This window comes from Pelmatolapia mariae, linkage group LG16_19 (genome assembly GCF_036321145.2).
Source record: "Pelmatolapia mariae isolate MD_Pm_ZW linkage group LG16_19, Pm_UMD_F_2, whole genome shotgun sequence".
Classification (NCBI taxonomy): Eukaryota; Metazoa; Chordata; class Actinopteri; order Cichliformes; family Cichlidae; genus Pelmatolapia; species Pelmatolapia mariae.
This window is the reverse complement of record NC_086241.1, coordinates 20,222,306-20,344,201: the sequence shown is the minus strand read 5'-3', so window position 1 is coordinate 20,344,201 and position 121,896 is coordinate 20,222,306. Positions and strand designations below refer to the sequence as shown.

The window sequence follows — 121,896 nt, the reverse complement described above, 5'->3', positions numbered from 1 at the left end:
TAAACACTGCATGTATTGCGCTCCTCTTGTCATAATGTGTGCTTCATGGAAATATTAAGACACGCACACACATGCGCACACATAAAAAAAGCCCCACCAAAGTACATCACTGGAAACACTGGTCAAATACTGGACTTTAATTACTAATCACTGTATTACGTTGTACTTATACTTCTTTACGGATTCATTGCTTTAATTTGCTTACTTAAGCAGCTACATTGCAGCATTGTGGTCATACATAAAAATGTTTAACTCACTAGAAAGTTTATAAAGTATCAGAACCATCTCAACTATGTTTCTGGTGCCTTTTGGAGCATTTTTACTGTCATCATTTGGCAAATAATATGGCTTGCTATGGAATCCAAAAAGTCAAAGTAATGTTATTGATATGGTACTTGTCACCAGCTAGTGTCTGTGACATCCAGGACAGGAATTGGGAGGTTTCCAGCACAAAAAAACAATAAAATGAGAAATGACTATCACTTTTAATATCTGGTGATCCCTTGAGAGCAGAGAGGACATGTCAGGGGTCTGGGATGATCTGTATCCCATTCTGTTCACATTTTTCATTATGTCACCATTCCACTACTACTTTTTGAGCTTGAAAACTACCCCTATTTAAATAAAAGAGAAATCAACAGGAATCAGTCAAACGTGCCTAAATTCCATACAAAGTTGAATGCTGTAACTTTTTATTTGAAATTGCAGTCATGCAGAGAGTCTTGCACAGTTTGTTGATTTCGCAAGTGATGGAGTAATGGGCTGACAAGAGAGGAACTGTCTGGAGGCTTGCAGATGTGGGTTAAAAAAAAGGTTACACTTTGTAGCAAGTGGAAAAATCTTTTGTCAAAACAGAATTTTTATTCTTAGAAATCTGCTTTATCTGAATTTTTATTTATTCTTTCCTGAAACTGATTTTGTGCTGATGCTCAAGTGACACGGCCAGCCAAATAATGCAAGTAGAAGGGGGATTTAATTCTGGCATCTTAAAACAGTTGTATTGCTGCATTTGATTGTGAGTGTCTGAAAAAAGGTCAATGCTAAAACTGAGGGTTCACAATTAGGTTTTACAAACAATGGGTAATGTTACAGTGGCTACTTAAATATAGACACACACACACACACACACACACACACACACACACACAGAGAGAGAGAGAGAGAGAGAGAGAGAGAGAGAGTGAGAGAGAGAGACTCGCATTGACACAATTGTGCTTTATTGCTGTACAAGTACAGTACTTAAAAAATTGGGAACATAATAATTCTGAAATATCACAATCATTTTTTTCTTTCCACAAACACATATGTATGCAGATTAAAATATACTGTATGTCATGTACAAAAGAAAGATTACAATAAAAAAAAAACAACAATATGAAAGGCAGTGCTGAAATATCATGTCTCTCTGGACAACTATAAGTGGACTGGAGACAATAGATGGCCATTCTACACTGGCAGTAGCACCAGAGAGGTGATCTCAGAGCAGAGGATTTATAGATTCCTGGCTAACGAATATGACTGGCAGTATTTTGGCTGCCGGAGCTTACTTCAGAGTGAGCTAATTCATCAAGATTTGTATGTGATGAAGTGGACATATTAGCAGATGGGTTTATGTGGATATGGATGGATGATGTGTTTAGCCGAGACATTGGGGGACAGTGGAGTGATTCACAGTGCAGAGGGAAGCAGTTCTTCACATTAGACAGCCTTTATCTTTTCTGCACGAGCATGTTATACGGGGAGGACACCCAACATGTGGTCATGCAAGGTAAAATACAATTAAAAAATGTCCTCATTTCATGACTTCCATAAACATAAGTATACACAAAACTGCACACAACCAACCATAACTCTGATTATACTGAAGGATAAATACCAAAGCTAGAAATTCTTTCAATGGCATTAGCAAGGTTGACGAGCTTAGTCTTGGTTCCTGTCTTTAGTTTGATCGCAGATGAAACACACAAATACTTGTGTGAAAATGTTTGATATATTTCTCCATTGCAGTGCTCATGCAGCCCCAATCACAGTGCACAAGGTGTGATATATGGGGCAAATCAATACCTTATACTTGCTTGAAAAAAATGAACTGCATACACAACTTCTGAAGACAATAATCACATTAAGCAGTTAGGTACACTCTTTTGATTCAGGCGAATGTTCCAGTAATAAGATACAAAGAGATTCAAAGATGTGCACAGGATGGTGGAATAAAAATTTTGCATTTGTACATTCAGCCAGTCAGTCCAAAACACAACTGGGCAAGTTCGCCTTCAACGGCCTCTTGAATATTTGTGCACCTTCGCACGCCGGCAACAATCGAGATCGATCCTGCGATGGCGCTGCTAATTTGCAAATCTGAACCAACTTAAATGCCTTGTGGGTGATCAGTGGGAATGAGAAATCTATTAGAGCTATTGATACTTGGAGGCTCTAACAATTCAGACTGGATCTTTAAAGATCGAACACCTTGTCTAGACACACCCAGCCCATTACAGAGGTCAACACAACACCACATAAACATTGTGCAATAAAACATCCATATACATTTAGAACATCTGCATTGCATCAGGGGAGCAGAACAATGGGGTCGAAGGGGAATAAACAAATCATTAAATAGAGTATAAATGAATTTTCATAACCGTAGACAGTCGTTCTAAAAAAAAAGAAAAAAGATATTCACATCTTAAAATAGACCTCTTTCTCTCAGCATTGCATCTAACCCGAGACATTCTTCAATCTCAGTTTCACCATACACAGTATTATATACTCATCCTTGTCCTTCATCTTTAAGGTCAACCGCCGTGCTTTTCTTCTATAGTAAAAGCTAAAACATATGACACCATTCACTATTTACACTGTGGCTACCATGGAAACACCCGTAAAGCCGGTTTGATCCACTGGAGGAGGTGGGGTGGGTCAAGTAGGGGAAAGGGGAAGGGGGTCTGTTTGTTTTGGGTCAAGTACGGGAAAGGAAAAGAAGAAGAGGACAGGACAAGGTAAAAAATAGGCGCCTGCGAGGACACACCAACGAAGTAGGGATCTGTACAATAATCAGGTTCATCTGTGCGTGAGGTCTCCTGAAAAACGCATTAACCTGTTCAGATGCTGATGAGACACGTTAAGAGTGTGAACAGTTTTATACCCATTTTAAACACTTTTTAATGTTTTTAGTCCACACAGGATCACCAGTGAACTGCAACAACAGCTATGATTTGGTCATTTGTCAGTCTGTACATACAGTATACAAGCATAAGGAGACTACCGTATGCATCAGTTTTAATAACTATACTTGTTAGTTTAGATATAGCTTTCACACATTGTATCACTTTGGCACAGAGTTTCATGTTCAGAACATGAACTATCGGCTAAAGCTTTTTTTTTTCTTTTCTTTTTTTAAAATCTCAGCTTTACCTTTATACATAAAGCCAAAGTATGCTCATTAGTTGGATCCCCATCTCCTAGTAAAGGTAAGTGCAGTAGTTTAGGATTTGGCCAGAGGGCTTTCTCAAAGGCTGGTGGTAACAAGGGGGAAGAGAAGTGCACCCTGGGATAATACTGAGGTTACCCTGACCCCCGGCCGCTTGCTGCCAGGGCTGCAGTAGCACTTAGAGCCCAAACATGAGACGCTAAGTGAGAGCTGTGTACCTGAAAAAGGTCCCATGTCTAAGCCAGTAAAGTGTTGTTCAAAACTGGAGGTCTCCAGAGGCATTGGTTGACTTGTAAACTTTCTGAGACTCAGGTGTGCACATATGAGAACGCATCACACGGGAACATCACAGCACGTCAAGTATAATCAGCACCGGGTTTTAGAGTGGAGCTCATTTTAATGCAGCAGCTCACCTTATGAGGCCATACGATCCAAATCAGATGGCCATTCGGCATCTAAACCCCAGGTCAACTACTTTGCTTGTAAATTAAGCCTCCTGTTGATCAGCGTCAGTCATTTCATCTTAGAAGAGCTGAAAATAAATAGACACGTCAGTGTTTTTCTCTTTTTGATCATATATGTCATCACAGACTATCCCGCATCTATTCTTTTTCTGCTTTGCAGTCATTTTTCATGGATATCATTTAGTATCAGTTAGCTGTCACATGGTGCTGAGTTTCTATCACATAAGTAAGGGAATCCCCCACAGTTGAGTGCAAAGGGAAAAAGCAGGACCTTCACCCCACGGACTAGGCTCATTCTTGGAGCTTAAGCTTAGTCCATGGGGACAGAAGTTAACGGATCAAAAACAAAACAAAAAAATGAAAAGAATAAAATTGAAAAGCTCGTGCAAGCGTGGCTGAAGAAAGAGGGAGGAACTTCATAGCCAACGTATGTGACTTTATCAGAAAACCTCCATCATGGAGGGGCCTTCCTGTTGGTCCAGAGCAGTGTGGGGGGCAGGGGTGGGGACTGAGGTGGGCGGCGCTTCCAGTCACTCCGCCCCTCACACTGCAGTCGCCGCCATCGCAGAAGCTCTCCAAGGGCGGCGCTCTCATCCCCGTTGGACAGACGTAGGCGCTGGAACACCTGGGGCAGAGAAGGAAGAATACAAGGTTAGGAAAGGAGGTTAGGGTTTGCTGAGGAGATGCAGCACACTGAAAAATCAAAAAGATTAACGACAGGAAGTCAACATGACAAGCCATGATCGGAGCGGAGGGGTGGGATGATAAACAGTGACTGCACAAGCATCATAAATATAATAACATTAACAGGGCAAAAAAACCAACAAAAAAAACAGGACACAACTTTGGCTGATTTTACATCTTAAAAAAAAGGAGAAGAAGTCCATCTTCTACAACTGGGTCACTTTTTCTCATGAATGATTCTAATAACACAGAACTGAATGTGCGTCTGGCACTGAGCCACCTTATGGGAGTAGATGCAGCAGGAATCAGGATCCCAAACTGACATTTTAACAGAAACAAATTTCCAGATTGTGTCACTTGAGTCCAACTACATCACCTCCAAGAATATATTATGAGTTAAATGTTAAAGTAGTTCCTCTAGTGTCTTACAGGCACTCACAAAAATGTACACGCATATCTGCAACAGTCTGTATAGAGCCTCATCAGTCATCCGCGAGTCAATATGCAGGTAAATCAATCAGAAAGGAATTCCAATCTCCCTCAGTGAGTAACACCAGCAACAGGAACGACGCCTGGCCATCCAAACCTGATTAGAAACTGGGAGGTGGGGGGTGGTATGATGGCAGCTGGTGGCCTAAGAAAAAAGAGCTCAAAGGTGAACGCTTTTAAGACAAAGCTCCAAATATCCCACTGTTGTTTTGTTCATTTTAATAAATACTATGAAAACACTCTCTCTCTCTGTGATTTCAGCTTTCCTTACCCCCACTGCTGCACCCTAAACCTACTGCTTGCTACTGACGATGTAAAGCTTCAAAAACACCTTTAACTACCCCCACGGGCCCTATGAATCTCAATAGTAAAAACCATTTAAATTTATTTTTTATAAATTCTCTTTCTTAACAAAGTTGTTTCTCTTCACACCTATCAGTTTTTCCACTCTGCTGAAGTAGGAGCAGTGAGCTAAATCAGCTCAGTAGTACCTATAATGTAACATTTTCCAAGTCATCTGCCAAACATGTCATGTGTTTAGTGAGGAAGTCATAGGCTATGCCACACACACACACGCGCACACAAACACAGACCGGAAAAAAAAACATTGCACTGATTGGATACTCTGACAAACATACCTGCACATACCTGGAGAACTGCACGTGACTATACGTGCACACCCAAATGCACAAACATACATCGAGATAGATTGCCTCCACTAGCACAATACTCAATAAGCTAATCCATAATTTACACCTCCCTGCCAGGCTATTCTTTGCACTGGCGCCAGCGAGGAACACCGGCTACTGGAACAGAAAATAAGTAGGAACACTGTGTCCCTCTGCATTGCATGACTGTACTGTTCATGGACACACACATACACAAAGACACGCACACAGAGACATTCAGTGTGCATCAGATACAGTTTTTTTTCGAATTAATAACTGTGAAACATTTATGGTTTCTGGCCTTGATGTCTGAAATGTAAAACAGCTTAATGCTTGTCTTCAAAATGTCAGCATGACATCAAGGCGAGATGACAAAGTTTAGAAAATAAAATCGCTTTTTGACAATTCAAAGCTGTCTGATGGCGACTTCACTCCAGATAGCAGCACTCTGAAATCTAAACCACACCCTTCTGTGTTGGGGGAAGTGGTGGGGGGATGGGTTTAGATCCATACCAACATGTGAATGGATTGTTATGGTAATAGCATGGTAATGTGGGATAGTAGTCATTCCAAACTGTCACTCACAGGAAGGATATCCCGAGGCCACAAAATATTCCAATAATCTCCGAGCTTTTCCACATAAAACGCACACATTCCCGGGTGTAAACAGCTACTGCATGCACGCTACTGTGTATACACCCTCAGATATAGAAAACTAAAACACCGCATTCTCTGATTGTTTGTACTCACAGCACTAGATATGACTTAGAAAGGATTTCACAGAATATAAATTGCATTTTTTATTATCTGACAAACAGTAACACATGAAATTCCAAAAGAGTTTCTTTTATGTGTTAGTCAAAGCAGATAGAAAAAAGAGAAAGGTCACTAAACAGCTTATATTTCTATAACTGGGTGGCCAAGGACAGGTTGATAATAGAGAATACAACAAGTAGAATAAAAGAAACTGCAGACAGGATGATATGTTGCTATCTCGGGATGACTTATGTGTGATGTTTTCCTTTGATATTCCCCTGAATAGTTTCTGTGGAGTCATGTAAGGATCTCTGTCTAGTCCGATACATTTTAAGAATGAGGAATAGCGTGTCACATGTTTCCGAGTAGCACATGTGACCACTCCTTCTATTTCAAATGCCCTGCCAAGTCATTGTCTGAAGGGATAAACAAAAATATCAATCTTTGTACCATTCAATCATTTAGCAGTCTGTCAAGTCTTTATATAATTAGTCTAGACTGCTGCTCGCTATTCACGGCGAGGACCCAAACAAACCAGTCCATTCATTCTTAAATGAGCTGCCCATTCATCTTCCTTCATCCTCTCATTTTTATTTATCCCATTAGTTCTGAGAAACCTACATAAAAGCAGTCTAGAGTGCAGCTAATTGAAAGACATTGTGTGTCACAGAGTTATTCCCACCTCACGATCGTGTATAAACTCACAGTGATGAAGGTGATCAAGAAAGCGAAACACCGGTGATGATGCAGTGATGCCAGAGAGAGTCTGAGGAAGGGTTAAAAGGGAATCGAGTGATGGATTCAGCAACGTAAAAATCCCAGCAGATGAAGAGCAATAAAAACTGCAGCTCGAGTTTGAGACTCTCAGGAAAAACACTGTATAGTGACTTTTTGTGCTGAGGAGGACAGCAACAAAAAAGGAACAACTGCAATTGCCAAAGGATTTCTCCACATGCGTGGGTATTCAGATCTATTTAACTTGTGAGCTGCAGTTTCTTTCCAGAAATGAGGGATTAAAAAAAAGAAGAGCGTAAATGTCATCGACTCAGGATTCCTCCGACTCCTGAGAGCCGAGATGATGTCCTGCAACAGCAGTGGTTTTCAAAAATGCTTCTCCAGTGACCCATATTTTCAGATTTTTTATTTTTATGACAACTGCCAGAAATTCTGATTAGAATTTTTACATCTCATTTTCAGCCATGAGTTCAGACTTAAAATCCTATGTAATATTAAACTAGAATTAATTTCAGGTAACCGCAGCCACCGATTTCCATAAAAGCTAAAACAATAAATTCCCTTCTTACTCCATAAACACACTTTTGCCATTTTAATTTTGACTCAGACAAACCTGGAAGTTTTATGAATCATTACTGATTTGACTGCACACTGGATTGATGAAAAACACTGCGATTAAGGGCAGAGAGGGACGCGGCATGACGTACACTCACCACATCCCTACATGTGCACAAGGGCTCACAGCGAGCCCACCCCCTGTGCTCCCCTCGCTGTTTTAGAGGGCAGCCCCCGCACCGAATGGAGAAAAGTTGAGATGACCCCTCTGGAAAATATAGGAGGGAGTGAGAGTAACAGCCAAGCTCATTAGATTCATAGAAAGAGAAAAAAAACAGGCATTTATGTACAAGACAACAGCCTAGTCGAAAGTAGATGGTTACATGTGCTTCAGACTTTTTAAAATGCTGTAAGAAAGGAGCACTAAGCAGAGCTTGCTGGCACGTCTTTATTTTATTCCACAGTCACAAACAGGCTTCAGATACTCAATGCACAAGGTGAACTCATCCAATTCTGAATGGAGCGATAAAAATATTTAATCAATCTGAGGATTGTCAAGTGGGTACACAGCGTGCCTTTACATTTCTAGTGAAGTTTACCTATGAATAGCGTGCGCTGAACTCTTCTGAGAATGGAACAGAATGTCCTTTGCTTCTTTGTGTATTAAACACAGCAGAGAGTGACACTCAGTCTCTCATTGATACAGTCTACAATTAATTTTAGTTCCTTCCCATGTTTGTTTTGACGTGCGACAAAAGAGAGGCATATTCAAAACAAACATGGGAAGGAGCGCAAGCTATCGAAGAAGGGTTTAACAATTTTGGGGGTTTTTTTATATGAGATTTTTGACCTTGTATAGATTTTATTCAATTTGATTTCAAATGAATTCTAAATTAAACCAATCTGTGCACAGAACAACTCAAAAGAAAGAAGTGTCAGTGCCAGTGTTAAGTTTTTGTGTGATATTGGATTTAAACCCTACTTTCCCAAGTGCAAAGTTTCTTTCTTCCTGTGCGGCTCTTCCTGCTACTCACCCAGTCTGGTCTGAAAAGACCAAGACCTATACGGTACGTTCACGGCCTGATAAGAGAGCCCAGAGAATGATTATAGGATGTTTTTTTTTTAATCTTAAACAGGAACCGGGAAGCAGTCCTGAACATAACGAATAATAGTTACCAAGCTTCCTCGTTGTCCTTCTTTTGTTCTCAAATGCATAAAATGTTTTTTGTACGTAACTAAAAGTTGTCTAAGGCGCTTGGAAAGAAAAGCATCTGGAATTCTTTAAGTTCTTGAAGACATTTCACCTCTCATCCGAGAAGCTTCTTCAGTTCTAAGAGAAATAAACGCATAAACGCAACATAGAAGAGCCACCTCGACAGCACAAGACTCAGCTGTACACCTGCATCTAAAGGACAAAGGTCACTCTTTCGAGGATGCCAGTGTTCACATTTTGGACAGAGAAGACAGATGGTTTGAAAGAGGAGTGATGGAAGCCATCTATGTCCACTGTGAATGACCATATTTGAACAGAGGCGGTGGCTTATGACACCAACTGTCTGTCATCTATAATCCAGTTTTGAGATCCCTTCCTAGGAGCCTTAACACCCACTCACATCTTGGGTCAGTTGATCACAATAAGCCACATAATGTTCTCAGGCCATGTCCACACTAATACATTTTCATTTGAAAACGCATCTTCTTCTCTCCGTTTTGGCTTTCCATCCACACTGAGATGGCGTTTTTGGTCAAGGAAAATGAAGCTTTTTGAAAACGCTCTCCAAAGCGGATACATTTGAAAACGGCGTTTTTGCGGCGCAGTGGAGACTGCGTAAACGGAGACTTTTTAAAATAATGATGCATTTTGGTCATTTGATGCAGTCATGTGACCAGTTAAACTAAGATGGCAGAGGGCATTATGCAGCAGTTGTTTTGTTTGCTATGAATTTTGACAGCCCTATTAAAGATTAATATCAGTTTGTACATCCTCCAGATAGCTTTTCTTCAAATTCTTTAATTCTCACTCGCTTTTGCAACTTTTTACTTTTGTGTTACTCGCAGCAACAACTCCACTTCATTGTTAGTCCATTAAAAAAACTCGGTGCTTTTCCTCAACATTTTGCTGCAACGTTTCAAAGAGCCGGAAAGTTAATAAACGGCAGGCAGAAATGACGCAGGTCGAATCGTCTTATGTTTCACGCGTGCGCAATACAGGAATGTAAGCATTTTCAGTCATTCCAGTGTGGATGAATAACTGTTCAGAAACGACTGAAAACGATAGTGTGGACGCGAAGCGTTTTTAGATGAAAACGCGGTTTTCAAATTTAGCAGGATTAGTATAGACGTAGCCTCATAATGGGTTCACCCAAAACCTTGGCTGATTGTGACGCACACCCGTTTTCACATCTTGACTCGTGTGATTAGTGACCCTCGTAGGGACACTCCCTATAGGGCTTAAATCTGGGACTCTGGGACCCACCAATTGCTCTTAGAACTGAAGAAGCTTCTCGGATGAGAGGCGAAAGGTCTTCAAGAAACTTAAAGAAGTCCAGACACTTTTCTTTCCAAGCTTCTTAGACTACGATGTCCTGGATGACTGAGAACCTTCACAGACATAACTAAAACTTGATTCTTGAGATAGGTGTTACTTGTTTTGGACTGATTTGATTTGTTCCCCTTTTTTTCTCTCATCTGCTATGTGATGGATGGATGGATGGATGGATGGATCTGCTATGTCACTTTTTTTTCTGGTAGTTTAAATTGGTTTTTGTTATTTTGATAAGTTGCTTTATTTATTCAGTTGAGTTCTTTCCTGCTAACTTTGGTACAGGCCCCAAACTATGATGTGTGTGTTTTTTTTTTAACATGTAAAATAAAACCAATTTTTCATCTGTGCTCCACCTGTGTGCATCATCTTTAAAAGTTAAAATTAGACTTTCTATGACACACATTCATCAGTCAGTGGTAAGGCTCAGTTTTCAAAAGGCTCATCTACAGCCATACGGTAGTTAATGAGCTCAACATAATGAGATTCAGAGTATGTGTATTCATGTAAGTATGTGGGTAAGCTTGGGTGCAAAAAACTAAACAAAAAAACCCAAAAATATTTTATCCTGTAATCATACACCTGTCCTTGGAAGCACAAAAAGCTCATATCACAAGTGATGCATGCCACTGAAAGAGGCCACTTCCCTGTCCACTCAAAATGTCAACAAACCCAAACAGAAACCTTATATAGTCGTGCTGTAACTGTGTGTGTGTTTAACTGTATACATATATGCATCCCATGACAAGTTTTAAACACACCAAGGTCAGACGCATTTCCGTGTGTTACGTAAAGTGTTGGGGAGTAAGGTTGCAAAGAAAAAACTGCACCTGTTGCCATCTGTACATAGCTTCTGATGAAGGCACCAAAAGTGAGTTTAAGTGCCTGTCTTTGTGGTTACCTGAGTATGATGACTATCCATGTGTCTGTGCAGAGAGGGGGTGCTGGAGGAGTTTGACTTGCTGTGACTCTCATCCTCCAGCGACCCTGAACACACAAAAAGAAGCGTTTCACAAACCACGGATATCTGTCTTGTCAAGTCTTTCCACACACAGGCAGGTAGAGTCTGAAGGACACACCATTTTTCAAACACAAGCAATCTGAGAGAGGGCTAAGAAACTGTTTTCATGCAAAGAAAAATGTTAAGGCAAGAGTATGGTTTGGTTGCAAAACTCTCTGGGTATTTAAGAATACAGTAACCACTCTCTGGTTCCAGTAAATACTTCTCAGTTTCTCAGGTCACCTGATTATACCATTTAATTTCCCTCTCGTTATTTGTAACTCTAACTCCACTTACCAATCTTCCCAGCCTGCAACTACTTTTATTTCAGTCCACTCCACGATGAATTGAAGTGATTGTGTGGATCTGGCATTACAATGGCTAAAAGGAGAGTTTGCAGCTAAGACTGGCCTGGTGTATGACTTTGTCACTCCAAAGGTAGAGCCAGTGGAACTGTATTTCTTATTTACAACCACATGGCATTTTAACTACTTTTTACTAACTGTAAACTATAAGTAGACTGACACCCATTAATCTCTAGATGCATAGCTACGTACCAACATGACAGTGGTGAAGCTGGCAGGGCCTTAATAATTAATATATTTTGCAATATTGTGATAACAGAGGTTGTAAAAACAAAACAGAAAAACCTCAGTGTGTCTGTGGTTATCACCTGAAATGTCATGAAGCTGCCATGTCAGTTTTCCTTAATGTCATACTTGAAATTTGCCAAAAACACACTGTAACCTTGACATTCATAAAATATGGAGAACTTATTTGATTCAATCCAGGCTCTGTATGTGCACAGCTTTGGATTTCTATTTTTGCCATGCTTAAAAATATCTTCATGAATTCCTGGTTTTGGGTCTGTTAAGTACCACTAGCAAGTCCGCGCCAAGCTTTACCAAAGTAACCTTGAATAATATAGCGGGTCATTGCTATTTAAAAATATGTTCCTAAGATTGTGAGTGTAAATGTGCAACATTGGGCTGTTACCATTTGAGATCTGGTTCCCGTTCTCTACAGGGGCAGGGCTTTGTGAGTGGGGAGAGTGGTTGTTGGCGTTCTTGTCTTGTAGCTGGAGAGATGGTGAGGTGGGGGCAGAGCCACAGTCTTCCCTCCCTGGCAGATTGATATTAGAATTGAATCCTGGTGGGAATATAACAAGAGGAAATGCAACTGCATATCGGTGCATGTTACAAACGGCAATATCCATCATGCATAATATCATCAGAGTACCCTCTCTTTATATATTTCATAATATCTGTCTGCCTTTCTCCCTTCTGCTGCTCCTTGGGGCTCAAATGCTCTTACACACTGCATGAGTAAGTAACCGTGGGTGCATATGTGTGTGGCAGTGTGAATGAGAATTCATCAGCTGCTGTCCCACACGGAGAATGTTTGCCTCCCGGTCCATCCATGGTCACAAGATGCCTAAATATAAAGTTACCAAACTGTACTATCCCATGGGATAGGTGAGTTTTTACAAGGGACACAAGGCCACGCAGTGAGACAGAGCCCATGCGCGTGTTCATGCTTATGAAAGATGAGTCATTCAGGCACAAAGACCATAATAAAAGCCAAATGAAATTGGAAATTTTGGATGGTGCTGCTGAGGTATGATGTGTCTCATGACTCTTATTTCCTAAAGCCTGCCAAGACCCCCTGCCCTCTTTCCCTTGCATTCCTGTGGTTTTCTCATTCCCTGAAGATGAGGAAAGGCGGGTGGAGAAAAGAGCGTCAGCTGCTCTTCACTTCATGTCCGGGATAGCAACTGCAACCCCTGGGCAGTCCCACAGCGTCAGGTATCACATTCAGTTATTTAACAGCCGATAGGGAACGGAAGTAGGGCGTTCTGTTAAGCCCACTGGCATCTCTCTACGCATGGATCTAAGAGGGCCGCCTTGCTTTGCCCACTCAAAATACACCAGTGCTTGGTTCCCCTGTCACACACACCGTTTCCATGACGCCAGCACTTTTCCCGTACAGTTGCAGGTGCTGACGAGGGGTCAGACGCAAGATGTCATGTGATGCAAATGCGTAAGCATGTTCACTTGCCCTCATACCGTCTCTTATAAGGAGTTCAACTTTTTGCCCAATGAACTTATATTTATAGAACTATGACACAACAGCTTTGATCACAGCTCAGCTAGCTTCACAATCAGCCTCTAGCATGATGTCTAGCTGATGCTTTCACCTGAATTCTCCAATATGCAAATAATAGTCCAGGACGTGCTGTTCAATGCTGCGAGGCAGTCACGCTCCCTTCAGTAGAACCTGAGTGAGCTGTTAAATATTTCATAGCTATCCTCTTGGTTCTCCTGCTCATGTATTATTAACCCAGCCACAACTAATACACTTTGAGGAAACAGAGCCTCAGACAGTAGGATGCGACAGTTTCTCAAGGTGGAATATCAGTGATAAGTTTACTTTTCACGCTTTCTGTCTGGGTTTGAAACCTTTGACCTAAGGGACCGGAGCTCATTTCATTCACTACGTGTGACAAATACTGTTTGTTCTCCTTTTGTAAAGGTCAGCTTTTTCATCACTACACACAGTTTCTATGTACTTTACATGCAGTGTGCAGAGCTATAGCACACAATAACAAAGCTAAAACATAATTACAGTGCAGTGTGATGCTAAGTGATTTACACAAGCTGGCTCATTACCTAACATATTAGAAGGCAGCTGCAGCAGCCAAAGGGCACTACACAGGAGGCTGTAACAAATGGGTTGCCTCAAGTAGGCCAAAGGGGGTTGCTGGTTACAACACCTGATCTAATGTAAGGGGTTTCCAAATGTAGGTCTGGATAACAGCGCATCTTACCTCTCTACTACTTGAAAACAAAACAAAATCTGTGACAGATTTATCGACAAAAGATATGGTTATTACCTATCTAAGCCCGTAAAACTACTCCTGCTGTACAGAAGGTAATCAAATGGTATGCAATAAATCATCTGACCTAGGTCAGGATGGGATTTTGATCATAACCTCACAACTGTGGGCAGACAACAGCAAGAAACACACGTGCATTCAGCTGAATGGGAAACTGTTTACAAAATGCAAAAAGGTTCATATATTGGTGGTTTGGGAAGCAAATTAATACATATGCAATAATTAAAGGAAAAAGGGGGAAGTGCATGTACTTCATAATGTGTATGTACACGAGGAGTGTGTGTCTACTGACAGACCTCCATCTCTCATCTTGCGGCCAGACTTCCTCAGTAGGCTACGTCCAGAGCTGAACAGGGTGTTGAGTTCATCCAGGGGGCTGGTCAGGGGCCTGCCGTTGGCTGGGTTGAATAGCAGTGGAGACGAGGAGCACGAGTGAGCTCTTCGAGGCTCAGGACGAGACACCTTCACAGGGGAATAGGGAGGAGGCTTCCCCAGCGGCTCCCCGCCTGTTCTTTGTGAGGACGTTTTGGAGGAATCTGAGCTCCCGGTGACAGATGCTGCTCGTGTCAGAGCCAGGAAGTTGGCCTCAGGTGGGAAGGGGAAGTGTGAAGGAGGTCTATAGGGTGGAGGTGGGGCACTAGGAGGAGGAGGTGGAGGTGGAGGAGTGAGTGGAGGTGTGGACTTCTTCTCTGGCATGAGAACCGTGAGGCTTGGGGAGGAATCAGCCCTCTGGCGGGCGTACTGTGGGGACAGGGGGCTGTCTGGCCCAGTGGCATAGTTGAGGTTTGTCTCAAACACAGGCAGCTTTTTTACTTCCAGGGGGGTTAGGGGTGACTCATCAGAAGCAGGAGAACAGGTGACAGGGGAGGGCGGAAATACAAGGAGTGGAGGGCGGTGGGGAAGCAAGTTGGGAAAAGGTGCAGGAATGTCACAGCTGCCATCTTTTCCATGCTGGCTTTTGGGAGCTCCACTGTTTGATGTGCTATGTGAGTGAGCGATGTCCAAAGCAGCAGTCACCCCCAATGCCAGTCGTTTAGTCTCTGCACTCTGAGGAGGGGATGTCCCCAATCCTACTAAGTTGAGTCCTAGAGCCTCCAGTTTAGCTGGTTTGTTGACAGAGGCAGCAGCTCCACCATCTTCAGAAGGGTAATACTTCATCTCCTCGTAGACAGCTTCCGAGTCGGCTTGCTCTGGGCTATCAGGCGGCTCCTGGAGGCTTCGTGCCCGCTGCTGGGATCCCAACATCTCTATGTAAATGTCTTCTTCATCTTGGCCCTTGAACAGACTTAGTGCAACCCCTTGTGGAGCATCTATAGAGGCTGCTCTCTGCATCAAGCCTCCAAATCCCCCGCCACGTGAAAGCAGGGCCAACTTTACATCAGCTGGGCGCAGCTGATGGAGCTGGGGTGCTACAGCATTAATCTCCTCATATGAGCCAGTCAGCTTAGTGTTGGGGCTGCGCTTGGGTTTCGGGGGTGGTACCTTTCTCATAGTTGTGTAGTCATCACTATGGGGACGGGGTTTGGACAAGGCTAAGGAAGAAACAAAACAAAGAAAGCTAAATCAATATGTAACAGCAATGAGGCACTGCCATCTGTTATATCTTTGACAGTCCAGTACAAATGATTTACCTGCTGGGTCTGTGGGGGATAGTTGGGATTTAGGAGGGCTTCCAGCTGGTGAAGCGTAGCCCTCTGGAGTGGAGCACTCTTTGGCGGCCATCGTCAGGCCTGCACTAACTGCTTCATAAGATGCACTCAGACGGGTGTTGGGGTCCCTCTTTGGTTTAGGAGGAGGTTGCTTACGAGGAGAGGAAAGACCTCCCCCGCCTGCTCCTTCCTCATTGATATGGACAACTTGCTGCAAGGCTGGTTTGATGGGTGGACTGGCAGACGAATGGACCATGTTCTCAATGGCGAGCGGGGTGGGTACCGAGCTGGAACGAAAGTGGCGAATGACTCGACTTCCGCCGTTGGCAGGGCCTTCGTGCACTTTCGTGCTTTTTTCCGCCACTCTACAAATGGAAATAAGGAACAATGAATTTATGTTTAAAGGGCGACGAGTGAGTTAACTTTATAATTAATCAAACTCAATATACGCTTGCCTCAAATGTCACTTCAGAGGTTTAAGATAAATTGGGCAAAAGGAGGAAACCAAAGAGATTAAACCTAATCTCCTTGCTGTAATTTGATATCATCCAGTTTGATATTTCCTTGGCTAATCTGGGTGAGCCATCTGTTAGTTTCCTGATTGCAGGCAGGCATGGGGTCGGGGGTGAGAGGTGGGGGATGAGCATTTGTGGAGGTACTCAGGAGAGGCGTTTTGAAAATCTGCAGTGAGATTACAGTAGGTGAATTTGGGGGAATGTGTAGATGTAAGTACATTTTTATCTCCTCTACAGGACAAAGGTGAAACCTGTTATCAGATGTTACATGCTCAAGGACACAGAGTTTATAGAAAACATGCGTCTTATATTATTTGTGATCTCTGGTCTCTTTTCACGTTTAAAAAGCACATTTAAATGAGCTTTTTTAGGGATATGTGACAACAACTCAAACCTAAATAAATGCTATTTTGTCAAAATGTTTTGTCCTGTCAGGATTTTAGCCACCAGTATTTATCATACTGAAATAAAGGTATTTTTTCCAGCAGTAATCAATAGAAATGATATAGCACTGCTTTCTCTGCAGGCAAAAAAAATGTATAGAAATAATGCATATATTTATGAAGCATACTGCAGAAAGCACAAGAATATAGTACCTGTACATACTTACGGCTTTAATAGTGCTGAAATACCAATCACACGTCAGGTATTATGAAGGCCCTTCATTTAGCGCCACCTCTAAAAAGCTTTTTATTGCTTTTTTTTTTACACTTTTTCCAAGTCAGGCTTGAGAGTTATTTAATTTCCTCCAAGTGTAATATACTGGTATATTAGAATGAGGTGGGGTTGCGATAAGGATTGTATTCCATAGGAGCAACACAATACGAAAACAATCTGATAGCGCGAGTCACTATCTGACTATCCATCATGAACCTCACAATTAAAAGTCTGCAGCACACAGGTATACAGTGACATCATTAATCAGAAAGCACATGCTGTGCTGGCATGGCCACACACAAGCACGCAGATGAATAAACACACACAATTATGAAGGCAAATGATTCCTTCACACAGTCATAAATCCTGTAAATGACTACGATTGTTTTTCTCCGGGCTAAATGACGCTACAGTTACTATGAGGTCAGTGCCTCATAATATGAATCACATTATAGTGAGTAATGAAAGCTCGGTCTTAGTGAGAATATGGTCTTGATTGATCGCAGTGACTATAAAATGTCAGAAAATGGCTAAAGGTTACGAAGATGTGCACTGAGAAAATGAAAAAAAAATATCCATATTTTTAAATTAGCTCTAACCAGGAGAATAGCGGAAATCTATCCTTGATCAAGCGAAATGTTTGCTTTCTGATCTAAATAAAAGGGCGTATGCTGTATTAGTGTCTGCTCATTTACCTCCTGATTGGCTGATCTTCCTCCTTCCCCACCGGCTCTGGTCTTTCGCCAAGTGGTGGGCTACTGCCAAGGGTGTTGAGCAGGCTATTGCCATGGCAGCGCAGGCGGTCGTTTTCTCTTGCAATGTCGGAGGCATTTTGGATAACCAGCTGGTCGTAGGTTCGCAGCCCCATGTCTTCTGCCCCCTGCAGGAAGTGCTGCACACCGCACTCCTCTTTGTGTTGTAACGATAACCTGCGATTGACCCGCTGCCTGGCTAGCCAGCCGCGAACAACTGAGACATTGGGTGGAGATGAAGACAAAGTCACCAGAGGTGTCATGGCTCTAAAAGAGGATGCTGGTAGATGATATTGTTGTCTTGAGTATTACCTTTCTGACAGGTGATGATCTTTTTATGTAGCTGGTAGCAGCGGTCGTTGAGCTGGTCTGCCTGCCAGTATCTCAGAAACACTTTACTGCTGCCCATCTACACAGACAACGAAACAAGCAATCTGATAAAACATATACATATATATATATATTTATTTTTTTTTATCAGCTAAAAGGAGCACTTAGAGGACCCTGTGAAGCTGTTTTCTTTTGGAAATCTCAGAAGAGTGTGACCTGCTAGTTGAGCGATGGGAGACCGGTGATGTAGCAGTAGTTTATGATAATCAGTGGGTGTGGAGTGTGGATAGGGTGTGGGTTTGCATGCTGATAATGCATTCACTTCCTGGACATAGAGAGCTTCTGAGAGGTGACAGAGGTCACGCTATACCAGGTGCAAGGAATTGTGAGGGTGACATACTTGCACAGATAGCCCCTATTCATTCCAGCACAAGCTACTTGTAGGAGTAATGTGTGTGTGTGTGTGTTAGTATGTGAGTTACTGAGTGAGTGAGTAAGGCAGGGTTTTATCAAAAGTGTCTGCGGGCTATTGTGGAGGAGTGTGTATGCATGTGTGACCTGTGGGGTCACACCCTCAGACACAACAGCAGTCTAGCAGACAGGAGAGAGGGGGGTTGGAGGGGTCCGTGCTGCTGTGTGCGTGCGTGTGTGTGTGTGTGAGTCGAATTCTGATGAGGTGGGACAGCTGGAACAAGTTGTCAGGATTCCATGGGATCTTTGAAACAGAGGGTCAGGGATTAAGTCATTTGGCAAATTTTTCATTATTGATGGAGACAGAAAAGGACACTGGACACAAACACACCTGCCATCCCTGGAGTTTTGATTGTTGCAGAACTAAGCGACATTTTTCCTCCGGAGACAGTTTCTTCTTGTCTCCCAGTGTTGGGACAACAAGGTCTTTATATCTGTAACACGACAAAGAAAAACACAAAACATCAGAGCTCCAGGGATAAACACGCTGAACCTAAAAACCCAGACAAGACATGGAGGCAGCCTATTTTGGAAACAATGGGTTCAAGGGTCATTAGGGTCATTCAGAAGACAAGCCAAACAGCATCTGTTCCTATTGGCAGTGTCCAGGGCAACCGTTGTTATGAATGGTCAGCTGGATGGAGTCAGTGGTTTGTTTATGCACTGGGTGGTGTGGAGAGAAGCTGAAAGTAAGAAAAGTGAATATAGCTGTAAATGTGTAATAAGAGTAGCTGTTTTTATATATTCTGAATTCTGAATACACACAGAAGAAAGAATGATTATGAATTATGTAGAAAATGAACTGACCACATAGAAAAATGTGACTGAACTGAAAACACAACATCCATAAAGACTAAGCGGCAACCGTATGCTTTGTTGGTGTGAATATAAGGGTACAACAAATGTACTCAATAAGGTATGAAGGTTTCTCTTGCTGTGATTGGTTCAGCTTAAACCTATAGTAAAGCCTTTAGCTTAATGGGAATTCAGTTTGACTTTTCCTTATTCCCTGCAGAGAAACAATAGGACAATAGGAAGTGCTTCCAGCTCTTTAACTGAAAAAAATTAAAGAATTAAAAATTAAAGAAGCAATTTTTCCTGTGAATTAAGTAATTATCTATATATACACAGCTGATTGTTATACACTGGGGGACTGCACTGGTCCACACCCGATGCCATACCAATGTGGATGAGCTGTAAATATTCTAACTGCGCTGTTTATCTTCGACAGCTTACAGCATTACCATCTGATGGACAACTGGTTGACAAAGCTCGTCCCAATATTTATAAAACTACGGGACAAGGTGCACGTGTCATTAACAGAATATATAACTGAAAGTATGTCATGTCATGAAGTGCATACAGTAAATACAATAGGCTTATTCTGTGCAGAAATTCTGACTTGACTAACATTACTGTGCAAAAGTCTTGAGTCATTTCTTTCCAAGGAGTCAGACTTTCCTCAAATTTTTTAACTGTTCTTGAGCAAGTACTCAAGGTTGTTATCTACATAACAGATTTTGCTCAAATACAGTATATTTAATTCAGGTGGTTTTTAAACTTTCTTACAAATTAACACCATTATGTCGTTTATCATTGTTGTATTATTCAACAAAAGCACAGTTTTTTCACGAGCATAAAATACAGTATAAAATACTTCCTTTTAATGTTTTAAAGTTTTTTAGATTTCTTGGCTTTTTAGAGGTCTTTCAAAGTTTTCCTTTGGACATTGACTGATTTTTACCTGATTTTTAGTCCAGCAGTTGACCATTTTCAAAGGAATATTTTGTTTGTTTGTTTTTTAAGCCCATTACCACTGGCCTATGAATCATCCAAACATAAAAAGGAATCTAACTCAAGAGATTAACCAATTTTTGTCACGGTCCCCGTGCCTCACCGGTTGATTCCGTGTTTGGCAACATTTGTTTTGTTCTTGTGCTCTCTCTCCCTCTTTCCCCGGCCACAGCGGTGCTCACTGTGGGCTCCGCCCCTGGCCCACACACCTGTGCTCATCATCACACCTGGCGCTGGTTACTACAATCAGAAGGGCTTTTTAAGATGGCAGACCTACACTACTCGTCGCTGGAACGTTGAGTCACCCGCGTTAGTGCTTCAGCAATCTGTCTAGTCTGTGAGTTTCCTTATGATCTTGTGCTGACTGCATTTTCTCTGTGTATGCATAGATTCCCCTCGGACCCGTCCTTGTACCCCCGAGTGAGTGAGAGGAGCGACTGGAGTGGAAAAGAGTGTGGTTTTGGACCCTTCCCCCTGGAGCCCCGGACCCCTTCCCCGAGCACCTTGTATATATATAATCACCCGGTGACACCACTGTAAATAAACGCACTATCAGTTTCTGCAAAGGTCTCCTGGTCTGCGCCTGAGTCCGTTTACAAAACCGTGTCAGAACGTTCCAGCCATCATGGACTCAGCAGGTCAGGACCCCGTCGGTCAGGCTGTTGGACAGGCGCTGGCCGCTCAGGAAGCCGCGCTAGCCCGCCATGAGCAAATGCTTATGCAGTTGCGGAACGAGATCTCCGGGCTGACGCAGGCCGTTGCCCGATTAATTCCGCTGGAAAACCCCCCACCGCCATCGGATTCCCAGCCGGCTAATCCAGCCTCTCGGGACTCCCCGGCCCCAGCTGCGGCGGCTAGCTCATCTCCGGAGGGACCCCTCCCTACGCCAGAGCCTTTTTCTGGTGAGTCAGATAAATGTGCTGGATTTCTGGCTCAGTGCTCCCTTGTCTTCCGGGAGCAACGACGTTTTCATAATAATGACGGGGCAAAAATCACCTTTTTTGTGCAACTCCTTAGGGACCGTGCGCTTAAATGGGCTCAAGTTGTGCTAAATGCTGACCCTGATATAACTTACGTTGACTTCCTGTCTAAGTTTAAGACTGTGTTTAATAGAGGTTCGGGCGCTGAAGCCGCGGCACTACGCCTGCTCAACTTCAAGCAAGGTAAGCGGAGCATGTCCGATTACTCTATTGATTTTTGGATTTTGGCTGAAGAGACCGGCTGGGGGCCGGAAGCGCTACGAAGCGCGTTGCTGAACAATGTTCGTGACGAATTAAAAGACGAGTTGATCATGCGTGATCTCCCTGCCTCTTTTAACGAATTAATGTCATTATGCATCAAGGTAGACGAACGGCTGCGCACTCGCCGGGCGGCACGGAACTACAACCCCCATGAGGCCGCGGGGCACCTCGGTGCGGCCTCCTCAGCTGAACACGGACCCTCCCGAACACTTGAGGGCGCTGGCGGGGAGGAACCAATGCAGGTTGGCAGCTCACATCTCTCTGCAGCTGAGCGCCAGCGTCGCATCTCGGCCGGTGAGTGCCTCTATTGTGGTCGTAAGGGACATATTGCCGCCATCTGCCCGTCAAAAGTAAAAGGCTATGCCCGCCAGTGAGGGTAGGAGTGCTGGTGGGCGAACTCAGTCAAGATAAATCTCCTCCACGCTTAACGTTATCAGCCCGGATTTCTGTTCGCTCCGAGTCCAAATCGCTCCCCGTCTTAATTGATTCTGGAGCTGAACAGAACTTTATTGACTCTGGTTTAGTCCAGCAACTCGGCTTAGGGACAGAACCCCTGCCTCATGCTCTGCGTGTCACTGCTCTATCGGGGCAGCGTCTCCCAGACATCACACACATCACCGAGTCGTTACTTCTCTCCCTTTCCGGCAACCATTCAGAGGAGATTCGTTTCTTAGTATTCAAAGCCACCCGAACCCCCCTAGTTCTGGGGCACCCTTGGCTGCAGCATCACAACCCTCACATTAACTGGCATAAGGGATGCATCACCGGGTGGGGGGAGGGCTGTCACATGACTTGCCTTAAAGCGGCCTCACCTCCTAGTGCGTTGGTCTCCTCTGAGCAGCCTGTGTCCACTGACTTGTCAAATGTCCCTCCCGTTTACCACGACCTTGCAGAGGCCTTTCGGAAGGACCGGGCGCAATCATTGCCTCCACACAGACCTTACGATTGCGCTATTGATCTGCTCCCTGGCGCCACGCTACCAACTAGCCGTCTCTATAGCCTCTCGCTTCCCGAACGAGAAGTTATGGAGAAATATATTACGGCGTCTCTAGCTGCCGGCATCATCCGCGCCTCCTCCTCTCCTGTAGCAGCAGGGTTCTTCTTTGTAGAAAAGAAAGACAAGACGCTTCGACCGTGTATAGACTATCGCGGACTGAATAACATAACAGTTAAAAACAAGTACCCGCTGCCGCTCCTCACCTCTGCCTTTGAGCTCCTTCAGGGGGCCACGATCTTTAGTAAGCTGGATCTCAGAAATGCCTACCATTTGGTCCGTGTTCGCCAGGGCGATGAACGGAAAACGGCGTTCAACACCCACCTGGGACACTTTGAGTATTTGGTCATGCCATTTGGCCTTACTAACGCCCCAGCAGTTTTCCAGGCCCTGGTAAACGACGTTCTGAGGGACTACATCAATCGGTTTGTGTTTGTGTATCTTGATGATATTCTGATCTTCTCCAAAACCCAGGCCGAGCACGAAACCCAGGTCCGACAGGTTCTGCAGCGTCTCCTGGAGAACCGATTATTCGTCAAGAGCGAAAAGTGTGAGTTCCATGTCTCCACGGTCGCATTCCTGGGATATATAATAGAAAAGGGGGACCTCCGCCCGGATCCAGCAAAGGTCAAAGTTGTGGTGGAATGGCCTGAACCCCCCAATCGGCGCCAGCTGCAACGGTTCCTCGGGTTTGCGAACTTCTATAGAAGATTTATTCGGGATTTCAGTAAGGTGGCCCTACCACTCACCCAATTAACATCACCCAAGGTTCCCTTTCAGTGGCACGATTCCGCCCGGTCAGCTTTTCAGGATCTCAAGAGGAGGTTTGCCTCAGCACCAATCCTGATTCAGCCCGACCTCACACAGCAGTTCGTGGTGGAGGTGGACGCCTCCGACTCCGGGGTGGGTGCGGTTCTATCTCAACAGAGGGAAGGTAAGCTGCACCCCTGTGCTTTCTTCTCTCGCCGTCTTTCTCCAGCAGAGCGCAATTATGATGTCGGGGACCGGGAGCTACTGGCCATCAAACTCGCCCTGGAGGAGTGGCGGCACTGGCTTGAGGGCGCGGCTCAACCCTTCGTCGTCTGGACGGATCATAAGAATCTGGCTTACCTACAAACCGCAAAGAGGCTCAACGCCCGACAAGCAAGGTGGGCCCTGTTTTTCACTCGTTTCCAGTTTTCAATCTCTTACAGACCTGGATCACGTAACGTTAAGGCCGACGCCCTATCCCGGCAACATTCTGATTCTGAGGACAAGACTGACCCTGCACCCATCTTACCTGCAACCTGCACTGTGGGAGCCATCTCCTGGGGGATTGAGGCGGCTGTTCGGGAGGCTCAGAAGACAGAACCCGACCCAGGAGGAGGGCCTGCCCGACGGCTATTCGTTCCCCAGTCGGTCAGGTCTCAAGTTCTTCATTGGGCCCATACGGCTCGTTTCTCCTGTCACCCAGGAACACACCGAACCATTCGGTTTCTGCAACGTTATTTCTGGTGGCCCTCTTTGACCCGAGACGCTCGAGAATACGTCTCTGCCTGTCCAGTTTGCGCCAGAAACAAGTCTACGAACCAGTCACCGGCAGGACAACTCCACCCTCTTCCTACACCCTCCAGACCGTGGTCCCACATTGCACTCGACTTTGTGACTGGCCTGCCTCCCTCAGCAGGTAACACTGTAATCCTTACCATAATTGACCGTTTCTCCAAAGCTGCCCATTTCGTGGCTCTCACCAAACTTCCCACGGCTCTGGAGACTGCGCAGCTGCTCACCCAACATGTCTTTCGTCTGCATGGGATCCCGGAGGACATTGTGTCGGATCGGGGACCTCAGTTTGCTTCCCGCGTCTGGAAGGAATTCTGCACCTCCTTGGGGGCCAAGGTCAGTCTCACCTCAGGCTATCATCCGCAGAGCAATGGCCAGTCTGAGCGGGCGAACCAGGAGCTGAAGGCCGCCCTGCGCTGTGTCGCCTCCTCCAATCAATCCATCTGGAGTGAGGAACTGCCGTGGATAGAATATGCACACAACAGCCTGACGGCCTCTGCCACTGGCCGGTCCCCCTTTGAGGCCTCCCTGGGATTTCAACCCCCCTTGTTTCCCTCAGTGGAAGGTGAGCTTTCTGTGCCCTCGGTCCAAACTCATCTGCGCAGGTGTCGGCGGGTGTGGCGGGCGACCCAGGCAGCCCTGCTGCGCACAAGGGACCGCAACAAGGCCGTCGCAGATCGCAAACGGACTCCTGCACCCGAATATGCCATAGGACAGAAGGTATGGCTCTCCACACGTTTCGTTCCTCTCAGAACAGAGTCCAAAAAACTCGCTCCCACCTACATCGGTCCGTTTGAGGTGTCGGCCCTGGTCAACCCTGTTTCTGTGAGGCTCAAGTTGCCCCGTAATATGAAGATCCACAACGTTTTTCATGTCTCTCAGCTCAAACCTGTCCGGTCCAGTCCTCTGTGCCCTCCTTCCAGGCCCCCTCCTCCCGCCCGGCTTGTGGATGGCCTGCCTGCTTACTCGATCACCCGCATTATGGATTCGCGCCGCCGGGGGCGCGGCTGTCAGTACCTGGTCGACTGGGAGGGCTACGGCGTGGAGGAGCGCTCTTGGGTCCCGCGTGCGGCTGTCCTGGACCGGCGCATGCTGCGTGAGTTCCACCGTCTGCACCCTGGTAAGCCTGGTGGGTCGCCGGGGGGCTCCCGTTGAGGGGGGGGTACTGTCACGGTCCCCGTGCCTCACCGGTTGATTCCGTGTTTGGCAACATTTGTTTTGTTCTTGTGCTCTCTCTCCCTCTTTCCCCGGCCACAGCGGTGCTCACTGTGGGCTCCGCCCCTGGCCCACACACCTGTGCTCATCATCACACCTGGCGCTGGTTACTACAATCAGAAGGGCTTTTTAAGATGGCAGACCTACACTACTCGTCGCTGGAACGTTGAGTCACCCGCGTTAGTGCTTCAGCAATCTGTCTAGTCTGTGAGTTTCCTTATGATCTTGTGCTGACTGCATTTTCTCTGTGTATGCATAGATTCCCCTCGGACCCGTCCTTGTACCCCCGAGTGAGTGAGAGGAGCGACTGGAGTGGAAAAGAGTGTGGTTTTGGACCCTTCCCCCTGGAGCCCCGGACCCCTTCCCCGAGCACCTTGTATATATATAATCACCCGGTGACACCACTGTAAATAAACGCACTATCAGTTTCTGCAAAGGTCTCCTGGTCTGCGCCTGAGTCCGTTTACAAAACCGTGTCAATTTTGTGTCAACATATAAAAGACAGCTATCTTCAGGCACTTTGTTACTAGCAACCTGTTGTAAAAGCACATATTTGTTCCCATTTCTTTAGTTCAATCTATGAAAAATGCCCCCAAAAAACATACTTTGACAAACATGAAATAGTATTTTGGCACAAACAAGGTGATTCCAGAAGAGCTATTAGCCTGTATTGGCAGCATTGTGGCAGCATATGAGGAAACTGAACAAGTGGAGGAAAAAGAATCCTAAAAAAAACTATCTGCAGCAGATGAACAATATTGGAAAATCATGAAGAAATAGGATAAAATAGATCCAGCAAAGGCCCAATACAGGACCAGACAGCTGCACGTGAGCCTTCAGTTTATCCATCTACTGTTCACTGAAGTCTCATCAGAAATGGTCTCAGTGGAAGGGTCGCTGTTAAAAAGCCAGTTCTAAGGAAGGAAAGCAGGGAGAAAAGGCTAAGGTATGCCAAATTACACAAGAACTGGACTCGAAATCAGTGGAAACAGATCCTATGGAGTTATGGGTTCAAGTCATTATCAATATGTATGGAGGAGGTCAGGACAGAGGTACAACAGTGACTGTCCCAACACTGCTTAAAGACATGGCTATAGGGTTTTGCACAGCACCCAAGCAGCAATAACACAGTCACTTATACAATATAAAGTATATATTATAATATACCGTATAATATATATTTTAATATATTATATTAGTATAATAATATATAACAGTGAGTCAGTAATCTAATAGTGTATGAAGTAAGGCGTGAGAGTCACAGAAACACAGTATAAAAACGTTAAAAAATTTATATTTGGCAGAAAAAGAAGTGTCCATGTACACTACAATTATCATTATATGTTATACACAATACGTCTAATAAATATTCCAATGTACATTTTGGAATCATGTTTTATGCAAAATACTTTAAATTTTTAGGGGCCAAAGAGCTAAAGATTAATATGCTGAATTTGTCACTGGTTTCTATCTTTATTTTTTCAATAAATGCTGTAAGTAAAGCTTCCTTTACACACTATTTCAGACACTGGTTTTTGAACATTTGTTTTTATTAAAAATCAGTTATCAGTACACCAGTCTGTCTTTTCTGTTCTCAATGGGAAGCATTACTAGCTGATGATGCCACTCTGCTGACGAGACATATATAACAAGCAGATGGCTGGAAACATAAACCACTTGTGCTGTCAATAGCGAGTATGCGAGTGTACATGGATGTGGGATGTGTTTGATTTACAGAAGTGGGCTATGTCTGAACTCTCCCTAACCCTCTCTCTGTATGGTAATACCAGTTCTGCAGACAGCACACGCTGTCCCTGTGGGCCCATAAAATACAAAGGAACTCTGTAAATCCATGACCTCTCCAACGAGGATATGAAAACCATCGATGGTCCCTGCTTTAACAAGACCTAAGGGGGCTTCATGTGGAGTCAAAGAAGTGAAATAACCCTTTTAAAAAAGCTTAAATGGAGGGTTACACTGTGCTAACGTGGTTCACTGTGACCAGAGGGCTGTCACTGACCTCGTTGACTGAGCATCACAAAGGTGGTAATGGCAGTGCATTTGTAATTTAAACTCTTACTTCCTTTCTGAAGCTGCTCCTTAGACATATTGCATGGTGGCAACATTTAGTCAATAATATCTGCCGACATTACTTTCTATGTACTACCAAGAAATTTGTATTTTTATCTGTCAGTGGAAGGTAATGAAGATGTACCTGGAAAAAAATCATATTTAAAAATGACTTTTATTCTTGTGGAATGCATTTGTACCTTGCTCTGTAAATACTTATAAATCTTTCACATCCAATTTTGGATAGATGATAAGAACAACACACATCAAGGGCTGGGGTTGGAAGAAACAAGGTTCAAATGGTCCTATTTGACCTCACACATTTGCAGAAAATAAACCTGGCCACAAAACACATATGGTATCATAAAAGACAAATAAAAGCAACAGTAAAACAGATTTCATCGTAAATCACCCTGGTTACCAGGACACTAATGTAATTCGCTTCAGGCTGCCGCTTTGACTTAGTCAAGTGGCCTGCGAAGCTCCAGTGTGTAAGTGTGTATTTCTGTGTAGGCATAGCTCTGTTTGTATTCATGACACTACAGCAAAGTCAAGGATAATGAGTAATTTAATGGCCTGCCATTCTGATTAGTCTAGAGCCTGGGATTATTTCTGAAGGAGAGACACACATTGCAGGGAAAAGATGGAATAAAAAAAATGGTATGAAACTGTGTGGACATGACAAAAGTAGGTAGCTAGTGATGATGAGGGAAAAATACAAACAGTGGTTCAGAAGAGAGAGTAAGTGAGGAAAGAATGAGACATCAAGTGAGAAAGAGCTCTGGAAAACAGCAGTGCAATCCACCCCCAAATCAGCAGTCCAAGCAGTGATCATAGGTTGGCACTGTCTGCGCTGGACCCAGTGGAGCTGAGAGAGATGAATGGCAAATGGCCTGGATTGACTGGTGTTTTGTGAGTGCCAACCACTTAAATCAGGTATTGCTTTTATTTACAAAAACACACACATCAGAACACACACCATTTACTGTATGTATGGTAAATTTGTATGAACAACAACAACAAAAAAAGTGTCACATAGGCATTCAACAATTTTTGTCTTTTGCTTCTAATGCCAGAAACGACTCACAAAAGCCGGAATCGTAACTCTGAAAACAAATTCTCTTTTATATCTACAAATCATAAAGAGGTCTACAGTAAACTATCTTAAAGCTTAAAGAAATTTAAGGATAATTTAAATCCATCCCTCCTTCACATCAGTGCTAAACCAACTGTAACTTATATTCTTAATATTCTTTGGCAAAGTTCCCAAAATCTGGAAGGGTGCACCGGTGCGCCCACTGCATAGAGGTGGTGACCCTAGTGACTCAAATAATTGACGCCCTGTCTTAAAATGGTCTAATTCTGAGTTCCTAATGGAAAGTGTATCTGGAAAAAACAAAACATTTTATAGTCAGAAAAGTCATGTTTTAGATACACAGCACAACAACAGCTGCAGTATTTGTACTACAATGTTATTGTAGCATGTAGTAATGCTACTGAAGCCCTTGATAATCATTAGTAATGCACTGCATTTTTCATATCTACCAAAAGCATTTAATTCAGTAGATCACACCATTTTATTAGAAAAACAATTCTCAGTCAGTTTAGATGAACAGTCCCTTAAATGCTTTCATTGTTGTCTTTCTGACAGATCTCAGTGGTTTTCAGGTCAAGTCCACTTGCCATCTGGACAGGTGTTCCACAAAGATCTATTCTTGAACCCCTTTAATTTACCCTCTGCCACCCAAAACTGTAATGTACATTTTTATGCAGATGATACTATTTTATATGCTGCTTGGCATTCCATTCATTGCCATTACACATCTACATTTTGCTTTTTTATAATTTCAGAAATGTCCTATCATACGTGAACTTGATTTAAATTCTGATAAAACTAGGAACTCTGTGGAACACCTATCAAAACAAGTAAAAAAAAATATTTTATTTTTACACAACAAGATCGACAGAACCCTAAGAGCCTTCATCTGAAATTTAATGGGGATGTGGCGAACAACACTAGAGGCCAACTTTAAGCCAAATGAACAACCATCAAGTGCAGGATTTACCAAGGAGATGCTCTGTCTCCACTGCTGTTCTGCTACAAGACTGGCTATGGATACTGACTACAGAATCGAGGAATCATTTGGCACCTCCTCTACATGGAGTAGAGTAAACGAAACATTGATTCACTGATCCAAACCACTAGAATCTACAGCAATGTTATTTGAACTAGAAGTGTAGTCAGATGGTGAAAAAAACAGGGAAGGTAGTCAGAACCGAGGAAACCGCAATACCAGAAGGCAACATTGCAGACAGTGAGGACAGTTACAAGTATCTGGGAATCCCACAGGCAAATGGGAATCACGAAGATGTTGTAAGGAAAGCTGCAAATACCAAATAACTGCAGAAAGTAAGCTGAATAGGAAGAAGAAGATCTTGGGAATCAACACCTATGTACTGCCAGTTTTCAGATACCCTGTTGAGATCAGGTGGCCAAGGGAGGAGATAGAAGCCACTAACATCAAGTAGTGGCTTCTAGGTAGCAGAAACCCGATAAAGAAGAGGAGCAAGAAGAGTTACCATAATGGAAGGACGGGGCCCTGCACAGCATGAACCACTTGCAGATAGAAATGGCTGATATCAAGAAATCTCTCCAATGGCTGGACAAAACTGGACTGAAAGATAGCAGAGAGGCACTAAACATGGCAGCAGAGGAGCAAGCTCCAAGCCCAAGATCCATAGAGGCTGGGGTCTACCATACCTGGCAAGACCCCACCCAGGTGTAGGCTGTTATGCAGGTGCAGGCTGTTATATGCTGGGCTGTGCCTGAGACAATCCAGAGAGAGAGAGCGAAACAGGAAACAATAAAACCAGTCTCCAAAAGTTGATTCTGTTCATCTGGACGTAGCGTTTTGTGGGAGAAACGTTTCGTCACTCATCCAAGTGACTTCTTCAGTCTCAGCTGACTGCAGGTTTCCCCAATCTTATAAACAGTACATTTGCATAATGACTGAAACCAGCCCACTGAAGGAACAATGGGCTGGGAGGTCAGTTCCTTAATCTTAATTACGCAAATTCTCATGACCATTGATCAACAACCACTGACCAAAACCACTGATCAAAGACCACTGATCAATGGCCATGAGTACCATTCACAGAGAGTTGGGGAATGGCTGCAATCACAGCATTGTAAGATGGCGAAAGATGTACCCTTAGGCCCCCTCCTCGATTCAGAGATGGTCTTTCCCTTTTCACGTAAATGGCCTCCTTGACTCCGCGCTCAAACCAGCATTTCTCCCTGTCCAGGATGTGTACATCCTCATCATTGAAAGAGTGTCCACTGACCTGTAGGTGTAAATAGACTGCAGAGTCCTGGCCTGACGAGGTAGCTCTTCTGTGTTGTGCCATCCGCTTCGCCAGAGGTTGTTTGGTTTCCCCGATGTATAAATCCTGGCAATCCTCCTGGCACTTAACAGCGTACACTATGTTACTCTATTTGTGTCGGGGGACCCGATCCTTGGGGTGGACCAATTTTTGGCGCAGCGTGTTTTGGGGTTTAAAAGCCACAGAGACCCAGTGTTTAGAAAAAATGCGTCTCAACTGTTCCGATACTCCTGACACAAAAAAAATAAAACCAGTGTTGTTTCAAATTCCCAAGGTCAAAATACAAGATCATTGTAAAATTTTGAAGCCTCATGTTTCTGTGTATAGTACAAAAACAACAAACCTATTTCCTGATTTCATTCAAACACTTTGAGGGGATATATTTATCTAAGTGTTCCTATCACTATTTGAAAACTGTGTGATGGATTCATGTGTACAGTAAAATCTACAAACGTCAATCATGCGGACAATATGTAATGTCTGACTCTCTGCTTTCATTTTTCTTGTTTCAAAATCCATTTAGTGGTTAAGTGTTTTTTTCTAGTCCACTAGAAAATCACTAAACCCACCAACCAAACTGAGCTGAATGTAGTGAAAGTGCAAAAGTGCATGTTTGTTTTTTTGTTCTAACTGCTCAGTGTGCAGTGTGCAGATAACTGAAGAACTTGCAACACATGTAACAAAAAACTGGCATTGCTGAATTTGTTAATTAATGTGTTAAGATTACAGCATTACAGAAAAATTGAATGTGATTACAGTAGTGAGTTACTTTGAATAGTGTTAAACCAAACATTAAGAGGCACAGCCATTCCTTTTCTTTAACTTCTCATAATTATTTTTTGACAACTTCAAGAATGTTGCTTAAAACTCATTAGCGGTAAAAATACTGAACAGGTTTTTGATTCATCCACTCTTTCAACTGAGGTTTAGGAAGTGAGGAGCTGGTTTGCACAAGTTTGTATGTATGAGTATGTGTAGATGTGTGTGTGTAGGTGGTGGGTAGGAGGATTGTGTGTGTCCAGGGGGGGTGATGTTTACAGCAAAGTAGTGGAAACTTTTGAGGGGGTCATGTGACCAGCTTTGTCGTCTCTCATTATCTGCCAAGAATGTTCATGTTAATCCCTTTATCCTCAAAAAGAGAGAGAGAAGCTAAGAGAACAGAGGATGAGAGAGAGAGAGAGAGAAAGGGAAAGGGGGTGGGGGTGGGGAGGTGGTTGGACTTAGAGGTAAATCCTCTCAGTATTTTACTGGTTCTCAGAATCAGAAGACAGGAAAAACTGAGACAATTAGCTAAACTGAAGGCGAGGAAGTGAGACATAAAAATGGAGGAGAAACGGAATGTCAAAATCACATTGTTCTCTCTGTTTCTCAAAAAAAGTACAATGAGTAACACATGAAGGCAAAGCGGTTTTTAAAAAAAGGGGTAGTAGCAGATAGTAAGGGAAGTCAGGTGATGTGGAGTAACTGTCAAAAATAACCGTCAAGTGCAGGACAAAATGACCTTACGCACAATTGGTTAATGCCTGTGTGTCACGCTGACATGGGAAATGTCTGTGGTACTCATTAGCAGCAATGGTCTCGCATTATACCTAAAAAAAGACATTCTGGGTCACGCTGCACTCGTAACAATAAGAGTCGCAGTGACTTTTCAATTCAAATATGTCAGTCTGCCTGTGAACTCGCAGTACTGTATGGTATATGCCCATGCATTCATTGGCAGAGTCATTTGCTCTGAATCTTTAAGCCTACTTTCACCTGGTGGATGTGTAACAGATAAACGGAAGGGTCTCAGTGACCTGCTGGGAATGGTTCGATATAACTGAGATGAGTCAGAGAGACAAAGAAGCAGTGCAATATGTCAAATTTAAGACCTTTCCCTAAAAGAAGCATCTGAGAGCTAAGAAAGATGTGGTCATAAAGTGGATCAGCATACGGAGACAAAACAGTAAATTAAGAGGAGAAGTTTCGATAGTTGCAGCACTCTTATCCGCTGATATAACACTGACCTGCTGAGGAAGCCTGGAAAGGACAGGCGCACGGGGTAACCATAACGGATCATGCGCACCATCTCAAGCACCCCGATGTACTGCAGCTGGGTAGACACATGGAAGCTGTCAAAATTGTCTGGCTGACAGCTGGAGTTGGGTCGCACACACTCCACGAAGTGGGGAGTGCAGGCCTGCAGTTTGCTAACCAACTCTGACAGTGTGTTCTGGAAGAGAAAGAAAACACAGAGGAGATGCATTCAATTACACATTTTTAGCGAGTCGATCACAATAGCCTCGTGGCTGTTTTTACATGTTAAGTAATTTAGAGAGGAAGGAAGGATTGTCTGACTTCATTTGATGTTTGACGTGTGTGCTGCACAAACTGGAGCAAAATTACAATGTGTTTGTGACAAAGTGGTGTGATTTTGGGGTGTGTTTTTGCCTCTGGAGAAAACAAAAGCACAAAGAGCTCTTTGCTCTGTCTACGGGTGTGTGAGGGAGAACGCGAGAAATAGCTTTTCTTCAATCTCTGAATTCAAAGATGCTCCATTCAAGGTCACGTAGACACATAAACACTTACATCTGTGTTTTTGCCATTCGTCAAACTGACGTCAGTCTATGCAATGCATACCCTTAGGTTCCAGTTCTCAATACCTCACCCCTCATCTTTGGATGCCACTAGCAGCATTTACATAACTGTCTTCCCTCCAAACATGCGTATGCACACACTCAGATACGTGCCCACAGAACACAGTGGTTTTTGTTCATTGTTCATTCATTCATGTGGAGGGCTTCATGTTTGGCTTGGTACAGCATCATTCTTCAGCCCACTCTCTCCTTCCCTGCCATTCCCAGAGGGACTCGTTGACCACAAGTCTGATTGTGCAATACACTGGTTTCATTCAAACCAAAGGTACTGCTTCTCTCAACCACATTTTAGGCTTCTTGCGTCACCACCAAGAAGCCACTCTCCCCTGCTCTCCTCTAACTGAAAATTTGTGCTTCTTTATATAGTTGTGAAATCACAGCACCCAATTCTAAACTTAGTTTTGCATTGTTGCAAATGCACAGTAATTCACAAGATTGACATAAATTCCTTTGCTTTATTCCTGTAAAATTTCATTCGCTTGCAACTGGAAGAATTATGTAACGGGACGAGATCATACCCTTAGCTGGACTGCCACTGTGGTGGGTCCACAACGCTCTAGTCGCTGGAGGAAGGAGCTGGAGCCCTTTTTCTTCAAGATCTGGAAGCAGGAAGCGATAATACAGGAACTTGTTAGACAGATGAACCTCTTGAAGGGGCCATTGATGAATATGGAACATTATCATCACATATCATCAAATTTGTGCAGCCTTAATAAAACCATGTTGACATCTTTGATAATTGGTGTGGTTCTTGCAATCAGATTAAATATGTAGCATATTAGAACTCAGACACAGTTATGATTCGTCATATGTAAGAAGAGGTTCAGTGCTTTACTGTTATATTTACAGGCTTATACACCAAGCAGCAAAACAATATTGCCTAGTGTTACCGTATAAGGCTGCTGGGACAGATCAGTGAGGTTAAAGGGGCCTTATATAAGCCTTTGCTCTAGATGGCTAATGAGCCACAGAAACAGCAGACAGGGCCTCCTGAAGGTTATACAACCAGCAATCACATATGTGCACCACTACACTGTACTTTCAAAACATTGAAACAGATAAAATAAAGAGGGAAAAACAGCTGAACGAAAAGACTTGGGACACTATTGTTTTCAGGTGTGCTTTTTCGTGTTTTGAGAAAAGTGTATAAGCACACTAATGCCCCCAGTTCATGTGCACGTGTATACATTCTCGTGGAGCTTTTATCTCTTGCAGGGCTGCACAAACAAATCTAATTCCCAGATGTTTATATATAGCAATGTGGTGGGAAGAAGCTTAAATTAGACTTTTCTTTTTTTGTTCCTGAAAAATACCACCCCAGTTTTTCCATCGATTGATTTTAGTGGTCACTTTACAGCAGAGCTTTCTGGGTAAACATGTCACCAAGTCCTATTTTATAATATGCAGTTGAAATGGGAGTGGCCATGTTATATTTTTGTTTACTTAAATCTAGTGGTCACGCACTAAAAATACTATAAAGGTGAATTGATGTCAGTGTATTGGCTCAAGTGTAGGGTGTAGCCACAGTAGTGGACTCATCCCACTGTGTGCAAGGTACCGTACCTTGGTAAGATCATGGTACCTCCGGGGCTGTTGGGGGATTGAGCTGGCACTGACAAGGGAGACTGATGGTATCCTGTGGAGCAACAAGGCAGCTTTAGGCCCCCTCAGCCCTATGCAGCTCCGGGCTGCTGGCACCAAGGAACCAGTCTGAGTCAGCTTGGACTGGAAGAGCTGCTGCAGCAACACACTCTCACTGGCTGCTGGGCACAAAGCACATACATGCAGAGAGGGAGGAAAACATAAGGGTAAGAGAAGCAATAGCATTGGTTGAAAAAGTGGGTGGAAGAGAATATGGAGAGGTGAGAAAGAAAGAAAGAAAGATAGATAGAAAAATGAACAAGGACAGAGAGAAAAATCAGTGGAGGAGTGTAAGCAGGGAGGACGCATAAAATTAATCTGCATGTAAACAACAATCAGTTAGGCAACAAGAGGGGGTGGACCATGTCACTCTATAACACGTGGAGCGGTCCGCAACAACAATGAGCTCATTCAGAAAGCCAAACAACATGTGTGTGAACGTGGGTGTGTGGCTCTAATCTGAAAGGCTGAGAAAGACACAGAAAAAAAGGAAAGAGAGAGCGAGGGAGAGGTGGTAAAGGATGGTGGCAGGTAGGTGCAGTTAAGCAAATAAAAAACAAGACTTATTTCAGGACTTAAATACTAAAAGCTCCAAGCTAATTGCCTTTTCATTCACGGCAATCACCTCGACCATCTGAATAATCCATGTAGCTTTGTCTCGATCAATAATCTATTTTGAAAGAAAAATCTGGAAACAGTTTTTTGTTCTTAACTAAAAGGTTTTTTCACTCATTTTAAAGAAAAATATAAATCAGAGCAGTTGGTGACACAAAACAAACACCAGGATTGCTTTTTTTTGTTTCATTTTTGGTGTAAAATGACAGACAATGACACAATTACTAACCAAGTGATGATGATTATATTCAAATGTATCATTTTTTATAAAAAGCTCACACACTATATTAAAAAAATATGCAGGAGTGTTTAGTTTTATCACATTTATGGACACATCATCAAGGGTTGGGTAGATTAACAGGAGCTGTCACTATATCTAGGTAGACTTCATTCACTTGGCAGTTTGCACTTAAATCTCTACTCTTGTTTTTTATTGGCTCTCTTGTTTGAATTTACACTGCCTCTTGTCTGCCAAACAAATCAGTGCACTTTGCTCTAAGTGACCTGAGTCTGCCATGACTGCCGCAGGAGCAGATGATCATGTTGTAGCACAAGAACACCGGCAGTGCATAAAATTCATTATTTTCTTTCTGAAAGTAAACCATAACTCTATAGCTGCTGTAAAGTATAAAGATTGTTAACCACTTTGACTTTTATACTTTACTGTCAACTTTGAAAAACTAAATAAAATAACTATATAACTTTTTTCAATTTTAGCAGCGTAACTAGCAATTTATAGCCTATTACATTTCATGAGTAACCTTTTTCAGCACTGCTGTGCTCCTGTTTTCCAAACCGTGGTATAGTGCATGTAAAATTACAAGAACAAGAGCTGTTGCCCCCACTAAGAGGGGCTAAACCCTTAAGTGAGTGCTTCTGTGAAGAGCAAACAAAGGTTAAGTGAATAGCTAGCCAGAAACATGAAACAGTATACTGCAAAACGTCTGAGCATTCTGCAGAATTACAAACAAGGGAAGATAATAATAATTCATACAGAGTCTTTGTGTGCAAACACTCGCATGGACACAGATCCTAAATTAGCTTAATCAGCCTACCATCTTTGTAATGAAATCTCATAAGACATATCTGCGAAATGGAAAGGTTCAAACACTAAACATGTATCCAAATTATGTAACTTTTTTTTAAATACCCAATTCAATTTTAAGAACACAATTATATGTAAAAAGTCATGATTTCCACCTTTAAAATGCTGTTACAAACATTCACTTATTTTTTCAGTTGGTGTTTTGTTTCAAAAATGGAGATAAGCTACATGGATTCAGAATACTGAACTACACTACGAACATTTTGGGCACACTGTTTTGGTTTTGAGTCAAAGAGCAATAAGAAGCACAAACATAAAGAGCTCTCTACAGCAAGAGTGAGAAAAACAAGGAATAAATCTTGCATTTTTTTCAGGTAAACTGATTATAAAAACATTCAGGGCATTATTTTTAGATCATCTTCACCCTATATCCACAGCCTACAATTTCATGTAATAATGCACATAGCAGACACTTTGGTCCTTTTAACTTCAAGCCCTAAACAAGAAGTGACGAGGGGATGCCACCTAAAAGAAAAAACCACATTGTTTATGTCTCGGTGTGGATGAAAGGCAGCGATGCATCGACCTGTCAGACGGAGGGATAACAGCCAAGTCTGAGAGACGGGCTAGCCTTTAGAAGATTAGCCTCATCATGGAAATTATAGCAATTAGGCTTCTGGACACGAGGCTAGCCTGGCAGTCACACAACGAGTCCCTGTGTCCTGCTAACCACAACACCTCACATCTGGCACTTTCTATAGACAATATACACACAGACGGTGCTGTCTGCTGCACAGGGGATGAAACACACATATAAAAACACAACCACATTTGGACAACGAGTGGTTTTGTGTGCTGTTTGTTTACACAAGAGTGCGTCTTTGTAATGAAGCGCGTGCTGATGCTACAATGTGCACGCATGTCTGTTATTCATTGGGTACTTACACTTAATCGTAAACAGGAGATTCTGAGGAAGAGAGTCCTTGTTTTTTGTGAGCGATCCTGTGAGGTTGTATGAAATCTAGCAGAAAAAAAACAAATAAATACAAATCAAGAAATATATACTTACCTAGTATTAAAAATATTCCAGTATATTTATTCTATCAGTTCATATGTCACAAATGTGCTATGAACCACAGATACAGATGCAATACAAACAGGCCCAGTAACTGGCTGGTCCTTTAGTGGTCGCCATAGTGGATCATCTGCCTCCATATCACCCTTTCTCTAGCATTCTCCTTCTGTCAGGCCAATCCTCCTTCATTGCATCCATGAACCTTCTGTGTGGTCCAATATAACCACTATCCCTCCTCTGCACATGTCCCAACCATCTCAGCCTTGCCTCAATAAGTTCTATCGATGTACTCATTTCTAACATTTACCGTTTCCAGCTTGGCCTCCTGTCTTTTTTTCAGTGCCACCATCTCCATGATGAGAACTGAGCTGGTCTTGCTACCAACCTAACCTTTTACTCTTGTTGCCATCTTTATGTCACAAATCACTCCTGACACTCATCTCAATCAACTCCATCCTACCTGCGCTATCTTCATTAGCTCTCTTTTGCACTGGCTGTTGCTTTGGATGGTTGACCCCAGGTATTTAAACTCCTCACTACCTCTCTCCTTGCTTGCTCACTGTTACACCTGCTTCCATCTCATTAACACATTTGTTCTATTTTGCTTCTATTGACTTCCATTCCTCTTCTCTCCAGAGCATACTTTCACCTTAAGTCTCTCTTCCATCTGCTCCCCGCTCTCAGCACAGATCACAATGTTGTCTGCAAACATCGCAGTCCACACTCCCGCGCGACCTCATCTGTCAGCCTGTCCATCACCATCACAAACAACAAGGGGCTCAGTGCCGATCCCTGGTGTAATCCCACCCCCATCTTAAACCCATCTGTCACTACTACTGCACACCATACCACTTTATGGCTGTCCTCAAACATGTCCTGCACCTCCCTCACATACTTCTTGTGCCACTCCTGACTTTCTCATGCGGTACTATAGTTTCTCACTTGGCACTCTTTCACATGCTTTCTCTAGATTCACAAATCCATTCTGCATACATCTCCATCAACACTCTCAAAGCAAACATCACATCTATAGTTCTCTTTCTTGGCATGAAGCCATACTGCTGCTCACTGATCATCATCTCTCGCCTTCACCTAGCTTCAGCAACTCTTTCCTATGTCTTGGTATGAGTCATCACCTCTTTCCCTCTGTAAATTCTGCACATCACCCTTATGCTTGAAAACTGACACCAGTACATTTCTCTTCTCACACACATCTTCCTCAGGCATCCTCTCACTCTCAATCTCCTCTCACTGTATAAAACAATGTGTCATCTGGACTAACTGCGTTTCTAACATTCATGCTCTTTATAGCTGCCCTCACTTCATCCTCATTAATCCTTTGCAAAATCTACTGAAATAAAATCGCCATACACACACAGACCTGTCCTGCATAGTGGCTGACAATAAAGGCTGGGCCTTGGTCTTTCGGTGGGGGGTTCCCATTGCCATCCTTGGTAGTGAGAGACAGCCCATGAATTTGGTTGGAGTCCAACTGGGCAGAGAGCCTCTTGTACAAGGTCTGCTCTAATGGCCGCAGGCTCTGGCTCTCCTCATCTAACACGCACAACAGCCCCTGGGGCTTCTGGAGGAGGAACAAACAGATGTTCACATTATCATTTATTTAGGAGATATTTACAAGCATGAAGCAATAACAGTAATCCATATTTTGTGACACTTCCAGAGAGCCACATAGGATATTTTTTTCGTGTGACATAAAGGAGATTCAGTGATATTATTTGATTTGGAGATTTCTCGCACCAATTAGAACAGAGGCAGACAGTTGGCTTAGAGGGGCATTAGCAGTTATGTTTATATAGACTTTTTGAAAATGTTAAGCTTTTGCCTTTCGTCTCAATTAAAATGTCAAGACTTTAACTGTGTACATTAGAAAACTGTGAATAATTGTGATTCCAAAAGTTAGGTCGGGAAAGTGTGGTTGGGATTGTTGCATTACATAATGTCAGATCAAACTGGACTGGACTGGTCCAAACTAGAAGCATACAGTACCTGAAAAAAGAAGTCCAGAATGGCTGGGTGGTTTCTGGGAGAGTGTGCGTTCTCCATGGCGATGCCCTCCTGCAGACACTCAGCCTGCTCCTGCTGGAATAGCACCTCAGAGACGTACTGCCTCAGCCGCTCATTGGTCATGTTCACACACAGCTGGAATGCACAGAGCACACACACACCAGCATGTAAACACTCTTCAGCACGCATGGCTGACGTTCATCAGAGAGATGCTGCTGAATGCTTATGTTTAAAGAACAAAAATGCTCACAATGCTGGACACAATCGGCTGTCAGGGGCATAAATGAGCTGACTTCTCTTGTAACAGCTGACCAGTAAACTATTACAAATGTCTGACACCTTGGGCATGGTGTAGACTAGGGTTTAATGCCAGAAAATGGGATTCCTGGGAAATCCTAGCAAGATTATTTCCCCAGTTCCCGGGAAATGTAAAGACAGAGAAAAAATTAACTTGGGTGCTGTTTATTAAAAAATGTAGCCTGTTAATGAATACAAAGCATTTGGGGTCAATAGCACATGTTCCAACTTCTGAGTTGACACTGTGGGATTGCATTTCCACGGTCCAGAAGAAGAAAAAAAGTGAGTGCAAAATGAACAAATGTGACTAAAAGAAATGATGCCTGTTGTTGCAAGTTCATTTTTGCTTTAATCAGGGAAACTCAGAATCTATTTTAATTATAATTGGTCCATCTGATTTACATATTATAGTTATATTTTGGTAACACCACTATACATTTTTATATGCTCAAAAATTCACTATGTTATAAACCAAAAAGAAATAGATTAGTCTGTCCTGTCCTAATATTATCTCTGCTAACTTCAAGTGAGTGTTCATTGATTTTACTAGGCTACGATTTATTGCTTTGTTGTTATAGCAGGTAGTCTACTTTGCACCTGTAGTGTTGCCATATTACTGGATGCGAATGTAGTTTGCATTTATATTAATATTGGCTAACATTAATTGTCTTTTTTGCCTTAATAATGAGCAGAATAATACGTAGAAAATCTCACTGTGAACACGTGCATGCCCGATTCTCCGTGGTGTATTAGAGCTGCTTTAAATGCCCAGAGTTTAGCTGAAGTTATTAAAAAGAAACATGTTTAATTCCCAGGATTCCTGGGAAAACTGAAGATGAATTTTCCCAGGAATCCCAGAAAATAAAAACACTTTGCAGTTTATTGTAAACACATGACAAAAAAAAGATTGATAGAGATTGTGAAACATCTATAAACATCTATAAAACAGGTGTAACACTAATTATATGCAGGTCTTGGTTGAGCTTACTGAGCACGATTATGATGCGACTGTATTCCTGAATAATGCAACTGTCATATCTAACAGAAGCACTGCAGATGCAAATCATCTGTGCCTTATTGATGGCTACTGTTAATAGGAGCACTAGAGTAACCAGAGACATATCCATAGCATCGTAAATTCAATAACAAATGCAGTTAAAGTCCGAGCAGCACTCACTGCCACAGCCGCAATTTCAATAAGTACAGACTACTCAAAGGCACTCAGGGCCAGCTACATACTGTCATAGCTTGCCCTTTTAATAGGAGTAATGAGAAGCAGGATAGAGTGGTCAACCTGCAGTGCAAAGTGTCACATCAACTCTCCTTTCTATAGTTTCTCTGGGTTGGCAGTGTACTATAACTGGACTACTCCAAGGCAGAAACTGCTCCAATACAGCAGAAGTAAAATATCACAATAATTATAGGATATTAGGATAAAATCTGATTTGCTGAATGCATGGTAATCATTAACTAACAGGCGTAATATATTTTTCATGGTGCAGGCGGACAGAGTCCCATTTTTCTTCAGTCTATTCTTTTACTCCAAGCTAGTTTAGTCCATTAACAGCTTAGCCCCAGCAGGTGGTTGATTGAGTTAGCTCATTAGCAAAGTGCTGAGCAGGTACAACACATCCCTGGCAAACACAGTTCTAATTAACAAGTTCTAATGACCCCGATCCTTGTGCGCATGTGGAGTGTGCTCGGGTACGTTGCTGCATATGCGTGCACATGTGTGTACAAACATGTCAGAGCTTGTTTGTCACTGAAGTGCCACGTCTACTGTACGAGGTCATTGTGTTTATCCGGAACTTGCCCCTCCTCTTCCCTCTTCTGTGGGTTTAGTGTCTGATGAAAGAAAGCATGCAGTGCCAGACACACAGTAGTTTTTCCTCTCGCTTTTTTTTTTTTTTTTTTTTTTTTTACATTTTCTTATCCTGTTATTTTCTTTTCTCTTCTGGCACTTTCCATGACTTAAATAGGAAAGGTGAAATAATCCCTCACCTCCATTTGGACTGGAAAAAAATCCAGATGGGCTAGGCCACTGTTATCTTAGTGACAGACACACACACTCATACAAAGCAAATACAAACAGACACTCTCTTAATAAAAGCTGTGAAAAACTAGTAGCTCCACAGGGAGGAAGTGTGAGCTTTCAGTAGCAGGAATAAGCACTTAGCCTCTTGAGCACTATGAATTACACTCTGAGGCTCCGGATACACACGCACAAACACACACACACACACACACAGACACACAGAAACTTGTCTTGTCTGTCTGATCCCTGCTGATCTTACAACTGAGTAGTCTATTAACAGTGCATGCTTGATGAGGACATGACAGATTTACAGCTCATAGCAGGTGAGCTGTATACAGCCGCATATGTAGCACTTTGCAGACTTCACAATCTATAGAACCAAAGATGACAGACATGCTGAGCAGCCTGTGTATGCAAATGTATGTATATATACAAACATGTATTCCAAAGCTTCCTTGCCACAGCAGGTAGCTCCACGTGTTTCATTTGGCTGAATTTTAAACCAGATATGTTTCCTGACACAGTCTCAAAGGGCATTTCTGAAGCAACCTTATGTTAACTACTATACTATAGGAACCACAATACATCAGATACATAGAAACATTAAAAATAAATAATATAGTGATGTCTCAAACATGAGATGCAGGACTTTAAAAACCCTGTTTTTAAAAAAGGAGTAGTTTATGTGCCAGTTTCAGGTACACCACTGTTACACACTAAGCAAATCTGCTTGTCTTCATAGATAGACTTCTTAATATTAAATATAAACTTTACTCATGAACCAAAACTAAAAGTCATGCACTTACGTAAATATAGAATTATTTACTAATGTTTCTGGTAGTGAGCAATAATTACACCGCCTGTTACTAATGTTGCCATATCTGAGTGCAAAAATAAAAATAAATAAATAAATGGGATCAACTATTCTGGACTAAGATTAACTTGATTCAATAGCCTGTACTGGCAAGTAATGTAATGCCAAATATTTAAAGTTGTATTTTATTAAAAACAGATTTTGTATTCCTCACACACACACACCCACATGGTGGTTTGAGGCTGCCTATTACACTAACATGTTGCACAGAGACAGACACTGTGTCAGCCGTCAGTTCATTGGAGGACAGATGAAAATCACGCCACAGTCAGCCACAGACCTCACCACATTCATTACAATTACAGACAAAAATGTCCGGGCTAAAACAGATAAGAACTCCAAATATTTTAAAAATTTGATTAGGATCACATACAGTACCATTCAGAGATATTTCAATAGCAGAGAACGGCCACAGGGGATGCATTTGGCTCGATTAGGCCGAATAATCACACAGCGTAAAGGGACGAGGAACATAATAGCAATGTTTTGGTTTTTTGGCTGAATTTTAAAACAGAAAGCACTGTCCCACCTGCTCAAATCCATTCTTCTGAAATTCTTCAAACCCAAATATGTCCAAGATCCCAATCTCCCAAGCAGGATCACTGGAACAAAGAAATGAATGTTACTTATTAAATAGCCACTTTTATTTTTCCCGAGTCAACATGAGAAAAGTGTTGCTTATGTCACTAACGAGACATTTCATTCTATTGTGTGTGTGCGCGTGCGTGTGTGCGCGTGTTTATACATGTGTGTGCAATAAAATCTGAAAGGGGTGTGCCACGAGTGTGTGGCTGACAAATTTATTACATTCTGTGGCTGGTGTGTAAACAAGGCAGCTCACAAACACATTCCAGAAGATCTAGCGCAGGTTATCAGAGTGTGATAAGACTTCACAACATCAACAACACCAAGGATCCTATGTCCTTCACCTGGGTGTGTGTGAACGTAAGTTGCTTTTTGTGTGTATTTGAGGCCTCCATAAAAATAAAAAAAAAGCCTTGGGTGTGTCCTCCATCTCTACCCTGTTGTTCATTACACAGATTTTAGTCTACAAGTTTATTTAAATGTTTATCTCTGCTCTAAACTAAGGATTACTTTACAGTATTAGTGTTAGTCACTCCAGTTTACACAAATGAGTGATTGCTTTTGGAAATCTGTCATTTCAAAGTTTTTTTATTGTGGTGTGTTGCGGAAACACATCTAGACACAGACACCACACACCACTATACCTGATGGTGTCATCTTGTCCCTGAAGGTAGTCGTTGATATTGTTGACCAGATAACTGAAGAGGCGCCCGTAGATGGCTTTGGCAAGCTGGTCCCTGTACTGCTCTGACATCTCTACTGTGTGGCGCCGAGTGATCACATCACCTGCACAAAGGCACAAAATACAGTTTCTGGTATTCGACAGATGGGGTTTTTACACTTTTCTTTCTTTAAAAGGTTAAATCTCCTTAGGGCTATGAATACTACTAGTGGTGCAACGGATCACGGTTGATTCGTAATCCGAACCGATCCCACTCCACGGTTCGGCACGCATGTGATCCGAAGATTCGAAAAAGAAGAAAAAAAAGTATGTGTATGGTGGCGTGGTGGGTCTGTCAAGCGATAGTTATGGCCAGCGCTAGCGGTCCAAGTGGAGGAGCAGAGGAGTTTGCGGTATTTAAGCAGCCCTTTGCTGCCCAATCCGACCGGGCTAAAGCTATTACAAAAGCTATTGGGGTGTTTAGCTGCAGACGGAAGGCCGTATTCCGTTGTGCAAAACAAGGGGTTTAAACTATGATGAACGTGCTTGAGCCACGCTATGATATCCCGTTGCGCGTCCACTTTAGTGGCAAGATCGTTCCAAGCATGTATGAGCAGGAAAAGATTTGAGTTATGGCTGAACTGTCCCAGGCATCTTCTGTTGCCCTAACTACTACAAATAGGTGGACCTCCAGGGCAACGGAAAGCTACGTGACCGTGACTGCTCATTATATCACAGCAGAGTGCGATATAATGAGCGGTATGTATTATTGTAGGGTCTACCTTACAATATAAAGCGCCTTGAGGCGCCTTGAGGAAAACCGTGATCGGATCCGAACCGTGAGAGTTTTGATCCGTTGCACCACTAAATACTACCTATCTCTCTATGTCCTCTCTCTTGAGGGCTCCAAAGACAGTCCCAGGATAGAAGAGATATACAGATTTTTGAAATATTAACAGAAAACCCTTCAAATTTGACGCCTACATAAGGGATATTCTGTAAGGGGTATTTCCCAAGCATGGTCTGGGTCCATTTATCCCTTTGGGGGAAGGACCATTGTAAAGCCATAGTAAAGTTATTCTGGGTGATTATTTGATTGTGCGCTGAAGCATTTCCATCCTGATGAATGTGGTCTCTTCAAGGATGACAATGCCCCTTATCCATATGGTACCACGGCTCACTGAAAGGTTGGATGAAAATAATGCGAATCATGAACAAGAAAAGGCTGATAAAGCAATACCTTTGAAATACTGAACATCAGAGGTGAGGGCGGTGCTTAAGTCACTGGAGGATACCTGCAATAATCCAGCAACTGTTGCAAGGAAGAAAAAGAGAGAGGGAGCAAGGAAGAGGCAGAGTAAATGACAGTGACACAGTGACAGGTTAAAAAAGCATCAAAATAACGCCATTAAACGTTAACCGAGCATCAGAAAGACAGGGATGATAACATCCCAGAGCCCACTGCTCTGATGATGATATCACGCTGACAGCATAACAGCCTGAACTCTGCTAAAGCTCATTCCCGTTTAACTGATCGATGAAGCTGGCAGCAATTAGTCATCATTGGATTTCTGAGCAGAACCCATCAACAAGCAGCAAAAACAGGTGACAGCAACCCTTCGCTGACATCACTAGCCGTAACAATACATCTCCAAGGTAACAATGTCTCCTTCCCGATCAGGTGCTGATGTGATTTGTTTACATCAAACATGTGCTAGCTGCATAATGAGCGAATTAGACTGAGAGACAGGGAAAAAAAGCTGTCCCTGATGACGGAGAAATCTGTACATGTACATTTTGTTTTCAGTGTGGATACCAAACAGGAAACTGCCTGGCCTTCAGCTATTGCTGGCAAGCTGCCAAGAAGACTACTCTAAGGGAGGATGAGGGAGGCGCTTTGACAGCAAGGTAAATAGAATGAGTTAGTGAGATCCACCCCTCCTCCATTGCCTAGTTCCACCTCCTCTAAGGGTGGAAATGTGGCCCTGGTGGTGGCATAAGCACTGACCTCTCTCCAGCAGCTGCAGGTCAGAAGGGAAGGCTGTGTCAGCATCTGTCAGTGCTGTGAAACGCAGGTCCCCGATATGGAGCACAGCAGAGAGCAGCGTAAATACTGAGTCAACCTCCTAGCAGAGACAGAGAGAGAGGAGAAAGTTGAGAGAATATGATATTAACTATAATTTTGAACTACTAATTAAAAATGGAACTGTATGAAACGGTTATCAAATCCAACCTTTTTCAGAGGGACATGAGTCTTTATTCGATATTTATCTTGATGTCAACTTCATGATCCTAGTGATCCTTTTAACAAGCCCATGGAGCCAAAGCCTTATTAAGTTCAGTCCTCTTTGCCCCAGACCTCCAATTAATCTCACTTCTATAATTCATTGGCCAGGTTCGCTCATTACCTTGATCCCTGGCGATGAAGATAGTGTGGAATAAACGTGCTAGTTTTTTTTTTTAATGTATGCAAAAATCAACAGCTTCAAAACACTGCCCTTAAATTAAGCACACATCCTGTTATGTCTGTGCTGTGTATCCTCTAGCTTCAGCCCCACTTCAAACAGTTTCATGCTGCACACCACACTCATTTTAAAACACAAACAATCTCTTTTCAGATCAGTATATCATCACCAGTTAAAAAGTAATCTCTATCCTTAACGAAGCGCCTGAAAATGTGTATCACATGACCATTTATACATGTAGGCAGTTGTAGTATGATCAAATATAGAATTTGACTGGATAGCGATCTGGCAACATAAAAAAGAAGGTTAGCAATGTCTGCCATTTTCCCTGAACTAAGCATTTGTAATCAAGGTTGACGTCTGTGTGACAAATGAGCGAACAACACAAACTGTCAATGCACGATTGTTTCCAAAAGTTTCAACGTCTACCTGTCCAGCCTGAGGGCAATACCAACGTATTTTAGATTTAAAGCATCGACCTCTTGCTACAATTATGAGATGAATCTACACTGATAAGGAGTCCTAAATCACTCTCTGACTTTGAAAAATGCTGCTGATTGTCTGGACTGACTGGAGCAGCATGGAGATTTTGGAAATGATGCAGACACCTACATTCACTTCCAGTGTTCAGTCATTTCAGCATGCAAATCAAAGTAGAATACATTGCGTTAATTCACATGCACATTGTACAATAATTCCACCATGAGCTGTCAGTTCAGCGTAGAGATGATAAATGGTAAGTAAAAGATGTTTATTTTACTGATGTATGCTTATGGTTAGGGTTAGGGTTACTGCTGGTCTCACAGCATATGGTTGTCTAACAAATATCGCTCACTTTGTGCTACACGTATGCCGATATGACAATGTATGTTGATGTGACAGAACACGGTATTGAATCACGTCACAAAACTTAAGCCAAGAAGCACTTTAATTCTGTCTGTCTCGCATGAGCGCTCCTTTACCACTGCACAGCTACTACTCATGTGTTCACACGATGGTCCTCCAAGCAAAGAAATATCTGGTTTTACTTTCTGTTCTTCTTCTTTAGAGTCTTATATAAGCAAGCAACGTGTGATTCCTGTTTATGCCAACAGATACTGAGTGTGCATGTATAGTCATGTATATATATGTGTTTACAGGCATGTTAGTACACAGTGAGGTTGTTCCTGAAGCACTTGCCTTAATGGAAACCACTTTCATTTTAAAATGTTTTTATTTTAATTTAATTTAAACATACTAGAACATGTGTGGTTGTGGTTTGGAATGGAATCCTGGAGTTTTGAAATAATTTTGCTTTTTTAAAGTTTATTTTCTTTTAGCAGCAATGATAGAGCTGAGAGTATGGGTAATATTTGGGAGATATAAAAAGACTGGCCTATACGCTGTTTTCATTATCTTTGTCTCTTTTTTGCTAACAAGCAAAATGCAAAATGCAAATAAACAGCACGAATATCAGGAAATTCAACAGTTATGATTCACAGGTCCTCCTAACTCGATTCACCCGCTTCTCTTCTCACCCTCTCTTCCTCTGTGCCCTTGAGTAGAGGACGCTTAATGGAATACCCCATTAAACAATGCACTGAATCTCTGAGAGGGGGATGTCTGAGTTTGAGGATGTGTGCTTGTGTACATGCGAATATGTCTGCGAGTGTACTCTTTCCAGGCAGGATATTGGAGCTGATATCTCTGAGATAAACAAGCATTAGTCTCTGTCTGACACTCTATACATGGAGAGACCCATCCGCTTAGAGAGCAGAAGAAAGAGAGCAGGGGAGAGAAAAGGCGCTGCGGGGAGCATTAATGACAGTTGACCTTTGGTTCTGGACTGGGAGCCATCCCCTGATGAGAGCTTAGACAGAGACCAATGGGGGGTCTATCACTTCCCTCCTACTACCCCACCCCTTCTTCTGTCCCTTGGTCCTTCGCTTATCCAGAGGATAATAATGCCCTCTGATAATACCACTATCTATTGCTCTATCCCTCTGTCCCTTATGCCTTGTCTGTGTATACTGACTGCTACTGGATTAAAAGGTGAGATGATGGTCACTCAGTGCTGATAGATGCTGACTGGAATCTAAGTATAGAACCTGATAATGGGCTGGGAGCACAGCTGGTGGTGGACAGGACGGACTGTACCAGTGAACACTGCACGCACTCTGTAAGCATAAATCAATGTCTCCTCGACTATTCAATTCTATTCAATCCAGGTTTATTTATATAGCGCGAAAACACAACAACAGTCATCTCAAGGTGTTTGATACTGAGAGGCAAAGACCCCACAATAGAAAACCCCAATGACCCTCTATTAACAGGCAGTTTGCAAAGGTGGAAAGGAAAAACTTGATTTTATAAGAAGAAACCTCCGTCAGATACAGGCTCAGGGAGGGGCAGCCATCTGCTATGACAGAATGGGGTATGTTTGGTCACATACATTTCATGCTTTCTATAGACAGATGCTTCATGAAATTTTTCAAGAAATTTAACTGCAAATACACAAATTCTTGGTGCTTGGTGGCCCTCTTTATCCCTCAATTCATTATTTCATGCAATCAAGAGAAGCTACCTGTATCTTTGTCATTATTTAACAGGAATAACAGGATATCTGTTTGAAATATTTCACCTTACAGATGAACCAAAGCCAGATGGTTAATTCTACTCTCAAAGTATGATAAACCGGAAGGTTCAGCCTACAGTTTTAGGTCCGCCTAAAGCCCTTGGAGTTCCATCGCCTGGTTTCAGGCAGCTGCAATCTCAGAAAAAGAAAATCTGATGTAATATCTCATCAGTGACCTGTGTGGCTTGTGACTTCAAGGCCTGTGACACGACAACGTTTATTTCTCCCTGCTGTCAGTAACCTTTGGCTCAACACCGTGCTGTGCAGCTGTGCAAATCAATACCTGCTTGTTGAAGCCGAGGGCTCGCAGGGCTTGTTTGACTGCTGCAAGATGTTCTCTACTCTGCGTAGAGGCTGTAGCTACTGGAGGGTTCTCCCCTGGAAGTCTTCCGCTAATATACCTGCAGTACGGACGGAAAAACACAACCTATAGTGAAGGATACTCATAAAATAAAGCTATTTTTTAATAAGTGACACATATTATCTTTATGGACAGGACACCATATATGCGTGTATTATATCAAGGCTTGTGTGAACTGTAGCTTGTGAGATCTAAACTTTTAGCAGCAACATAACCGACAGTCATTTTTACAACTTATTAAATCATTTAGTAATATAGAACATATAAAGCCCGTGACAACCGCATACCTATGAGCCAAGACGTTGTTGAGGTAAAGTGCACTCTTCTCCTCAGCTGAAAGGCCCTCAGCCATTAAATAGAAGATTTTGAAGCTGTGTTGTTGAGCAGGCAGGTGGACTAGACGGGACTTCTCCAGCATATAGGTGTATACATGGGCTTAAACATTAAAATGTGATCATAATTCAGTAACAGGGGAGTCTAAATCACGTTTTAACAATGGCAGTTGTGAAAAATGTAAATCTGTGGCCACTACTGAAAGACCAGTCGACAGGTATCAAATAAACTGGAGTAAAAGAAAAAAAGGTGATTCACATAAAAAGAAACAGACATATGGGATTTTGCTGCCCTCTGCTGGTGTGCAACTGATCTTGAAGAAAGTGGATTTAATAGTAGATCACAAATCACAAATACAGTGGCTGAGAATGTGAAAACAATGGAAATTTACTCTGTTATTCTGACAATAATTTTAATATTCAAGAATAAATGTGTGGAACAAAAATGGTAAATATTTTATTTTGTGTGAATCGAATCAGAACAGAGACATTCTGATTGAAGTTTTTTGTTTTGATACGTGCAACAGAGTCACATCCAGCGCTATGGTTGCGTGAAATGCAGGTTACCTCTGAGTGGTGTCCTCCTCTTATCACAGTATTGGATCGTCAGCAGCTTGATAAAGCGGCTTGAGTTGCTGTTCCTCTGGGTCTTAGCGTGGCCAAAGGCTTCCAGTACACAGTTGACCTGCATTTCCCATCAATCATATGACATTATGGTCTCTTAGAATTCCTTTATTATCTATATATTTCTATTACTTACTTAAAGCATCTCTCATACATGCCTTGCAAAAATGGAGCCCTGCTTCCACTTTCTACCACTAGATGTCAGTGTACATCCATTATTTGAGCACTCAAAACAGCATGCTACCAGAATTATAAGGGCAAGCTGACCCAGATATTAACTGCATAACGATGACTTCATCCAAACACAGCACTCCCAGGCTACATGCTGTTTTGTTACACATAGTTACATGACTGACAAACTAACTGGAAGACGGAGCGAGTGCAGCGCAGGTGCCTCACGTTTTAAACGCCTTGAACAAATCTGAACCACAGCAACTCGAAGCACAAGAATCTGAATCCTTCACGGGGTGAAGGCTTACACCTTTCAGTACACTTAATTCCTGAACTTGCTTAGAAGCTTTTATGTTTCAGTAAAAAAAAAAAAAAAACTTCAGTACAGATATATTTTATGTCTATCTGTCTTATCTCTTCTTTGGCATTCTTAGCTGTAGCCTCTCCAGATTCACAAGAACATATCCTATTAAGGGCATGTGATCATTAGTGCTCTACAGTCATCTTTTTTAACAATCCCTCTTCAGGCTGTAAGTGTTTATGATGCCATCAAACAGTTTATTAATGCGCAAATGGTTTATCTGACAAATGAAGAGCTAACAAGCAGAGAAGAAAAGACTACAGTACTGTGGTATGCTAATCCATACATTTATTATTTCCCCTGCCACAGCGACAGAGGAACAGTAGGATATATTCACACAGTTATGAGCACTGCTTCACTGTGTGCTATGTTATTTTGAAGGAGTTTTTTTTAATCACAGGGACTGCAGGAAAAAGAAGTAATAAGCACAGTGAGACATAAGCATCAGGAAAACGCACAAACATTAAGTTTGTCAGTGGATTAGTATTGCAGCATTTTGCCATTGCGAATAACAAATGATACATGACTGCTTAGTCACACATGCAGCACATGGTCCTTAGTTATGACAGGCTGCAGGACACCCAACCCGCTGACTGACTGAAGTGTAAAATAAAAGAAAAGCTTGTAGACAGATAAGTCCTAACTTACATGTTTCATTCTGGGCTCCAGCATAAAGCCTTTGGCGCTGGAGCGGGCTGTCAGGTGTCTCACTATGTGCTTGCACGCCTCTGTTTTTCCAGAGCCACTCTCGCCACTATGGAGACAAAGGGAGAGACAAAGGATGCAGATTTAAAGTAATTTATATCTCTGGTGGTACTTAAATTGTTTCACATGCCTTTGCCCTTACTGTTTCAAGTTCTAATGCTGCAGCATTTTATACTGCTTCAGCCTCAACTCTTCAATCTTCAGTACAATGAACATGCATTGCTGTGCTTACAAATCTATCTATCCATCAGTCTACAGAGCCGTGAAAAAGAATTTTCCCCCTTCCTGATTTCTTTGCACATTTGTTGCACTTAAATAATAATCTGAGTAAATGCAGGTTTTAAATTTTGATTTCATTTATTAAGGGGAAAACAAGTTATCCAATTATCCCCTACACATAATTACTGGTTTTACCACCCTTGGCAGAAAAAACTGCAATCAAGCATCTGTAATAACTATAAATGAGTCTTTGACATCCCTGTGGATTAATATTATTACTGTTTTTCAGGGGACAAGCTGATGGCTGGACGTATTCCTTCAGGGCTTTCTAGCAGAGAGCAGACTTTGGGGTTCCATCATTTACAGCACGTCATCCAGTTCATGAAGCAGCAAAGCATCCCCAGATCATCACACTACCACCACCATGTTTGACTGTTTGGATGATGTTCTTTTTATTAAATGCTGTTTGATTTTTACTACTTTCATGTCTTCCGTCCACAGAATATTTTCCAAAAATGTGAAAATATGTGAGACGAGCCTCCCATGAACTCTCCCATGGATGCCATTTTTGCCCAGTCTCTTTCGTATTGTTCATTCATGAACTCTTGACTGAGACAAGTGAGGCCTGCAGTTCTTTAGATGTTGTTCGGAGTTCTTTTGTGACCTCCTGGATGAGTTGTTGATGCACTCTTAGAATAATTTTGTTAGGCCGTCTACTCCTGGGAAGGTTCACTGCTGTTCCAGCTTCTCTCCATTTGTAAATAATGGCTCTCACCGTGTTTCACTGGAGTCCCAAAGCCTTAGAAATAGCTTTGCAACTCTTTCCAGACTGATAGATGTCAATGACTGCTTCTCATCTGTCCTCGAGTTTCTTTAGATTGTGTGATTATGTGTTATTTTTTGATCTTTTAGCCTTCTTCACTTTATCATTTATTTAAGTGATTTCTTGATTCAAAAGGTCTGGCAGTAATCAGGGTCGAGTGACAAGCAATCTATCCATCTCATGTATTTAAATGGGATTTTCTTTCTTTCTTTCTTTTTTTTTTTTTACAACAAATGAAAACAGAAAGAGTAATGGGAGCAACTTAAACTTTGTGATACACTGCTGTGTATGTGCCTTGGAAGAATAAGTGTGACTTATTAGTCATCAAATTTCTACCTATTGACGTCATCCCTTTAGGGACTCCCTCCCATTAAATTCATAATCTGTTCTTTCAGTAACATTGCTCCACTGAGTGCCCCTTTTCGCACCACTAAGGCCACAACTTATCTGGCAGTGAGGTCCTGTTTTTAATTTTCTGTTGAGTGGATATTAAGTCTGACATAAGGTACCTCTACAGTACATGCACTGACACTCTCCGACATGCAGAGAGTTGCGACCCACATAGTAACACCAAGCAGATGGCTCGAGAAGGTCAGAAGCTTGTACTAATGACCGCAGTGTGCTGTATTACAGTTTGTCTATGTGTACGTGTGTCGCTTTATTTCCTACTAACAACCCTGCTGAGTGTTAAGTCCAACGGTCTTTTCGCTTGTCTTTTCATTTACCAGTTTTTATTAGATTTCAAGGGCATTTTGTTAGAACACTTGCCTCGGGGGATCTTGGAGACTGATTGCCAATAAATGTGTATAAGTGTGTCTGTGCTTCGGAGCGCGCGCGTGCATGTGTGTACTTCAAGAAGCGAGAAGAACCACAGTGAAACAGAAAGCTTGAACAAAAGCAAAACAAGAGGAGAAATGATAAAGAAAAAGACTGAGGGGACAAAGGATGCATGTACATGTGAACAGTGCAAAGTTACCACGGGTCCGTGTGTGTGTGCATGTGCATGTGAGTGAGATGGATAGCCTATGGCGAGGGTGCATTAAGTCTCTGCCAGATTGGTTACAACTCAGCGGGAATGCCACTGGAGAGTCAGAACAAGATTTAATTGCAATCAGGGAGCTGCCCGAGTCCAGTCGAGGACAAAGAACAAGATGCCGCATTGCTCCCAGTAAACATACATCGTAGTGTGAACACTGAACAAGCCTACAGCTCAGCTCAGGCTGAGAGCTATTAACCTCTCAGGGAGTGCTAAACAGGTGCGTGGCAGAGGGGTGCATACAACCAGGTGGCCGCCTTAACTTTCACTCACTATTATTCCCGCAGTCATTCAACTTTAGGGACTTTTTATGTTACATTATCCTGAAGCAGACCATTCAGTGACTGTACAAATGAATGAGCAGCAGGTGTACCTCAAGATGAAACACTGCGGGCGTTTCTCCTGCTGCATCATATGATAAGCTCTCTCTGCTGAGGAGAAGATGTGAGGTGGCAGAGAAGAGCAAAGGCGACCCGTGGAGCTCAGGTACAACTGACTGACCTGAGGAAGAGAAGATGTTACATAAAACGGACACAAACATGGCCTAGCTAAGAGATAAGGATTCAGTTTCACCAAAACAGAGAAACCATACTGGGTATCACCTTCTGTGTGTGACTGTAATTGTGTATCAACTTCACAAAGAAGCTGTCTTTTACCATCCTGTTTAAGTCATTAGAATCTGCATTTTTACACTACATCAGAGAGTAATAATAATATTTATCAAAACCAAAATATGAAAAAAAATCCAAGAGGGATAAATAAGCTTCTAGCTGTAACTATAGGTTTCTGAGAGTATCTGTCCTATTAAACTGCGAGCCGACTGTAATGTCACAATGTGTGCCCTGTGCCAGTGTTAGTGGCTGTGGCAAAGGGGGATGGTTTTTGGACCACCAGACCAGAGGAGGTGACAGACGGCCAGCAGATCACACATGTTGTGACATATGTCCTTCTTACACTAGCTCCTCCCTGCCCCCTCACATCCTCTCAGCTGGGTATAGATGCCTGGAGTGAATCCAGACAGAGGCAGGAACAGGACAGCCAGAGAGGGGCTTTGCTTCATTCTGTCAGGGTAGCAGAAGATCCATGAAACCCCTCCTGGGATCCACATGGGCAAGCCTCTACCTGGCAGAAAGTCAGCTATTTCAAAATGAGCTATGTGCTATTTAAAATAAACCAAAACCCTCTTTATTATGATTGGGCTCACATGTTAATAAAGAACTAAAGACCCTTTACTGACAGGCTTCTCTACTGGTTTATCGTAAATATGCTCTTTTTTTAAGGTGAGAGGTAGCGTGTATGTGTGTGTCTGTCTGAGTGCTTCTCTCTTCCGTGGCTGATGCAGAGTCAGCCTTACGCAGGGTAACTCTGACAGGAAGACTGCATTATTTATCAACTACAAGGTCCATTTCATCTGCTTATTCCCTGCTTATTGTACCGCATACATGCCCCGTTTATCATAAACTTCCATAAGCATAGTATGTAGTTTGTCAAATATAAAGCCATAAATTTCAAGCATGAGGCCAAATATGTGCACATACCTGTAAGGTCACTCAAATGCATTCTTACCAAAGTGGAATAGATGGGCAGCTCCTTGTTTGGATTGACCAGCAGAAGGATGTGGCCAATGTAAGTCTAGAAAAGAGCAGAAAATACACCTAAGTCATCTTCACTAAAGCAACAAGTTCATTCAGTGTTATAAAATATATCTTTGATGGATCATTTTGACACAAATAGGCTGACTCCGCTTAAAATTACTCTCAACCTGCCTAAAGCCAACACTGACCTAGAAATAAAAGTGCTGTCCCACTCTGTCCTTACCAGCTACATTAACTGTGCGGGCATTTTCCATTGCTATAAGGTAATGTTAATGTCGTGGAAGAGAAAAGTCAAGCAGGGACCTCCAGCAATAACCCCCGTAATGACCTTTCTCTAATAAAGACAACAAATCCGTCCTCTCACAGGCAAACCCTGAAGCTATCTAGATAAAAAAACACCAGCTCCAAATTTCTGACCCCTTCCACTAAACTGCTAACCCTCTGTTCCTGACAAAGAGTCCTGGAGGCTGTTTGAAAGCTAAGACTCTGTTGTTCCCTGATAGAGTACGGGCTAACATTGTGTAACATGCTGCTCTGACCTAAGACCGTGGTTTCAGTTTAATGACTTGAACACATTCCCAATTCTTGAAGACACAGAGCAAGATTTACAATATGTTCTTCACGTGTTTTTTTCATTAAGTGTTTAAAACTTTCTATAGTTTTTTTTTTTTTTTTACCAGCTAACTCTGTTGTTTAATCTCATGACATGCTTGTCAATAATCAGAGTCTTCTGTTCTGTATGTCTTCAGTTCCTTGCCACTCTCATCGGGGGTTTAGCAGTGGAATGGCAGAAGGCAGTGACAACTCATCAAAGCCCCGTCTCTGACCACCCTGCTAGGCACATATGGAGCCCTCGGTGGCTTTGTTCTTGCCTTCATCATATCTCGGCTGGTTTCACCTTCTTTCTAAAAACTCAAACTACTTCGCACAAAATATCTAGTGCATACGGACGAAATATAATGAACGGGAATAAAACGTCTCTTATTTTTCTCATCGACGTCTTGTTGCAAACTTTATGTTTAAAGCCAGTCAAGCTAGCGTTTGCTTCCTTGAGCGGTTTAAGAATATCTTAGCTGCATATAAAAAGAAACACAATGAATGACTGTTTCTTGTGCAACTCTACAATATTAACATAGGTATGCTATTATTGTGATAGTTGCACATTTCAGTGTCTTCATTTAAATCTAGGGCACCTCCTGTACCCAATATTCTGAATTCCAATCGTTTCTCTTTTCTTCATCCACCGCTTGCACTTCCTTTCACTGTCATCTCCTCATCCTCGTCTCCCGCTGTGACTAACCCTAATGTCTGTGGCCCATCTGGGTTTCGATAATAACAGACTATCACTGCCTCTTCACAGAGAAGAGAGCGCACTGATAGCTCCACATTGATCTGGTTCCAGTCTTTATAGAGCTCCATCCCTGTGGAGCTGGAGTGGAGTTTTAAAGGAAAGGGCTATAAAACAGAGATACAAAATGGACCAATTGTTGGAGATGAAGGCATTTTACTTCTAATTTTTTTCTCCCAATCGATCTAAATGGTATCGATTTCGCAGTTGTCATGTGTCTCAGTATGTGTGTTGGAATGGGATACGACCCTTACACCCAGAAAGAGCTAGAACAGAAAAGGGAAATGATTCAGCTTAAAAATTATAGTCTCATGTACAGATTACTGAAACACCTGATTGTGTCGAATGTTATTGTGTAGTACTGCGCAAAAGTCTTAAGCAACCCCTCATTTCTTTATATTTTGCTTCGAAGGAGCCAGATATTCTTACAATGTCTTCAAGTGATCTTGAACAATAGTTCTCTGAAGGTTTTTCAGAGTTTTTCTTTTGACATTAGCCAGCTTTTTCCACTTGTTTTCATTCCATTTTCAGATTAATATCTGTCAGTCCTAAAAAACAATCTACAACCGATGCAAAGTGTCTGAAAGTCTGAACCTATTTCCCATTTTCAATGCGAAATATAAAGAAATGAGAGGTGGCTCAAGAACCGTGTTTATTATTTAAAGATAAAATCCAGCAATGTTTTAGATCATTTAAACTCTACTGATCATTCCCCACTTTTAAGCATTTAAAACAGAAGTAAAAGTGCATTTGTAGGTCCGAGTTTACAAACTGTGAATTCAAATGAATTTACCAGTCCTGTATACTGGTGTCACAGCATTAAGATGGTATAGTTGGTTGTCCTTTGTTTGATGCAGTGAGCACAGTAAATCAAAGCCGTTCACTTCAACGTTTTAGCAGTTTTTGACTGTTAGACATTGACTGTAGACAACGGAGGTCTACAGAAAATATCGTCATGCTTTGACTATACAGCAATACCATTACCATTAGTGCTCTCTGAATTTGCAAAAATTAATACAGAATATAAAAAACATAATATAATCTACATTATAGTGTTCAGAATCTGTGATGCGCTGTGCATGGTGTTTATATGTGTATACTGTACATGCATATATGCTTAAGGGAAGGTGACTGTAGAGCCCATGGGTATAAAGAATGAGTGATGTGATCCAAACACCTAGAAAATTACCAGGGTATAAAACACACTCCATAACAAATAAACAACTAGATGTCATTGTTATGCCCATGAGAGCATCTGTGTGCTCTGGGCTCTAATGAATGTTTAATGTTGAGTGGAATTCATTCTTAAGTAGCACAAGGGCAGCCGAGTCTTACGTAGATTTGGTCGTTGCCAAAACGTTTCTGCATCTCGTAGAGAAGGCTGCTGTCAGTCAGCTCACTGAGGGACGCCAGATCGTCATTGGGTGCCGGAGGCATCAGTTTCACCTGAAGAAAATACACTTAGTTTAATGCAAACTCTCACAGTGGTCTCAGAAAGGATGAAAGGGCTGAAAAGATAACTTGAGGATTTACGATGGCCTTGGGTCTCAAGTGCTTAATTTTGGAGCTATCTATTCTTAAAATGGTCTGAATAGACAACAGAGAGGATGGATAATGTTTGAAATGTATTTATTTCTGACTGTTTTATTTGAAATTTGAAAAGAAAAGCATAATTTGACACATGCAACGTCATGATGTCAAATTTCAGAGTTTTGTAAACAACATGCAAGTAATCCCTGTGTTTCATATAACTATGTACAAGTCTGTATGCTTTATTTGTTTATATTTTTCTTCTCCTTGAGGACAAATAAACTGTCTTTATGGAACTTTCTTTCTTCTGTCTTGCGTAAACCCCTCTGGACTTTTTGGGATTTTCTGTGTACTTACTGTCTTACTCTGATTTTTGCAGCATGTAAGATTACAAGGTACCTGCTCCAGTTTGCTGGCTCCAGAGCCAAAGGGGCTATCTAGGCCATTATCCTGAGAGGGTTGTCGCCTCAGTGCTCCAGCTGCCTCTCTGAACATGGCACATTTCTCCAGCAGACTGTCCCGCTTAGCGATTGAGATACCCAGGGGGTTCCTGTATAGGGTGGCATAGAAGATGGTTAGGCAATAAGGTGAACTAGAGCAAAAGAGAAAAAAAAGGTTTATAATATGTGACAATTTTTGTGATTTTGAAAAATGTGAACCCACAAGTTCTTGACAGGGGTGTTGAGGTCATGTGAACCACTATCATAGCGCTGGTCAGTGGAGGGCAGAGGAGCAGAGGGGTCCTTCAGCCTCTGCTGCCAGCTCTCTTCTGCATTCAGCAGCATATCTGCTATGGGCTCTGACACTGCAATATCTAATGACATGAAATGAAATATGAGATAAATTATTATGAAATCTGAAATTCACAGAGGCATGTTTAATTTGATAGAGATACAAATTTTAAATGTCAGATTTGTATGCTCTAGTTCTATCATCTAAGGGGCTAAAGACACTGAGAGTGTAATGATGTTGTTCAAAAGACTGTAAGGGTCACACCACTCCACAGGTACACCTTTTTGTTCTCTTGCCAAGCTTAAACCTCCTTTAAAATTTGTGCGAATGAGTGTTCACTGGTGGAGAATACACACTGTGGATCAATGCAACCGTGCTTCAGATGAAGGAGTTAAGATCGTTTTTTTGTAATGAGGTCTAAGAGGGCACGAGGGATTGGAATGGCTTGAAGCTGTCTTTTTATTTCTGTGTAGGCACTCATCTCTTGCTCTGACTTTCTTTCGTCATTTGGAGGGGTGTGGGGCTCTGGACTCTGAGTCTCAGTCTCTAAGGGCTTGTCTCACTTCTTTTCTAAGACTGCATGCTAGAAGGGGTATCGACTAAGACCCAAGTGAGGCAGTCAGAGTAGTGATTACACCGTGGGAGTAAGTGGTAAGAGGCAGAAATGACATTTTATCCCACAATTTAGCGGTTAGGAGGTAAATCCAAAGTCCACATACAAAAAACATATCATCACTACGACACGACGAACTATTAAGATTTCTAAACACGCTCACAGGATAGTATCCCAGTGGTTCTTTGCTCTTCAACAGCATTAGTAACATTGATCTGGATCATTAGCCAGTAATGGCTTCAACTCTAAAATTACAGGTTTTTTAATGTAAGGCCTCAATCTCACAGGCCCAAAGGCCGGTTAGCGATCTCCTGACAAAAATTCTTATTCCCAAACCAGTTGGCAAGTGGTTGCTAGTAGTTGCTGACTCTCACTGGGTGAAATCAGAAATATGGGTCCTGCATCCAACACCTCATTGTGATTGCTTGGTAACATGCTTGCATGGAAACATTCACTATTTACTCTTCGAAATAGTGGGAGGGAAATCAGAAATGGAGAAAATCCATCTTCAAAATAAAAATTGAACCTCACAGCTATAACCAACACATTTAGAAAAGTACAACTTTTACTTTGAAGGTGAATGTTGTCCGTTTCCAGTTTGCACCCCACTTTTCACACGGAAAGCCAACATCTTCCATGCGCACTACTGGCGACTGAGTCAAACCACTGTTCGATGGTTGCCAACAGGCCTGTTTGACTGAGGCCTAAGCGCTGACAGCGAACTGTTTATTCAGAAGGGTGAGATTTGGATTCCAGGACACAACTTTAAGAGCAAATGTCAAAACATTCCTTCATAGGAACGATCAGATGTAACATGACAACAAAATTCATCAGATTTTGGTGAGCTAGACGACCATAGCAAATGAGTCGCATCGTTTTCAAGCTCATCATCAAACCACTGCATGACGCCTCTTCCCCTGTGGATGGAGAATTGTCACCCAGGAAATGTTCACTTCTATAGTAGTGAACCAAATGTGCTCAACGGTTAACTGTCTCTGTTGATTCTAATATTACTGCAGCATGCTAACACCCAATTATTCTGCTGAAAAGACAAAAAACAAACAAAAAAAAAACATGCTTTTGGTAATAATATGCTACCTTTATGCCCATTAGCAAATGATTTCCACCGGTGGTATATAATTACTGCTACCAACCAAATTTAATCAGGACAAAAATGTGTTTGTGTTTAGCACAGGGTGTTATTGGTTTCTTTTTGTGCATACCTCTTTGTTTTATATCATCACAGTGACTGTTAATGCTTTTGAATGGGCTGAGTTGAATAAGACAAAATTTATGCCCCTACTTCTTTTCGCATCATTACCTCCCACTCTCTCAAATGTGTTTGCCCATTCCCGCTGCCACGTCTGTGTGTGTTTCTAGGCACACGTGTATATTTGTGTGAAATACGTTACCGTAGGGCTTGTCTTGGTTGCAGTTCAGCAGAGTCGGGTTCGCGCCATGCCTTAGGAGCTGGCTAACAAAGCTTGTCTGTAAGAGATGGGACAAACACAACCATTTTTCATTAAAACCTAGAAAAACATGTCATTGCAGATCTGTACATCCTCCTGTACAAGGTCACGGGAGATGAGGCGGTTATACCTACATTTATAGTTACCGTGAAGAGAAGAGTGGGTATGCAAATGTAGTACGGTTTACCGAGACACAGACTTAGAATTTCAAGCACCTCGCAGATGTTACACACGGCATATGTCACACATCACAAGTCTACACAAGTGTTGCCTCTGACTGAAGAGATCCTTTAATAGTGAGCCCATCTCCCATTACATGTCACAGTGAGAGAACCCCATAGCTGTCTACTATCATTTCTGCACAGAGCGACTGTCTCTTTCACCACCCCTCTTTGCTCACAAAGTGTGATGCACAGCTTGAATAAATGAATACTGCCCATGAATAAAGTATTTTGGATTAGTATACAGCAGGTATTTTTAGTGGGACTCAAATTACTGGAAAGAAGGATTAAAATTTTCACTGCAACGTGGGAGAGATGCAATGAGTTTAAGGACAGCTCCATTTAACTCTAACATAACAAGCGCTGTTAAAAGAGAGCACTTTACATTTTTATGCAGCAATAACTGTAATAATGTTCTAACTAAAGGTTACCATCCAGCAAAACTACCAATAAACAGAAAGTGTCCTTTAATGAGAACAAAATATTTAAATGTTCCAATTCCAAAAAAACTTGGGATGCTGTGTAAAATACAAATAAAAACAGAATGATTTATAAGACTCATAAACCCACAGATAGATAATAGAGCCTTAGAATAATATCAAATGTTTAAAGTGAGAAAATGTAAAGCCGGATGGTCTCTCTCCTTTTTAATATGTTTTCCAAAACTAATTACAGATTTTTATTCACCTGATCAGGGAACAGTTTGCCCTTTGCCTCCATTTTAAATGAGCTTTGGCCCAGAGAAGACATCAGTGTTTCTGAATCACGCTCACATTTGGTTTCTTCTTCGCAATGATAGGGCTTTAACCTGCATTTGTGGATAGCACTTTGAACAGTGTTCACAGACTGTGTTCCTGAAGCCCTGAGATTTCCATTACAGAATCGTGCCTGTTTTTAATGCTGTGCAGTCTGAGAGGCTGAAGATCACGGGCATCCAATACTGATTTACAGCCTTGTTCCTTGCACCCAGAGCTTTCTCCAAATCCTCTAAATCCTCTGATGATATTATGTACTGTAGATTATGAGATATTCATGAGACAATTATGAGTCTCTACAATTTTACATTGAGGAACATTACTCTGAAATTGTTCCACAATTTGAAGACACATTTTTTATTGATCTGTGAATGTCTTCCAATTTTGCTCTTCTGTACATTTTGCACAGTGTTGAAACTTTTAGACCTCTACTTTGTAAAGAAAAGAAAAGAAATCAATAACAAGGCCCTCCATAGATTTTACACATCAAGGTTAGTTTTGTAAGCTTATAAATGCAGTTGTCTTTTGTTTCCTGCAGAGCCAGAGGAGGTTTCCAAGTCTGGGGATTGTCCTGGGAACAACAATGTGGAAAGAGTCTGACAAATGACACAATCAAATTGCGATTTACCAAAGGTCAGGATATCTTGGTCTCTGGAGTGCTGATGTTTATCATTTTATTCAATACTACTGCCCAACTTCATGGATCTCCAATACCAAATGTACCAACATACTTTTCTGTAAGTCACAGTTCACATTTCAGATTCTTTGAAGTACTGCATAGCAACAAGACATCATTAAAGCACATGGGGGAGTGACTCAGCACATTCTGTAGACTTGCTCTGACCCATGTCAACAGCTGTTCAGCAATCAGTTTACAGCGTCTCTACTGTACACAAACGCCGTCCGCGACACTCACACTCTATAAATACTGACAGCTCGTCAGCAGCACCACGAGATCTGAACTCCTGAGTGGGTCAAAGATTAAAGGAGCACTACGAAATGGCTATCAGTACACGGCGGTTCAGCAGGGACAAGGCAAACTCAGTGGTGATGTAGATTCCCACAGACAGAGTAGTTTTGGGGAAAAGCCCAAATGTCCCTTTAATATTTGTCACACATTGCAAAACCTGACATTAACATTAAAGTCCTTCAGAAAAATGAACCTGTTATATAAAATCATGCTGCTGCTATATTTCCACAGCCTTCACGTGTAACTTCATTATAAAACTGAATAAATTAATCCAAATCCCTGCAGCGCTGCATTTTAATACCCTGTCACTTAGTTGCAAAATCCAACACAAAAGTATTTAAAAATTTCTCCCTCGAGAGAACACAAGTTGAAAAGCCCTGAGTCAAATCAGGGAAGCCAAGAGCCAGGGTCTAACTTATCACAAGACCGAGAGAGGTAAGCTTAATTAGCTACAGTAATAAGGTCATACATCTTCTTAAAGGGTCAGTCTAGTGTGAATACCACACTCCACATGGGGTTTTTAGGTCTAATGCACCGGTCGGTGTTACAGTTTCCAGCGAGTTTTTACAAAGAAATCGTCTGCTTTGGACTCGTGTCAGAAGAACTTCTTACTAGTAGAACTAACGATTTACTTAGCTGGATACTTGCACACATTTGCAGCCATAACGTCTTGTGCCAGCCACACTAACCAGTATAAGAAGAAGACAACAGAAGGTAAATGTTAAGAAGGCTCTGGGAGTAGTTTGTATGCAGGAAAGAAAGCACTGGCACCAGTAAAGAGCTGATGGCTAAGGATATTAAGCACTGCGAGGGAAACCTAATCGATTTTCCAATCCTCCACACTGCCACTCTTAAGTCAAATATACTTACATATTACATAGAACACACAAACACTCAATCTCACAAACACACACAGCATGACTTTTGTAAAAACAAAGACATGGAAGGAGGTTAAATTTCAATTTAAAAAGAGAATTATGTGGAGTTATACATTTAAGCTTACTGAATAGCTATAATCTGATCATGAAGCAACTACAGAGCGGAATTCTGTAAGAGGGGAGAGAGAAAACTAAATCAGAAGATCCCTGTGAATGAAACTGGGAAAGGCTAAAAGGCACAGAGATAAAGAAAATAATTTTTAAAACACACAGGAAAAAAAACATAGCGTGAGAACAGATAAACCAAAGACAGAACGACTCAGCGCACCAAATGAATAAATTCTCTTTGTCAGCAGCCAAGCACACAGCCCAAAATGTAATTAAATAACTAGTTGGGTCAGCAAGATCTGAATGTGATCAGTCTCCTCTCTTCAAAGCTGGAACCCTCCCAAACCAGCAGATCCTATTCCCTTCCTGTTCCACCATCTCATCTGGAAATCAATCTCCTCTCTTCTGAGCGAAGCCATTAAACTGCTGATCTAGAGTGCTGTATGCATTTGTTGTAACAAATTCATACACAGAGTCCTCCTGTGTGCCTGTTTCTGATCGACTGGCCGAAGGAGAACAGCTTATCAGAGTGTGTAAAAGGTAACGGGAGGCGCGCTTCTCTCTGGAATAATCTATCACAAATTTTTCTCATCTTTTCATTACTGAGTTTAAATTAGGGGACTATTTAATCAACGGCCATAACATGCTGGCTTTCTGTGCAGCTGTGGGTTACCTGTCCATATTTAGCAGCCAGGTGGAGAGGGGTCCAAAAGTTGTTGTCAGCAGGATGAGGATCTGCTCCGCTCTGCAGTAGCACAGACACCACTTCTCTGTAACCACTCGCACATGCAATGTGGAGCTTCAGAGAGACAGAGAGCAGCAAAGAGAAATTGTAAGCTGAAGTGCAACAGAAAGCTTTTACATCCTAACACATATGTGCTTTTACATACCAGAGTAATTCCTTCTTCATTGGGCTGATTGAGGCTTCCCCCTGAGGCTACAAGCTGTCTAACATCAGAGAGCATGGTGCTGGGTCTCTGAATCTTCATGGCATGCATGGATGACACATCCACACCTAAAAAAACACCACCATAACTGAGAAACTTGTGTTACAGTAAGTCTTTAGTTGGCATGCTTAAAGGAATAGTTCCAAATAATCTGACTCATTATCTTGCAAAGAATTGAATGGGAATGTTGATAAAACTCATATTTCAGTGGATAACGCTGGAACCAGGAAATGGTTAACTCAGCATTGCATGAAGGTTGAAGCAGCTAACGCAACAAAGGGGAAAAGCCTACATCTCACTGACAAATACACTATCAGCTAGTTTCCCAGACATGGCCTTGCCCTAGACTAAGAGAAATATTCAATAAAGCTCTTGGCTTGAGTCTACAGCTAAGCTTAAACCATGTCTGGAAAGAGCCATTACTTGTTTTACTTGTTCTGTGCAAAAATGTTAACATAAAAGAAACATTTTTGATGTGGTTTGATCCCAGACAATTTTTGACCTTTTAACTGCAGCAATAAATCAAAGCCAGATACATATTCTTTTAAACTTACTCGACTAAACTGCTTAAAACAAAGTGGTTTACTGACTTTTGCAGTCTATAGGAATGAGCTACAACCAAGTGCCCACTGCTGCAGAGCTAAACTGTTTACGGGACTAAATCTGAGATTCACGTGTTGTTTTATAATAGCAGTTGTGAACGATATCATATAAGGAGAGAGCTGGCCGTGCGCTCAACAATGAAAATTAAAATACAGACACTTGCTCCACCCTGTGACCTCTGTAACCAGGCCATCAAAGACAAACAGAGGTTTACAAGAGCATCTATCCCAAACAATGATGATCTATGTATCCTTTCATAATTACATACACACTGCGCACCTTACTTTGGTTGCTGTAATAATGTAGATTGATTATCAATCAATCTATATTTCAGTGCGATAAGCTTAAGGGCACTAACTAATAGGACTTTTCCAAACAGCCGTGATTAAATCAGGTAATCAATAGGACTGTGTTTGCAAACAAATTAGAGCCTCTGGGTGTGGAGGCCTTTAAGACATACTGATAGTAAAAAAAATCCACAGCTTGCCAGAAACTGTGGGAATCCAGTGGTGGATTAAACCGTCAGTGACTTAATGAGAACAGTGAGAATGAGCTAGACCATTTTTAAAGAAACCGATGGCATGGCGGAGTACAAAAAATATCCTGATGCAGACACACACGGAAAGTCTGTCGTTCTCCTATAACCACGCAAACTTGATGGGGTGAGAGCGCATGCAGCCAGGTTGCTATAGCAACAGAGGCTGAGCGAGGCTGTGTGAGAAAAAGTATGTTTTATGGTGGCATAACCACATGCGATTGGGCGGTGTGGTGTGGTGGATGGGTGGTGGTGCGTTGGGTTGACGGGGGAGGGTCAGAGGTGCTGCAGGTTGGCGCGGGGGCCGGGGGGGATCACCACAGGGGCTGACAGATAGAAGCAGACTCAAAAGACTCAGAGGCTGGATGTGCGTCCATGTGCAGGGTGGTCTGAGCTCGAGTTCGCCGTCTCCACTCACAAGCTTGCATTTGTCATGTTATTCAGCGCAGGCTCATGTGTGGTGAATGGCAGATGGGTGAGGGAAAACCCTCAATCATTGTCATCATCTGTTTCTATCCAGCTTTGTCAGCATGATTCCCGTTCTTCGTTCTCTGCATGTCTCTCGATATTTTTTTGGCATCTTTCCCTTCTTCTCCTTCTGCCCTCATGCGTCTCTGCCTATACTGCTTTCCTCTCCCTGCGCCTCTATCTCTTTCATTTCCTACTCTGCTGTTAACCTTCACCTTTTTTAAGAGACTAGTGCCCCATTCACGATATACCACAATTATGCCTGTGGGTGTGCCTCACCTTCATGCACAAGTACACACACAGAGCAACTCATGCTTAGCTGCAGGTATGACATAACATCCAAATACGTCCCAAGCAAAAGACAAATGTAGTCATTAGGATTTTTTTTTCTCTTTGAAAAAAGGGTGTGACATAACGGAAGTGAGCCACTGGATTTGTTTGGGAAGCGTTAAAGTGAAATGTCAACATTAACACACATTAAATACCAACTTTACCGTTTTCCTCCAAGTGTTTTCGGAGGATGTAGCTGGTCTCCGTCCCCTCAATGGCGTAGTCCAGAGGAATGTTTCCATTGATGTCCTGAAGCAAAACATTCACTCCAGCCTTCCAAACGCAGGACAGAAAAAAGACAAGAAAAAGAATTTACGAGCAAACTCTGTTTAAGCATGTACCCTGGGCCATTCATCAGACTTGAAGAGATGATAAATTGGGAGTAATTATCTTGGCTTCCCAGAGGGATATACCTGAGCAGCGCCATAGAGATGCTAACAGACAATACACTGAATTAAAGGCATTATTAAATCACTGCCGGGGGGGGAGTAAAAAGTGGGTGCATTGGTTAACACTGCCTGGGATCACCCAGGTCAGTGTGTGTGTGTGTGACAAGATTAATATGTGTTCATTCAACAGGGATGCTGCCAGAGCATAAGATAACACAAGAGGCCTCCCTCTGGAACCTTTAATGATTGTCTTATGACAGTCGTCAACAATCAGTGTTCACTCTATGGTTTATTGTTTCTCTTGAAAGGAAATTCCCCACCAAAAATGCACCTCTTAACCTGTAAACCACAAAGGTGTGCAAACTAAGCAATATGTACTCTAGTTACAGTGACGCTGACAGGGGCTTCCCGCTGTCTTCTTTTTTTTTTTTTAGTAATTGCCAGTTGTCAGCATCCAACCATAAAATGCTTCCTGCTGTTTGACTAAAACATAAAAAAGCAAGTCAATGTTACTCTCATAGAAGTACGAGGTCTGACAATAGGGATGAGAGACTCTAACTGACGGTCCTTGTTTAATATTTATAGTTAATAGATTTCTAACGACCTGTTTGGAGTGTGGCAAAGAGATTTATGGCCTAGTCCTCAGGCAGGCAGCGATGGAGGGGTTGGGGAAAGAAAAGAAAACTGAAAATGCAAAGAGGGAGCAGGCTGACTGAACTGCACGGAAGCTGTTAACCTTAGTGCTCTGAAAACCAATCAGCGAAATCATGAGAAAAAACAAACTTCGAAATAAACTTTATCTGTCCAGTTGTCTTACAAATAACAGACGTATTTTATTAAAAGAAATAAATAAAATGAAAAGGGAACATTTCTGATTCAGGGACACTGAATTCAGTTTTGACTGATCTGAAAATGTGTTCCAGTGAGATCCACAGCTTCATTGTGGATCCATCTGTGCTATCCAGTGGGAGCTCTTTTTGCTCACTTATGAGGGTGAGCTAGGGGTTAACAAAGAGAATTAATTAACATTAACTATCAGCTGGTGCTTCATGACTATTCATGAAAAAAAAAGCCTTATCACAATGTGAAACACAGCTTGAGAAGAGCAAGATATGAGATGATGACGAGTAAGTCAGAGTGGGAGTGCGCATTAAGGGGGCACAATTATCCCCCCCTGCCAAACCCACACCGCAACTACACAAACACACACTCCACCCTCACTCCCTCAAACACTTATGGTGCTTTGCACCCAGTGGTAATCTGCAAAACGTCCTAATAAACCTGAAAGGAGTTCTCATGGTGCCTCTCTTAGCATGCATGTGAGTATTACACAGTGGGAAGAGAAGAAGTGTGCTAATCCACACGTTTACCATCAAGATTCAGTAATGGTAAATAGATGTGCGGCAGAATGAAGTTATTACCTGACAGACAGATACATTATGTCCTCTCTAAACATCCACACCTATACACCTCTACAAAAAGCATCCAGAAAAAATATTTAAACATATAGAAATTGAGAATAGAATAGAATAGAATAGCCCTTTACTGTCACTGTACATGTACAACAAAATTGTGGAAATATGTTGCTGCCCATTCTGAGAAAGTTAAAACTGCACAAGCAGGACATAATCCTGCACCTGATACTGTTATAAGACAAGGCTTTTCATCCGAGAGTGAAACAGTCACAAGAAGGAAATCAGCAGAGAAATTCATTGTGAAAAAAAAAAAGAATGTAAAAATGCTGGTTTAGCTGTACAAGTTCTAACAATAACAACCAACTGTCATTTAGGAACAAAAAAAGGTATTATGGCACACAGACCTCAGCCAACAGACACAGATTATAAAGCAGGAGCATGAGGCACCACCAATCCAGTGACATAAATCACACATGATAATTGCTGACAGATATAAATGGGTTTGTCTTGTCTGGCAGTCAAGCATAGTGCAAAGAGGTTATAAAGTTGAGTTGTGAGCCCCACACAAGCCAGCACCATTATCATGGATCCACCAAAGACATCCCAGAGATGGAAATCTGTTAATACCATACTCCCTGTGGTTCATAATGGCAGTTGTTAAACACAGTGACTGCTAAAAATCAATAACAACTAGTAAATGTGTGTTGAAAGCTGTCCCTGGGGTAGTTACTGCTGAGCTGGACACCTTCGGTGTGAAAAGCTAACCAGCACTGACAGCTTGCATACAATGAGGCATCAGTCCAACGTATGTCTGACAGACCAGTAAGCTTCTGTCTTAATCAATACAGCTATCTACAGCTGTTCTTCTGACAATTTATGTAGCCTAGACAAAAAAATGCTACTTTTACTGAAATCGATTGCAGTCGGATCATAGCCATAGCCCTAACCAGAGCTCAGAACAGCAGTGCAATCTGCTCTGTACATGTAGAACCATTTAGACCTTCAACCTACTCTTCTGTTCCCATGTTTTACTTTTGTGACAATTTTGCTTGCTTTTACAAAAAGAGCAGATGTTGCAGGAAAATAAGGAATCATGATTCCATAAAGATTTTAAGTGTTGTGCAGCACAGAAAATATTTTTATTCCACTGAAAAACAAAAATTAATATATAAAAAAAAATAAATTTGTCAAAATTATAGGTTGAATGAAAAAGCGAGGGGGATGAAAATCTACCCAATGAATGCAAATATGAATGTCCCAAAATAAAGAGTACGTAATACATTTCTTGCTAATATTACGAGCAGTTTTCTGGGACCAAGCTCATAATGCACTATACGACTAAGCAACGGTTGCCTGATGAACCACTGTAATGTTTGGGGGTTGCACTGCATTATTAGCAGAGAGGCAGAGAGAGTGATTTCAACTGATGTCAAGTGAAGTTCAGTGCAGCCAGAAGGCTTGCTGTTAAACGTCTGACTTCAAAGGACTCGGAGTTCACAAGTTCTAAATTCATTATTTACAAGCATGGAAAGTGGGTTAATTCAACGACTGTACCCGTGCTGGATTTTGAGCCGTAAGATAGGAAATTACATTTTGCAAGAGAACGTGCTTCCAGTCGATCACATGATTCCTTTCCTCTCCTAGCACAAGACTGAAAGCTAGCATTTCACAGAAAATGAGAAAATAAAAGGAAAAAAAAACAGAAGTGGTTTTGTTTCAAAAGGTAGAAACTTTGACAGGAACCAAAACGGATTGGAGCCTCCAGACTAAAGACAAGAGGAACAATCTGACTTTCACAGAAATTCCAACATTTCCAGTGACACTGGGGGTGTGTTAGTGTATGTTGCATGTCTGTGAAGGCACCAATCATGCTAAACAATATAAACAAGTATCTGACCTGCAGATGCTGCCATCTCGACGACACCTGTGTCAGGACAGGCCTGTCTAAATGTACACCAGTCACATGGCTTCATAGTTAAAGAGCCTGGGTTCTAAAATGACCTGCCTGCAGTCAACTCCTGTTACTTGCTCCAAACGTTTGGTTGGGATGGAACAAAAAGTGCAAAAAAGAAGCCTCTAAACTGCTGAGCAACTGAAATATGAATTGTAGCCTCTGTCCTATTTACAATTAAACAAAGGGTTTTAAAGATCTGCAAATATTTGAATCTTTATTCCCATTTTACAAATTTTGGGAAATATAGCTGTAGCATTTTTCACATTCCACTCTGAACTGCGAGTTAATCCTACTAGGGTGTCAATAACAAACATTTAGCAGAACTGGAGTGTCAATGGTTTCTGGAAGGGGTTTGGAAATGGGCTGGGAATGACAGAGCTTAGAAATGGCTCGCTCTCCTGCTGTTTGGAGGGAGGAGATAAGAGAATTAACATTACTGCCAATCCGGATGCAGAAAAGCAATTCACTCATATTTCTAATCATTCCCCACATCCCTCTACTTTTCCACATGACAAGCTTGGTAACATCTCTGTCAGCAAAAAATGCACTCTGTTGCTCTGAGAAGGAACTGGAAATCAAGGACAGGGAAGCAGAGGACAAAAGGAGGGAAATAGCAAAAGAGATGATGGAGTGGAGACAATAGATTAGTATATACTAGCAACATTATTCCTTCTTGTGCCAATCAAAGATAAGGGTGCCAGTCAAGCTCCTCGAGCGAGGCCATTGTTAAATAAAGCCGTTACATTCACAGGGAAGAGCTCGCAATTAGAGCTCTGACGAGGGAACAGCTTGCCAACAGAGCAGAAAGACTGGGAATTGGCAGAGTCTGCGGTGAAGGGGTTGGGTGTCAAAATGAATAAACAGAAGAAAAGGGATATTGGATCCCTATCGGAAATACTGTTGGACTGAAGCTATTTTTGCCATGGTAGACAGAAAGAGCTTGGGTTCTCCTTTCAGAAATCATACTCCCTTGCTGTTCATAGCAGAAAAAAGAAACTCGAGTGTTTGTCTTACTATGAAGTGAAAAATTCACCCCAAGGAAATTTGCACCATTTTGAAAACTCAAATGTTTCAAAGTGTTTTCTTCCTTTCACCCAAATGTTGTCACGAGCATGCGCAGGGACACGCTCACAGAAAGCATAAGCAGAGCTAAATACAGTACTGTGCAAAAGTCTTGAGCTAGCCCTCATTTCTCTTTTTGGTTCCAAAGAGTAAGGCTTTCTTGTACTGTGTTAAAGTGGTCCTGAGCATTTCTCCAGGTTTTCTGAAGGTCTTTCAAGGTTTTTCTTTGGACATTGCCTGCGTTTTCACTCATTTTCAGTCCAGTCCTTGTACCATTTTCAGAGGAATGTGTTTTTCTGGCTTATTACGCCACTTGACACTACTAAGCATAAAAAGCAACCTAACTCAAGGGATGAACCAGCTTTGTGTCTACACATAACAGATAGCTTACTAAATATTATTTTTATATACTTTATTTCTAGAAACCTGTTGCAAAACCACATCATTTATTCTTGTTTCTTTAAATGAATCTACAAAAAATTCCAAATATAACAAAATTTGATGAGCATAAAATAGTATTTTTTAACCAGTGATAAATTAAAAAATCAGAGGACAAGTTGAGGACAAAATAGGTTGCAGGTCTAAAAACCAGTCTGCAGCAGATGAACAGTATCTGAATTCACTTAAGAATTCCAGAAAAGACCTGACAAAGAAATTGAGATATGCATCCTGAAATTTACAAGAACGAAATATACATAACACCAAATAATAATGTTCAAGCTAAAATCACACAAAGTCAGTGTTTGTTTAATTTACTGTGATCCCTTGTGTCTTAGTATTTCAATAAATTGCTGCACCCATTTCCCATTTTCCTAGCAAAATATAAAGAAATGAGGGACGGCTCAAGTCTTTACTGTACTTTGTGTTAGTAAGCTGTAAAAATGTCTGAACTTCTCATAGTTTTTAATTTCTTACAAATGTTCTTCCTTTTTACTTCCCTCTCCCCCTGTTCTCTTTCAACAGAGCAGAGTTATGCGTCAATACGGCACAATTTATGAGGAACTAGTTCTTTCCTGATAGCGAACGGAAAAAGTACAGAATCTATCACTGTCTCTCTCCCTCTCTCATGGTATTGCCCATCATGAAAGCACATGAAAACACAAGTCACTGCATTAAAGTGCATTTGAGATACATACAGGACACCCTCCCTAAACAAACTAGGTGCCCCACATGTTTGTAGGGATATTAAATGCACGCAAATACACAAACACTATTAATTATCTGTATTCTTTTTTCCTGGGAAATACTTCAAACATACACATTCCTCCCAGGAAAATCTCTTCCCTTTCCCACAGACAGGAAACACCAATCACTCAGTACCCAATCAGCAGAACCAGAATCCACTGGATTCTACACAGTTCTACACGACATGCAACCCTCTCTGGGTCTAATCAACACCAGCGCAGCAAACTCAGCCCACTCAGTGACTGGGCTTCATGTGAATGCCCTCCCTTGCAGCTGGCACTGCTCTCATTATGGACCTAATCAGTACAACCAGGGCTCTTGTCAAGACATTCTCCACAGAATAGGCTCTCTCTTTGATATGATGCAAATGCCGAATTCCAAATATCCTAATTTTCGGCGATTCAACTGGATTTGTGAAAGAATAAAAAGCTCTGTTTCAGATCCTCAGCCACAAAAAACCCTTCATCTATGGAAGATGCTCCACTTGGACAGAAAATTCTTGATGACTAATGTGAGCCAGTAGTTCAAAGCTACTTCTAAATGAAGCGTGAGTACCAACCAGGTCCAAAACACTAATCTAATTTGTAGCCGACACACTTGGAATTGCAAAGATCAACCAGAAAATTACAACTACAGCCAAAAAGCGTGTCCTTGCATGTCTCTGTATGTTTTCTTTTTTCCTTCCAATATACTGCATGGTCATGTTTGAATGTGTGTTTCTCACCAGCAGCAGCAGCAGCACCATATCAGCATGGTCACACACACAGGCTACATGTAGGGCTGTCCACAGGTCTTCGTCCTGCAGGTTGACGCTCAAGCCTCGTTCAATCAGAAGTTCTGCTGCAAAGACATTGTCATGGCGGGCACACTGCAGAATGCAAAAAGAAGGAAATTACAGTATTGTTAGATTTATTAGAACCACAGGAGTGGTTCAGTGCACATACGCTAATAAGTTGTATATATGGAAAAATGTCCAGCAGTAGTAAATAAGATTTTGTCGCTGTCACGGAGGAATGTATAGCATTTTTGCAAAAATAAAGGCATGGAGAACGGTTATAAGTATAAACATGTTACATTTATAGGAGTGACAGTATCATTCTGTGAGGACACATAACAATGTCCTGATTTTTTAAATCTGTGCATTAGGATGCAGGAAAATGAATGTGAGTGTAAATAATTCCACTTCCTGTTAGGGACATATCTTACCAAGTGCAGCAAGGATCCCCCAGAGGAAATGGGAGTGTTGGGGTCAACACCTTCTTTCAGGAGGCGCAACACTGCAACACACCAAACATCCATATGTTAGCACCTGCTGTTTGCGAGGACAGGCAGCGTGCTTAAGGCAAGCAGAGTAGACACATACACGAACACAGGCATCACTATCAAAACCGATGTGTGTCGAGTGAGTGTCCTCTGACTGTCCTTGTTACGTCAGTGCGGATCAGTGTTATGGTTGTGCGTGCATGTTTGGTAACCCCTGTTTTCTGACCTGCTGCTGAGGCAACAGCGAGCCACGCAACCCAATAACACACTGACACAGATATACTAAAGGAAACATAAACCATTACAAACAAGCTGACACAGTCAGACATAAACAGATAAGCAGACATGGTTAACACAGATAAGCAGGGTCCCAAGATTTTGCTATAAATTTGATGTGCTTTTTAAAGAAATAAATGTGAACGTAGCAGCACACAGTGACAGAGCGAGAGCGACAGGACACTGGGGTGTGCGACAGATGAATAGAGACTGATAGTCAAACAAGAAAGGCAGGTGGAGCGCTGTAGTTTGGACACATGTGAATTCAGTGACACTGACAGCACTAGACGGCTGCTGACTGAACCGAGGAAGACCTTATACCAACACTGTCACACAATCCCACCACATATGCCACATACACAAACGCATACAGTCTGTTACATTAGCACATACATGAACATCCACACAGAGCCATGGTAAAATATTACACTTTAAAGTTTTTGCTAAAATCTAAAGGAAAGGATCTGTTAAACATTACTATCTCAAAATTTACTAGCATTGCAAATGGATTCACCTGCAATAAATATGTGTATTTTATAAACACAGATAACTGTTTGAAGTGTGCATTGTGCATTTACACACCATCCACAACTACAGTATATGTTAACGAACTAAAATACCAAATCAGAAATCAGGGAACAAGTAACAATGAGCTGGTTGGCAATAAAAATTCAGAATTATCTTCAGATATTAAGCAAAGTAAAAAAAATCTCAATAATTTATACATTTATCAATCTAACATAATATGATGTATGGTTTGGACATGGCAGACCTGAAGACAAGATTAGAAATGAGTATATGAGAGTGACAACTTAGGCTGAGCAGTTTGACGACAAAGTTAAAGGCTGAGATCATTTGGGACACATACAGAGCAGGGATAGTGGATATATTGAGAAAAGCATGTTGCCCATGGAGTCATCAGAAAGGAGGAAAAGACGACTGCAGGAAAGGTTGATGGATGTAACGCAGGAGGACATGCAGGGGGTTGGTGTGCAGAGGGTTCATGTGTTGGTATAAGAAAGGGGAAAGGGTGAGATGGAAGAAGAGGATATCCACTAATCACTTGGTTGGCCTATCATTGTAGAGGCACATGCACGCATATCAAACAAGCCAGACATAATACAAAGAATGTTTTTCCATTCTTCTCATGGCTGCAGTGCTTAATAGCATTTAAGTGGTTGATGAGTAATAAACAGACCAGTGCTGGAGCCAATCAGCATAATTATCTCCTCACGTCTCCATATGCTGTGGAGACGCAAGACTGTAAAACATCAATTAAAGTACATCTAAAGCTGAATTAGTTACGGGGGAATTGATAATGTTCCTGCTTTCTTGTCTATTAAACAATATATCACAACTCATCAGTGAACTCAGAAGAGCAGTTTTTAAGAATGTAAAGCATCTTGTGATTCACAAACGGTAAAGGTTGGTATATTGAAGGTTGGTATATTTTCCTGGTTAGGATAGACTCGGGTTTTAAAATGACCCAACTGATGGAGTTAGTTAGTAAGGAGCTTTCATTCAACCTGCCTGAATTTTATGGCCCACAGCTGCAGGCAGGTCAAGGGTCAAGTGGTTCATAATGTCATCAAGTAACAAATCGGGGAAAAAATGTTTGTCCGACAATATGGCCATCGGGAATCAATAGTACTGTTGCACGCGTGTCCATCTGTTGTGTGCATTAGTAGTAAAGGTGCCAGCTATGCTAAATATCACTAATATTGAAGGCTTTCATTTAAAAATACTTTGTGTGTCTTATGATCCCAAACATATTTTGTATTATACCTTTATGTAGCTTAGATTAATATAACAGTTATTATTTATTATTGTAATTTGCACTGCTTTCTTACAATGTCAGTCTTACTTTCGCTGTTTTTTTAACTAACTTCATTTGTACTTTTTTTGCTTCTAATCATTGCTGTATATATCTCCATAGTATAAGGCTCTTACCAGGTGCCTTTGGCACTTTAACTCAACTGATGTTTATTGCAGACTGTACTATTTTTATACTTTATACTTTATAATGCTGCTGTAACACAACAATTTTCCTTGTAGGATCAATAAAGTATCTATCTATCTATCTATCTATCTATCTATCTATCTATCTATCTATCTATCTATCTATCTATCTATCTATCTATCTATCTAACTATCTATCTATCTATGAACACTGAAACAAGTTTTGCTTCCTGTAGGCAATATTCCTGTCAAGTCAAACTAGGGGCATCCAATTATCCCTGTCTAACGTACGTCAAATAATGGAAGACAATAGCAAACAAAATCCCAAGACTTTGTTCTCAGCATAAACATGGTATAATCCAAAGTTCAGATAAAGTTTATACAGAACTTCAGAAGCCTGATTTAGACAGCTCGGGTAGGTGTCACCCAAAGTTTGAGTCTTTTTAGTGCAACATTCCCTCTTTATGTCACTAAGTCTTTACAATAACTAAGTGCAGAAGCAGTAGGCAGGAGAAAGTCAAATTTAATACCATGAGCTTCCAAAAAAAACTGAATGTATTGGATTTTATCCCCCATTTGTTCTCATGGAAGCATTTTTGCAAAGGATCTGTCAAAGTCCTGCATACACAGAAGTAACGATTAACACAAGCAAAGTTTATTGAAGAAAGATGAAACAGTGTGAATCTATAGTTTAAATCGTGGCTTGACAGATTAAATTAGTTCTCGATAACTCTATAATCCCAGTAATCAGCTTAGGTAATGGGATTTTAACTACAAAAGGAGAAAGCCATTTGTCAAGTCAATAGCAAAAGGGATACACTACACTGTTTGTCTTAAAGCTACTAACGACAAGCTGTTTTACATTATGAGGTGATGCCACATTATCACGTAACTAAAATGCAAAAGGAACCCTGGAGTTGCAGCAGCTATATATTTATCTCACAGCACAGCCACAACATTAACTGTCTTTATATATTTATTAATTTTTATATGTGAGTCGGTGTATGTAAGTGTGCCACCCTTCAATCAGGCAGTGAAATGAAGAGTGTGCAAAACCTAAAGTCAACTATCATTTCTGGACAACCACAAAACAGCTGTTCAAGACGTATGTGCAGTTTCCATGGCAACCACATAGGACCTGATAGAAAAAGAGTAAGCACGATGGAGAGAGAGAGAAAGATGAGAGAGAAATCTAAATTAGCTACAGATTGACAGGTGGACATGAATAGAGGATTATGACCTTGATAACTACTCAGATTCTTAAAAGCCAAACCTGTGACATCTTATTGGCCTTCTTCTTCTTCCATGGAAAAAAAATACTTCACAGCTACATCCCTACAGTAAGATATTATAAATAAAGCTACAGCCAATACATAAAACTGTACACGAAGTTAATCAGTAGCTCTCTTGCAAATCCATGCTATCATTTAGATATTAACTCATGCTTGTGTTCAGCACCTGAATAGAGCCCTCCAGGACCTTTTGCCTACACAGTAAATTGCAAAGTATGTGCAATTCACTGTTAAAAAAGCAGTTCTCCACTCAGGAAAATTAGATTTATATATTGTTGAACTGGAACTGCTTGAAATAGATACAATGCCTCACGCTGACTGTTGTGCAGATACAGTGCAAGGTTGGATGTACTTTTCTCATGGCTCTCTTTTCAATTCTCTGGCTCTTCTTTCTCTTGCTGCACCGTGACATTCTATGAATCTGATCAAATTTCTGTAATGTGTGCTCCATAATGTGCCACTTACAGCAGCATTGCCAATTTTCTTCGTATGGCAACCAGACACATTCTTCTCATGTAAACTATCATTCCTTGGCAGCCCTATATGAGATTACGTTCAAATCCCTTACTCTTATAAATGCGTCTGTCTCTTGGGTCCTTATCACAGAGTCATGATCACAAACGGGGGGCCGTCTCACCCCACTGCCCCATGTTTTTGAAATGAGTTTTTCATTCCTCCTTTGTTTCATTCATGATGGAAAAACACAAGTGTAGAGTTTTCAAATAGATAATGAGTCTTGTAAGATGGAACAGGGTACCACTGCCTACTTATCCCGAGAAAAGGCCATGTAATGGAATTCAGCTTCTGTAACCATGTAATAAATGCCACCGAAGGGGGGCAATGCACGCTCACAGTATTTGAAGTATTTAATAGACAAAACCCCTCCATAAATGTTGACTTGCAACTTTGTTTAAGTTGCGTCCTCCAGTGAAAGAAACACATTACTCTAAAAGACAACTCTCAGACAAATGTCTGACCCAAATCAAGGAGTAAGCATTGTACTGTACAACATTTCCATGCACTGTATTGTGGAACTGCAGCTCCAGTGTTCTTTTTCAGACTAGTATTGGTTAGGCTGGTGCATATTTTATTTCGCTTTCTTTTTTCTACAATGAAGCACCGGAATTCTCCTCGTAAAATCATGCCTGCAGACTGAAAAGAAAAATTGAAATTGCTTATTTGTGACAGTAAAGGGAAAGTGGGACCGCAAATTGAATGTGAATGCATTTTAATCCGTTTTTACAGCCGGCCATTTTAGGGGAAACTGTCATTATGTGTACTTCTCTTCCTTTGTGTAATTTTAATTAAAATACTCAAACATAGAAAAAAAAACATCTAAATTAAATTCCATCTTCAAACCGAGCACAACTCTGTAAGAAATGACTTCATAACATTCACATCCTTTGCTCATTTTACCTGTCTGGATGAGCCTCTGTAGGGACACTCATGACTCATCAAATGAAGTATACATTTAATATTAGAAGGTCAGAGAAGTATGAATTCCAGTGTAAAGTTTCATTGCAATATGACAAAAGTTGTCATTAAAGCACATTTATAAAGGATGGCAGAAAAAGGGCTTCTTTCTCTATCAGCTCTGTGGGCCTAGGCCCTGTTCTGTCAAAAACATGACAGATGTCTGACACCCTTTTAATCCCAGTGTGGTGCACTGAGGGCGATATCAACTGATGCTCCCTAACATCCCTAACATATTTACTTATTTTTCTTCCTCTCTGGTTTAAGTTTCACCATCTAGGGGAGATTATATATAGATGGAAGGCTAACAAAACACAGCTAAGTGTCTGAAACTTCCCATAAGACTACACTACACATCACAGTGACTTCAGCTGTGGTCCAGCACATCCGGCATACAGTATCTAATGATAACAGATGGATATAGTTATGATTATGGATATAACAGAGAATTCCTTTGAGTTAAAATGTATTTCGCGGGCAGTGTCAAGTGGATTCCTTAAACTTTGTATTGAAGCTTTGCTTCACTGATATACACTGTACACGCTACACATGGTGTTTAGTACTTTAGGTGTGATATGTTTCTAAGGAGTGCTCCGAAACACTCCACATGACTGGAAGCTTTTATTACCTCCACTTTCCCGACTTCCTGACTGTGGAGAAGTGATTGCACTATGAGTCCCTGTGCTGTGCCTGCAGGATGGATCTATACACATTGATCAATAATGAAAGATGGCCATTCAGACACACTTCACACAGTAATTACACTTCCATATAGTGCACACTGAACAGACACGCAGCACAAGCACAGGGGAAACATGCTCGCCCACTGGTGCAGAGACCGATCCAAATAACAATATTTCTGACTTGAGTTGGAGTCCCCACTGAGGGGACTGTGAATGCATACGGTTGCATAATACAGGTAATCTTTACTGCCAGCAGGAGAAAAGTAGGTTTGACCCGAGGTCTGCGGCAGCTAAAAAGGCCAGGATACAAGAGACACTAAAGGATCATGAGGCTATGAATGTCTTAAATGACAAGCCATTAAACAGTACTGGTCTAAAGAATGCATGTTCTAAAGCAGAGCTGCAGGCTTCACACATGCATGCAAAACAACAATAATCATTAGAAAACAACAAATCATTCTAAGATAACAAAGTACTGGTGATTTTCTATGTAAGATCTGATATATGAATGGGGTGCACAGTGCAACACTGGAGCTCATGAGATTTCGGTTTTTAAAGAAAGTGCTTCAAAGAAAGATGCAGATACAGTCCACAGGTGTCTTAAGATGAGTTTTTGAATGGTACCAATCAAAAAGAGGTACCAAAAACCTCTTAAGATTTGATAACCAAAGTTGGAGAAACCAGCACAAAATATCAATAAATGGCATTTTTGGAAAGTTAAGACATGGTAAATATTAGTAGTAGGTTCCATGGTTACGAGAGCAACAGCTTCACATTCTGATGATTGCTTTAAAAAAAAAAGAAGCAGTTTCACCAAATGTCAAAACACAAGCGAGCCAGATGTTTGCATATGACAGATAAACCCGTGAACGAAGATGACCTGCAGTATTCTCAGATCTACAGCTAGAGCTGTGTGTCCGTGGTATATTTAACCTTAACCCTGCGATATCCTTCGTAATCCAAAAGCATCTTTGTTGCTGTTATTTAGTTTCATCCATTTTCCAATGTTCCCTTTTCTCAGTGTGTTTGCCCTTCCCTCTTCTCTCTCCCTCATCTTACTTCCTGTACAAGACGAATGATAAGAAAAACAAAATCCTTTTGTGACTGCGTGTGTGTTAAGTGTGTGTGCATCTCTTATTATCTGGCTGCCGTGTCAGCAGACAAAGTTTCAGCACCTCGTGCCTCGATTTTTTTAAATTTTATTTTTTAGTTAAGGCTGAGTCTTATTTGCTAATCTCTCTTTTTGTGTCTTTTTCAGTCACAGTTAAAGAACTATGAGTCACCTAAACATCTTTAATTATTTTTTAATAATCATCCCTGTCTGGAGCAGACGTCGCTGATAATGACAAATTAAGTTGAGATATTTAAATATATTCAAGATAACAGACATGTTAAAGATACAAGTGCCTATCAGCTAAAGTTGGCCTGTTTTTGTGCCTTATTTGCTGTTGCAATGTAATATAGTATATCACTATAGATTACTCTAGAAGGGATCCATGAAATGATAGCTTAATTGTAATGCTGAAAGCATAAAATAATTAAAATATTGGCTTTTTTTGGCAGTCATACAGTATATGATCTACTGCTTAAATGGTGACAGTGTTTAAACCCCAACAACAGCTTTTTGGAAATCAGCCAGGCATGATACACATAGTTATAGTTCCAGTATAGAGCATGAAACTGATGTGCGGCACACAGAGTTCATAGCTATTGCTAATTTCTAACCCTGAGTTTAAGTTTGCCAGTGCCAAATATGTTCCCACATTACTCTGGGGACAGTCCTGGCCTGAAGCAAATCCTATCGCTCTTTATAAAAAAGGCTAACACGAGCAGAGATAGTGAGAAAAACTTATCACTTCGAGCACCAGCACCACTGAAGAATACTAAAGAAGAGGCATTGTCAGGATATAGTACTGAGTGCTGATGGATCCAACTTCCAAGTGTTAAGTGGTTTGGACAGATCCTTACGCAGAGGCACTGACCCAAAAGAACCAGACAGGCTAGCATAAAAAGAACACTGATGAATCTTAAAGGCAGTATTTTTCTTCAAAGAAAAAAGAAATGAAGTGTTCCCTTATCTACAGACGCCTCTGCATGAATCTACTATTTTGTTTCATTTGGAGCCAGTGCTTGTTTTGAGCACCAAATGGTCACAAAGCCCTCACATAGCAAGACAAACGGCGGCCTGGTACCACTTGAGCACCATGGTGGGGCTTAGGTGATTAGGCAGAGGAGTATGCGATCCATGCCAAGCCAATGAACCCTGTTTCAGGTTGGCTTTTGCAGTGGCACACCAGCTGCTCCCACAGACCCCAGCTGAATCTTACTGGCAGCCAGGGAGCAGAGATTAACACAGTGACCTGCAAAATCTGCCGGAAGGACTGACAGAGATATGCTCAGACAGCTGTGTCGGTGACTGGCAAGTGACTGTCATAAACAAAAAGAAAAATGGTAAGGTTGGACAAAAAGATGTGCCTTTTGGAGTAAAATGTGAATACCCTTTAAATTTCAAGAGGCTTTTTTTTGTGACAGAATGATGTCAGCATCAGAAGTTAGTGTGTTTTTATTGTCTGAGGAAAGCTTGCAGACTCCTTTTTCTCTGGCTGGTAACAGATAAATAAACACACACACAGACAGGAACAAAGAAACATTCTCAGACACAGAAACAGACACAGGAGGGCAGACAACGGCGCTTTTCGCCGACATCAGTAAAATCACAGTCATTCTGAAGCCACAAGAAAGGTTTTTAACCATTTTTAAATGCTTTGATGGACTATTAACTATCAGCCAATCAAACAGCCGCATCACGTTCTTTCTTTATCTGTTGAAGAACATTCTTAAGTCATCTAGCTCTCTGTCAGTGTCACTGAACAGCAGATGTAGGTGGGATTTTTTTCAACACTTTGCTCTCAAAATCAGGTATTGCCATCTCTGCTACCCTCTTGTCACCCTCATGTTAACCAGAAGCAGACACGCCCACTTGCAGAAAAATCCGAACACACACCTTCTTTGTCATTATGATGAACGATGGCATCCTGTATAATATCGGCGGGCCTGAAGCGGACATGGTGCTTCTTGCGGTGCGTGGGCAGGGCTCGAACCTTGACTCCACCTTGCTGGCGCTGAAGGCTCTTTTCTCTCTCATAGTACGCCCTTATTTGTTCACAGCGCATCCTCCTGACCAGCCTCTGGCGCTGGCCAATGGGAAGAGACTCCAGCAGACACTGGTCTATCTCCATGTTCTGGCGAAAGACGTTACATAGCTGGAAGCAACCTAGAGACAAAGAGAGAAAGCCAGAAACAGCAAAATAACATTAGTAATGTTTTATCTCAAAAAAATTATGTTACGTCATTTGTCATTTATTTACATAAGATTTGTTTTCATTCAAGTTCTGAATGCAAGCTGTCCATGCTTCAGTGAGGAGGACAATCTGGTGAATGAGTGAAAACACTATCCCGCTAAACATGTCCTATGTGGAGGGCCCCAGACACCCCACACAAAAGAGCAAAATTGCTACGGTGCCCACATGGGCCCCACATGGGTAAGTCTGCCATAATAGTTTACACAGTAAATGAGAGAATGCTCTCTGATTAAACACAGAAACAAATTTACCTAAAGATGCAGCTGTGCATGTCATTTATTTTAAGTCTTGTTCCTGACAAGCAGAGATTTGCGTGGATACTCTGAATCTTCCAGATTTATTATTAGGGCTGTGGTCTCTGGGTCGACTTCTTGATTTTTTTGGATGATATGCAAACGAGCCTTGGTCAGAAAATAGCCGGTGTTACTCAGATAAGGAGACAACACTTTATCAAAAGCAGTCGAGGATTTATCACCCACACGGCTTCACAGCTTTGTACTTGGCCAGCTCGATAGAGACTGCTAGGTCAAACTTATGCAATGTTTACATTTGTTCAGCTTTAGCAGAGAGTGTACGCTGACTCAATCATATCATGTCAAAGAAGCACTCTGTGTGGGTGCGTTTTCGGTCAAAATGTCAAGTATAAACCTTTTCACAGTTCAACAATCAGCAAGACGCATCGCTGAAAAGTATGAACATATCATCAGTGTGCAGCAGAACTGTCATTTTTCAACTGTCATATTTTCACCTTGATTTGTTCTAATAATCTTTTTTTTTCCTTTTTTTTGACACGTTCATCCGGCCACAGCTGTACAAACTCCAGCGTCTATCAGTAGCAGCTGCTACACAGACCAAGCTGTCTCCCTCATTGGAAGGGAAAGTGATATCACAGGGGGAATAGCAGAATTTATTATTGCTTTATTGCTTGTTTCCTCAGCAGCTCTTATGCTGAATCACCGGCTGATGTAGTTCTATTTTTGGATAACAAATGAATATGGGCAGGTGCTCAGTGATCGGATCTGTCCTGTGATCTTGTTTTCAGTCTAGCATAATGAGGTTAAAGAGATGTAACGCGATAGCATTGGGTCATAGTGGAGGATATCTTTATGTAATAACTGTAAATACTCACAGCAACAAAACAGTGTCAGCTGAGTTCTTCAGCTTTCTTCACCAAGATACTGAACCAAAAAAAATTGTGCCCTACATTAAATATGTGTATTTTGATCTTAGCTTACTTTGCTACTAAATCATTTGGGAGAAATCATCAACACCCCAGCGAGAGGAAAACTAAACCACAAACACACCCTTTAAAAAGTAATGAGGATGAATGGACATTCAAAACATTTCTCTTGCAAACATCACAGATGTTCTCTTATGAATTTTACTTGTTCAGAATAAATTTGAAGAAAGTTATTATCCAGAATGCCTTACATTTAAAAAAAAAAGTAGTTAGCACACTGAGATCTTATTTATTTATTTATTTATGTAGTAAACATGTCTCAGATAATAAGAAGCATCCATATCCTCAGGTGTGTTGAAGCGGTAATGTGTGCTGTAAATATCAGCTTTTTATAGCAATTTTATTTATATAGCACATTTTATTATGTAAACTTAATGTGCTTAACAAAGAAGAGAAAAACATAAAAAAAATCTGTGTAGCTTTGCCTTAAGGCACAAAAGCAAAAATAAAATATAAGAAACAAATCAAGAGCTCCTTTTTATGCTTATTTATAATTCACTGAGGACAATAATTCTAGAAAATATGCTGCACTCCATACGCCAAACAATTAGTGCAGAGTAAGTGTGATTATTTTGTTTAGTACAGCTCTAAACTTTGCACATAAAAGAATAAATTCTTTGCTGATTTTAAATTTAAAAAAGTATTCTGAAATTGCTGAACAATTTTCCCACTCGCTCTTTCACAAAGTGGTAAAAGCCTCCCATCGTTACTTCTGAAACTATCAGCCTCTCTGGGATGCTCTTCCTTTTATAGCCAATCATTTTACTAATTAGTCTAATTTTTTTTATTTGTTTTCATTACACGACCTTTCCAATCTTCCTGCCCTGACCTTTGTGTTGCGGGCATTTAATGACTACATGATTTTCTCAGGTAATTTTCAGATAGTTAACAGTTTTAATAATTTGCGAATGATGGCATCCTGATTTACGCTGTTAAAAACATTTTTTTAAACCAAGCTGCATCCTTTTGTGTTTGTGTCAGCATTTTGCCCAGTTGTGTGCAGGCAATCATTTAGCATCCTGGCTGTGAAGGATATTTGCTCATTGTTTAGCCCTGGGGTGGGTTGTGCGAGACACCACAATATTTTATGTGCTGTTTTTTTTCTGTCCTAACAGAGTGTATCAATTCTCCTGACTGTGCATAATCTATCTGCCTCTCAGTGGAACGTAGCCAAACAGATCTCATCACAAGGCAGCTGCTAAACTTATTCTGGTCTGCTTGGGTGATGTAAAGTAGAGGGACTCTACAGCAGGTGGGCCAAGCCTCGGAAGACCAAAAGAGCTCATGTAGAAATATAAAAAAACAAAAGATGCTAACACTTTTAGGAATAATAATCTGTTACAAAGTAAGTTAAAGTGCAAACAGAAGACGAACTGTCATGACAGCACTGATAATATGACAAATTCAGGTCATAGTCAGCCCAGAGGACAAGCAAAACATGAAGACAAGATAGTCTTTGCACAGACAATGACTCACTAACTTATGTCTCTTTGGGCATGTTATATCCCACTCCTTACATTTCTCAAACTGTTCTTCTTTTATTGTGTTTGTCTTTTTTTCTTCTTTGCCCACTTTTGATTTAGTTCTCTCTTACTTTGAGTATTTTTGTCTGTTCACTGATGTAGCGCTCTTTCTCTCCGTCATCTGTCTGCTTCTCTTTTAGGGTGACTGAGCACACATCAGTGTTTTCAGCAGGTGAAAAATACTGTTAGCAGGGCACTTTTGAAGCACTGCATGCTTTCCAACACCTTCTGTTTCTTTGTCACAACTTTATCAGGTCTTAAATATCTTATTTTTCCAGAGCTCCAGACTGTGACTGGTCACACTTTACCGTCAGAGGAAATAACAGTATCAGACACACATTATTATTTTATTTCTCTCCCAGGGTGTTTTCTGTCTGTTTCTTACTTTGTATCTGTGATGTTAGTTTTCCATTGTTTTTCCTCATTAGAGAGTGTTGCAAGTTATCTCATATAAGTGGAATATGCATAAGAGCTATGCACACTTGTCCCCCAGTCCAGCACTTGCACTACCACCTGAGAATCTTGGCACTAGAGCCAACTTTCTGAGACTTTAAACTGGGGCTTTTCTTTCAACAGTGAAAAGCAACCTAACAATAAAAGAAGTCCTTAACTGTCGAGGGGCGTAAGTACATTGCTGTTACTTTTTACAGTATACCAGCAGCTCTCATTCGAAGGGGCCGAGGTGTGTTTGGATTTTTATCAGGCAGAAACAAAGACGTCCTAGCAGACAAAAAGATGCCTCTGTGTGCTTTTTTTGTTTGTTTTTGTTTGATATACATCTACACATTCATTTAAACACCTGCCCCCAACCCGGTTTGTCTCTCTCACACACACACACACACACACACACACACACACACACACACACACACACACACACACACACACACACACACACACACACTTCCTTCACAATACATCAGTGCCATCTGCTCTGGACAGACATGTAAAAAAAGCGCTCTTTTGTATTCAAGTTCCAGACGGGAGTGGTGGGTGGGGGTCATTATTATACTGCTCATGCCAGGTGCTTCAACTGTATTTTATTTTGGGAACTTGGCTAACGGTTGAAACACACTCAACCTACTGCTTTTTCTAATAATATACGACAATGTGTCTCCACAGTCTTGCATTCTCAGTCCCACAGTTGTTGCCTTATTTTTCTCCTGTTCTTATATGCACACGTGACAAATTAAAGGAAAAACCATCATAAATTGTTTTAATAAGGTGTTGGATCACCACATGCCTACAGAGTAGCTTAACTGCAACATGACATTAGTTCAGTGAGTCTCTATATCTCTTCTGTGGGGAATTAAACATCACTCTGCCAAAGGATATCCCCTCACATGATGGTCGTTCATCTATAGTCTCACATAGATCTTCAATTTGGCTGAGAGGTATTGGCTGTGAAGACAGTATGTGATTCATATTAATTTTATAGTTATTAAACCAATCAGTGATCCTTCATGATCTACGGAAGGGGAAGCATTATAATTTTGAGAGAGACCACTACCACAGGAAAGGAATGCTTCATGATAGGTTAAAAGGGATCAATTTGAGCAATCTTGCATTAATTTATAGTGACTCTACCCAGGAAAGATACACGTGAATCTTAACAGTGTCATCAAAATACCTCCTACGACATATCAGAGGATGACCTTGCTGTAGGCGTTCAAGGATTAAGGGTTTTTTCCTTTAATTTGACACTGGTGTGTATTGTTTCATCGCATCTATTTCATTCACTGCAGAGTTGAAGATAAAAAAGAAGAAGAAAAAGATGAAACAGACCATCAAGACCAGACACGTGCAGTGCATCACACCTGCACATACACATGCGCACACCTCAGAATACTTTTCAGTCCAAACCCAGGAGAAGAAGTGGCATGTTATTTCCTCGATTACAACAATTAATCATTTTTACGTAAAATTAAAAAAATGCAGCAACAGTCACATCTAGATCATACTGATATTTTGTTCAATAACTTGAACTTTTTAATACCCCCACCCACCCCCCCAATAATATTGATTATCGTTTTCTGATCAGCTGACTGTTTCTTGCCTCAGTCTCTGTCCTCACTGTTCCTACTGCTTGTTCCTTGGTCAGCCTGGTTGTATCCTTCACACTCTTTGTCACCCCAATACATCATCTATTAAGCATACATTCAAGGTTACAGTCACACAAATCCATAAACTCCCAGTCCATGACAGACAACAAATAAGATGACATATTAGGGCAGACAGCCCACACATGAACTGTAGGTGTACAAAGCATGTAAGATAGATGGGTATAAAAATAGGCTAAAAACGAGGAGAGTATATCACTAGAAACTGAACATTTTTGTTCAGCTTCTAGTAAGGTGCACTTCACTTTCCACATAAAATTTCGTGCACAGCACATCACATCACCTTTTAATAACCTGCAATTTATTTTCAAATATTAGGACATAATGTCTGCACTAAGTGGTCAAAATAACAAGATACACTGACTCTTGCTACTATGTGATGAATGGTTGTGGACAAATACACCAGACCAGGAAAGGACTAATCGGAAATGGGTCTGAATGAATCTGGGATATGGATTAAGTGGATATACAGAGAGAGAGAGAGAGAGAGAGAGACGGGGAAAGAAAGCGTGAGCTTTCTTCTTCTGCCATCCCATCTCCAAGCTATCAGTTATTGATTAAATGTAGAGCATCCCATGCAGGCTCCAGCAGGCTTCGGCTAATAACACAAACAGCATTGCAGGAGCTTGTAAATTGCAAAATACCACACATACACATACACAGTTACATGCACACAAACTCACATTTATGGTGTCTGCAAGCTGCAGACACCATAAATATGCAGGATATGTAGGAGAGGGGATGTGGATGATTAAGGGGTGAGGTGGGTTCTTAGAGTGAAGGAGAGACTTTGACAGCCTGCATCATCTCTATCATAGCACTCAATTATCTTTCCTCCTATATTCTCCCTTTTTCCGGTCTTCCTTGCTGTTGCCTCTCAAATATCTGCATCTATCACTCAAAATTTGGCCACATTCCTTATGTCACTCCTTCCATCCCTTTCCCAATAATGCCATCCCCTCCCTCTCTCCCGTGCTCCTCTAAACCACCATCAGTTTTCTCTCCATCTGTCTTTCTCTCCTTGAAACCACTTTCTCTCTGTGAGTCTGTTAGTGTGATGTGAATATGCCAGACACTCGTGGGATCTGCATCTTTGTGGCTCTACTTCATCTTTCTTTCCTTCGTTTTGCTGCTACCTGCCGCATTCACCGGTCAACTGGATGCCAGCAGCTCTCTGCAGCAAGCTCACACACCCACTTACTGCACGAACACACACACACACACACACGGGGGGCACAAATACCCATTTGAAGTTTAGACCACACCGCTGCTGCGTCTGCAGCAAATGACCAGAATTCTTAAGCATGTGAACTCATACAGTATGGCAGCCTGAACATACAGTAAGTGCTAATGCAACAGACACACACCCATGGCTGACAAGTCTACTTGCATGCATAAATATAGAACTGCTGAATGGCTACTTACAACATTTGATGAAATGGTAGTGAGACATTTTCTGAGCAAGTCAGACAGTCCAACAGTCAGGTAGGAAGGCAGGCAGGCAGAAAGGTATGCAGGGGAGTCAGTGAGTGAGGAAGGCAGGCAGATAGTAGGCAGCTACAGGTTCCAGAAAAACTAACTAAAGCAGAGCTCATAACCGGCACGATACATTATTAATCTGGCTCACTGCATGCTATCCAAACTCTGTTCCCCTGTCTGCATTATTCACCACCACCAGTAGCAGCTCCGGTTGCAGCTCATGCAGCATCTACATGCATACGGTTCATCTCTCACTTTCTCACACACACTCTCACACACACACACACACAGACATGCACTCTCTCGGTCACCCCTTCAGCAACACGGAGCTGCGGCTGTTTCTAGCTCTTCTCGCCTACAGCCGGATAACCGCTGCACAACGTCTTCCCAGCCATAGCCAACACACGTGCTCCACTGTCGTCACTGACTGGCAGCCGGCTCAGCCCACCTCCTGTTCAACACACCCCCAATGACGCAATGCTCTTCGCCTCCTTACACACCCCCCTCCTGGTTTTCTTCACACACACACATATGCAGTGACTCATACAGATGCACGCTTCTTTGGACTATCCTCTACCTTCTCAGCCCCCAAAAAAAAGGCGGCAAGAAAGGATCCATTGAGCTAACCTATATTATAGATATAACGCAGAGAGAGCGAGACAGACAGATTGTGAGGAGGGCTGTTTGATTAAACTGAAGAATTGCAGACACAGCAGGGGGAGCAAGAGAAAGAAAAATAAGCAAGAGGCAAAAAGAGAGGGGAGTGTTAAATTTGATAGGACAGCTAAAGACATAGAGAGAAAGAGAGGCGAAGCTGCTGCAGTGCGGCTTTTGGTGTGGTGACAGGTTAAGTGTTCATCAGCGGTCTTAAACTAGCCTTAAATTTACTACGGATAAAGATAGTTTATAGAACGTTGGAGCTTGAGCGCAGTACGTTTAGACGCCACTATAATGCACTTATCATGCAGCAACACACCACAGGGCATGGTGCAATATGAACTATGTGTGTCTGTAGGGCGATCTCTATGATTTTGTCCTTTAAGGCTGATTTGCATTTACTAAGCTTTGTGTTAAAAAGGGATTTGTGCAGGATGGGAATGTGAGAAAGAAGGAGGAAGAAGAGACACAGCGAGAACAAGAACAGAGAGAAGCTGAAACACACTTAAAAAAAATGGATGATTGTAGTAGAGGTTAACAGGGTGTGCAGTGTGTGAATCAATCTGGATTGCGACACACGTTTTAGAAATCTGTGGCGTGGCGCTTACACATCTACAGCCTGAATATTATGCTGATTTTCCCGTGTGAGATTCTGAGGCACAATCGCTGTCAAATATGAGCGAGCAGAGATGGGATTAAAGCACGTGAGAAGCAGGTGAGGTTCACTCCGCGTTGGTGGCGAACAGAGGGGAGTAACAGAGCGAACTTGAAAGAGACTGGGGGAAAAGAAAAGACACACTGGGAGTTAGATTTGTGTGTATGTGTGTCAGACTGGATACTCGAGTAATTCCTGTCATAGGAAATCAGGTCAAAGCAACTGCTCGCTGCATCGTATGCAAAGTACAGCTTGAGCAACTACTACAACAACTACCGGAGTAAAATCAGGTGCCTGTGTTCAAGTGTGTGCAAAGACTGCACTATGCAGAGTAATTCAATCGTACTGCTGCATGTGTTTGCACACAAACACAGAGACAACAGACAAATTTACATCTTTACTGCACTTGCAAGCCAAGTAGTAAAGTGTTTTTGGGATAACACAATGACTATCCCATTATCACTTTTGAAATGGAGATCGCACAGCAGTACATTCTGACAGGGGAATGTCATGAGTTCCCATCTAAATGTCTTTAAGCATTAATGGCACATGTTATCTGCGCCTGCAGTAATAGAGACTTAAGATGCCGTATCAGAAAGCGGTGGCTTGCTGGAAAACTGGAACATGAGGTACTGTAAAACAGAGTTTCAAAGTGAGACATCACCCTAGAAGGGAAGTCAAGTCTGTGGCAACAGAGACAGGACAATAAATTGGTGACACGTAATGATCATTTCTATCTCTCTGCAGCCACAAGTAAGCAGTGAGATAGAGTGAAGAAAAGAGATAAAAACAACAGATGTAAGGACTCCATTGTATATAACAGCCATCTAAATCTCTGTCACAGGAAAACACGGCGGCAGTCACTTGTGTAACTATCCACAATCTTTTTTCTTGGCATTATCTATCTATGTCTTTATTGTTTCAAAGTCACTCACACTGTAGCACATGCTGTTTCTGGTAGAGAATGAGGCTCTCTTCTTCTTCTGTGCAGCACTGACAGGTTTTCACTAAGGCAGCGTTTGATGCACAGATCATAAATTTCATTCACTTTGACATAGCGGTCACTCTGCCATCATCACCCTCAGGTGTCAATCAATGCTGCAACTGTGTTACCACCATGAATTTTGTGCTTGACACCCTAGAGAGTGAGTACATTTCTCCTTACATCTGATCTCTTCAACTGAGTTCAGTGGTGAAGGATCCAAGGTGCAGGAAATGTTCCTAATTAAGGCAAAGCCAAAGGCACTTAGCACTGGGAAGTGTGAGGTATTATATATTAAAGGAGACTGTGAATTAAGTATTTCTCATTTCCATGTGATAGATTTATTTGTGTAAATCTGTTCCAGCTACTTACAATCCCATATATTGTATCATGCTATTGACACAAGGTGCTCAAGTAAACATACACCAAACATAATTTGCTATTTCGTGTAATTTTTTTTAATTATCTGTTTAACAGCTGCAATCATATTTTTTTGTTCTTTTTTGTTGATTTTTTCACTGCACCAAGTGTTATTATCATTTTGCTAATCTGTCCTGTTTTTCTTACATTGGTATCATTTTTAATTTATGGTAATTGTGCTACTGACAGTACTTTCTTCATTTGGGATTCAATTTAAAATCCTCTATATTAGGTTAGGTCATACAATTATGACCAAACCATTGCCAACTTGTGCTGTGAGGGCATAAAAAATAATTAACTTGTAGAGCACAATTGATGAATACTGGAGCAAGATTCTCCCTTTAGGTTGTGGAGAACGACAGTGGAGACACTGATTGAGACTCTAATTGGTAATGACTAGTCCCATGGGGACCTGGTATTGTATGGTGTCCAAAACATTTTTGAGCTAAGAAGCTAGCTCAATCCATACTAGACAAGCTAGCTGCTAACTTGGTGCGCATCACCATTAACTTAATGATATTTGTTAACCCCATCTGTTTGTTCATTCAGAAGCTTCAAGGTGTTCTTCATCTAGTTCCTAGAGACTCGTTGGTGACCTCCTGGCAACCACTGGTCCCTAGGGAAAAACAATTATTCCCCACTAGTTGTGAGTGGTTGCTATACTCCCCACTGCTTTGCTTGCTAACAGACTGCTGTAGTCACCCATAGTTTGAACAGGAGATCTGTCTACAACTACTTACGAAATAACCACAGAGAGGTAGCGAAACCTGAGAAAGTGTGTCACAAACTGGAATCTGAGAATTTCTACCTTCAAATTTAGAGCAGCCTTACTGCTAAAGCCAGCATGTTTCAACTTCTACTCAGTTAGAAAGTGTTTGTGGACAAGTTGGCCTCTTCCCAGCAAACTACAGGTCACTCGAGCATTCTGCTAGTGGCCAAAGCAATCACAAAGAAGTTTTTGGTGCAGGACCCTCTCTGTGACTGATTTTACTCAGCATCACCCAGCAACTTCCAGTAACTTCTGGCCAGCCAATCTGGGAGTACACATTTTTCACATTTTTCTCCAGTGACCGAATGTTGCCAGGGTTTACCATCTGGTGCCTCAGTCTATCCTGTTTGTCTGGTCTAATACAAAAATAATCCCAAGTATGTGAGTTTATTTATTTATTTTTTTTGCGGCAAGCTCATTCATGCATGTGCATGCATGGGGGAGTGGGTGGCACTGCACATGTATCAAAAAACTGCAACTGTCTGTTGTTGATGGTGGCCAGTAGACAATTTTTAACATACTGCCCAAGCTTTCTATATTTTTCTCTCTGTATTCTGTGTGTACTCTTACAATCTGCTGTCAGAGTTATTTTGATCATATTTTTATGCACATTTTTTTCTGCAGGTTTTATGGTAAGATTAGTATTAGTATCAGTATTGGTGTTGACAGAGTACATACCAAGTTACACTCAAATGTAATCAAAAAGGTCAACGTATATTCATTGGCAATGCAAACAGCTACATCATTTAGATGGTGAAACGCCTGTCCTATCTACCTTCTCAAGAGTATTTCATCTAATGTCTACACGGTTCAGACAAACTGATCTCCTGCATGGCGCAGCACTCATGCTGGTTTTCTTGAACTGCTACTAAAGCAATGAGAGACATATGGGTATAGATCTATGTCTACTGTTCTCAAACATGATCACACCATTAAATACTTTAGCCCATGTTTCGCTTTTAAAATAATATTTTAAAATATATTAATAACAAGAAGATTAAACAGCACTGAGAAATTTGCTAAATTTCCTCAAACAATATTTTTGTTACTTTTTGACAAGATTACAGACCACTACACTAATACAACTGACAAATTACTGAACTAATAACTACACTAATATTTCCTAAGCCACACACATTATGTGTTAAATCTTTTTGAATCACATTCTAAACGGAATAACTGTGCAATCTGATCATTACACAGTAGCAGCTCAAGCCAGGTTTAAATTAAATGGCAGACTATCTAATATTCTTAATACCAGTTAATAACATAGCATCAATGTTAGTTAATTCTAAGGTGGATTGCTGCCTGCAGGGAGAAGATTTAAGCATTTCTCTGCACAATGCGATGCACAATGTGATCTGCAGATCACAGAGAAACTACCTATAAATGCAGAAAAGAGGTCAAACAGCATTATCCTCTCTCATTTATCCTGTTACTGGTCTTACTAAAGCACCACTTTGTTCCATTTGATAGTTTGTTACTATGCATCAGTGACATAAAAGGTTGCCTCAATTATTTCAAGGACATTGCGGCCTGTCATAGTGCATTAGTGGAAAACAAATTGAATATACAATGATGAACAGAGGTCGAACAGATGAAGGTAAAATGGTATCAGTCCCAGTACCAGTCAGCTATGCCAGGGTGACTCAATAACAGACAGGTGTTAACAAGCTATGCTGAGCCTGTGAGCTTCAGCAGCTCCCAGGCACTGACCTAACAGTCACAACTGCAGAATTGCATGTTCTTATAAATCAGATTTATGGGCTTCAGACATGGCAGGCAATTTCATCTTTGACCCATTCATTTTTAAACTAACAAGCACAAACAAAATAATACCTGTTGTGTTCAGTTGCTGGCTCACACCATGCTGAATCTTGTTTTCTGAATTTTTTTGCTGGAGTATTTTATGAACACACAGGTATACGATGCAAAATAACAAACCTTTTGATTTTCACCTGGTAGTGACTAATCAGCTGGTTTTGTATAGAAGAGCAACTTATTTTTTGCCAGAAAGAAAAAAAATCATAGATGAAACAGTTTTGAAAATGGAAACATTTTTTTGTAAAAAAAAAAGAAAAAAAAAAGAAAAAACCAAAGCAATTTTTTTCTTCAAAGGAAGGCACATAAAAATGCTTTGCTTTGCTGTCAACACCAAAATTCAGGCATTTTCTGAGTGATTATACGAATCAAAGCATTACAGCCATTAAATAAAAAGTTTATAGTAGTGTTCAAACCCGTATGACGACTTGTTTGTTTCAAGTGTTTGTTTCAAAGATCTGAAACAGTCACCCACCAGTGTGACAAGACCTGCAATCTGCTTTGGAGCTCCCTGCCAATCACGTGTGTCATTCCCATTAATTTATTATTCAGCTACAGTTGTATCGTGAATGTAGGCAGTTATAAAGACAAACACGATCTGTTTGGGAGTTCAGTCAGCTCGATACGCCCTCAAATATGGTAAAAAGCTCCCCACTCTAAAAGTGTAATTCTCTCGCCTTAGACAAAGTCCAATAAAACTGACAATCAAGACAAAAGAAAATTCTGATTAAGTGGTTGATCAAGATTCATGCAGCTATTTTTTATTTTGACGTTGAAGCATAGGTTGGCTGGACTAAAGTGGCAGCCATGTAAACAGGATTGTTTGTAATTTCACAGTTTAAGAGTCAACAAATGACAAAAGACTGCAGTAATCACTTCAGCATCATCTAGTCCGTTGATTGCTGAAAGAGTTCATTCATTTCAGTTCATTATCACTGCTGGCCAGAAGAAGAAAGAAGGACAAGAGAGAAACATGAGAAAGGCGAGGAAAAAAACTGTCAGAGTGAGGAGGACTTGAAAGACAAATTACATAAATTAGTACATGACAAAGGCAGAGACAGAAGAGAGCTATAACAATTAATAACTTATGAGTTAGATTCTCTCCTCTCGTGCAGGCTTCGCTTTCTGCCTGTAATTATGAGTCTCTCTCTAAATCCCTCCCTTTCCCTCCTCTCCCCCCCTACACAATCCCTAAAACTGGAAGAGAGTCCAGTTCTCGCTCTGACTTTGTTTATCCTCCCAGCGCCAAGCAGCTGGCACAACAAACAAACGCGGGTACACAAAGCTTCGGCGAGAGACAATCAATAACCAGACAAATAAAAGAAAAGTACAAGCAAACATGTGAACAGCTCCAAGTCAAGCAGCACTTAGTGAAGAAACAGCATCCTACTCTCACCTGCTCTCAATCTGCCCCAGCTGAATGAGTGACTAGTGTCTTACACACAACACTGTGTGAGTGACTCACAGTGACTCACGCGCAGTTGGCTTCATCTACTAATCTACATCACCGTTCAGCTTCATGTTATCATGCTACAAACAGCTGTTTAAATTCAAGTACTAATGTTCCACAAAATGCATGCTGTGTATCTGAGCGAATGTGCACAAACACACACACGCACACTGTGCACACTCTACTGCGCATGCACAACAACGCTCAACCAGCTGTTTTTTTGGCAATGATACAGAGCGGGTAGGGCTACACACACAAACCTCCAGGATATATATTAACGCACTGGCCGATGCTACATCACATGCATCATGTGACTACTTTAAGTAAACAAACACATTTTACAAAACAGACTTTTACTGAAAAAGTGACAGGCTGTCACTTTGAGATGCAATCAGATTGAAGGAAAGGAGTCCATTTCTAAAAAGGGCGCACCTTTTGTTTACTCCAGTTGAAGTCTTCTATAATTATATCATAATTTCATGTTATGTAACTGACTTTAAACTGACAGCAGGAGTGTAGAGGTGAAAAAAGGAGATGGAAAAAGACAGTTGTGATTCCAATGAAATACAGGGAATAATAACGTGGATACTATTGTGTTGCAGTCACAATAGGAAAATAGATTGTAAATAGGACAGCAACCTTCTTGTATATAAGGAAAATCAACGGTTGCCTGATTGCATCAAACGTTTTTGGTATTGGTGACAGATTACAGGTAGTTGCGTTGACCAGCTGGTCACCCAGAGGCTGAACATGCGACATACACAAACTCTGAGCGATCACACAGGTCAGCTGGTGGAAGGCGACCTGTGTTGCCTGTATTGCATACAGATTGCATGTAACTCATCCCTAACTGATAGCACAATGATACCACAGCTTGTTGTCGTTTTATTGCAGCTGACTGTGAGCGTCCACAGATCTTCGAAGCAACCATTTCAGAGGCAGCAAGTTCACGGCTCACAGCTTCAATAAGTTGGGTCTTACTGCATTCTCCAACCACTGTTTCCCCTAGTGTGATTGCACTATTAACAACCACAGCATAATTATAGTCTGGAAGCTTCACCAGTTTAATGCAAATCTAATCAAGTTGCTTCTTGAACCATTTCCATGTTTGTTAACAAATTCTGCATTTCACTCTACTCTTGCAAAACAGCTTAAATGGAACCTGTAAGTCTACCATAAAAGTAATGAGAAGAAACCTGTGCAGCTATATTTGTGTGTTGTGCTTCTAATACACCCATTCACACACAAGTTAGAGTAGCCAACTGAGATGGATTAAATACAGTAGTATTCAAATCTTTGTAAATCTTGAGAAGAACACAAAAGGCCTGTTCACTGCAGGAGCTTTTACAGAAGCTCCTGCAGTGAACAGGCCTTTTGTGTGGAACAAAGAAATGTGTGGAACAGAGATGATATGACAAAGAGAGAGACAGAGTGAGACAGTTTATAAGAGAACTGTCCAAGTCACTATGTAAATATGTCAGTATGATCACATAAACATGCTGCAGCAATCATGATGCTCCACAAAAACTTGGAGGGTTATTTGTCTCTGTTAACCGATCAGCCGACACAACACAATAGTGTTACATACTGTAATTCTGTCAGTAAAGACGATAAAGAAAAAATACTGGTTGATTCACTTTTTGTCATTAAGGATAAACAAAAAAGACACACACACAAAAAATTACAATTTGATCAAGAAATTGTCTGTTTTCATTGCACAAACAGCTCCGCTGCACTACACGAAAATCCTGTGAAAGAACCAAATCCCACCAACTTTGCTGCTTTTGCCGCTATCCAAGTAAAATGAATGCAATAAGAAGCATCATATATCTAATAAATCAATGTTTTAAATGATGACACTGGTTCTTGTACAAAAATAACATATTATTATTACTAATATTATTATGGAGACATGCCACCACCATGCTGATAAGCTAATGCTGCATTACCAAGTTTGTAGGTGTAATTTTATTTTAAGCTCACTGTGTAGGTTCCAGGATTACTGTCAGCAGTCAGTCATCTGCAGCTTCCCACAACATAAACAAACAATATGTCAGAGTTATCCAGTAATCTGATTTCTCTCCAAAGCTAAACCCAACGAGGAACCATAGACTGCAGGCTACACAATAAATATGCTTATATCACCCAGGTACAGTATAAGCACAACTCTTCATGTTGCTAAGCAACCACCATATAACTCTTACTTCTTTGTAGTAGTCATAAACAGAGAAGAAGAGACCCAAAGTTAAGAGCAAGGTATTGAAAAAAACCTAAAGACACTGTGTAAGTGACACAAGAAAACATGCAGTAACACAGAGTGGGATGGCCTAGATCTGACTTCAGATTATCTACTCACAACACCGAAACAAAAGCACTATCTTAGGTACTGTTTTGCTACAGGGCAGTTTTGTTTTCAGAGCGAGTGACTGGACATCCTTCATGGGCAAGCATTCTGTCTCAAGTGATGCTTTCCAGAATGCCGGCAGCCTCACACTCACTCAGTTGAACTTTTAAAATGACCTAAAAGAGACTGACAGTACAACTGTATACTGTCTGCAGTGGAGCACCTTAACATCCATACTAGCTACTCCCATCCGGTGAGCCTATAGACTGTATATAAATGAGGTCCATCTAGTCGCCATGATGTCACCCATTCATTTGAGCCCTACCATTTTAGATCCTCACAATCTTGATTTATTCTTTTTCCAGTTAGCAGAGATGCCACCTGCTGGCCTTTAGAAAGTATGAAGGTTTAAGCTGCATCCTCAGTACCTTGACTTTTTAGATGCACAAGCTACATCCATCATTTACCTACAGTGTGTGTCTTAACAACTCTTTATGTAAAAGCGTAGATGGTGTTAATGCACATGCTAAAGAAAAGAAAAAATAAATGGAAAACAATAAAGGTTCATATTCTATAAGAAGCTAAAAAACACTGTCTCGCTGTGTTTGTAAAAACATCAAAGGAAATTGGCATGAAGGCAAAGGCAGACTGCAACACTGTAAAAGACGATGTGGCTTTCACACATGCGATTCTCTTTTTTCTCTTTATGAAAACATGTTTTTGAAGCGTATGGATTTCCATGTTTTGATTTAGAGAAGTGTTTGTTTTGTTTGCTTTGCTCTTTTGTTCTGTGGTTGCTCAGCTGTTTCTTTTGTTAAAAATAGATTTTGAATAAATGGGCTGAAGGGTCCATCTCGCACTTTCAGATGTCATACAGAATGACACAAAATACACAAAATAAACTGCACAGACCTGAACCGAGGAAACTTTTTGGTTTCATAAAAAACATTAAACTTATCCGACACATTCAAACCACACCGTGACTGTGTTAATAACCACGATCCTTTTGGTCACTATAACTGTGATTTGAAATTTTTAGACCATTTCATCTTTAACACATAGAAACACAGTGTGACCCACATCTACGGTATAGTTGTCTGCATATCCCAGTGACAGTTTTCTCAGTTTTACATTAAACTGTCTGAAAGAGCCTCATGTATATTCATCCTCTCTTTATTCATAATTGATGCCCTGAGCCTACCAACAGTGCTGAGGCCGGACAGGCATATTGTCTGGGGAATTCAGCCTTTCCTGCTGTTTTTATAACTAAGTACAGTATTCTTCCTTTTGCTTCTAAACTATTACATTCAGTGGCTGAATTATACAACACTATCTGTTAAGGATCATTGCTAAGTGACTACAAATGCACTGTACCTCTTTGCATATTCTCTTCAGACAAGAATAGACAGCACACACGTAAAAGCTGAAAAGATGTGAAACAAACCATCTGGACTAGGCATATATCAACAAAAGTGTGGACCAGTGTGCGTGGATAATGGATTATGCTTTCAAAATCACTTAATGTTGATCCTTTGATCACTAATGTAATCTGTTATCTGTCACCATTCTGGATGCTGGCCAACAGGAAGAGAAACTGAGCAAGGACTTTGATTGACTTTACTGTGACCTCCAGCCCCTGCCCTTCAACTCTGTCTGTTTGTCTCTCGGGGGTCAATACAGGTCAACTTCCTCATTAATCACAAAGCCAGCTTTGCCAACGAACTCGCAGCACATTGGTGCACTGCTAAGAAAGACCACCCGTAAATTAAGAGTCAAGTTCACTCTCCATTGGTGGAAAAGCTCCACAGCTCCGCGGCTGAGGTGCTTTCTGAACAGAAACCAGGTTTGGCTTCTGAACGTCTCTTTCACGCTGCTAAAAACAGAGGCAACAAAGAAGTGACCTTAAGGAACTAAATGAAAATGACATAACAGCTGAAAGCATCAGCAACAAGATGACAACAGATGCATTCTCAACAGCTTTAAAGTGTGAAAATCTGTAATCAAATAGATATCATGACAGCATGGAAATCTTACGCTACACTGAAATCTTTCTTGCACAATCAGCTGTTCATTCCCAGCCATAATAACACACTAAACTAAGTGTCTCATGGTATATTTAGACCCACGACAACTGCATGGCACACCATATGTATTTCCTTTCATTCCCAAAGACACACATGACACCCATGCCCCTTAACGCATGCATGCGTGTTCTCATTCTGTGCTGTAGTACCTGAAGGCTGTTATCAAAACAAAAATCACACTCACCATCAGGCTCATAAACAAGAAGTGTTAGAAGGAGAGAAAAAGCAGAGTCTCACCAGTGAGAGCTCGTCCACAGGAGACACCACGGCACGCAGGCGAGAGAAATTGTCTGCCTGACGAAAACCCTACGAGAGCAGCCTGCCCGTGCTCCAAATCAATTTCACACTCTCTCACCTCCCCGCCACTGTGATGTCATTCATTCATCCTCTTCCCCTTCCCCGTAGCCATGGTAACTATGCCGCTTGGAGCTGATCATTCTTTTACATCTGTCTTTCTATCTCCCTCTGTGTCCCTCCCCCTCTCCAGACCTCGCTGAGCCCAGCCCACTCACTCCATCTGAGGGGTGCAGTTACACCCCTAGCCTCACAATCATCCACCCCTTCTTTCTATTCCCCACTATGCTGCTCTGACAAATGAGGAGGAGGGACAAGGAGAGGGGAGGCGCCTGGATTTGCTTCATGTAGTGTGCCCTGATGAGTTTGTGGCCAAACAGGGATAGTTTGCCAAGGAGACCCATAAAGACAGAAACCGGCTACAAAGCCAACTGCCAGACAAAGGAGACAAAACAGACCGACATGAGCTGTGTTTTTGGAGCCAGACACACTGAAAAAATATAATGGAGGTTAAATGCTCACACACAGGTGTGTCTGAAACCCCTTAATGTGCTCACACACATAAACCCAAACACTTAGTCCTGTAATGTGGTGGTGATGAATAGTTAATGGCTATCACCATCATTACTACAGAGCTGCACTGGCAATAATCCCCACAGTAACCTTGGATTTTCCCCTTGTTAACATTTGTTTTTCTCTCAAAGCATCTTTTCACAACTTCCACATGTCCATTACAGCCTTATTTTAGCCATTTCACTGTTAGGTTCTACTCACCTACCCACCATGCTGCTGATTTAATATTCTAAATCTATCTTCCTTCATCTCCAAGCACACATGCTTTAATTCTCACCTGCAGAACTGGGAGAGCCACTGAAAGGTATGTAACAACAACACATATAAGAAGGAATAAAGTTAAAAATCAGAGACAGAAATGGTTAAAAAAAATCATACATCTACAGTCACTGAAGAGACTGTAATCATGAGAAAGACAAAGCAGACAGCAACATGTGGGAAAGTAATTATAATACCAAGAAAAATAGAAATGCTTAAAGTAGATACAGAGAGAGGAGGGTACCTCTGAAAGGGGAGATCTCCTCTTTGTTGCATATCTTCACACGTCAGCTGTTTTTAATTAGCTTCCTGTGCTTTCCTCCTGGATAATCTCTCCATCTGTCTGCATCAGTCCTAGTCTGTCACTCTTAATCTCTGAGTCGCTGCTCATATAATTAATGGGGGTCTTACCCAAACACCAATACAGTACCTACTGTTTGAGCTTATTAAAGCAATTATTGTCATAATTAACCTAAATTACAAATTGACTGATCCATTACCCTGAGAGGTGCCGCAATAAGAATTTGTATTTTACACATACATATGCAGACAGCGTACTATAAGCCTACATTAAGTGAGGGCAAGACACTAAAATGAAGGTTTACATATTGCACAACAACTCATTGCTGTTGATCCCATTTAATATTTCCTCAAACTGGCTAAGTAAGGCTAGAAAGATAGCTGTTATTTTAGAGCAATATTGTCATCCCAAGACTTTGTTAATAACAGTACAGTAGTTTTAGCACAAAGACAAAAAAACTGCTGTCTCACTTCATTATCACCCAGTTACTTCCCATCACTCCTAATTTAATGGTAAAGAATGAATTTAGCTATGTTGACAAAGTTAGCACCTAGCTACAAGTGATGCCATGGTATTATAAATGTTCCAGTTGCCTTACCTTAACAAAAATTTAAAAATTGTAGTCATGACCACACCTGTTTTCACTTATAAATGTAATTGTTCTGAGTGCCGTTGTGATGCTGAAAGCCCAAGGAGCTGCAAATTAAGTATTTTGGGTAAACAACATCTCAGGAAGTTTTAGAAAAATAGCAAACCTCCAATGTTGTGGGTAGTTCATGCAATTAGCTAGTTAGCACTATTTCCAATGAACATTTGAAAAATCTTGAATCTAAAGTCTAAAGTAAGTAACCAATGACTAAAGCAATATAAAGATTTTTTTTATGCTAATGCACAAGGCATAGCAATTTTTCTCCATAGTAGTAGTTTTAACAATGGTGTTATTATTAGCTTATGCTACATATGTCTTTGATGTAGCATAAGCTTGTTAGTCTTAAATGGTGATTTGAAACTAGACCATATGTCTTATCTGAAGAAAGATTTAAACAAATCCTATTTTTAATTATCCCTAATTTTAGTAATACATAAAGTGTGACTACATGATTTTAGTTTGTTTTCCAATTACTATAAAGGTCAACACCTTTGAATGCCAGTGCTGAGTGACAGATTGACTTTTCTTGCAGGGATTTGAATCCATTTCTTTTTTTCATAATGAACTGCTTAGACAGGGAAAAGAAAAATGAGCTGATTTAATTCATTTACTTAATTAATAGTTATAATGTGTTTCACGTGACAAGATTAGACACCCTCACAATTAGCCGCAAAATGTTCCTCTAATCAGTCTCTCTGAAATGTTTTCCTTTTAATATTCCACTGTCTCAGTGATCCCTAATAATGTCAACACTTCCCTATACCAGCCTGTGCTGTTCAGTCTAAGGCTACATAGGCAATGATATGAACTTCTAACACTTAGCTTGTACTTAAAATCCTTTATTGCGCTACCTATTATCACCTCCTGCCACAGATCGTGTGCGACTATGGCTTTAATTAAATTACACACTCTGTAGTCTGGTGTAAGGTCAACTGGAAAATGTAAGAGAGAGTAAGGGAGTTATAACATGGAGACAAAGTAAAAACAAAGAAGGCAGGTGGGAACGATTTAGAGGTTAGTGTATTACATTTTGGATTGGTGGTTATTCAAAGGGATGCAATTACAAGATCAATAAAATAAAAAATAAAAAACCACACTTTTAAAACACACACGTACTAACACAAACACTCTGGGAGTATGTGCATGTGTGATCCCGAAGCAATTTCTTCCACATTATGGTATGAGACATTGCTTTACAGAGACGTTTTCCTTCATTTCAGAACTCTTATCTATACCTGCAGAAATGAACAGATATTATGATAACACTAACTGGGATCTTTTATCACCCTTTCCTCCACACTTTCTCTTTACCAAACACATTATCCTTCACCTCAAATCCTCTCTCCTTCATTTCACTCCAGCTTTGCTGTAAGTGAGCCTTTTTCTCAAGAATTTAGGTCACACACTCTGCTTTTTGCCTCACTTCTGTCCATAATCCTCGATCTTTCATTCTGTGGACAACAGTCTAACGAGGATCTTCAGGAGATCAGCGTGATGGAAGTGGGAGTGTATTGTAGCATTGTCAAATGGGGCATCATGCCTCATTAGCTAATGCCTTAATTTGATTAAGGTTAAATGTGAGTGATGACATGTTTGAAATCAGACACACAAACATCACAGCTAGACATTATCTTTCATCTCAGCAAAAACTCCCCCCATGGCTCCTTGAATAGATCAAAGCGGCGTTTTTAAAGGGAATACTTAACCAATCCTGTTCAAATCATTAGCATGGCTCTGCTGATGCACTCACACTCAGCGCTCTAATATCAGCCACTGTAGCTACAGGCAAAAGAACCTGGTAGGTGGACAATTATTTATGTGCAACGGCGGAGGGTCCACTTGTCCATACGATGGCAGAAATGGAGTAGCCACATTTTACGCACCTGCCTTCAAACAATTTTCAGACAGGCGAGCGAAACAGCTGCTTCATGAGCTGTTCTCGCAGCCTCTCTTTCCATCCTACTTGTTTCTTCCTGCTGAGAAATGCATTCATCATCCTCCCTCTGCACCATCCAAGCCATGTTACACAATCGAGCGATCTCAGCTCCCATTCCTAAATTACCTTCATAACATTAAAGTATCTGCAGGCTACTTATGTGTTGCTTTTTTCTCTCTGTGGGGGGGAAAAATCCAGCAGTGTTAACGGTGTTTTTCACATAAGATAAAGCTATCCTACCCTTATCACTCGATCAGCTGATGAAAGGTAATTCATAAATACATGTAGCAAAAGCAAGTCCTGGCAAGCCCAGACATCGACCCTGACACTGATGTCCCTTTATGACACAGTGTCCAATTATAGGAAGTGAAACAAAGTCTGCAAGGCCACCAGTCACATACCAGCAGCGTCACGCCTGTATTACTGTGAGGAAGTCTTCTATATAAAGTGAGATCACATAGAGGACAGCCTCCATCTCCTTAGGGCTTAGTCAACCTTTGTGTCAGCTGCTGCACCTGTTTAGCATTGAGCCCATGCAGACTGCTTTGATGATATTGTTTCATCAGATGGGGGAAAATCTCAGACAAAAGGTTTGGATCCAATCCAAAGCTTGCTGCAGGAGTTCCACTCCTAAAAACACGCTTTTGCTGCTGCTGATGCCACGAGTGCTTTTCACCACCTGTCATTAACTATAGCTGCTGTTTGAAGCAGCTGTCCAATCCTATGGGTTTTACTCATAAGAATAGCAGTTTTCAGACGGTTTCATCCCATTCTCAAGCTTAATTTTCCAATTCAGGCTTATGATCTATAAGACGAAGAATAAAGCACTTTTTCCCCAAAATTTTGCTTCCAATTTTTTAGGAAATTTGTGCCGAGTACCAGAAATATGAAAAATGTGATTTCTGATTGGAATTTATTAGCTGCTATTATTATAGCACACCCAAATACAACCAAGGTTTCATAGCTGGAGTAAAGCTTTGGCAAGGGAGAGGGCAATAACTCTATTTCTTTTTTTTAACTGTCATTAATCTGAAAATACAGTGGGAATTTGGTGGATTTACTGTTGTTAAAACAAAAGAAACAAACAAATAATGAAATAATTATCATAGATCAGGAATCTTTTCAATCCTGATCATGTTAGTAAACAGTCCTTTTCTTTACAACACACTCCTAATATTGCACAATTCCATCTCAAGTCGTAATTCAAATAAAGAGCACAGTTGCTCTGGATTACAGCTGGCAGCAGTCCAATTTAATCCATGGCATTCCCAGATGAACCCCCTCTACCCCCTCTTTTGTCTGCCCAGTCAGCTGTCTGTCCTCTGACCTCAGGCGCATGAAATTCATCTATCTACTCAATGTCTGTGAAGATATGATTTATTTTGTTTGTTTGTTTTTCGAAAGGAGGCTTGGAGGCTTTCTGTCAGAGTAACGCCAAGGAATTTCAGTGAGCGTGATAACCGTGCAGTTCCGAAATATGAAGATATCAGCTGGTGGACAGACACAAAAAATGTAGACAAATATGTTTAATCATCCCATCTCTCAGTTTGAGGTGTTGAAAGACAGAGTTTCACTCATCCATCCATCCATCCATCCATCTATCCGTCCATCCATCCCTTCTCACTTATCCAGTTCAAGGGTCAAATTTGTGCTGGAGCCTACGCCAGCTGTTACAAGAGGACAAGAGGCCGAGCAGACCCTAAACAAATCGCCAGTCTGTTGCCGGGCTAACATGGAAAGACAAACAACCATTCAAGCTCCCATTCAGGCTTTGGTCAACCTAACCCCATGCATGTCTTTGGACTGTGGGAGGAAGTCGGGGTACACGGAGAGAATCCGTGCAGACTCAGAGGGAACAGTTGTTGTCAGTTCCACACAAAAAGGCCCTACCTCCTTGGTGGAGTCAAACCCAGGGCCTTCATGCTGTGAGGCAATAGTGAGACTCTCTAGTTCTGAATTCATTTATAGGATGGAGGAAAAAGATATCTAAGTGGTGGCATCATCTTCTACCTTTACCTTTCTCCATTTTATATAACGTTGACTTTCAGAACCAGACACTCTCTCCTAGAGCTCTCTTAAAAGGCGGTTCGCCCCTTAATCATACAAAAAAGGTGTCATTTAAATCTTGTCAAAGCCATGGGGCTTCAGCATTGCAACACAGCCGGTGGGCTACTTTACATGAGTGAAACAGTTGGTGGTTTGTATATTCTTTGAGCACCACTGGAGTTCTGATAGCAGCAAATTCATCAAAAACCTCGCTTGCAGCAAGAGGTCTTTGCTCAGCCACCTCCCTCTCCTGCTCTTCATCATCATCCTCCTTGAGCTCATAAATCAACCTATAATTATCAGGGAGGGTGGTGACTAAGTCTTGAGACCATGTGGCTCAACAGCTGACCGCAGGACAGGCAACTGGGCGCCCTTGTGCGGATTACACAGCATTTAGTAATGCTCCACAGAGAAAAGAAAAGAAGCAGCAAAAAAAAGAGTCTGGAATATAACTGCTGGAAAAATGGTACTGTTAAAGTAACGTGGTGGAGACAGTCTTTTGAGTTTAAAGAGAATGATACCTCTGATACTGCCAGACAGAGAGACCCACAGTCTGGCTGAGCAACAGGACAGATGGGAATAGCACACAGACACAGATACAGCTTGTTGAAAGGGACGCTGTGACTAAAACAAGTGGTCCTCCTTGTACATCACGAGTGATTTTTTTTACACTGTGTTTATCAGTAACAGCTCTGAATCATATCATCCCAAGGGTTTAACACCAACAAGTTTAACCCGCATGCACTCAGTCTTTTCTCTCTCTCTCTCTCTCTCTCTCTCTCTCTCTCTCTCTCTCCCTCTCTCTCTCTCTCTCTCACACACACACACACACACACACTGGGGTGTGTAGACTCTCAGTCTGAATGAGACCATCTGTGAGCTCCAGAGAAACAAAAGCAGTTTTTTTTATTCTACACAGCCAGAGTCATCATCTTGTCGGATACTGAGCTATCTTATGTCACACCAAGAAAAGGCTTTACACTCCATAAAATCTATTCACCACCCATTGTCACCCCTATTTTTCCTGGCTCTCCAGTCCTCTATAGTACACTTCTTTTTTCTTTCCTGATTTTTTTCCTCACATTCTGTAAATATTTACACATAGGCTCTGATTGTACACATCACACAACCACATAGAGCTTAGGTGAAAGTCGCCCAAGGTCATCTGAAACTGGGGCAATCCCCAGTTGACATTCAGTACCCTAAAGGTTTTTTGGAGGGCTGCGTGTTTGTGTTTGCAGCTGACAAGCCAACAAACCTGTTTCCCTTTTTCTGCTCTGCCAGTTAGCACACATGGAACATCTCCAGGCAAACAACAGCATACAAGAGGGACAAAAAAAATGAATAGAAACAAAGGCTGATCTACAGACAGCAAACAAAGGCAATACCTACAAGCAAAAAGAAACTCAAAATATGTATAAACATCTAAGTCAAATCAAACTATAGCAGGCATTTTACCCTTTGTAGATTACTTGTACGGTTAGGAAATTCCATTCATGCAAAGGGCAAATTATTCACAATCATAGTTTTGATTCATCCAAATATTTGCCGGTGACCCAACAGTATGCCATCGGGCCTTATGTGACCGACCGAGACAGTGGAGCTCTGAAGTCACTAAACAACACAACACACGAAAAGCATTAGACATTTCGCGGCGTACCTCAGTGTAGTTTCTCCCTGTGGTTCTGTGCAGATAGCAAATAAAATCCAGAGACAATTTGGTCTCAGCTGCAGAGATCTGAAACACTCAGAGAGAGAAAGCCAGAGAGAACTCAACTCCCATCTCTCTCTACATCTACACCAATAGGCTAAAATCCTCCACTCACATCCCATCTGAGAGAGAGAGAGGGGGAGAGAGAGTTAAAAGGAGAGCTAGTGGGGTGGGGGGTGTGTGCTTGCTTGGGTGAATATAGGGGAAAAACTGAAAGGGAGAGTGAGCATAAGTCAGGGAGAGAGAGTGAAAGGGAGAGATTTATGAGTTTGGTTTTGTGTAAGAGAGGGAAAACAGCAAGAGAGGAAGACAGGAGTTTAAATCTCTAATTACAACTGCTTATCACAAGCCCATGAGCAGATGGTAGGAATGGGTGACAGTGGACTTTGTACACACTACTCTGTTACGCCCGTCTTTTGCTTGTGCATGTGTATGTATGTGTGTATGTTTGCATGCCAAAAAGGAACGTAAGCACATATGCTGAACAATGAGGACAGCTCGTAAATAGTATGTGTCTTCTCACCTAACGTCACCTTTTTCTCACAGGGTATCAGTGCCTGTTGCTCTTCCTCATCAGCATGAGAATGAGTACTAGAATGAATCTCTACATGCATTGGATGGATTTCATGAAATACGTACTTGGGTTCTATTTTTCTATCATCAGGTCAAAATTTCAGTATTTCTCCAGGACTTTGGTTAATAAACAAGAACAAACAAAACTGAGCGGTCTGCGGTGCTAATTAGAAAATGTTCTCATGCTGAATCACTAACCAAGATGGTGAAAATATTTAACATTGTGCCTGCTACTGAAAATCACTCACAACAACATAAAAGTACTTGCAACTACTGGCAGACTCAAAAACATGTAAACAGTATAATACCAAGAATTGGTGAAATAAAGCCAAGCCCCCAGAAGCCACGAGAAAGTGAGGGAACAAAAAAACTGTAAAAATAAATAAATAAATAAATAATTGTAAAGTCAGTTATTCTCTTATATCAACTGTTGAACTGATGGTACATTCAGGTAAAATTAGCAAATATTTTTTTATTTACAGTATATACAAATTGTTCCTTTTTGTCCAACAGCTTCTAAGTGTGTGTGTGTGTGTGTGTGTGTGTGTGTGTGTGTGTGTGTGTGTGTGTGTGTATAAACAAATGTTGCGGGCTGTGTGTCATCCAAAGCCCCAGCTTGGAGCGGTGAAGAAGATGGAGGAAGAAGGAAAGAGAGAGGGGGAAGCAGTAGAGTTGTGGCAAGCCATAATCTTTCTCCCCCTTTCTCATCATCCATCTGATGTGCTTTGCTCTCTTCTGTAATAAGCTCATGTCCTTGAGAAATATGCCTGGAAAAATAAAAGATTCAATAGGAAGAGCTTGAACGGAGACAACTTTCAAATCTGCTCAAACTTGCCTTGTACCCATGCAGATTGGACGCCTGCTGTTTTGTGATGGTTTGATTTTTCGGCAGGAATATATGAATTATAGATCAGCTTATATTTGCAGATCTCATGTGGACAGGGGAGAGAGAGAAAGCATTTTTAAACCCAATCAGATGTTTGTAATGTTAAAAACAGATAAATCTCTTATTCGGCTTGGTCAGTCACGTTTTTCAGATTAGAAACAATTGACATCTAGCTGAATCCAAAAAAACCCCCAAACTATATTGCATGGCAAGCACAGAACACGGTGTTTAGGATGTAGAGTAACGGATGGTGCAATCCTGTTTGTTGATAAACCAAATCCTCACTTAGAAGAGAAATCCATGCACTGCCTCTGCCAGTTCAGCTGGAGGGCTCTGGATCAGCCTGATTACTCTGGGCTGACAGCAGCAGATCGAAGTAATCTCCAAATACTACATAAGTATGTACACGAAACAAACATATAGCACATTTAGCTGCAGTGAGCTAATATGAGCAGTGCACATTTCATTAGTATTTGTGGGAGGGCAACAGATCTACGTATGTACACAGTGAGAGTCAATGCTCTGCAAAAGTGAATGGCTGCAAACTCTGATGTCTGTGCAAGCATGTTAGTGAAACGGGGCATGCTCGGTTTTATAATCAGGATTCAGGGATCACCTTTACTCCCTGTCATCTGTCTGACCTGTCCCAAAGGTACCAAACAGGGAGAGAGAGAGAAGGGAAGCAAGGGAAGTACAGATGGGAACAAAGAGATAGTGAAACCCACAAGGGATAGAGTCCGAGAAATGAGAAAATAAATGAATTGAAACTGAAGATTTCTTGGAATTTACCCACCATTAGTATAACAGCGCTCCTTTAAGTAATCTTACTTCTCAGTCAGAGTAGATAATGTGCCTTGTGTAGCTGTTGAATAAAACAGAACAGGTAAAAAGGTCATTTGTAGAGCTGTTTTTCATCTTTATTTCTTTAAGACGCTCTTTAAAATATGATTTCACAGACGTTTCAGAATATCTGCATTGTGCGTCTTTGATATTTTAAACTTTGTATACACGCACCGTGAGTGCACGGGTGTGTGAACTACACACAGTGCCAGCATGAGCGCACAGCAGGTCTCATTTCCTCATTCTCCGGTCAGACACTGGTTTCTCTTTTGAGAGCGGAGCCCAAAATGACATCAGTTTCCGCCAAGGCACAATTCGTCACCATGGCACCGCATGAAGACATTTTTGACCCAGAGGGAGGAGGAGCATCATGCTTGACACATTTATAGCAGAGGTCTTTGCTCCACTCTTCCCTCTTCTCTAATACCCCCCCCCCCCCTTTTTTTCTCAATTGATGTTTGCCCAGCCGTCCGCTCTGTTTACCGCATCATCAAAGAGCTTCTCTGACTTCAATGGCTCCAGTTCTCTGACCTGACCCACTCTCCTTGTGCATTTCAACTTCAAGGTCTCTCTTCCATGTACTCTTGCACTGATACATATTTGGGATCTTTGAGTCAATTTAACATCTAGCTTCTCAAGACTTCTATTTTAGACTTCTTCCCTCCCCCACTTTTGATTTCAGTGCTTGTCAAACGGACTCCAAGGGCAGAATGCCTGTTGAAGAAGTGACCACCCACTGGGCTTTGTCTTACTCTTTGCCACGACAGACAGATGGCCAGTTTACAGAGACAGAATATCTCAGATAAAGAGAAATCCAAAATACTAAAAAAAATCAACCTCTACAGTTTGAAGATTCATATTTCATTTTAACTGCCATTATGTCAGGAGGTTTTAAAACAAGGTAGAAGATGCAGGCCCTTTATTTGAGGCAGCTGTGGCTCAGGAGGTAGAGCGGGTCGGGTCGATTGTTCAGTCCCTGGCTACTCTAGTCTGCATGTCAACACATTAACATTCACACAATCACATTCAAATGCATCTGTGTGAGTATGTGTGTAATGCTGGACAAGGTGCTTACGTATGTATGACTGAATGAGGCTTGTCGTAAAAAGCACTATATGAATACCTGTCCATTTACCATTTATGGTATTAGCAAAACACATAAAATAAACATTTATGAATAATAATTTAGTCATTAAAAATATTAATTGTATTTAATAAATAGCGAAGTATTAAAGAGAAGTATGAAGATGAGAAAATAAAATGTCCTGCAGTGGACACATCTACGGTACTTCCCAGGTGGCAGCAGGGTGAAAAAGCTGTGGTTGGGTTCAGTATGGTCTGGTATTGCTGATGCTCTGCAGACTGGTGCAAATGATGTCCTTGGCAGTTTTAATCACCCTCTGACCACACTTCCAGACTCAGGCCTTTCACCTCCCTTAGTAAATTTATTATTACCAAAATTAATGTTCCAAGTTAGCTGGTTACATTAGTCTGAGTCATTTCTCAGATTTATTCACCACAGTAGTGTATGATTACCAGAACAGGGTTCCCTGGTAATCATACATCCTGAAACCCAGGAAGCTGAACTGTTTGCCTGCTCCGCTCAGCAACCGATGTAAACAGTGGTGTGTGTTTTGGTCTCTATTCTTGTCTAAAATCAACAGTTTAAATAGTTTACTTAAACTGGGCTTAGCATTGAATAGTTGTGGAACAAAAACAATTTTTTTTTGACTGTCACTATTTTCATATGGGTTTCCTGGCAGCCAGATAGAAACCAGATTTTCCTGTTAATAAATTGTGTTTTGAATACAAGGAGATTGTGGGAAATACTTGAGCTATGTGTTATAATTTTATATCATATCATGTCATGGCAAAGTCATGTTAAGTTGTGTAGCATTTTGCTTAACATTTTCCTTTCCCGTGTACAAATCTGTGTTTTCCTGATATGTTATATCGCATGAAAAACTCATGTAAGAGAAAACCTTTTTTGTGACTAATTGTTTATTTTTTACCTGTGATATGACAATTATAACACAAAACCACTGACAGTCAGTAAAGATTAAAACTAAACAATCCCTCTGATCCTATACAGTATGTAAAGTACTGATAATACTGCGTGATTTATGGCATAAAAAATTCACATAATGTACTGTAATTAAAACTGTATGCTGCAAATGTATTAATATTGTCCAGAATATATAAGAACACACTCTCGGGTATAACGTTTACTCCATCTCTAGCTTATACAAAATCTAGACTGAAAAATACACTGAAAAAGTGTCACTATTTTCTCCTGGACTTTCATGCATTCATGCATGGCAAAGTCATTGATCAGTTCCTTTGAAAATGAAGACATCATCTGCCTAGAGTTTTGCCTCAGGCTAAAAATAGGGTACTGCTGCTCCTGATCAACCTTATTTCTCTCTTTACTTTTGTTCTGACACACACACACACACACACACACACACACACACACACACACACACACACACACACACACACACACACACACACACACACAACTCTTTCCTTCTTGTGGTTATTGATGGAACATCAGCCTCCACCCAGAATGTCTTGTGCAAGAATTGTCACTTTATTGCATCTGAATATTCATATCAAGTGAGTCATGCTGGCTTATGTCTTGACATCTGGACTAATAAAGCATATAAAAAGAACCATCTGAGTTATGCAGTAATGTGGCTGCTGCTGAATGAAAGATTATGTGATTAATATTTGGTCCTTGCCATGTGTGCGACTATTTGAAGAAAGCTTACTTGATTCTAACAGTTTCTTACAATGTATATATGTATGGCACAAATGAATATAATGCATGAACATAATAAAAAGGACAGACCTTAACCCTTAACCCTCTGTCTCTCTTGTGTCTGCTCAGGCTTAACAAGCTAGAAGTTGCACAGTACATCATTCAGCCAGTGGTGAAATGGCTGCTTCCTGTGTTTTTGTCACAACACCAAGTCAGTCAAGGTCACCAAGAAATGTAGTATGTTGCTGCCATTCCCCCATCTCTGGCACCTTATGGCTTTAACGTCTCCCCTTGGGTCCGATGTGAGGTGGCACACTTTAAGCCAGTTTGAGAGCACCCAGAAAGGTGGAATCTCCACTCAGGGACACGTCTGCTGTGGCCCGGGGGATCAGAAGCTCCAAGTAGTCCCCAGCCTCCAGCTTCACAATACCTGAGGGATGTAAATGTCTGCATCAGACCTTGAATTGGTATTTTCCATTACCACGCACTCCTAAAACTGAAGCACCAACATGCATACACAAACACACACACACAAACAAATGCTTGACAGCTTGACAAAAGAGGAAGTGGGTTGATTAACCTCCACAAGAACTGTTGTTTAAAGGAAGAACATATCTGGGCAAATACAATAACATAGATTCACCTCCTGTGTAGCAGGTGTTGAACGATTGGACAGGGTTCATGTTTTGGATGCAGCGGAACAGGGACACATACTGAGGCTCGTTTCCAACAACGTTTGTCTTCCACCGGAACACCACGTGACCCATTGCAAAGGTGTTGTCCCTGTAGAAGACCTGTGCACATCAGAACCACCAGGTTAAAACCACGAGGTGTGGTGGGGGCATTGGTGCTACAGCATTTGGTACCTAATTTATTATGCACGCATAATTTATATATTCTTTTCTTTATCTGACCTTTGTTCAAGGTCTCTCAACCACCTGCATGTTTAGATTGAGCACACCCTTTTTTCTGCACCGTTTGTAAGGGGGAAAATAATATGATTTGGAAACGGAATTGCAGCACCCCCCTGTGGCAAAATAATGGAATGACAATTTCAAAAAAGAACATACCTGACTGTACACATAATAGAAGCCCTCCTCTCGGACTAAAATGCGGTCACCTTCGGCCTGCAGGGCAGTGCCTCTCTTTAACCCAGGCTGCCAAGGGATGCCTGTGTACGTATCTGATAAAATTTCTAATCCAAAACATAACATCATTATGGAAAATGCCCCACGGCACATAAAGATACATCTTTTGTAACAGTCACCATATTTGTGAGTCACTTAGTTACTGTAGACCTCATACAGCTTAAGTCTAAATTCTGACTTTGTAACAATGGCTCTGATTAGTTTGCAAAGACCAAAAGATCTCAATATGAAACAAGAGGTAAATACAAACCAGAGGTAAGTTAAACAAACAGACAAATCAAAACAAAATGTCACAGTTATGGTCTAACATCTTGTACCTTTCACGTAGTTTTTTCTGCTGTCGTTTGCCAGCATCTGCAGGAAAGACTGAGAAACTGCGAGCAAACACAAGAGGAAACTATTTTTAAAAGTTGTTTCTTTTCTGTCTCAACAAAGCTTGTTCCTTAGCCGTTACTCTTGTTCGTTCTTATCCATCATTTTTTTTCTCCCATTTTTGTGCATCATCAGTGCCCAACAGCTCAATAAATTTGGCCTTATACTGTGCACATTAATCAACTAATAGCAATATCTGACCACATGAGATTTTTTTGGATTGTTAAGAAAACGTGGTCATTGGTATGTTAAAGTAAACAGTGTGTTCTGGGGAACTTAGTGTGGCGGGATTTAACACCCTCCACCCCCCTGCCCACCAAAAAAAAAAAAAAGAAACCTCTATACACAATTAAACACGGGTTAACAATGGTACAGAAAATTATACACTACGCATAGTACCAGTAATAAAATTGTGTTATTTCTCTTTTTTTCTAATCAGTAATAATCGAGTTGAAAAAACAAAACGTACATCTTTGCAAATATCTCATGCGTGAACAATAACTGTAAGTCTCAAGTGCACCCTCTGTGTCTTACTTAACACTTCTGCTCCAGACACCGTTCTCCTTCGTCGTGTTTGGATAAAGGCAGGTGGACACTCGGGTTGGCGAGCAACATCTTTGATGTTGTTTGGAATCTCCACCTGCACAGACATGATATAGCTCTTAGAAAAACAGTAACTGTAATTAAAATACAATATTTTGCACACCTTCGTAACTTTGTGCAGGTGGGGTGCTTGCTGTTGTTCCCATGTGGGGGGTGGACTAGTGTTCTCTCACCTGCAATCTGTCTGCGCTGGGTTGTCCCTCTTCTCTCCCACAAGAGACATCTGATTGAAGTTGCTCTATTTCAGCTCTGAGAGCTACCAGCTGGTACAGAGACAAAGCTGAAAGAAAAGATGAGCTGAGAGCGGCCAGCATCAACAGGAAAACTGGCCAGGACAGCATTCTTTCACTATCCCCTTGTCCAGAGCCAGGCTTAAGACCTGCCAAAACTGCCATTGCAGGACCCATACAATCTCCAGAGCGAGCTCACACTTGCCACATGACCAGTTTCACGCCTGAACTATCCTCTCCCTCTCTTCTTACTGTATTTGGAAGGGCGGATGTTTGCTTTTGTTATCAAATGTTCTCTAGAATCTCCAGTAGTACCGTAACTCCCGTCTGGAAGCAAGATTGATTTCCTTAACTCTCACTTTTGTCCTTAAGAAGCCAGATCCAGTGCAGTCTGAGGGACTACGCAGGATAAATACTTTACAAAAAAAATGGTAAAGAGCTTCCCCTCTATTGTTCCGCTAAGCTAACCACACTCAGAGCTTCCTGCCTGACCAGAAGCCTTGACAAATCTCTCTCTCACTCCTCGGTTTTCACATCACAAAACACACGTCTTCTTCCACACATTCTAATAAAAATTGACACGCGAGTGGGCACAAGAGGGGAACCTGGCAGCAAAATGGAAAACAGCCAAGTTGCGAAACAGGTAAAGTGATTTAAGACTGAGAAGTAAAAAATAATACCGTATAATGCCACCGTTATTTCAGAATTAGATGCACACTAAAATAAGGAAGTGAATAAATTCATCTGTGAACAGCAGCACAAGATGGCAAAACATACAAAACTGTTATTCTCAGAAGTGTGAAGTTACTTGTTCTAGCACCCTGAATAACAAAGCACACACACACAGACACACACAAACTCCAACTCAAACCACAAAAAAGATTTTAATGTATTAATTTATTGCATGTTACAGTACAGAAAATAGAAAGTGAAAATGTGTGCTTACAAAAGAAGTTGTCGACATTGTTTAAAAATCGTAAAGAAACAACTGGAAAATGGAAAAAATTGCTCAAACTGACCGCCCCGTACTCAAAAGTCAAAAGATGACTCATTCAGATGTTTGTCTGTAGTGAGAAATCATCAGTATTTCTTCAGAGTATACAGAAGCGGAGAGGTTGTGGCAGATATACACAAAGTGTGTCAAGACTGTGCATGTTCATTTCCATAAAAATTTGCCAAGACTCGATGTTATTACATGCCAGCTTTAAAATGCAACGTACCAATTCTGAGTTATGGCAACATTTTCGCCAGCATTTGTTCCGAATAGATTCACATAAAGAAAAAAAAAAGTCCCACAGTGCACTGTCGCATCCGATCGGCCAATGATTTTCTATAAAAACTTAAAAGACATTCAATTTTATTTGTTTTCATCCACAGGGTGTTGGACTGTAAAAGCACATTTGGCTAGGATGAAGACTCAATATCCCATTTATTATTAAATTTGCTTCCTACTAGGCTACAAAATGGTAAATCAAGTGAATGACAACAAGTTCCGCAATCTTCTCTCGAATGACGGGATGGTGCAATTCTAAGTCACAGCAGAAGTGTAAAACAAAGCTAGTGGAGCCAAAAGAGTGTATATTCACATGGTTGTATGCACAATGTGCATTAACTCAGCATATGGATTTGATATAATACAAAAATGTCCCAAAATGTTCAGTGCCACCAGTAAAATAAGTCAAAGAAAAAGGAAGAAAAGACCAGCAATATACGATTTCTATAAAGCATGTTCACTTAAGACCACCATTTACATTCATAGTAGGATTTCGATCATTTGTCAAGTTACAGTGATGCACAAATTTGGTCTTCTGGCATTGTCAGATTTTGTTTAGCATACTTCTCAAACAGTATTAAATATGGCTAAGAAGATCTGTTGAGTTTGTTCAAATGGCTTTGATACCACTGCACTGCAGCGTGCTGCATTTAGAAAGCAAGAGCTGATAATAGCGTTTTAATTGTCGAGCTCCGCTCCATCCCATGGAAGACATGCAGGAAAGGTTAATTAGCTCATTAAAAGCCCTCCAAGTGAGTAAAGCCATTTTGCAAATAAGCATGGGGTGACAGAATCCTCCAATTAACAATTACAATGCTGATGATAAAAGCTAAGAAAAAAGCTTACACCTCATTCCTAAATATACCTCTTCTTAAAAAAACACTTTCAGGGGTTTTTTTTTGCGCCCTAAAATGATTTCAATTCAGTATTCAAATGGCCATATGCTGTAAATTTTTAAGAACTATCTTTCTTGGTAATCATTCGTCATGTCTGTAATGCCTCCCAGAAATCTCACATGGTGTGACTAAAGGGTGAGAGGTATAGGGCAAGTTCACATTCCTCAGTCTTTGTTAAAAAAGAATTCTTAGAATTTCATTAATCTTCAAAAGTTAATTTCCGCCCTCAAAATTCCCCTATTAGAATTTGCTGGACTGCAGTTTCTTGTTGATTTGCAGTATTAACTTTGGGAAATTACACACTAAATTTCTCTTGCTCAGACTACCGAGGACTCATAATATTTGCAAATTTTCTGAATATTTTTTTTTGCACAAAATGAGAACTATGTAATTTTTCCCTATTGTGTTCCAGCGGTCAGCAGGGGCAAGACCATTACACCAACCGATGACTCCTTCGGTGCACAGATATATATCACACTAATGTAACTTGCTGTAAAAGGTTCTTACCATAAACTATAGAAGCCAATGTTGCACAATAACCCCTAAAGCCCAATTAGAAAACAAAGACCTTTTCTTGTGTGCGCATTGCATTTTAACCAGGGAGAACAGCTTGCAGATTATCTTAATCACAATGAAACAGAAGCAGCTAGACAGGAAATAAGAGGTCCATAAGTTATTTTTGACAGGCAGAAGTATCAAACATGTCATTTCATCTTCCTGACCACTTCATCTCAGCAAACACTTGTGGCTGAATATAATTATTCAACAGGAAGCTTTCTGCTACTTTTAAAAGTAAAGTTCAAAGGGTGTATGTGTATAGACAGTAATCACAACAATATCCTTCTGTGCCAATCTGTTGCACATACATCAGATTAACGCTTAAAGAGGGAGAGGGGAAAAAAGTACACTGCTCAAAGTATTGCTCAGAAGATGTTAGCTCATATAATTAAACACTTGGGTAAGTTTAAAAAGAAAAGTGCAATTTAGAAAATTAAATATATTTACACTGAAGGGCTAGACTGCATTATCAGGCCTAGCTCAGTTTATCAGATGAACTGAAATTTTAACTGCAGTAACAATCAGTTTTCACTGAAACACCATAGGCCCCTATATGGACGCAGTAACAAGAGAAACTGTTTCACTGACTTTAATTCATTCGAGCAGACTTACTAGAGCAAAGTCTTCTGTGTTGTGACATGTATGATCTGGCTTCATTCGTTAAAAAACGTCAAAAATACATGCATACATATCTGCAAAACAAACTCAGGAGGACATTCTTACCCTCTCTTAGAACCTTGAAACAGTGAAAACATTTTAACATGTTAAATTTACAGAAAGGTAAAAAGAGTGAAATAAAATAAAACCCCACACAAAAGGATTAAAAAAAAAATGTACATTCTTCCCAAGAATCAGTGAAGCTTTTCCAATCAGTCCACTCAAGCCCATAAACAGTCAGTCCCTGACTTTTTTTAAAAAACTTTTTTAGATAATGGTGACACTAGCTGAAGGCTGAGCGCTCTCCTCGTGGGCATGGCTCTTCAGCAGGTCTTTAATGAACTGCTCCAAAGCAGCAAAATAGCCCTGACACTGCCACGTGTCGTTGTGCGTGCCCTCTGGAAAGATAGCCAGGCGCTTAGTCCGTGCAGGAGACAGCTCGTACAGTTGTTTCATCATAACTGGTGGGATGAGCTGATCAGACAGACCAGACACAAACAGCGAAGGCATGCGGCACAGCGCCACCTGTCTATAGGACAGGAACTTATTCCTATAGCACCACAAGGGGAGCAGGCGCATGGGCAAGAAGGAGAAGAGCGTTGCTGCCATATGGGGGATGCTGAGGAAGGTGTTTTCAACAATAATGGCTGCTACTCTATGAGGGTTGACTGATGCCAATCGAACAGCCACGGCACCTCCTAGTGAGCGACCAAAGAGTACCACCTTTGTTTTGTCTAGATCAGGGCGGGTCATGACATAGTCCAACGTGGCCTCGGCATCAAGGTAGAGCCCATCCTCGCTGGGCTCACCCTCACTTTTTCCATAGCCACGGTAGTCCACCAGCACCACGTTAGCTTTTAGATTGACCAACATTAACAGGGCGTTTGGCACCCTGTGACCAATATTACCTGCATTACCATGGAAATAAAGGATCGTAGGGGGAGCAGAAGAAGTGGGGCAGCTTTGATTTCCAGCAGTGACTCCAGGAGATGTGTCCCCTCCTGTGTAACGAAGCAGGATGAGGTTGAGCTTGACACCGTCCTTAGTACGAATATACACATTCTCATGTGGGATTCCTGTTGGCATGGGAACATAAAGGCGAGAGGAGGAAGGCTGGTCAGGAAAATAGAGGAGAACATCCTGAAATTTGTAGAGGATGCCTGCCACAGATGCTAAGATGAGAGCGAGGAGAAAAAATCCTCCATATAGATGGAAGGTGAGGATAAGGGCCAAAAGGGAGACACGACAGGCACCCCAGGACCAGGACACCAGAGTGAGGGTGCAACGCTCCATTGCCCCCCACAACCTCCACGGCTTCTCCATGGCTACACAAGAGCTGAGTCACAGGCCACACACTCTGCAACAAACCAATAAAAACCAAACAAAAACATTAATGAAACAACCAAAAAACACAGGGAACCAAAGATGATTTGGCAGGTAATTGCATCAAATACAGAAGTTCTTGCATCAAATACAGAAGTTCTTGCATCAAATACAGAAGTTCTTGTATCAGTATATAATCATGTACAATATCCATAACAGTTATCAGCCTACTTCATAAAAAAATACTGATGCAAAACTGAACATACTGCTCATGTACCAATACTGGGAAGTAATGAAGACTATGTTATCACACCTAATAAAAGAATTAAACACCAGTTAGTGTTCATTAAATTATTGTAGGCATTCATGAAGCTTTGTTCAAAAACCTATTCTGTACAAAACAATTTTTTGAAATCAGACATTCAATTAAATTAAGCATTAAAAGAAGGGTTACAAATAAAAAAGGACACGTATCCCTACAACAGCAACCATATATTCCGATATTCTAATCAACATTGTGCGTCTCATGCACAAGGCTAAAATATGTATGAACTACAGTCTTTAGCTTTAGAAATAATGAAGCACAAAACATGATGAAAATACATTTTATCACAATTTTATTTCACTATCATAAGTCAAAGCTCGTGGCATTTGGTTAGTTGACATGGAAGGACCCCTATGTATTCTGTCTAAAAACATTCATATACTTAAACCAGGACTATATCATTTTTATAATAACAGTAATAGTAAAACATCACTGGATAATGTGTTTGACTGCAGTGGGTCTGTTTTCCGCCTCCTGCTATATCAGCAACCTATAGGAGGAATCAGGTGTGCTCAGACAACCGAAAGGTGATGGGAACCAAACCCTGGTGAATATACTGGCTTATCAGGTGGCGGTGAGATGTGTGCAGCGCTGAGGTTAGTACGGGAAATTAAGGTAATGCATGCTGAAAAGATGAAGATGGAAATCTTGCGAAGGGAAAAAAAATGTCTCGACCCCACCCACAAGG

General features: G+C 41.3%; 3 protein-coding genes across 8 annotated transcripts in view; all 3 read right to left on the bottom strand.

Annotated features, from left to right (window-relative positions):
- Positions 1-1,175: 1,175 nt before the first annotated feature.
- On the bottom strand, positions 1,176-108,806 carry myo16 (myosin XVI). 6 transcript variants are annotated; one of them, XR_010096508.1, is made up of 36 exons: positions 89,757-90,131; positions 83,091-83,360; positions 74,347-74,417; positions 73,865-74,008; positions 67,300-67,408; positions 65,143-65,267; positions 64,926-65,051; positions 61,264-61,339; positions 59,170-59,320; positions 58,906-59,056; positions 58,312-58,422; positions 55,600-55,665; positions 54,407-54,534; positions 51,899-52,004; positions 50,662-50,779; positions 50,050-50,197; positions 49,685-49,802; positions 46,331-46,448; positions 45,563-45,634; positions 44,306-44,447; positions 43,606-43,678; positions 39,853-40,005; positions 39,227-39,427; positions 37,716-37,791; positions 35,033-35,232; positions 33,988-34,068; positions 32,840-33,045; positions 18,925-19,027; positions 18,105-18,201; positions 17,736-18,009; positions 15,851-16,233; positions 14,516-15,751; positions 12,320-12,472; positions 11,225-11,310; positions 7,940-8,049; positions 4,411-4,519 (listed from the first exon to the last, which is right to left on the bottom strand). XR_010096508.1 is itself a non-coding variant. In XM_063498035.1 (35 exons), the coding sequence occupies exons 2-35, from the start codon at positions 83,323-83,325 to the stop codon at positions 4,349-4,351; spliced, it is 5,808 nt and encodes a 1,935-aa protein (XP_063354105.1). In that variant the 5' UTR covers positions 83,326-83,360; positions 108,710-108,806; the 3' UTR covers positions 1,176-4,348. The 6 variants fall into 6 exon arrangements, 4 of the variants coding, with proteins under 4 accessions (XP_063354105.1, XP_063354106.1, XP_063354103.1 ...); XR_010096509.1 differs by having other exon boundaries at positions 4,443-4,519; positions 7,934-8,049; XM_063498035.1 differs by lacking the exons at positions 7,940-8,049; positions 89,757-90,131 and adding an exon at positions 108,710-108,806 and having other exon boundaries at positions 1,176-4,519.
- Positions 108,807-113,058: 4,252 nt separating this feature from the next.
- On the bottom strand, positions 113,059-116,589 carry tnfsf13b (TNF superfamily member 13b). Its single transcript, XM_063498335.1, has 6 exons — positions 116,120-116,589; positions 115,878-115,983; positions 115,289-115,345; positions 114,894-115,018; positions 114,467-114,617; positions 113,059-114,253 (listed from the first exon to the last, which is right to left on the bottom strand). Exons 1-6 carry the CDS (start codon positions 116,351-116,353, stop codon positions 114,141-114,143), a joined length of 786 nt encoding a protein of 261 aa, XP_063354405.1. The 5' UTR covers positions 116,354-116,589; the 3' UTR covers positions 113,059-114,140.
- Positions 116,590-117,065: 476 nt separating this feature from the next.
- Positions 117,066-121,896, bottom strand: part of abhd13 (abhydrolase domain containing 13) — a 5,463-nt gene continuing 632 nt past the window's right edge. The window contains exon 2 of the mRNA XM_063499872.1: positions 117,066-120,917. Coding sequence (XP_063355942.1) covers positions 119,828-120,883 — 1,056 coding nt within the window. The 5' untranslated portion in view covers positions 120,884-120,917 and the 3' untranslated portion in view covers positions 117,066-119,827. The remainder of the gene's footprint in view (positions 120,918-121,896) is intronic.

Coding starts and splice junctions, on each gene's coding strand:
- myo16 (XM_063498033.1), bottom strand. CDS start 89,784: ATGTCTCACTACCATTTCATCAAATGTT. Junction 50,198..50,661: donor GAGGAGGACACCACTCAGAG/GTAACCTGCATT, acceptor TTAATGTTTAAG/CCCATGTATACACCTATATG. Junction 34,069..35,032: donor GGTACCATGATCTTACCAAG/GTACGGTACCTT, acceptor TCCTGCTTCCAG/ATCTTGAAGAAAAAGGGCTC.
- tnfsf13b (XM_063498335.1), bottom strand. CDS start 116,353: ATGGGTCCTGCAATGGCAGTTTTGGCAGGTCTTAAGCCTGGCTCTGGA. Junction 115,346..115,877: donor GTCTGGAGCAGAAGTGTTAA/GTAAGACACAGA, acceptor GTTTGCTCGCAG/TTTCTCAGTCTTTCCTGCAG. Junction 114,254..114,466: donor CAACACCTGCTACACAGGAG/GTGAATCTATGT, acceptor TACATCCCTCAG/GTATTGTGAAGCTGGAGGCT.